The 144,179-nt window shown below is 40.1% G+C and overlaps 1 protein-coding gene across 1 annotated transcript; it reads left to right on the forward strand.

Moving 5' to 3' along the window:
- The first annotated feature begins 2,143 nt into the window (after positions 1-2,143).
- On the forward strand, positions 2,144-100,436 carry TGFBR3 (transforming growth factor beta receptor 3). The gene is made up of 16 exons (XM_062497509.1): positions 2,144-2,204; positions 33,999-34,183; positions 53,249-53,386; positions 66,416-66,599; positions 72,099-72,267; positions 74,539-74,686; positions 79,261-79,450; positions 80,640-80,956; positions 81,652-81,801; positions 83,540-83,671; positions 83,927-84,094; positions 86,701-87,000; positions 87,488-87,608; positions 91,486-91,521; positions 93,484-93,591; positions 99,740-100,436. Exons 1-16 carry the CDS (start codon positions 2,144-2,146, stop codon positions 99,856-99,858), a joined length of 2,526 nt encoding a protein of 841 aa, XP_062353493.1. The 3' UTR covers positions 99,859-100,436.
- The last annotated feature ends 43,743 nt before the right edge of the window (positions 100,437-144,179 follow it).

The raw sequence follows: 144,179 nt of genomic DNA on the forward strand, positions 1-144,179 counted from the left end.
CAGCATGGGATTCCAAATGTCATTTCTTTCTCTCCAGGTCTTTTCCTGTGCTCCCTGTTTCTACGCAAATTGATGCTTTATAAAACTGTCATTGAGGAATGAGAGGTTTGTGCAGGTGGAAGGGTGATCTAAGTCATATCTTGTGTTATCTTATTTGGTATATTAGCATATGTGCTGTAATTGCTCTTTTTCTGGTTTCTCTTGTGTTCGTTGTTGGTGGTAAAATGGCTCTACATCAGTATCTTGTGTTTCAGGATGCTTCTTCATTGCCTGTTTGCACATATGACATCTTGCAGAACATTATGATGGTCTTGTATAGATAACCCTGACTAGAAATCTCATAGTTTGCTGTATTTGATCATTTTTCTTTATGGCAGCATTTTAAAAATGAACTAGTAACCAAATACTATCACCAGGTAGAGTTAGGTTTCTTTTCATCTAAAGAAAGAGTAGCAAATTATTCCAGTTTATATTTGACTTCACAAATAATGCTCAGTATTTGTCATGTCTTGCCATTTTGCCAAAAGTGCATTTTACATTTTACTCAGTGGGACACTGAGCTTGAAGAGGAGCTGCATGAGCCCCCATGCTGTGACAGATAGTCCGCTCCTTGCTCACCCATATGCTGCTGTCCTGCAGAAGTGTGTGTCTGGTTGTTCCCAGCAGCCTGCAGAGTGCTCCTGGGCTTTGCTCCCACTTCCTGGTGGGATCTGCAGCACTGCCAAGACCAGTTGGAGGTTCCAGGAGCTGGAGTTAGGCTCTGATAGCCCTTTCAGGTGTGTAGGTGCAGCTCCCTGCACACGGGTCAGTGCTGTCCCTGCCAAATAATCCATGCAGAAATGCTGCTGAGGAGTTCCTCGAGGTTCCTCATAGCCCCAGGGGTGCTGTTCTTGAAGTGCTGCTCTAGGTGCAGGTTTTTGTAGAGCAAACTTCTGCTGGTGCAGAGCATGGCACACACTGTGTAACAGAATCTGGCCTTTTGTCCTTGTATTCCATTTTAATGTCAGTAAGAATCTTTTAAATAGTGCTCCTGTTGCCACAGTTCAGATTTTTTGATTCTGTCTCAGCATTTTGCTATCACTTACCCAATGATGGGGGTTTGTAATTTCTTGCATTGCTTCATGGTGAGCGTCAGTGGTTGCCAAGGGTCCATGTGTCATCTGCTCCTGAAGGCACAATACAAGAGTTCTGGTTCTTTACCTCCTTGGTCTGTAATCTTATTCTAGACATCTAGATGAATGAGAATAGAGTAAAAAAAAAGAAAGGTGGAAGAGAGGATATTGTGCCTCTGCTTAAGCGTTTCCCCTCCAAAATCTGCAGCATGCATTCTGGGGTCATAGTTTTCAATGTTTGTAAGGCTTGCAGGCGTCAGCTGTATTGTCATTTATTAGCATAGCACACTAGAGTTGTTTAACTGACCAGGTATATCATGTCTTGAAATCTCTTAAAATAAAGATTCTGAGCAGTTTTATGTTTTTGTTTATATTTAGTGTCAAGTGGCATTGAAAAGTTTTCAGAGTTCGTCACACTGAGAAATGATGAGTTAAATTTATAGATTTACCCATCAACCAGCTAGAGCACATGTGAAACATTTCTCCATGCTGTAATAAAAGTAGCAAAAGATAAAGAAGCAAACAAATGTTTATATGCCCCAGAGAAAGTCTGATTACTTAAAATAAACATGTCTGAGGGTGTGAGTACCATTGGCAGTCTTCAGTGGGACTTCAGTATTAGCTGACAGAAAGGACTCTGGGGCCTCACTTCCAAGCAGATCCTAACTTGCACAATGTATAATATAAGAGAGCAACATCTGCAAAGAAGTACTGAAATACAGAGGGAAGAGTACTAGGTTATTGGGAAGAGTACTAGGTTATTGGTACCTAGGGTATCTGGCAATGTAAAATGCATTCCCCTACTAGTCCTTTAAGATTCTGTTTCTCTTCTTACAAGAAAGATAATTTTAAGTATCTAATAACAATTCTGTAAGTTCTATTTGTATTAATATTTATTTTTACTTCTTTCTGTAGGCAGTTAAAAGTCCAGAAGATCTGATTTCAAAGCAACACCATAAATTTCAAAGAAAGTAAATCTACATGAAGAGCCACAAAGCAAGTTGATTTGAGAAGGCACAGCATTTACAAAAATGTTGTCAAGTTGTGTGACTTCAGTGTTTGCTTTGATGGTTTTGTGCTTTGCAGCTGCAGGTAGGTGGTGTTATGCAAATGATTCATTCAGTGTAACTGGTTGTGCATATTTAGAATTGTTGATCAGAAATCAGCTCAGGTTTGTTTATGTCGAGGTTTTCTATAAAATTATTGTGATCGTAATTGCATCATATATGATGTGAGAAACAATCCTATAAGAATATTTTTTGCACCTATGTTCACTCTTGAAATAATTTAAGAACTACAGTAGTAATGTAAATTATTTAGGTTACTTACCTATTTATTTTTAAAAATTGCATGGTACACATGTGTTATAAAGGGGGGACTGGTATGGAAGCCTTTGGGAGTGGAAGCAGGGTAGCTCTGTCAGCATGATGAGCTATTGGCTCTGCCAAGACACTGGATTTATTTCCCCAAGTTCAGGGTTGGGCTGGTGGAGCTGAGGCTGCTAGAGTCTCTCTACAGAGCTGGTATGAAAGGGTGTACCAGCTCAGCTGCATGCTGCCTCCAAGACCTATAATCTGGAATTAAGCCCCAATTATTTGACTTTATAAAATGTCTGACAAAATCCTAGAGAAGTTCATAATAGGACACTGAGTTTGTCCATCCTTCCTGCCTTACTGGGATAAGCCTCACCCAGGTCATTCCTGGCAGTTGTCTGACCTGATTTATGGTCAGCCGTTACTGATGATAGCAAAAACCTTTTAATAACAGTTGTCAGTTTTAATGGAGTCCTTGTAGTTTGGGAACATGCATCACCATTTAAGGGGATTGTTCCTGTCCCACATTTTGGCCTAGCTGGGGATTTTTAAAGCAGTATGTTGCAATAACTTGTGACAGAGAAAGGAAAGATCTGTGGAGTTCAAGTGCCTAGTTTATTCTGTAGTTTCTTCAAGCCCTGAAGTGATTCTACTCAGTATGTTTGTTTGTCAAAGTTCTTTCTGTGGTTGCAAGGGGAAGCCTCTTATGTGTCCAGCTTGTATACAGCGTGGGTCTCTGGAGAAATGGCCGAGTGGATATACAGTCAGTCAAAATGAGACAGTGGGAAAAGTTGACAGTGGACAGATGGCTTGCTTAAATCTGAGATGTCCTCACTGTGGAAAAGATGACCAGCTTTGGAAGAGACAGGGCTGAGCAATTAGATGTGTTACAATTTGGCTTAATTTCTTCTTCAGCATGGAAAATTATGTTATTTCAAGCCCTCAAGCCTTGTGGGACTTTCTCTGGGTTTGACCTCCTTGAAGGCATCTATCCAACATTAGTAATTTTGATTGTTTAATAGTACGTGATGCTGACATTTTGCAATAGCTTCATTACAGACAGACTTGCAGCAGTGCAGGGTGTGTCTGAATATGTCTGCAGCTTGAGCTGAGGACATCAGTGCTGCACTTGGCTGAGAAGAAGCATTACTTGGAGCAAATCTGTATCGTTCTAGATGTGTAAAAATCTACTTTAAAAGGAAGTGGCAGTGCAGTGCAGAAAAGTTTTTTTTAATTGATCACAACCATAATTCTGTTTTGCTGCTGAGGATGATGCTTGCCTATAAAGTCAGCTAACCTCTTAATGCCAGCTTTAATTAAAACCACTGATTTAATAGTGCTATCAAACAGTACTACTACTAGACAGTTATTCAGTGCTCAGAAAACATGATATGTCTGTCTTGAAATTCATTGTGGTTTTTTTTGGTTTTTACTCCCCGATTCTGTGTTTTCCTCTGGCAAACATTCTTGAAACAAACTCTCAAAAAGCTTGGGATTCAGTCAGTTGCTTATTCATAAGTAGAGTCACAGAATAATTTTGGCTGGAAGGGACCTCTGGAAGTCTAGTCCAGCACCCTGCTTGGAGGAGGGCTAGTTTCAAATTCTTTCGTTCTTGGAGTCTGATTTTTCCCTCTGTCTGCATGGGAAGAAATTAGCTGAAGGGAGTAGGAAGGGTCATGGTTTGTTAGGGGAAGGTGAGGAAGCACTGTCTTTGTGGTTTCTGGCTGTACGTGCCTGTATATTTTGGTTTTCTACCATGCTTTTTAATTTTTTTCAATGAATTCTTAATGAGAACAGCTAGATAATGTCCTTTACAGAGTAAAATGAGTACAATAAGATAAGAGCAATAACCGATGGACTATGATGAAGAGGGAAGAGATGTCAGGCAGATATAATTAAAATTGAAGAAGGACAGCTCTCTGAAGGTTATTTAGATAGATCTTTTGCAAATTGGGACCTTGAGTCCTTTTAATGCGACTTTATATATATACAAGTATATAGTGTGTGTATGCATGTGTATATATATGTGTGTTTGTATATATATATGTATATGTGTGTATAGTTATACTGTAAATGCAGGGAGTTTGTGTATCTAGGTGAAGGGCAGGTGGGAGCACACAACCCATTCCAGTTGTGTGAAAAGCTGGCAGAGGCCCCTGAGCTCTGGTCAGTGTGATGGCCAGGGCACTGCAGGCTTGGCTCTTAATTGCCAGCATACAGGACCTGTGCTTTTTCAGTCCTGAACCACTAATGTAGTAGTATAAATAAAAATAGAAGTCTAAATAAAGTTAAGAAGTATAAATAAAATCCCTTGCTTGTGGTGGAGCCTGGGGGAGGCAGGGGGCAGCATGCCACCTCCCTAGGGTATTGATTTTTATACATTTGAGGCTTTTTCCAGCCTGCTCTTAGTTTCTGAAGAAGTGAAGCTGCTGCAGCAGAGAACGCTTTGCTTTTGTTTGCCAGTCCTACACTGAAACTGCTACTACTGGTTTGGGGGGTGGTTTTGCTGATGTTATAATAGCTTCAGCATTCTTGTGTTTTCATGTATAAGTGAGGTAGCTTCTAGACAGAATCTATGTTTTGTTTGGTTTCTTTTTTTTTTTTCTATTCTTGCTCTTGAAGGTACTAGAGTGTTAAATATATCAAAACTCCCCAAACCCTGGAGTTAACACAACATGATGTACAGAATTGGATGGTCAAAGATAAGTCACAGATCTGCGGTTTTTTTTCAAGCTAATAGCTTAAAGATTACACCTCATAAACTGCATTGAAAATAGTCTATATAAATATTGAAGGAATATTTGCCTATTTTTCTACGTCTTTATACTACCTGGATCTATGTAGCTAAATGCTTATGTGAATCTGATTTGCTTTTTTCTTGTACATGGATTTCTTACAAGCTTTTATTTATACAGCTTTAATTGGACAGAAAAAGACTGCAAAGAAAACCTTGATTACTCTGAGATTTTTCTACTTCATGGAAAGTCCAAGGCAGGATGGAGAGAAAAACTGCTGGCAAGCTATCTGCCCGACTGAAGGAATTAAGTTTTTGAAGTGGGATTAAATTAAGGTCTGGCAACCTGCAGTAGGAACTCCATGCAAACATTCAGAATTGCGCACAGTTATCCAGGCCTTGGATAACCTCTTAAATTAGTCTGGCTTTGAAATCTTGGAGCAAAAATATTCTGTCCTAACGTGGCTTAAATCAAAGACTGGAACATATTTATTTTACTTGCTGGCAAGTCAGTGCAGTTGGGTGCATGATGCATGTCTTAATAAAATGTCTTTGAGGACAACTGAAATGCATAGCTGCTCTAGACCTTGAGGGCCAAGCCTTCAACAAGACAGGTTTCTCCATGAAGGAATAGAAGCATTTTTTAACTTCTATTTTTCCTTCTTTCTTTCCTCCATTACTATTGAGCTAGAAAGAAGACAAAAGGGTGAAACAGCTTATGGACTGTCTACTAGACTGTCTACTAGACTGTCTACTGCCTACACTGCCCAAAGGTTATCATTCCATCCTCTGGGGTAGATTTCTGTTGGTGCCAATCATTCTTGCTGCTCAGAAAGCAGCACAGCTGTGGTATCTGATACCAACCAGAATTTGCCCATGGAGCCACGTTCACTTTCCTTTGAACCCCCCTGATATTTAGCATTGCCTGTGCTTGACTTGTAGACACCTCTCTCCTTATGACAGAGTTTCTTGGTTGTGGTCAGGCAAATGAAGACCCTGTAAGAATTAGATATTTTGATGAATTTACCTGTTTTCTGTAATACTGAGGTTACTGGTTTATCTGCTCATGTTAGGTTTGTCTTTATGGTTTCCTTTCAACAGCTCTTTACTCCCTGGTTCTCCACTCTATTGTAATCCTAGCTGGTTTTTCTTTCTTTTTACATGCTTGTTCTTGTAAGTAATCTTACACTGTTCAGAGCATATGTGCTTCATTTTCAGTAAGGCTGTTCACTTGCAAGCTTGTGTATCTTCTGGATCTGTGCCCCCCAGATATGATGGTGATGTGTGCCATGTTAATAAGCGGAAAAACAGGAAGAAACAGGCCTTGTCATGACAGCTACTTTTTCCTTTTTTTTATAAAAGATGAACTTCCCCTGACCTTGAACACTGTGTTTCCAAAAGCAGTATATGATTATTCAAAGTGTAGTAGAAAAACCTTCCACTGGAAGGTGAAGGACGTGATCTAAAAAAAAAAACAAACAAACATATAGATATAAAAATATATACACTGGGTGTTAAATTTCCTTCTATTTTTAAGTGTTTGCTGGGTATTTCCCAGATGTAATTAGACGTTAATTTTTATTTTTTCCCCAAAGTATTTGTTGCCAGAAGTGAGGAGTATTTTTTGTTTAAATTGTGTTTAGAGGATGAGAACCAAGGGACAGAGGTTGGATCTTGAATTCTTAGGACTGAAGTAAAGCACAGGCTGGTTGTAGTTTTTGAATGGGTGAGGATTTCACTCTCTACCTCCCTTTCCCTGCAATTCTTTCTCATAATCAGCCTCCTCATAATATGCTTTTTCTCATAATCTGCCTCCTGTAAACATATTCCTATCTGTTTATGGTCTGGGTGTTCAGACTTTTGAGGATGAGATGAACCAGCACTCGGAACATTTGAAGATTTGCAGTCTCAGAGAGAATTAGAGGAGCTGGTTCATGTGCTGTGCCATGTTGAAAAGGCTGCAAGCCCTCCTGCAGGAGCTGCATCGGGATGCCCGTGCTCTTCAGGGGAGGCTAACATGCTCTCAGTTCTGAGAAATGCTATTGAGAAACCAGTGACTGGCTATTAAAAGTGAAAATTGTTCTAATTTGTTTTTTATTCCTTCAGCACCCTGATGGTGATTTGAAGCATCTTAATACCACATGTTTATCGGATAGGAATTCATAATTTGATTCCCTAACTTCATGTCAATGAACTCTGTGACATAACTTTGAGTTGCCAAAATATACATTAAAAAAAGAGTTAATTTTCATTTCACACAAAACATAATACCTTTAAAGCAGTAAATTGTTGTAAGTGAGCACTTTAAGTACAAAGACCGATTAAAACTGGGAAGCTAGACTAAATCTCTGTGTCCTCTAACTTAAGTTTTCAGCATTCTTGTGCTGCATGATGATCCATTCCTTTGTAAATTACATTTTAAATCTGGTCATCTGTCTGTCTTTCAGCAACTGAGTCAAATCCTGTGCCATTTCTATGTGTTTTATGCCTAAATACTGTTTTTTTTTTTTTTATCTTGCAAACCCACAAAAAAATTCTGAGGAATTTAGAATGTCAGGATACAGAGAAGGGTTATGTATTTTCAAAGACTTAATTGTCACAGACTTGGAATGGCTTGAACTGAGCAGATTTCATTTTTCCTGTATCAGCAAGGCTTTCAAGCTAGAAGTAGTTGAATTTCAGTAGAATTCTGCACAATTCTGCTCCCATGTGGAGCAGTAGGATGTGGGATTGTGGGTCCTGATTCAGCAGAACAGCTGAGTGTCTATCAAAGTGTTTGCTGAACCTGAGCATTTATCACTAAACATGAATATCTGGTTCCTTGATTTAAACTGACTCTGGGTGATGCCAAAGGAATCTCAAGAAATATGAAGCCCATAATACAGTACTGGAATTGTGTAGATGCAGGCAAATGGCAGTGTTAGTGAGGGTCTCTGGAGGGAAGTACTCCACTGATGAAAAGTAGTTTTGAGGAAAATTTTATGGCACAGAATGGGGAATGGCATTAATCTTTGTCTTTGTAAGGAAATTTATTCAAGTTTTTTTTTTTTAAGGAGAGAACTTGTCTTTAACAAGTTCTAAGCTTCACATAATTATTTTATAAATACTTTGCTAAAAATAATTCTTTTGTTTTCTGAAGGGAATTGGGATTTGAGGTCTTGCTTGTAGATCTTTTAATAACCTTTCTGTATTGCAGGCCCTTATTAACTCCTTCTTAGCTTTTCTATCTGTCATTTGTCTTACAGATTACATGAGCCCTCTGTCCCTTTAATTAATATAAAAGGAAAAAGGGCATATTCGGTTAACTAAAGATTAGACTTCACTCCATACCCAGCATTCCCAAAAGGGATCCTGGGGTGTTGCAAGAAGAAATGAAGTATCTGCTATTAGAAAAACAATTGCTATTTTCACATGAAAATTGCATTGAATTTCTTCAAATCTTTCTTTTATAGGCTCCTTCCACTGAAATATGCTTGTATGATTCAATGTCTTTATTTTACTGCTGGCAATGTTATAGTGTGGAAAAAATATAGGGACTAAAGACATGCCTTTTCAAGGAAGAGAAACAATTTCATCCTCTGTAGCTAATGACAAAATGAACTGAAGTCCCTTAGGCTGTAAGTCATAGGAGAGATGAATTTGGAGTGAAAAAAGTATATTTAGCACGAAGACTATACCATGTTTCATTACCTGAAGGCATTCAGTTGGATTCCTCTTTGGTGTAAACTTGTTTTAAGTCAATGGAATTTCACCAAGGATAAGTTTTGACCCTCGGTGACAAAAGAAAAGGTTTTTAGTAATGCCATGAAGTGCAGTTGCTTTAAGCACAGTGTGGTTTTCTTCATAAGTGTACCTTATAAAAGATGGAGCTATTGTTCTTTTTTTTGGCAGCTTCCACACTGAGAGACTTACTAATAGGCATTTAATAAAAAAGGGATTTTACCTGTCAGGGATGGAAATAACTAAACTGAAAAATGTCATTACTCTCATTATTGAAGTAGTGCAGTGAAGAAGTAACAAGTAAAGGAATTTGGGGCTGAGTGATGGAAACATATGTAAGGTTTGTTGCTGTTTTATCTCTTTAGGAAAAAGTTTGCTTTCATCTGAAACAGGTCTGGTGTTTTGGTGGTGGGGTTTTCTGTTGTTTTCTTTTTGAATTTTAAATTAGTGTGTTTTCCTTAACATTTGGAGCAACGAGTGAGTGAAGAATTTATTTTTTATGGTTATTTTCACTCATTTTCCTCTTTTTCTTCATTTCCTAGATCACCAGGTTTGTCTTGTGTTCTGGAAAGGATGATGAATGCAGTCTGTTTCAGAATAAATAAAATTTTTCTTTGTTATTATTTTTAATTTGAATGGAGCAGTAATATATATGCCCTACTCAAGATGCTCCTCAAGTTATTTTGATTCTAGCTACTATGTCAAAATGAATTTTTTTCCTTCAGAAGAATGCATGCCTTTCATTAATGTGTAAAAATCAGGGAGGGGTGACTGGATACTTAATGTCATAATGCCTTCGTGATTCTTCAGGCTTCACGAATTGTATGAAAATGGATAGAGGTGAACAGGTTATTTGAAAATGTAGCTATTGCTGAAGTAGCTTAACATAGTTCAGTTTGCATATTTGGAGTTGCTTTAAGGAAATCTGTGGAAGATCAAGAACTTCAAAAGCAGCGCTCACATATTTTGTGTATTGGTGCATGTGTTGAGTCCAAATGGGCAGTTTGGTTACTCCGGGGAAACATCTGCTCTGTAGCATAAAAGGTCCTGTGCCTCAGGGCATGGCTGGACAGGTGCTGCTGTGTCTGAGAACCATGGGGGAGTGATGTGCACCCTTCATACAGCCCAGGCACAGCAGCCTGTGTGACATGATGTGTGTGTTCATCCTCTGGTGGCTGAATGTAAGTGCTGTGTCTGAAGGGCCTTTGGGAGAGGGTGGGGTGAGTTGTGGCCTGGCAGAGCAGTTCAGTTCCTTCCACCTGTGGCTCAGCCATGAGCAGGGACTCCTGAAGGAGAGCACAGGGTTGCTGGACCTGTTCTCTTTGTGGAGTCCCCATGCCCGATGGCCACAGCTGTGTTAAATGCATAGGGCTAATCTCTGAGCCTCTGCTTTTGACTGAAATATGAAAGGCTTGTATCTGGATTTGTGACTTCCTCTGTCATCTCTCCACGAGTTACTTAATCTCTCAGTCTTGGTCACTCGCTATGTAACATGGATGTGTTCAACCCTGGCATCTTCCATGCAGAACTGTTTGAAGAATTAAGGTTTCTAATTGGTGTTATCTTCAAAACCTCCCCCTGCCCTTTTTGGAGGTATGAAAATGGCAAAGGTTTTATTAAAGGCACTGTCAGACTTTTTGCCTATTGTGCTTGTTTTTAGACTCGTGGATGCTGAACTGCGGAGGCTTGTTGTGATCTCTGGTAAGGAACAAGGTGGTTGATGTTTTGGCGAGTCATAGATAAGTTATGATGTTCTGAGAAGTGTCTTAACTCATGGAGTTACTACTTTTACTCTACCTGCCATCCTTATTTAAAAACAAACAAACAAAACCCCTATTTGCAGGAAGTAGACTCAGTCATACAAAGCAAGGGAGTGGAGAATCTGCGACTGTACTAGAAATGATTTTCAGATGAAATGTCAATCTTTTCTTGCATCATTGGGAGATAGTTTGCAACAGCATGTAGAACTGCATTAAATCCCTTGCATGGCTTGAGCAATGTGATATAAGTTAAGGTGTAGCTTCAGTTTCCTGCATTAGGGTAGACTTTGTAAAAGTTGCCAGATTTCTGTATCTTCTGCTTTGAAATGTTAGGTCAGTCTGGCAGAATTTTCTTTTATAGTGCTAATGAGTTCAAAGCAGTAATTAATTTTTCTGTGGGACATTTTCACCTTCAAGCTGAAAAAGTAATAGGTATTTGAGTAAATTGGTAAGAAAACTGTTCAGAAATTACTTTGGAAATTACTTGTCTCTGTTGCTTTTTGGAACTAGGCCAGTAGTAGTTATTTTTCTTGCTATAATAGTGCTCATGGCCATATTGTTCACTGCATTCATTTTCATTCTCCCAGAGCTAATGTTTGAACTCTGTGATGACATTTTCTATCACAGAAGTAAGAGAGCTCAAGTGTGCATCATAGAAAGGTCTGAGATTTTTGTGAAGACTAGAATTTTGTTGTGATTGTAATGCTTTACAAAGGCTTCTGTAGTGCCTACTGTTAAAAAGCTAGTTAGCTGACCTTAGTAATGGTTTCATTACCAAGCAAAGAAAACTGAAATGTCAGAGTAAGAAATGCTTCATGCCAGTAACAGAAAAATAAAAGCAATCCTGAAATAGATCTGGTTGCATTACTTGTGTTCTCTTGAAATATTTTTTCTTTTTTGAAATTAGCAAAGCCGGGGTGTTTTTCAGCCATTTCATGCTCAAGATAAAATAATGTTTAAGACTATGTGATGGTTGATTTGAATAAAACAATTAAAAAAAATAAAGTTGCTTAATTCTAGGTCTCTGATACATTTAATGGATCTCAAAAGTATGTTTGCAGCAAGAAGCCTGTAAGTCAGCTCTTATAAATACTAGACTGAACTTCAACTTTATTGATATGATTCGGGAGAAAATAATTCTAATTAAACAGTTCTGAGTATTGAACTGCTTAATGGTGGTGTTCAAGTCTTGTATGTGGAGAAAACCAAACCAGCTTATTCTTCTGTTTGTTTCAGCATTACACAAGCACTACGTAAAGGATTAACCAAAATTATTGTCTAAAACATTTCAAGTAGAAGTTGCTAACAATGAACTCGTTTGGGTTTTTTTTTTTTCTTGCCTTGAAGAGTCCTAGAACGTATTTTCCCTCTTTCTCCAGAGAAATAATAATGCACTTCAGATGCTTTTATAGGTCAAGCATTCATGTAACTGTCTATGATTTGACAACATTGCTCAAAGAAAAAGTGGAGTGAAATCAAGATTTACCCGGGAGGATTTTTGAGCAATGAATCAGTGCTTTTTTGGCCTAGTGGACTGAAGTAATTTAATGGAAGCAATCAACATTTTTGGTACCAACTGACTGAACTAATTAAGTTGATTCAGTTCTGATACCTGTGTTGTCATCTTGCTCCGGTTGCTTTCCTTAAATTTTTGGATGGAACTAGCCTGTATATTGGTGTCCGTGTGCTCCCTGGTGGCATCTCTTGCTAGAATGCTTTTTTGAGGATTCATCTTGCTGCTTGGTGGGCTACAAGTGCTGCAGAGAGAATGGATTCATGTTGAGACCATAACTTTGTGCAAGTTGCTGTGTCTTCTTCTCTTTAATCCTATTCTAAAGAAGTCAGTAGGTGTCTGATCCTGTAACAGTTGTATAGCATTATGTCTAGGATGATTTAATGGCAGAAATTTGAAGATGTTGGAGCACAGATCCTCTTTCTTAATGGATTTAGTCCAAGGGTTTATGTCCTGAAGTGATAACAGAACTTGTGTTCTGAAGTCTTTTGCCCTTCCTTCTCCATTGGTGACACGTGGGTTTGTTTGCTTTTTCTTCAAAGCTGCTTCTTGTTACACCCTCTGTGCCATTTTGTTAACTAGGCCATGGGTGGTGGAGCTGAAGAGAGATTGACTGAGAACCTGCTGTGCAAGGGCTGTTGTGCCAGTGAAGGAAAATCATGCAATTGCTCATGTTCAGTGGGAGCCTGCAATAAGTGTGATGCTTTCTTCTCCCCTCTTTGGGGTATGTTCTTCCTCTTGTTTTCAATATCTCACTGTAATCGTTTGTATCCAAGATGTGTATCAGTATGTTTTTTTAGTTAGGATGATCTCATCACTAATGAGTATTTGATGCCTTTGTAATGCTCCTAATATACACATAGAACAGCTGGAAGAGACTTTTTAAACAAGCATCTTCCTAATATCCTGGATGATCTCAAAGAACATTTGCAGTTACATTGGAAGCTTTAAAGATAAACTTTTTTTCATACAATGGCTGAATAGTGTGTAATGGGTGACATATGGGGTCTCTCTGCATTTACAGTGAATGAAAACTGCAGTAAACTATCCAAGGGTATTAGCTAAACTGTTAATGGTTAATAGTAAGCACAACGAAAAAAATTGGTAGATGAGAGTACACTTCTGTGCTGTATTTCTGAATATATTCAATTTGTTACTGTAGCCTTGTTAGCCAGAAAAAAGGTGGCTTGTCCTCGACAAGAACTTGGTTCTTTTCCAGCCAAATTGGTGGCACCGGTTATAGGGCTGTGAATAGTGAGACTGTGGAACTGCTCTGCCTGGACTCTCTCTGATAATGAGTCAGGTCAGGTCTGTCCTTGGGGCAGGGAGTGGGGGTGTTTTATTCAGCTGTTTGTCTCCCATTAGAAAATGTTCATACAGCACTTCAGTTGGTCAGTAGGGGGTGGTGGCTTTTCTAAAGCAGGATACACTCAGGTTTATGCTTCACCAAGTAACTTGCCTTGCAGTGTAATGTTAAGCCTGCCTCTGCAGGCCAGTAAATTATCACAGGTCTCATGAGATATTAGTGAAAGCATGGTGTTAACTTCCATTCCATTCAGTGAATTCAAACCACTGGTCCACTGATGGGAAGAATATTTGGGCTCCTGTGTGCTTACAAGAGAGCTTTTGAAGTCCTAGAAGTGGCTGGGTTTCTCTGAACCATCACGATTGCTAGAGCAAATAAGGGACCCTTGAAAGTGTGTGGCAGGGTAGTGGAGCCTCCCTCTTTTGCAGCAGCTCATGTTTGTACTAGGTCAAAAATTAATTTCCTTCTACAAAAGTAGAGTATCAAACTATTGTTTAAGTGTTTTGAGTAACTTGATCTGTAGTTCACCTGGTGCCACAGTCGGACATAACCACAGAGTATAACAGCCTTTCAGAATTGGAATATATGGTAGCAAAACAATTTCATTTACTGGCATAGCTATACATCCTTACCCAAACGTACATGAAAAAGCTGATAGAAGCACTTTTTTTTGTTCGTGTGACTTATGTAACTCTACCCATAACAAGGGTTTGCCAACAGTTTCCCACAGTTTCCCAACAGATATGCAATACATTACAAAAAGGAAATGTGCTGCTGTACAATGCAAGTGTTAAAACTTCTATGCTTTGCCTATGAAGATTGTTGAATAAATGAGAGGCAACAGTCCTCTGGACTCTGAGCTTGGAACCCTTCACAGTCTGTGTTATGCTACAATATAAGCAAGTGAAAGCCTGAAACATTTGACCTTGTTAAACTCTTTCCAGCCTTATAGTTTAACTGGGCCCTGAATTAGTTTCTTTCTCTGTTTAATTGTTTGATTGTATTAAGATGCCACTTGTTAAAAAAAAAAGGTTTTTTTCAGTCTCTAGCTCTTCTTTTTCCCCCAAATCAAAACCTGATATTAACTCCTAATTACAAATATGCTGAAATTGGTTGTTTACATAGTATTTTTCTTCTACAAAAATAATAGTGGTAATTAAAAAAAAGGCATATAAGATGTATAGCAGTGGCCACTTCCAGGATGTTAAAAATTCCAGCAAACCAAATGAATTGCCACCAAGTGCTGACTCAATGATAATTTCTCTGTGTACTTTGAATGTTTAACAGGAAGAGAGATTACTCATTCCCCCACCTTTCTAGGGGACTGTTTGAAAGCTTGCAAATCATGTATGAGGCCCCTCAGACTGCTGACTGCACTGCAAAGTTATTTTGCATCTAGTAAGTTCCAGGATATTGTGACTGTTTTCTGAATAATGCTATCCTTTACTGATTGTACTTGAAAACAAATAGTGCTGTTCTAAGTGTTGCCAAGTCACTTTGAAAGTCTCACGGGAAGGTTTCTCACTGCTTACCCCATATGTAGGGCTGGGGTGTTGGTTGCTCTTTTGTTGGAAGCAAAAAGCCATCCTGCTCACTGAGGTCTCTGCTTTCAGTTAAGTCAGGGGACAAGAAAGCTTCTGCGATCTAGCACTTTTACATTTAGTTAGTATTTTGTGGTTAGTTTTTACAAATGTGCCTGCATTTTTTATTCCTGAAGTCTTGTTTGTTTTCTTGTTGAAGAAGGAGCAACAGGAGTTTTCTTGCACTGGAAAAGACAAGGAACTGTATTCCACTGCTGGCTGTCAAGGGGGCTCATGCTTCCTTTGTGCAAGCCCTTAAATGGGAGTTGAACCTTTGCCATAAAGAGAGATGGATTTCTGCACCTGTGGGGTCTCTGAAAGGGAAGTACTTCAGATGTGCGTGTTAACATTTTATATTTTGTGAAATCTGAATCTGCTTTGAGGTTCCCTGAGACTTTATTCCATGCAGTAATGATACTAAGATGCATGCCTTATAAAGGCTACATTAGCATTGGGCAAAATAACTTATTTCCTGAGTTAAAACTCTTTTCCCCAACTTCCCTTAAAAAATAGTTAAAAGATTATTTGAGGAGAAAAGCCATTGTGATTTCATATGGAGGCCATCTCAGTTCTCCTTTTATATCTGCTGCTCGCCTGGGAGCATACTCTGTATTCATGTCCAGAGCTTGAATTGTTTTCAGCTTATTAGCTCTGAAAATGCATTTAGCAGTTAACTGCCAATGTGCGTGTTCCTTCTGGTTACAGCTAACAAGCAGCTGGGCAGTACATTAAGAAAATGTGGAATCAGTTAACTCTTATAGAGCCACATCTCTGGGTTTCTGCAGTTGCCCTTCTAGAACTACATGGGGAGAAAGCCTGTAGGATAACACAGCGGGCACGTGCTTAATAAAGGAAGAAGTGAGCAAAAGGAAGTCAAGGAGGAGAAAATCTTCTGGTGTTTCTGCAGGGAAGAAGGGCTGTAGTGAGAAAAGTGACAGTTGTTGCCCAGATAGCAAGGAGAAGAGTGACTGGTGGCTTTTAGTAGGAAACTCCTTCAACAGAACTTCATCTCAGGGGGAATGGAAAGAGATTCATTAGTGAGTGATTAATTTCAGAGCTCTGATGTTGCAGATGGCCTTTTGAGAGACCTTTCCTAAGTGGGCAATTTTAATTTTTAATTTAGGATTACTTTTATTTGGTGTGGGGTTTGTTTTATTTCTGGTGGGTAGAAAAGAACCTCAAGAATACTAGGTTAGTAAATATTTAATTTATCCCTTTATGTTGCTTTAACAGTTTTGAAAATCTTTTTCGTGGACTTATTCTGTCAAAATTTACATTTGAAATAACTGAACTAATGCCTGTCTGTTGATGGGCCTTTTTCCTTTCAGTGAGGATGAGGCGCAAGTATAGGATATATACTGCCAAATCTTTTTACATGTGGCTGCCATCTGCATGAGCTAAATTACTGCCTATGAATCAGGCATACAATATGCAAGCTCTGCTGTGTGTAAAGATCTGCTCCCAACTTGTTTAGAGTCATCCTTTCTCACTCTCCATTTAGTCCTTTGCCTGGCAAATCTCCCATGGACCTCATCTGGATTCTTGCCTGATTAAGGACTAAGAGCTTGACCCTGTGAGATAATAAAACCCCAACATCCCTGCAAGAATCTACAGATTTCCATGGGAGTTGATGGCAGCATGTGCTGCTAAAGTCTTCAGCATGTATGCTGGGTTTACGGTAATGATTTCAGGGCTTGGCTGTGTTACAGTATACATACTGGCCCTAACTTGATTAAGGTGTGAGTATATTACTGATTTCAGTCCTCTGTGGAAAGGGAAACACACAGTCCCTCTGGATTTTGTGGCTTATTTAGAATGAAATTTCATTTTCTGAATGTGTATATTGAGATGTTTCTCACCAGAAAATTTCATTTTATTGGTGCTCGTACTTTTTTAGGAGCTGTTTTCCTAAGAGCACGGATCCAAGAGCAGATTGCTTTGGGAAGTGGAGGCCATGAAATGGTACAAACTAGGAAGGGTCGTAACTTTGACCCTTACTGCACACGGCCTTCCAAAATGATTCACTGTTTCCTTAAAAGATTCCAGTATCTCTGCATTTCTGTTAGAAACAAAGAAACACGAAAGTAATTATCACATCCAGGAAGAAAGCACATTACTGAATTAGACCATGTAATGAGATAATGAGCACAGTTGGACAGTGACCTTCAGCTCTTTGTATGGGTAATGCTCTTTAGACTGTCTTTATTTTAATAGAGCAGACCACTCAAACCCAAGGTTTAAAAAGAAATAAAATAATTCTTACAGAGCCTCCCAGTTCAGAAGGGGGACAGATATATTGAAATGCTCACTTAACCCCCAAATTTTATTTTAATTAAAAACTGAGTAAGTATAAAATGCATTTTAACTTGCAAATAATTTCTGACATACATAAAAAGTGTTCTTCAATGTTGTATTACTGCTTATAGGTTTCTTTTGGAGTGCTATTGCACCTAGGCACAAGAAGGGGCCTTAAATTCAATTTCAGGTTCAAAGAATAACCCCTAAAAGACAGAAGTTCCTTGATTTGAAGGCTATAGCATAGCTACGGGAGGTCTACCAAGAAAGTTGCTTTTTATTGAAAAGCTCACCACAAACACAGGTAATATTTAATTAAAGCAAGGTTTTTTAAAAAAAACTCACCTAAAAATCTAGGTAATTTTCTGGTGGTAATGCTCTTTGACCAGCACTCCTGTTTTTATAATTTTTTTTTTTTTGTTATATACCTCATTTTTCCCTGCACCTACACTTGGCTCTATACAAGGTTCACAGCTTTGGGGGTCACTGTGACTGCATGTTTGGTAGTATCTGGTTAAACAGATAACACTTGTGTGTTTACAAGCGTGATGTGTTTTATCTTCCTTCAGCATGGACTTCTGCTGTGATGACCCAGTGGCACACAGTGTTTATATAGACAAGTCAAGCTTGGATGCTTTGTGAGTCAAGCAGAACAGATTGCAAAGGCCCAAGTGATGCAGACCCAATGAGGTTAGGTTATAATGAAGAAAAGATATGAAACAAAGACTAGTAAAAGTGTTCTTGTACACCTTGATGCATATTCAAGGTAGTGGTGTGAACTAGTAATTTTGTGGTCACTTTTCCTGTAGAGACTGAAGGAAGGAAGATGGGGTTTCACTGAGAAAAGAAATGGGAAACTGTGAAAAGAATAAGTAGCAGGCAAAGGCTGTGAAGAAAGGAAGGAAATAATGTAATTTCTGGTTATCATGGTTCTTAATTCATGGTTATCACAGATACATGGGAGAGGGCAGGAAGGAGGAGGTATAAGGACTTCCTCCTTACCTGTAAATGCCTTTGGCTGGCTTGAGCTGGAGGAGTCTCCCAGCCTGTGTGGAAAGGACTGGTAGGATGCAGTGCCTGAAGAAGAGCACCCTCAGCCACTTCACGGACAGCACTGAGCTGTGTGGTGTGGCCAACACACTGGAGGGAAGGGATGCCATCCAGAGAGACACTGACAGGCTGGAGATGTCAGCAAGTCCAGTTGATAAGGGAACTAGAACACCTTCCCTCTGAAGAAAAGCTGAGAAAGATGGGGCTTGAGAAGAGAAGGTTGCATGGAGGCCAGGGAGTATCTGAAGGGGGCCTACAAGAGAGCCAGAGAGGGACTCTTCATTCAGGAAGTGTAGTGACAGAACAAGGAGTAATAGGTTCAAACTGAAAAGGGAGAAGTTTAGGTTGGATATATGGAACAGATTCTTTACTGTGACAGTGAGGAGACACTGGAACAGGTTGCCCAGGGAAGTTGTGGAAGCCCTATCCCTGGCATTTTTCAAGGCCTGCTTGGATGGGGCTTTGAGCAGCCTGGAGTACTGGGAGATGTCTCTGCCCATGGCAGAGGCATTGGCACTAGATGATCTTTAAGGTCTCTTCCAACCTAAACCATTCTATCATTCTGTGGTTCCAAGAGGAGGGAGCATGCTTCCATTTTCCTGGCAATAGAGACAAAATAATCTTTCTGGTCCCAATTTTCATTATATAATTCTGAGATGTTAATTCCATTTAAGTCTGTGACTCTGTTGTTTCCCATGTATGGTTGTTGCTGTGTTTCAGGGCTGGACTATTTGGTTCAGGGGAATGGAAGATCAGGCAGGGCATGGAGCATATGCTGTACTATGACACTCTGGCGAGGTCTTGTTTGATTACATCCTCCCACCATCAGTTTCACCTCCATTAAGTGTGTTTTGCCATATCTTTTTTTTAAGGAAGATGTGAATAAACTTTAAGTGGTGTTTTTCAGGTAAAAAATTCAAAGAGAACCTGCTGTGTTAGTTAAAAAGGGTTAATTTGAAGTCTTATTTAAAAGCCACCAAATTACTTGCCTGAGGACAGGCTCACTTTTTCAGCTGCTAATTTTTTTTTTCCCTATAAATTAGTGGTAATAATGTTAACAGGTTATAAAAGGGGAAAATATAGCAATGGAGCCATGTTAGTAAAAACCGTTTATCTGAAGTGCCAAGTTGCAATTTAAATGATAGTTATGTATTTAGGAAACTGGAGTCAAACATTTCGAAAGTATTAGATCCTCAACATCTTGAAAATACTCTGAAAAATATCTGTCTAGGTTTATGCACCTGGAATTTCTGTTTTAAGTAATCTTACTTTGAGAACTTCCCTGTGATGATGGCAACACTGAGCTGTGCTGTAATGGCCTGTGGTCCAGTGGAAGGCAGGTTAGTTGTTTTTCACATGTCAGTATTAGAGTAACAGCTGAGTTTAATATATAACATCACACTTTGAAAACAGGTTCTGTTTAGAGTGTGGTGTAAGTGCTGAACTTAATAAAATTCATGTATTGTTTTTGTTGTTTCTGGTTAGTCTTTTTGTGTAAATGTTCAAAATAGAGATTTCTGAGGCCACTTGATCTCTGTGCTTGTATTCCACTCATCCTGTTTAGTCAGCCTTATTGAGAGGGCAAAGATCAATTTCTTCCAGTTTAGGGAGGAAAAAACAAAAGATGGTTTCTGCTTTTCATAGATACAGGCCAAAAGTGGTTGACTTGATAAGATCTCTTTATTTATTTACCTGAATATTGACAGTTTTATAGAATTAGCAGCAAAAGATGAGGAAAAACCATGCACTTGATGTGGACAGATATTGTGCCCAGCAAACAAACCTCTGGACAATACTGATGAGAGGCTGTTTCTTTTCACTTATTTATTAAGCCTTTTTATGGTTAAAAACCATAGATCTATGGTATAGATTTATTTATAAACCATTATGGACGGTTTCAGAGCTGGTCTGAGTCAGAGGTGCTTTTGCTCCTGTAGAAAACTTTCTCTTCCTTTGAGGCAACAAACTGCATATCAAGTCATCATGTCTAATAAAACTCAGTCATGGCAAGGGATTTGGATTCTTTTGTTGATCACTCAAATTCTGTGCTGATGATTCAGACTTCCTGGTCCCTAATTCTGTAGAAGATGGATATGATTGAGCATCTCTCTGTACTGGAGAGGCTGGTGTCTTCAATACAAGTACCTGGCAGCAGATGATCATTTTGACATGACCCCAAACAGTTCAGTTGGGTAGAATGGATACTGACATTGAAACACATGCAGAAACAACATCCTTTAATCCTATTTTGATCTACTTTTGAACACTTGGGCTTTCATGTGTATTTAACATTCAGTCTCTGGAAGAGTAGATTGCCTCTTGACTTAGCCTGTTATTTTGCACCATGTCTTCCTTTTCTGCCTGGAAGCTTCTTCTGGATAGAATAACAGGAATTTGTTTGGTTGTTTAGGACTTTCTGGGATCTATGAGCTTGGTTAAAGTTACTGTTACTCATCTTGGGTAGTTTTAAAGGTGTTTGAAAGTTCAGGACAAATGTCCATATGCTGTGTAGATGCAGGTGTTGTATTGCTGCATTAGAATGAAAATACTGCTGCTTTTGAAGGAAAGGACTGGACATTTCAGATCATCATTTTCAGATTGTTAAAGGTTTTGGGATTTTTGTTTGGGTTTTAATATTGACCTAGGTATTGGTAAATTTCTCCTTGGATAAACTGTGATGTTTTGGCAGATCACCCTGTTTCATTAGCCATGTAGGTGAGGCTTAGGTGGTGTAGTAAGTTATATCTGGTCTTTGAATGGAACAGTGATCTGGCAAGGTGAATGCATAGAGAAGTTTTCTGCAGCAGTTTTCAAATCTGTAGCATTTTGTATGCATACATCTTGTCCCCTAAGGAGATTCTATAGCAGTAACCTGGGATGATGAGAATCTGTAAACCAGACAGGATTTACTCAGAATCTGTTTAATCAGAACAGTAAACAAAACTTTTTGATCCTCTTTTTTAGCTTAATTTTTTTTTTCAAAATAGTATTTTGACCCTCACCCTTCTACCCCACCCTGAAAGCTAGAGGCAAGTCAAACTTAGACTGAGAGCTGAGCCTGTAAAAACACTGTATTGCTCCTTCAGTCTCCTTGAGAAATGATTGTCTGAATAAAAAGCATTATGTTAATTCAACAGCAGTAAATAACTTCATAGTATCCAGAGGACTCTGTCATGAAATCCTAAATATGTAAATGAATTGAAGTCACATTATATGCACTTAATAAATTATTAAACCAGTTCAGACTTCTCCCACATCAGGTCTAATATGCTACATCTAAGGTGATTCTTTGCAGTGCAGCTGTAAATGCAGTTTCCAGGAGTTTAACACAGGAAGTGCAGATGAGAAGGCAAGGGAAGTGCAGAAGTGCTATGTGTTTACCACTTAAAAAGGGGGTAGCTCCAGTTTTGCATTCCATATGAGGTGTTAAGAGTGGGCTTACAGGAGCACTGATTAGGAAAGCAATTTTAAGAGACCATGTGTCATGACTGCAATGTCCTGCCATTGTAAATGGTGAGCTTAGTAGTTCTGAGGAAATTAAATTAAATTCCTTCAGGAAAAGCTTTTATGTTAAGTCTCTTGCATGTTCTTCAAAAGTGGAACAAATACCTTTATATGAATAGTGTGATTCATCTCACTTCCACTGAATGTTTCGTCAACTTCTAGATGAGATAGCTATGGAGAACATGTATGTATATACACAGATGTTGACACACACATATGTACATACACAGAACATAGTGAGTTATTGCATAAAGTCTTTTTGGACATCAGAGCAGTTGTTAAGCTGTGTCTATTTGTGCTTTCTACCATGGAATTATTTAGTCAAAGTGAAAATGCATGAGGAGATGTTGAAAGTGGTAGTTTGTGTCACTATTGTGCTTATCATGGACTTAAAGGAAACTGCATCCGCACACTCAGCATGTTTTCTAAAATCAGCAGGATTATTTCTTTCTAGGAAGGTCTTTTCACATTCAGTCAGTGAGGTTTCACAAGCACAGTCATGTCTGAAGGCTCCCTGCTGCCCATAGTAGGGACAGGGGTGCAGGTTATTCCAGTGCCCTTGGTGATGGCCAGCCTAAGACTCCCCAAACCTTCCTTCCTGCTCTCAAAAGCACCAGAGGCAACAGAAACCTGCTTAGTCTCTTTATTGCTGGGTTACTTTCCTGTCGTGTTAGTGAGTTGAATCAGTTCCTGGACAAGGCAGGTGTGATCAGCATCAAGAGAGACATAAGGTATCTGGAAAGTGTTGGTGGGAATGAGAAAGGTGGAGAGAATGATGCACCCTGGGTTTGGCTGTGGTTAGATGTTGAATGATTCATCCTGTCTCATACACCTGCAGTGTTTAGGTTTTATTGTTTTTTCACTACATGTAGAAATAGCTGCGTATGTCTAGCTCTGTCAAACCTGCCATCCCAACAGCCTTGCTCACTCGGGTCCATCTACATCCAGATGTTGTGGCCCCTGTCTACATGAAGCTGAGAGCCGTGCCCTGGGTGCCAGGCACAGCATTTGTCACCTGCCAAACAGGCACCAGGGCCTGGGGGTCTGTCCTGTAGCTGGGCTGGTCCTTCTGAGCAAGCTTCAAATAATATCCGGGCATGAAGTCATGGTGCCCACAACTGCCTTGGATTGGGGCATTCCTCAGCACTGGGGCCAACATGGTGTTTCCTAGTCTACTTTAGAACCTTGAAAAAATTTGAGCACAGTCTTTCCTAGTCAAAACCAAACTAGATAATAAATATTCAGAAGTCTGAAGAGAGAGCCTATAGCAGGGCATATTCCAGGATTGATTTCCTCGCTGATTTTACAGCAGAGGACAAGAAGCAGTTGCTTAACTGACTGGGGCTGTAGAACAGTACAGTAGTTTTTCCCTTTTTTTGTTTCTTTCTTTAAGTGTCTCTTTTTTTATTTTTCAAGACAAGGCGGAAGCTTTTAAGTGTTTTGTGGAGGGAAGTTTTGTCTTGCTTGAGCGCATGATAAGGATCAGTTTTCAAGGTTTGTTCAGTGAGACATTTAGTGATAATGAACTCATCCTCAAAGGGTCAGTTACAGGAATTCAGCCTTCAATTGGACTTGTAATCTTGTTATTTTTAATTAGGAGAAAGCTGGTATGCTTTCAGTTATGGAGCCATCTTTCCCCAAGATTTTTTCTTCCCTTTGGCTTTTGCTGCTTCTGAGATCCCCACTGCATTTGATGGGACTGATGCAGCTAAAAACCTGAGTAACAAAGCCACGTTTCTTTATTTTACAAAGGGTCTTGTCCACTGATGAGGATTCTCAATCCCTTTGCAGCTGAGGAGCTGGGAAAAGCAACCCCAGCATGTGCTGGTCTGGCTGGCAGCATGCAGATCACGTGTTTTGATGCTGCTGTTCTCATTCCAGCACTGCGTCCAGCAGCGGTGTTTATCAGATTTTCTGACACACAGCACTGAGCAGATGTTCCCTTTTTTAGTATGGAGTGATGTTTCTGATGTGCAAACTGAGATTAGGAAGGGGAAGGCTTATAAAGTTTCATGCTTGAGTGAAGCACCTATATGTCAGTTTTTGGCAGGCAGAACTAAGGGAAGGAAAAACCAAACCCCAAACCAAAAAGCCCCCTCCAGCTGCTTTTCACTGAGTGCCTGGTGTTGCAAGCAGAATCCACACGCTTCAGTACTGGCCAAGGATTAGAGGCAGTGACTATTAGCCTGTTCTTCTGATGGGCTAGTCACAAATGGCAAGAGTCCCATGCAGCCCTGGGCCCAGTGACAAAGTTAATGCAGAAAATAATTGCAGGAAGTTGCTCTTGAGCTGACAGCTGTACCATCTGGTACTCTGCATTTCTGTAGCTGTCAAGAAGATATTTTTGAAAGGAAATCATCTCTCTCTAACTCTCCAGATTGGTATGCATCCATATGCATCAGCATTCAAAATTCATTGTTCCTTCTCTGAAGAACAAAATATGACTTTCTGATAATTGAATTGACAGATAAAAGCAAGGCATCTTATTGAAAGAAGAGCCCTGTGTATGAAGATGTAGTGAATGCCAAGTGTGGGTGAAGCTTAGGGGACTAGGTAGGAATGGTGGTTAACATGGAATAGTGGGGGTTGGACAAGAAAGACAAACCAACTATTGAGAAGAGCTCATAGAGGTGGTTAAAAAAAAAAAAAAAAAGTACAAACAGAACTGTAAGTTCAGTGTACCTGTGTGAAGACAAGGAAGGTGCTTAGGCCAGATAAAAGAAATTAAATAAAAGAAAAACTTTGGCTATGCTTTTGCTTTAGAGCTTGCATAACCTATGAAAAATAATACTAATGTTATGAATTAAAGGAAAATCTGTTAATGGTTTGTAGAACTGCGTGATACTGTAATTGTTTAGGAATGTTTGTGAAGTGTCTGATAGATGTGGTAAGAGCAATTGGAACATTTTTTCTAAGTTGCAAGAGTAGCTATCAACTCTGAGGTTGGGATGCCCCTCTGAACGAGTAAGCACGAGACACCTCTAAATCTATCCTGATCTCATTGAGGTTGCCCTCATTAGTCACCAGATAAGATATAAACTCTTTTCACTGCATGTTAGTTCCCCTTGCACAACCAATATAACACTGTGTATTTTTGGGCAAAAGACAGCTGCATATGTAGATCCAAATGAAGGTCAGTAGGGATCAAGCTTGTGACAGCTACTTGCAATTCAAAAAAACTACCCTGGCATTTTTAATTATCGTGATTAAGAAAGGATGATAAAACCAAGAAAAGCAAACAACACAATCCACCTATGCCAGAAATTTTACCACTGCCCCCCAGTCCAGTGTGTGCCTTCTGTAGTTGTATTATCACTATCTATTTTGGTACCTTCATCTATACTATTGATACTGCCTGAGATGGGATTCCAGAACTTCCTGTGTTGGTTTGAAAATCATTAGAACTTGTACCAGCACTTTCAGGAATACCCATGAGTATGTAAAGAACTGAAGTATGTATTTGCAATTTAAATAGGTAACATTTTGATGAGAGAGACTCAGGAGACTTGTTTCCTTAGATAAGCACAGATGGCTGAAGTTTACATGTGTGTTTTAGTGCATGCTCTTTGATGAATTCTTGTATGGCTGATCATGAAAGTAAGTATGGTTCTCTCTCTTTGCCTCCTGAAACTGATTTTATGAAATCTGGGGTTTCTTTCTCTGTCATCTTTAATTTACCCGATTTTAGGAATACAGTAAAAGCAGTAGTATGGGTAGGGTGGTTTGAAGAGTTCCAATACCCATTTATTAAAAATACAATGGTTTTGAAACATGTTTTAGAGTTTTTTGCTCAAAGCAGGCATTAAATTTTTATACAGGTTTTTTTTCCCCTTTTGGCCTCAATACAGAGCTCTCCTGTAAACCAAGCAGAATGCTTCCTGTTGTTTTCTGATAAAAAGTGCACTTCCATTCATTGTTTCCATGCAATTTCCTATCTTTCTATGGTAAAGAGGGGTAAATCTGAGAGAATTTATAGGTTACCTCTAGGGAAAAAAGACTTTTATAACATGAAGTTTGAATGTTTTGGGGAATAATGAACAAAGAAAGTTAGAAATTGTTTGTGTTTGTTAATTTCTTCCTCTTTACACAATCACTTTGCTGAAGACAACTTCATCCATTAACAGTGATGAAAATTGAATGCTAAATTTGCCTCTTCTGTTTCAGGCTGTTAAGACACAATGTTTTTTGCATTTTAGGTACTGCTTGCTATCTGGAATAAATTTGTATCTTTTACAGTCTAGTTAAAAGTTTGTGATTCAAGTCAGGGATTTCTGAAATTCAGCCATGCCTAGGAGGCAGGGAAGCCCTCAGTCTAATATTGACCGCTGTTTGAAAAAGAATGGATGCTTCATGGGACTGAAGATTTGTGCAAGAGAATAATCTGCATTTGATTTTTATATTAATGACTTGAAAGTTGGGGTTTTTTTCTACTACTTGAGGATAACAAAGGGAAAAAGTCAACAACCCTTTTTGAAACATTGGTGGACCACTTTGTTTTCAGTTCTTTGACATGGAAACCAGTAATTGTGCTTTCTGGATGTGTTTAAATTAAAGTCAATGCATACATGCTGTTCTGTTTATGAGTATTAAAATGATGCTCTTATGGTGGTGGAAATGTTTTCAAATACTGGCTTGGGAGAAGGAATGGGAAGAGAGAGTAAGAGCACATGTGGATGAGTTTGCACATTCAGGCGTGGAAAAGTACAAGGGAAGAGTTCCTGTAAGCAATGTTTTGCTGCAAGCCTCAAGAGAAGGTAGGGCTCTGACAGTACTTCTAGTCAGAAACAAGTACAGCAGAAGTTACATAAAATGTAGCTCTGTGGTAGAGTACATCTGCTTTTGAAAGACTTCTTTGTTTTCCAGGTGCAGATGTTTGTTTTCTAAGATTATGTCACTTGGGTAGAAATGTCTTGAGATTATGCTCAGCGGATATTAAACCAAACAGGTTTTTCATTCATTGCCTTTTCTGTTTAATTAACTTAATATGTGTATAAACAAGACACCTGGAGTTTCTTTTGTCAAACAAGATACTTAACTGATTGACATTGACTATATTTGCCTTGCTTGCTTAGGTATTGAAATAGTTTTGCTGTATGACAAATGAGTATGACTTTATAGTTTGCAATTTTTCATGAAATGGATAGTTTTGGTTTAATAATTTCTAAGTAGCAGTACATTACTACAGCACTTGAGTTTTACTTGATAGTTAACCTTTCCAATTCAACTTGCATCAGTTTTATGCCTTAATAAGGACAAAAGATAATAGAAGCTTATTTTTCAAAAAGTGAAACAAGGCATTTCTGCTTTAAAAATGTAATTTGATTTTTTTCCTACATGGAAAAAAACTGTAAGGTCCATGCAGGTAACACTTGAAATTAGATCATCTTTGCTAAACAGGGTTAAACCTTTGTGCTTTTACAGTGGCTGGGACCCATGGGAGTGGATGTTGTGCAATGCATTCACCAGAGAGGCATAAAAAATTATTTTGCTTAGAAAGACAAGCCAGCATCAGGAGTTTGTACCAAGCATAACAGCAGCCTAAAAAGGTATTGGGGCATGTTGTCTGAATGATTCCCAGTGGGCAGGCAGATGATGTTAGATAGACTTCACTATGTATAACAGAAACACCTAGGAAAATCTGCAGAAAATAGAGGATAAAAGACATGGCAGATTAGGTGTAATCTAATGTGTGGAAACATCTAGTAGTTTGGTCCACACATGGAATAAGTCTGGGCAGAGTTGGTAATAGTGGAATGGGAATCAGTTGGGGGATAATGGTTGGGAATAGACAGCACATGGAGCAAGGGTCTAATTGCATGTAGCATTAGCACGAGATGCCAGTGTAAAGGTGAAGAATGTAAGGTTAATGCATTGTTCCAGAGAATTTTTGTTTTACTCCCTTGAAAGGGGAAGGGTGCAGGGATGGTGTCGCGGAGTTGCTGGAGGTTAGTGAGCTCGGTGCACTGAAATGGGAAACCTCTGCTGAGTTTTCATAAAAGCACATGTTTTTAGTTAGTACAGCCTGTATGTTTTCACTCCTACAACCAAATCTTGCCACCTGTACTGGATATTTCTTCAGGATATTTTTTTTTTTTCTTCTCAGTAGAAGTTTTGTAGCTCATTTAATTCAAACAGATATCTGTGGAGTCTGGTATCTTGGGTGTTTTGGTTGGTTGGATTGGTTTGTTTTTTCAAAATAGCCAAAATTAGTCCATGTTCATGAATCTTCTCCCTGCAGTTTTAAACCTCTCACCCTTTCCCCAATGGTGATTCAATCAAAAGTAAATCCACCATGAAAAACATGCCCTAGATGTTACAGTAAAAGAACTCCCTGCAAATTAAGGATCTGAAGGGAAATGTGTGGATTTGTACAAATATAAAATGCGTTAGACAGCCATCCTTGTTGGTCTTCCTCCTGGCGAATATGAAGGTCTGATATTCTCTACCCAGCATCTTTCTTATGATGGTCACCCTTACTGAGAGTAGAAAATGATGTAATCCAAGAGCAGTCTTGGATAGCCCAGCTCCTTGTGGTTGCTGATCATCATGGAGGTGCTTCTATTCATCAGCAGAAACACTGAGGTTTCTGCTGTGCTACTGTCTTTCCACACAGAGCCATGTAATATTTCCTGTCATCTGATCTTGTCTTGCTCATCTCTCAAGGCTGCTTGCTGGAATGAGCTGATCCTCAGCATTGATGCCTTGTTCAAGGGCTTGCTTAGGAATTTGAAACTGGTTTTTTTTAATGGTCATCTGTACTAAAAGCTTCTCTTCATATTAATAGTGGAGGTTGTCCATTATCCTCTGCATTCAAATTACTAGGAATTTGCCTTTCCAGGTGGTTTTCTGTGAAGGACTGTGCAGGAAGGAATTTAGTATTTACTGCTAGAGAGCCACCCTTACTGAATAAGTAGTAGTGACTTAACACTTTCTCTGGGAGTGATGGGTGTCACTTTGTAAATTCTTATTTGCCTCAACTGTTATGTATAGTTTTTGGTATAAATGCTTCCCTCAGTGAGAAGCCCCTTATGAGAAGAAGGTTGCGTAGGTGGTAACAATTGCTCCATGTAGAACAGTGGCCCTTTGTCCATGCACTTCTGTCTTTAGAAATGATTGATTAAGATCATGGGAAGAAGATATTGCTGAGTCTTGATCAAGTGCTCTGTGAAGCTTTTTAGTTCAAGAGAAAATTATTTCCCCTCCCTGTTGTCATTCAAAAGTAGGTTTGTTTCAGCCATCATTGTCACTAAGAAATTTAAGAGAATGCCCATAAACTAACCTTCTCTAAAAGAACATTTATGAAAGTCTGTCATTTGGGCACATGGAAATCTCTGCTTTAGTTGTATCTAAACACGTTTTAATGTGACTTTCAGCATACAGTGATGAATTCTAGCAGGATCTGCAGTAATTTATATTATTTTGTACCTGACAGCATAGATGTCCCTTGTGTTCCTCAAGTCTGGATTCTGATTTTCTTTTGTTTTTGTCCATAATGACTAGATTAGTGTCATTCCCTCATTCAAAAATCAATTGCAATAAATCTGTCCTTCTTCTGAGGGGTGTTCTATCCCATTTGTGTGGCTTGTACCCTCTGCTATGGCATATGAGAACCATGCTAATGTGCTGTGGAAGCCCCAGCACAGATTTCACGCAATTTGCGGGAGCTGCTCACGCTTTTCAGCTGACAGCACTGCAGAAATCACCATGGAAATGCAACAGAAAGTACATTACCCTTCACTATTTGAATAAAATCAGTCAAGGTTATGAGTTGGTCTTGGGTTGCTGTGTTTATCCCCCTTAGTCTTACTCTCATTTCTGCTACCTTCTTACAGCAAAACACATGTTACTCATTAGTAGCATGGATGATACTGGGAACAAGAATGTTGAAATTGTATTGAATGTGTTCCAGATGGACACAGATACACAGGATCAAATAAGGTTGGGTCCACATTGATTTCCTTTAAAATATTAATTGGAAGTGAAAAATAATTCATCAATTCTCTAGAATTCTGAATTCACTAAATATTTGCAATAAACATTATATTATAAAATATATACCTAGTAATTGGTTCTTACAAAACTTCCTAACCTGCTTTCCATCCTCTAAAGGCATTAAGCAAGTAAAATTTGATTGGGGTAGGAGCCAGGATTTGCTAACAAGATTAAGTGGTTACATGCACCAAAGTTAAACAGAAGCCCAAGTATGGCTTTGTGTGCACACTTTAATTCTCAGCAGAGAAGGCACTAAAGGCTTGTGACCACGCTAGGATGGATGAACTGGAAGATATCTTTGACCCTTTAAGTGCTTTGATGGGGATGGAGACGCAGGAGAATATCTGTACATATTTAGAGCTGATAAGACAATCTTGTGTTAATTGGATGTTGATAATAGTGAATTTTGGCAGGTGTCGCTGACGTAGATGAGGTTGGCAGGAACAGTGTGAGACTGGAGTGGGAAACTGGCAAAGCCTCATCCTTGGGTTTGTGGGGGACAAATGAACAGTAAAGCAGCAGGTAGAATGAGGCTGTGGTTTCATGCTGGCTTTCAAATATAAGTAGGTAGTGTGGAGGTGATAAACAATCACATTGTCCTAGGGAGGACTTCGTTTTTTTCCGGAGTGGCCAATATGTATTTTGTAGGATTTAAACTACATAGAGGAAGTAGGTGGCTTTCTAGTCAGAGTAAAGTGGCAGTTAGGAAGGAAGATAAAGGATCTATGAGGGAGCCAAAAGTTGCTAATTTGGATAGAGGAGAGCTCTTGAATCTCCCACTGGAGTGACAGTGCCTTGTAGTAGCATCCACAATTGAGTGGGGCAGATCTGCAGGTGCAGTAGGAAGGGTTGGAAAGAAATGCATTTAATGAATGTTGACCAAATAACTCCAGCTTTGCTGTAGTGCACACAGTGTAAGAATAGACTAAAGTACAGCATAAATGCAGAGGAGGTGGCAGAAGGAGCTGCCTGAAGGCTGAGTGTTCAGTGGAGTTTGTGATCTAGAAGTAAGTTTTCATTTCACTTGGTGCTACCTGCAGACATGCCAGTGTACGTGAGCATTGCACTACACCCAGCTTAGTGCTTGGGCAGATATGCCAATATCAGCACACGAGGACTGCAGTTTGCTATTGCCAGTGGAAGAGAACCTGTGATTATGAGTCTTGAGTTGCTGGGAAGGGCAGTATGGCCCAGGGCTACTCAGGCACCTGTGTGAAACTTGGCAAAAATGTGACCGCTGGAGTAACCTCTCATTTCTTTACCCCCACAACGTGCCTTGTACGTGGGCAGTCTGATAGCATGTGTGGTCTGATTGCAGTGGTGCATCCTCCAGATACTCTGGTGGTTGGTTCAGATTTCTGGGGCTATATCCCTTTCTCTTACGAGGTGGGTCTGAAAGCAGTTCTACCAAATGCTGTAATTCCCCCAAAACAACATTGGTTTCTTGGACTGAACAGCTAAAAGCAGCTCATTGCACCCATTCCCTCCAAAGAGAGCTGCCAGGGGGTGCAGGCAGATGCTGTGCAGCTGCACTGCTGGAAGAGTTGACCCGCATCAGTAAACCCTGCCCAGGAGTGGCACAGCATGTGGGCTCGCTGCCAGCAGGGTGACAGGATTTCTGCCAGAGAACTGGCCCCTGTCCAGCCAGGGTGGAGTGCAGGCAGAGCAGGCATGCCTTGTTCTGCCTGTCCCTGTGCAGATAAGCTCAGCTGCACACAGTTATCCAGGATGTGAACTTCTGCTCCCTCTGGGACTGTTTCCATCTTGCACGTTGAGCAGAACAGAGGGATTTCTTAATGTGTGTTTGAGGTGCCAGCAGAGGAGGCAGTTACAGCTGGAACGAAACAGTCACAGTCATCTTCCTCTTGTAGGATGTAAGGGGAAAATCCAGATGTCTTCTACTCTAATGTTTTAAATTTGTTCAGAGTAAACACCAGATGAAGGCTGGAGGGGAGGTTTGGTAGATGTCCTGCATGGGAATAGATGATCACAAGGAAATCACAAGGGAGGTATTTGCTCCTGAACCTTTGATAAGTAAAGAGCACGTTTTTTTCAGCAACTCCATTTCTGCTTTTGTTCAGTCTTGCACCTTGTTCTTTGTGGGTGAGTGTGTTATGATTGAAACCTCTTAACCACCATTCTGGCCGACAAGAAACAATTCACTGAACAAGTGCTTCTTTCCTTCCTAGTCCAAGAAATGCTTGTGGAATTTAGAGAAGTGTTTTGTGCAGATTGTATAATGTGGTATGCTGTAGGACTTACACATCAGCGACTGGGCTAATTGATCAGTAGTTTCTCTGATCTGCTCTTGTACATCAGGGAAAATGCAGCCTCTTTACTGGTTTTGTTATTGTTACAAATTCTAAATATTTCTTCAACCATTACAGAGGGTGACTTTTAAATGATTTTTTTTTTTTTTAAACTGAGTATCATTGCTTGGACCAGTCACATTTTGTATATGTATTCTTTAAAAGGATTAAATAAAACCCACAAAACCTCAAGTCCTCCAAGCTGGTGGTCAAACTCCAAGCTGCCAAGCTCCTCATTTAGGGAGAAGAAAGTTTATCCTTTGTACCCCAAGCACATGCTTGCGTAATTTATGCCTTGAGCGTTGCCTTTACAAATATTCCTGCTCTGTGGGAGCTCATAGGATATGCAGTATGCACTGGTGGGTTTCAGGAACAGCCCCTTTGTGGCCCAAGGCACTGCAGAAATCTCCCTGTGCTCAAGGACTTTGCTTTTTCCAGATAGTCTGGTTTATGACAGACTCTGACTTGTAAGTAAATGGCCAACTGCAAACTGTATTTTGAAAGAACTGTGGTTTTAACCAGCAAAGTGTAGGTCAGTGCTAATATAATTAAACATAAGTGTACACCAGTGTCAGATGATCTCTAGTGCTGGCTTTAGACTTGACAACACCAGATAGAGCTCTTCCATTTAGTCAGTTGAGGGGAAATCCTCAGATAAAAGTTCTTTATTTTGAACTCCTTTCAAAGGAAACATTTTACTTCGATTGCAGATGTACAGGATCCAGAAAAAAAAAAAATCTATGCTTATGCCTGGCAGGCTCTGAACTGACTGGTTCATATAAGTTTCTTACCTGAGTGAATTTGGTGCAAATTAGGGGTTAAATCAATTACATTCTCCTGTGACCTTCTGAATCAAAAACATACATGTATCTGTTACTGTCAGGGGTGGGCTTGAACTGTTTTGGAAAAGCAGGGCTGCTTTTCATAAATATTTGTCTTGATTTAGTTTCCTGGGATGTACGCTGCTTATGTATGTGCACTGTTCTGTATGCTTCAGGTTTTGTGTTATCTTGCTCTATCACATCACACAGTCTCACATACTGTATAAGAGTATGGCACTACATCATGCTGTGGTGATTATTTCAAAGGGCGTACACTCTGTTTTGGACGAGATAACTGTTATCAGTGCAGATAATTGCTGTCAGACACAAAATAGACTCAGTAAACAAACATTTCATTTTATCATGTGACAGATGCCTGCTGTTTTGTACAATGTATTTGAATGATGTTCCCTATAAATCAGCGCTGCTTCTAAAGCAACAAATCCAACTCGCCCAAATCCTTCCTGACATAATTACCTTTCTGGTAGATATTAACTTTTCATTATTATATACACATGATTGAATTTACACTGTTTGCAGAAAAGTGTTTGACTTCAACATCTAGGACAAACCAATTCCCCTGACCGCCATCACTGGTGTTGGGGGGGGGTGTTTGTTTTTTTTGGGGTGGTTGGTTGGTTGGTTTTGGTTGAGGTTGCTTTGTTTTGTTTTGTTTTTTAATGTTTTGGGGTTTTTTTAAACTTTCTTTCTCTCTCTTTGTTTTCCTCCCTGGTCAAGAAAAAATACCTTCAGTTTTGGAACTTATACTTGAAAATTTGGACTTTGAGAGAAATGAACCAGTGAGTTAGCATATTCAGGACAACTTAGAAGGGCAATGGGAATAAAAGTCTTAATTTTGTGGAGAATGAACCTGAATGCTTGTGCTTCTGTGGATTTTCTGAACAAAAGGATGATCATTATTTAACAAGTCTAAAAGATGCATTGCTTTTTTCTCTCCCAATGATGTGTGTCTGTGTCTTTCTCTACAGGTCCTGTGCCTCAGAGGGAATGTGTCTTATCACCTGTGAACAATTCACACCCAGTCCATGCCTTATTGGAAAGCTTTACGGTCTTATCTGGCTGTGCAAGCCGGGGCACGACGAGCTTGCCCCAAGAGGTGCACATCCTCAATCTCAGAAACCCCAAGGAGGGTCTTGGCCATCATGAAAGAGAGGTAAAGGGGAAATTACTTTTTCTCCAGATCCCTGGTGATAAGTATGTCTGCAAATGGGATTATTATACGTTAGTTTGCTGCATAAAGTTATTTCTGAATTGCCACCAAAGTACCGCAAAGAACCACGTTCAGTTTGCATGGAGACTGTCCACCTACGCTCTGCATATCATATGAGCAAACTGCTTCCATACCTAGCCGCCCTCTTCATTGTCTTTCACAACCACGAAGTGTACTTAAAAAAGGTAGGGGGTGGGCAAAGGAAATAAGAAACAGATTTAGATCTCAAACAGGCCTTTGCAGAATTGGCTGTCTTCAAAAGCAGATAGTTTACCTAAATGTGTTGTAAATTAACATGAATACCTTTGGATCCCTGCCATGACCACTATAAACAAATATTGAAATTCAGATTCTTTTGCCAGTGTAATACAGCCTTAAGGGTTCACTGAGGGGGGACTGCTGTACAGAAAGCAAGTGTTGCTGACTGTGATAGTCCACTTACTAATTTATGTGTGCTGCAATTGGAGGGACTGGCAAAAACTATAGCTGTTCTGAGAGCAACAGTAAAATAAAATTTTCGATGTGCCATCTTGTTGTTTACTCTCAAAACACATCAAAAGAGAGTGCCAAAGTGCAGAGAAAACATTGCATGCCACGACAGCTGAGCCTTTTAGTTCTTGTTCTTATAGCATTACACACACAAATCCTTAGTAGTGTGTTCTGTGAGAGAAACATGAGTGTATGCAATTAGAGAATTTGTAATGAGAGAACAAAGATGATGATCTAACAGGAAGAAGCTTCAGCAAAGAGGGTCTAAATCTGTGCTGAAAGAACTTTCAAGTAGTGTTTTTCATAGTTATTGAACTAAAGGCAGATTCTCTTGGCCAGAATCAGTCTTTCCACTGACTTCAGTATCTGCCTTGATAGGTTTGTAGTGATTTCAGCTCAATGTGTATTTATGCATCCATGACACTTCAGCTGTTGTGTTCATTTTCAGTATATATATACAGTCTTAAATGTCTAGTTTAGGGTGAGAAAAAATATTTACAGTTTTTTCAGTAGATATGTTATTGGCTTCCATTAATCAAAACTGCCAGATCTTCTACTGTCATGAGTTGAATAGAAAAAATATACTTTTTTGGTGGGACTGTGAATGAGGGAGAGATATTTTTATATTTGGAGAGGGTGGTGGTGGTGTGGGGGTTTCTTTTGAGATTTTGTTTCGGTGTTTTATAAGCCTTTCTTAGTATACCAGGCACTGGGTTGTCAGCCTGATAAGTGCCCTGTGAATGACTGAAAAAAGTGTAGGTACGATTGGTTCTCTGGACATGAAGATCAAATTGTAGGGCTTTTTTGGTTTCCTCTGGGTTTTGTGGGTTGTTTGCTTGTGGGGGTTGGGATTGCTTGGGGTTGGTTAGTTGGTTTGGGTTTTTTGAACGTAGCTTCTGATGACAACTAGATATCTGCGTGTGATTCTGCTATAGATTTTTCAGTGCTTCTCTCATCTCCCAGGAAACTTTAAATCCATTGCTAAGTCATAGGCAAACTTGGTATGAGTAGACCTCGCAAGGTAATCACAATTTTTACTGAAAGGAGGAGGAGTGACTGCACTGTGGGGACATAGTACTGGGGGAACTTGTAACTTCTTGGTTACTAAAGCGTGCCCAGGGCTGGGGTGAAATGGGCTGCAGCTGGAGCTTGTACCTCCTGAGAGAGCAGCATTGCTCAGGTGCCCAGTGCACAGTTTGCCCTAAGCTGGCTTGTCTGTGTGCTTGGGGGTATACGGAAGTGTAGGGCGCTGAATAGATTTCAGCATTTGGAGCCCTTAACCTCCTTCTGCCATTTCCTGAGCCATTTCCAGTCACAGCCCTTGGAGATGGCTGCTCTAAAAATGCACAGGAAGCTGGAGCAAGGTTTGCTGGCAACAGTGTTGAGCAAAAGACAGTAAACAACTTGGAAAGATCAGATTTTACTTATAGGATCAGACTCGGAGAACAAAGCAGAGCAAATGTTATCTTTTCCATTATTGTAGAAACCAACTCCAAGTGGCCCTTTGTCTAAAAGTAGAATGTACCCATCACCTTAAGTTACTGTGAGCTTGATTTACCAGCTGAGGTATTTCCTGTTGCCTGCAAATGTTGATAGCAAAGGTAGAGATCTGTTTGTCATGTAGTATTTCCAGCAGATTCCAGAATAAAACCAGTGGTTTTGTTTGACAACACATTACTTAGATTTAGCAACATCGAAAGCATGTTTAAAATAAATCATGTATTTGTTCAGAGGTTGGCTGAAGTTCTGATAATATGGAATGCAAGATCTGAAAATCTTTAAGTGAAGTCTTGCTTTGGGGGAGGAGGTTGGGTTGTTTTGTTTTTAACCTGCACTGTACTAGAATGCTGCTAAATGACACATTCCTTACTTGCTGGGAGGAGTGTAAACTTCCCCTAGCAAATTCCTTAGAGGGTTCATGCATTAAACATACTTGTGCAGTTATCATGGTTCTCATAAATATGCAACATATGTGTATGCATTAATTTAACTCACTTTGACACTCGTGTAGAATATACTAACAACAACCATTTGCAAATTTAAACATAGGAGGGGTGGCTGGTTGGGGGGGAGGGCATGGCAGGGTTATGAGTTCCTCCTGTGACACAGGTAGGCTTTTCAGTAAGGGATAGTAAAATTTGGGTGCTTTTCCTTCCCTATAAACCAGAAAAAATAAGACAAAAGACAGACTAGAAATGTATAGGATTAGGTATTCTGAACAGTCTTTGTGAAACTGAATCAGCAGTTTACCACTTCTGCGTTAAGGCAGAAATCTGGTAGATATAAGATCATATCATGAAATGCTGTTATCACATAAGGAATTTGTTTGTATTTTACTTCATTAATCCCATTGGGGTGAAATCTTGTGTGTTGAGACTGGGAATCTTTCTTCAAGTCTTCTTTCCTCAAGTACGAATCCCTGAAGTTCCAATCTTTTTCAAGTATTTCTTAGAAATGTCTTTTATCACAATTCATATTTGGCCATGCTTTATCATAGGAAATAGAATACGGGTGCATGTAATAGCCTCAAGTGTTTATGTTGAACTTGGCAAGAAAAATGCAAGCCTTTTTTGTTTGTTTTATTTGATCAAATATTCCTGGGGAAGTGAGTGCGTGTGTGCATTTCTGTACTGATCTGGGTCTCAGCTGAATGCCAGGAACTACTGAACTCTTACAATAACTTTCTCTTTGGCTTTGGGTATCTCCGTTGCTTCAGTTTCTCAGTTTTTAGAAAGGAGATAGTTGCTTCCTCATGGAGCTGTTTGTTCTGAGGAAGAGTTATTGTTTGAAGAGTCACTTGGAAACTCTAGGAATTTGCGCCAGAAAAATGTGTGTAGAAGAGCATAAAATTATTTTAAGTTGGAAGTCAGTCTTCAGGTATATTATCAAGTCCTAAATTAACAGAGTATTCATTTCTTTTTCCTGTTTGTTGAATTTCCCTGAGCTGCTTCAAGCACATAGTCACTATTGAAATAGTTAAAGGGAGAGAGGAGGGGCATATAAAATTAATCTCATGTGAATACTTAGGATTGAATACATATGAATACATGGAATCTGAGTTCCTGGCAATGGATTCACTATTGTTTTCATTGACATCCTCATCCTCAAAAACTTTAAGATGTTATGCCTGATACAGATGTTTAACATGTGTTATATGAAATGAAGGCAGGAAAACTAAGGACTTGTCTTTATTGTTGTAATTTTGAGTAATGCCACTGAGGCTGTAGTAATTCCACAGGCCTTTTCCCCCACTGTCTAATCAGTGCTATTTGGCAAAAAGTTAATAATAACAACTTTAAAATTTGCATTTGAGAGTAAACATGATATTAAAATGGCTGTTAGTTCCTGGAATAGGCTAATTATAACAGGCTGATCCTGAATTCTGGATAATTTTTCTGTGTCAGTGTTTTTGGTTTTTAGGACTTTGAAGATCTGGGTGATGAAGATGGTAAAAACCTAGTTCATTTTGCCTGTTATGCTACATATTTACTGTATTTCCCAGTGTGTTTGTTTTAATTGTTTTCAGAAGGTTAATACTACAACAGCATTACCCAAGGCTATGTCAAGGGAAAAATGTTTTGTTTCATGCTCAGGCATCCAGAGATCCAGGAACAGCCTTGAGATTCAGCTTAGATAAAGGGGCCATTTTTGGGGTGGATTTAAAACATGCTGACCTGCAGCACCAGAGTCATGGTCAGAGGGGTCCTGGAGGTCATGTGCTGGCAGCAGGCAGGAAGGGAATTCAAGGTTTGTTACTTGACAGCTGGAGTTAGTGAGGATTTTGTTACCTCTTCATTTGTTTGAATAGGTATACAGTGCTGCACGTGGGTGTATTTAGTACTTCTGGTAGGTCAAAGGTCTTTGCTTTGAAGAAAAATAGTTCTGCTTTAGAAGAGAAGAAACTTTGAGAGATAAAACAAAGCACTGTGCCTCTGCCAAGGTACAGACCAAATCTGAACTTTGCAAGGGTATTTTCCTTTTCTTGCCTCTTCACTTTCTGACTACCTTAGCTTGGCAGCAGTACTGAATCTCTAGCTATAGCAGCAGACCTGCATGTTTTAATGCAAGTATATTCAGGGATTTTGAGCCTTCAGCCTCTTCAGCTGGCCAGCTCTCCAGTTATGCTGAGCCCACCAAGGTCAACTTGATCACTTCACCTATTTCTTCTTTTTCCTTGGTGATGTGTGGTTCATGAAGTTGTGCAGAGGAAACATAATCAGTCATGCTGGGTATACAGAATAACAATGGAAAATGAGTTTGGCCACCTAGAGGTGTCTCTGTCAAATTTGAGATTGACTACTGCTTCTTATTGTAGTCATTTTGCATGGTGTTTTGTGAGGGAAGGGTGCCTTCCCGCAGAAGAAGATTGAGAATGGGAAGTGCAGATGAATTACTGCTTCCACCAGTGCTCTGTGCCAGTGAGGTCTCAGAGTCAAGCTGTGAGTGACGTTGTGGCAAATGAACTCCAGGAGCACTCTGTTGCTTGGAAAGCAGGAGTTCCTTGTCATATACATCTTTGATCCTGGGTAATTTCCAAAGCTTGCCCACAGCTTGTGGTAGCTCCACTGGCTCACTGGGGTGGTGTTGCAGGCTGCTGTTACTCCCTTTATGTGCAGCTGTGCCCAAGAGCCCAGCTGGAGTACTGGACTGATTTAAAAAAAAAAAAAGTACATGGTAGACCTTGTAAAGCCTTAAAAATAGTGGCAGCATGCACCACTGAAATCATAATCGTTCAGTGTCTGTCTCAGATAACTCCATATCTGCTGAAAGCTGCAACTCCCATGCAGCTGATACATTAAAATGGCATTGATGTCTTAATTACCTTATGCATGATGAACATGGCATTGCTATATCTTTAAGAAGTGGAGTTTGCTTGTTGTTTGAAAACCTTTACAAGCTCTTTCCCCTTTTCTCTTTGTTAGCGCTTTGTGGCATCAGAGCTTGTATAAAATCCCATCTTTTATAATGTGGCTTTTTCATCTTGTTTGTCTGGACTGCAGTCTTTGTGTGTTATTTTCAGCCAGCTCAGGCTTTGCTGGTCATTGGACTTGGCAGTCCTTTCAAGTTCTGCCCACCAGAACTGCCAGAGGAAGTCCTGTGTTGGCCAGAGGAGCCTGTTTGTACAGAGCCTTATGTCCTTCAGGAGCGTGGCTTGACACGTGTCTGCCCTTAAAGAGGCAGCAGTGACATCTCATGACTTGGAAAGTGCTGTGCAAACCCTTGGTATTTTCCGTTTTTAGTAATGGTCTGTTTGCTGTGTGCAGAAAGTGAGCCCTGCTCTCAGCTGAGAGAGCTGTGTGCAGTGGTGTCTGAAGCCATGCCAAGGCCTACCACAGAACACGAACGGGTTCAGAAGGAAAAATGTCAGTATGAATTTTCAGACTGATCACAGTTTTTGGTTTTGCTGACTGCCGCTTAAAATGTCATGTTGGAAGCTGTAAACTGGTCTCTTGTTTTTCTCTCATGCAAGATGCTGCAGGTACTGATGTGCTCTTGCAGGGTTGGAGAGAGCAAGAGGGCTGCTGCTTTCTGGATGGACTCTGTCTCTCCATGGCTTGTGTGTGTAAGCACAATGTGCACATGTTTCTTTCAGGCAGATGTGTGTTGATTTTTGATCATAGACTGTGATTTGTGTTCATGGTCTCCAGTTTCCTCTAAGGTTCTGATGTATCTTCTTTACAAATTACTGCTTTGTCTGTAATTACTTTCTCAAAAAAAAGATAGTTAAAGAAGTAATGATATTTTCAGGAGTCCATTTGTATCACAAACCCCATAGTCAGGTTCCAGTCTAGCTTTGGGTTCATGCATATGTGTGTGAGGTGTTGGAGGAACATTTATGTTGTTGTCTAGAGTGTCTGAACCAAAAGCTGGAATTAATGAAGTCGTTCTTCTTCAGCCTCCCAGTGCAGGGGAAAATTTCCAACATAAATTGTGTGGAGCTTGCCATGCCTGATAGCCATGCTCCTCTTATCAGCTGAAAAAGTAAAACCATGCTTTGGCAGAATAGAAGAATAAAAAATGTTTGAATTGTTTGGGTGTTTTTATGTCGATCTTGCCTTTGCTAACACTGTGATAACACTCAAGTTTGCATTTCTCTAGAAGAGTCTCTTATTTTCTCTGTGAAACATAAGCAGAGTACTTATACAGTAGGAAAATTTGTTATTTAAAGGAGAAGATGCAAAAAATAGCACCACCGTGAGGTACAAATATCTGAAACTTAAATTGCTTTAAAAAAATTGAAGGAAATATAGGTAATTCATAGCTGATACTGTCTCTTTGACAATTGCTGTGGCAATTTGTAATAAGGAAATGCTTTTATTATGATTGGACATCGCCATATGTAATAAACATGCTGGTAGCAGTAGTTAGTGTGTCTAGATGAGAGGCAGTATTTGGTGATGACTCAAATGCCATCTTTGAGGGAAAAGTATTAAGAACTGTTAGCACTCTTCCATCATCCCTTGAGGAAGCAGTGTCCATGTCTTCTGCATGGACATGGTGTGCTAGCGTGTGTCAATATCTACGTGGGGTTCTCAGGCCTCTTGGGACAGGTGACTTTGTATGACATTGGTTTTGTAGGGAAATACAGTGGCCCTTGCTTTGTAGGTGTGTTGTCATTGTATGCCATTAGAACGTGCCTTCTTTCCTCCACTAATTGGATTTTGAGTGATACCTGCAGTGAATTAAAGTGAGCACTGAAAATGCACCTGGAAGCTACATGGGAAAGTACTGCATGCAAGGAGCAGCAGTTAGTTCTTTCTTACTTACCTGGAAAGCACGCCAGTGTTTTCTTCACTACATCTCTTTTCAAGCAGGAATCAGTGAGACAGTGCAGATATGATGTGCATAAAATGGCATCATTGTGCAAGAAAATACTTCATAGTGTTGCAGATGTCTTCTGGATGTTTCTGTCAGATTTTTATGGTATTTATTCTGCAATTATGTAGAGATATGAGTAGTCTTACTTATATGGCTGGGCCTGATTAAATAGGAAATCTGGTTCCTTAGGGGTTTTGGTGGGATTTTTTTCCCTGTGTATTTAGTATCATCATTATTTGAAATATTCCTCAAATACTGCTTTGTTTGTACAGAGATTAAAAGTTCTGAATTTTTTTAAGTTTGAAAGTAAGAAAAAAATTGGGAAGACTGAAGACCCACCCCAGGGGAGTAGAGAGACAGTATATTGGTAACAATTACTTTTAATCTTCTGAAAGCAGTTTCGTTTGTATTTAATTTCTAATGCTGTTTGTGACCATATGTAGTACAAACACACATTTGCACCAGCTCTGGAGCTGGTGAGTTACTGACAATAAAGTAAACAAAACTGTTTCCTAAATCTGGAGCTGCTGCTAGGTTTTCTGTTTTTTATGAGTCATGCACCCATGCTGTTCCTTACCCTGGCTTGGAAAGCAAGAATTTCGTTTTGCATGTCCAGTAAATAAGTGAGCACTGCGTTTTACACTTTTTCTTTGACAGTGCCCCTTTAAAAGACACCTGCAGAATGATGTTTCTTTTTTCCAGTCATCTGGCTCTATGTGTGGTCTAGCTGCAAACCCTGAGAACCAAGCTTTTTTCTACGTGGACGTTTTCAAATGGCATAACCCTTTTCCCTGCAGTCTCTCATCTTTTTCATGATTCTTTGTAGTATTTACTTGCTTTCTGAAGTCCTATTATCTCAGCCTCTTCTTCTTGCCCATCTGCAGCTTGTGAAACAGTGGAAAGTATGATGTTTAAACCATTAAGGATTTACCGTGAGATTTGGAAATGCCCTATTCATATTCCAGGTTTGCCATGGTGTTGTTTAGACACTGTGTGCTATGTTACATCTGCATGGTGTTTTGCAGTTGAGGTGAACTACCAACCTGCTGTGTCAGCTCTACCCTCAGACCTGGTGGAGATGAGATAGTGCTAATACTGTCTCTGAATACACATAGCATTCAGTGCTAGTATCATACTGAACCTGGACTAACCAGACTGTTGAGAGGCAAGATGTATTGATACATTAGTGCAGCTCTCATTTCTGCTGGGTGGCTAGCACCTATCTAACTTGCTGGAAATGCAGGCAGTAGAAACTTGTGTTCACCTGAAATAGTCTGTGTAGATTAGTTTAGAAGGCCCCAAATGCATTTAAGGAAAATGGTCGTAGCAGAAATTTGTCATATGTCTTTCATGTCTCAGTTTAAGCAGCTTTTCCTTTGGGACAGGAGCTGCTTTCTAGTATGTACTCATATATCTTCTAATGTAGTTAACCACCTCCACACCCATTTCTTCTTTTCAGGGCATTGGGTATCCTGTTACACAACTACTTGGTAATAGTTCTGGGGAGGGAGAAGGGAAGGCAAATTAAAATTTGCAGCTCAGGCGATGCACTAAAGAAAAACTGATCTGCAACATATATGCACAGTGCAGAATAGAAAATTATCTGGTAATTTGTTTCATTTCTGCATGAGTCTTCAGCCTTAATTGTTAAATGAAAACTTAGTGTGATGATAAATTTTTTTTTAATAGGCCACTAGCAACAGTAGAGAAGATGCTGTACTTGTGGTGCACTGGGACAGATCTTCCCTTAAAAAGATCTAAAGCCAACAAGGAATTTTCCCACAAAATGTATAAAAGGAAGACTGTCCCCTCAGGATTCATTATATGCCATGTGAATGGTATTGACATCTACTGATTTATGCAAAGCTGAGTGAAGCGTTGTGTTTTTAGGACTCTAGTGCTGGGAAGCCTGGCTGATCTGCAGAAGGGCAGATGGCACAAATGGTTTCACTTAATCTTTGGGAGCCTGCACATCTCATTCAGGTCACAGACAGAATGGACAAGGAGGTCCCAGCTTTGCACTGATGAGCATCAATTTTCCATTGACCAAACTGTGGGGCTGGTCACTGTAGGAAGCCCTTGCTCTACAGGTGTCCAGAGGGGGGATTACCGTGTGAAAATTACATTTGGTTGGCAAAGCTCAGCAGAATTGCTTGTGGAGAGAATGCTTTCTTTGCTGCAAACAGAAGTTTTTAAAAAATCTTTTTCAGGAGAGTTCTGGTTCTCAAAGCTGTGTCATGCAGAACATATTCAGTGAAAATGGAATTGAAATATATATGCACAGGGAAAACTGGATTTTGTATAATTCAGGTGAACGAAGTTAACATAGGTAGTGTGTGTATGATGTCTGCATATAATTTATCAGTAAACTCTTTGGGTTATACTTTCAAGATGATTGTCACAGAATTGTTTCAGTATGACATATGGTAATACAAATTACTGCCCTTTGTGTTCTGTCCTTCTACAAACCCTCAAGTTTTTTTCACTCTTATTGTTCTTGCACTGTGAAAGTAATACCCCTTTCTATTGCAAATAAGACTTCAATAACTGTCTTGCATATTTGCCAATTTATTTGTATCAGGAATAGCTTTTATTACATAGGTATTTGCATGAATTATTAGTATTTGGCTCCAATTTGGGATAACAACTTAGGAACACCAGAAATTAATTTGCTATGTTTTTGTCTGAAAATAAATGATGTGACTAAGCTGTGGGCAGAAATAGTCCAACATTTTCATGAAGCTAGAAGCACTATTTTGTAATGTCTCCTTGTGTCATAATTTTCTGACACCGGGTGAGCTGTGGTACTTTCTGAACAGGCACTACATTTCCAGTAAAACCTTACCAGCGTGGTTGTCTACTCTTATGCTTTTGTGGAGAAAGTACCACCGGTGCAGGAACCCACCAGCTAGGAACCAGACACAGGCAGCTCTGCTGCCAGGAACAGAGCAGTATGTTTAATGTCATACAGCATACCATTGTACTTATCTGGCACATGATGTCTTTGATAATGTTACAGTACTAAATTTTACTTGTTATTTGCTATTTTTAGTAGCAAATTCAGGAGCAGTTGAATTGCAAATCCACATGAGGAGATCTAAATGTGCTGCAGTTTGATTCTATTAGACAGTCCTTCAGCTTGGTCATTTAATACTGGGGCAAGAAATGTACCAGAGCTTACATGGGAGGCAGAACTACAGATAATTTCTGAGTATGCTGCAAGCCCTTAGGCCTTTTGTTCTAAAGGACTCTCTCTCATCCAACTGCTGGATACAACTATGAAGTCAGTGTAGGGGCAGGTTAGTTTTCTAGCTGGTTCTGAAACCTTAAATCTTCACTGAAAACAATGTGTTGCTCTGCGTGGAGCAGGTGCCAAACTGAAGGGTGATGCTTCATCCCTGCTGAAGGTGAAGGGAGCCTTGCTTAGTTCTTGTCTTGAACACATGTTTTGGGGCTGCCATTTAGTGGCTGAGTTCAGTTGGTCTGTTCAGCCTAGGGAGGAGGAGACTGAGGGGAGACCTCCCCACATTCTACAGCTTCCTCATGAGAGGAGGAGGAGGGGCAGCCACTGATATCTTCTCTGTGGTGACCAGTGGCAGAACCCAAGGTGATAGCCTGAAATTGTGTCGGGGAGGCTGAGGCTGGGTATTAGGAAAAGGTTCTTCACCCAGGGAGTGGCAGGGCACAGCTCCCCCCAGGGCAGTGGTCGCAGCCCTAAGTCTGACAGAGGTAAAGAAGTGTTTGGACAATGCTCCCAGGCACATGGTGGGACTCTTGGGGATGGTGCTGTGCAGGGCCAGGAGTTGGACTCAGTCATTGAGGGTCCTTCCAACTCAGCTTGTTTTGTGATTCTCTGATTTTTCCTCTGAATCATTAATAATGGGAACATCATGCATAATTCAAAATAGTTTGTTAGTGGATGTTGGCATGTTCATGTGTTGCAGGACTTGATTTTTAAGCTCCTTGTGTCTAGCACAACACACCCTGACCTTTAGCCCCCTATTGCAGGACAAGCAGGGGTGAGGGGAAAAGGAGTTTTCAAACACCTTTTGGTCAAAGGTTTTTGAGAGTACTTCTTAATGAAGGGAGTGCAGTGGGCCACAGGTCATAGCTGGCCAGTCCTTATCAGCTTTTCTGTTTGCTTGCCTTCTTTTTTTATGGAGCGTGGTTTTCCAGTCTGGGTGGTAGATTATAATGGTCAAGAGATTGTGCAATAGTAGTCTCTCTTTTATGAAGTAATGTATGGGACCACATCAGTTTCTGGTTTAATGCCAGTAGCTTCAGTGGAATTATGCCAGGGGTGAATCTTTCCCATGATTTTTAAAACTGAGCTATAACTGCTGTTTAGTCAATCTGATTCTCTAGTACTGTGTGGGTGAGAAGGTACAGGCAATGCCTATTTGCAATCCTGTATTCAGGGTAAAATAAGCAAAGGGTTGATTTTAAAATTAGGGTGTTACACGAGCCTTGGGAATAAACTTCAGTCCCTTATGTACCTGGGACTCAGATCCATTCCCTAAGGATTGAGTTGTGCCTCTTCCTGGAAGTAATAAAAGATCCTTTCCTTCCCTTGTGCCTCATGCATCGCAGCTCCCTCCCTGCTATCTCCCAAAGGGGCAGGTCCCTGCCCCAGCAGCATCTGTGAGTGCTGGTCTGGCAGAGGAGGTGGCATGGTGTGTCCCTGGAAAGGGCTGCAAAGGCAGCACAGTGTTGGGTTCTGTAAGAGAAAAAGTAACTGTGGGTATGAGTGCTTGCTTTTAGTGCCATTGCAGTTTCCCTGGAGTTAGTGGTTTCTGTGATACTGTTTTGAAGATCTTCTGTCTGATTGCTGCGGTGAGTTTTCAAAAATTGGTGCTTGCTCTGTCTAAACAGAGTCTGCATTGGAGAGCCTTCCCAGATGGGGAGTAGTAGGATCTTGTGTGCTTTTAGGAACATGCTTATACAATCATTTGATTTAAGAGTTCAAATATCTAACCCTGCAAGCAAAGTTACATTCAAGCAGTAACACCATGTGAACATATTTTGAGTTTCTTGGAAAAACCAGCAAACTCTCTCTCAGAAACTGTTGGCTTTGGAAAGCTGGGTATTGTGATCTACTATAGCTGGCTTGGTGTCAAATCTGTAATACAATATTCAGTGAGCATAGCAAAAGTATGAGGGGGAGGAAAAACCAGTATTCCATTTTGAATCACAATCCATGTCTAAAGAGTGCACTTTTTCTTTACTTTTGTTTTGAAAAGAAAAGTATCCTTCCCTAAGTGCTCACACTTCTGAAAAGTGGTGCAGTACCAGATCCCATCAATTGAGGTGGATTAATGGATTAATCCTTGACGGACTTCTGATATAGCAAATGTACCAACATTATATTTTTCAAGTGAATCTCAGTAGAAATTCCATATCTCCTATATTGATAGATACAAGTGAACTGGTAAAAATAAGTTTCTTCATGTTGATTTATTTGACTTGCAATACCAGAATAAACTTTGTTCTATAAATATTGTATATCAAAAATATTGAGAACACTTAGGACAGAGGTAGGTATAAGTTTTCAGATTTTAGCTCTAAATTTAGCCTGCTTTGAGTGAGTTAATTTAATCTTTGCAGCGTAATGGGTATTGAATTAAGATGTCATAAATCTGTCTTTACTGCATAATTTTTAAGTCAGAAAATGTACTAACGTGATCTAAGAGTTAAAATTCCTTTTTTCCTCTTTTTTTTTTAGAGAACAGCTGTCCAAGCCTAGGCAGTGTAATTCAATACAACACCGCATATTTTGTCCTGGCTTATTAGCACAGATTTGTAATGGCTGTTTTGGAAAATGTGCTATGAATTTATCTAAAGGTCTTCATGCCGGTATAGTTAGTTCAACCTTAAAAATCCTTGGCACTCAACTTTCATCTTTTTAGAACAAAACTCAGAGCCTGTGATTTGATGCCTTGAAGTCAGCAAAACAAAATGCTACTTTAACAGCAGCATTTACTTTGATCAGTTTTCAGCGTTTGTGTCCTTGCCTTTCACATAGTACAAATTGCTTTACCAGAGTAGCGGGGCAGGAGCCCGTAGACTGTTTTTGTAGTTGGTTTCTGTGGTGATACTCAGCCTTCCATGAAACTGATCTCTGGGGATAGAAGCCTCTGCAGCAGCCTTAACCTTGCTGCTGCTGGAGACCTTAAAGGAACTGTGTGGTGAATGTGGAGGCAGCAGTGACCAGCCTGGGTCCCTACAGAGGCAGCTGGCCCAGCAGTGCCAGCACAGCTTTGGTGGGCACTGCGCCTGGGAATGGAAAAAGGCGTTCGGGCAAACAGGACAGAACTGGTGGGCTTCACATCCCAGTTCTACTTAGATGCTTTTCAAGAGGAATGTGTAGGTTTTGTTTTAAGATTTTCAGAATAGCTCTAGTCTGTAATTTTCGGCTATGACCAAACTGTTGTATTCCTTACAAGTTAGTCATGTATTATTTGGAGGCGTGTGTGCCAAAGGGGGCCAGACAAGAGTCTGAAGAGGAGCTTCTTCTGACAAACAGCTGCTGAAGCTGAGCCTTACTGAGAGGACCATTGCTGACACTCATGCCCAGAAGGTCTGGCCTGGCTATTGACTGCACAGTGAGAATGCTGGCTGTGCAACAGCTTTGTGATCAAATGAGCCCTTCACTGGGAGTGAGGAATGTGTTGGACCACATTGACTTATTTTCCTGTACTGTTGTGCTGCTGTCTGCTTGGATAATATGCTGTCTCTTAAGATGTTTTTAAAATAATATGGGCAAAGCAATAGGAGCTGCTTTTTAAATGGACTAGGTGACTGAAAAATGCTTAAGTCCATTTAATGATTCTGGTTTCATTTTCTTTTGATAGTGTTTGACCAATCTGGTCACAAAGCTGCCTGAATGCAGAAGACTTTTACTGAAATAGTATGTTGTTGAGAAGTACAAAATGTATGTATTTTATAAGCTTCTTTGAAAATCTAGGAATGGATGTCCCTTTTTAGATCCCTGATTTTTTATTTTTCTTTTAAATATGGTAGTTTCAGAAAGAAGTTAGGAGTTTTACCACAGAGTTCAGTGAATTCAGGGTTTCACACTGTGTCTTCAAAACACTCTTTATAGCACTGAACAGACATAGGATTGGTTTCTGATGGAGTTTCTGGGCAATGCTTCACATAAATATTTAGTAATAATGCATTTTGCCAGCAAAAATACAAAAACGGCAAATTTATAGTTGTCTCTTGTGCTATTAATTAGAAACTTTTTTTTGGAGGTTTAAAGCAGTCCGGTATCTTTCTATCAATTTGTGTTGTATTTTGAAGGTGCTATGAACTGTAGACATGTGAGAAAAGATGTGCCTTGAACAGCCCTTGAGCTAAGATGAGTCCGGGGGAAGGGAATTGCTTGGGATTCAGCTAACATGTGTATAACTAGAGCCACAGTGGGGGCACTGCAGCAGAAATGACATTTTGTTGGGAATGCTGTAGAGAGAGTAGGAATGAAGATCTTCCTCTGCAGTGCTGTGGATGGAGGCAGCCGTGGCAGAAATGAGCAAAGGGACACGTCAGTGGGAGCACAGCAGAAAACTTTGCAAGGCAGAGCTAAGCAGAGGGCTGGTGTTGTGCTGGAGGTGCTGGTGCAGCTCAGGGGTTGAACTTGTGCTTGTGTCCATGTCATAACTTTTAGCACCTTAGAGTCCTGTTAAGCCTTTCAATCTCTGAAGCAGGAGTGGACAGAGGCATTGGAGTGCTTCTGATGGATAATCAAAGTCCAGGCTTTCAGTTGGACTCTGCAGCTCAAACCACTCTCCCTCATATAAACACCTCTCTGGTGAGCTGTTCTGACCATGCCTACCATACTTGGGCTGAAATTTCCATGTGATACCCACTGACTGTAGTTATGCAACATAAAAAAACCCAAATGCTTGGCAGCAGGGTCTTGGCATAAAGATCTGGAGTGCTGGTAACTCCCCAGCAGTTTGCTTGAAAAACTTTCCAAGAACCAGAAGAAAATTTCTTGTAATAGATACCACTGCTGTGTATTATCAAGTCCTGACAGTGATGTTGGAGCATCTGTAAATATGAGGAGGGGAATAGTTACACTAAGAGGAGTGTGTTAATTTTGTACAACTTCTCAGTCACATTCAGACTTGGCTACCCAGCAGGTAGGTTCCTCAGCAGTGCTAGCTCTGAAGCAGAAACTGATTATGAAAAAGATGATGACTAAGGTGGTCCTGAGTAGTTTTTGTGGAGTTCTGGGGTTTGTCCTTTTTCAGTCTGTTAAAAATAAGTTGGTGTTTTGCTCAAGACTCAGTTTTTTCATGAGTACTCTGTTATGCAAACAAGTGTAGTGATGGAATATATCTGCTAAGTAATATAGTGATGGAGTCTGCTGCAGAAGCATGGTCACATTAACTATAGCCTTTCAAAAATTTAGGACTAGGCATATGAATTTTGCATTATGTGTTTTGTTGCTTAGTCATGAGCATCACTGAGGAGTGCAGTAATGCAGAATTACCTTTATTTGGAAAATTTTCACAGAAGCATTTTAGTTATGAAAAAAGTTGATTTGGTGTTGAAGTCCTATAGCTCTTCACAAAGACCTGCAATTTTCAGGCAGAAATGTAGGAAAATTCCATTATGTGGTATAATTTATCCTACAGTTTCAGCCAAAGGCATGGACAGATACATCACCACTTCTGCATACAGCTTAAACTTTGATTATTTCCATGGATGTATGGAAATAGTAATGTATGTATGTATTACATACATCTTTAATTCTCAAAGCTAAGGGAATAGCAACTACCGAGTCCAATAGTAGATCCATTTGCAGAGAGTTTCTGATTTTCTCACTAAGGTGGTATGATTGCTCTGTGTGCTCTCATGTGACTAAAACAACAGGAAGAAATCTTCATGAAGTCTTAAGCATCTGTCTTGTCTGATAGATGTTGGCTTTGAACAAATTTGTCTGAGGTCAGTTGAAACAGAGGTACTTCTCCATTTCCTTATTACCCAAATGACTTGGTCTAGCTGTTTCTGAGATTAAGTTTTCTGAGTATGTTGTATGTATTGTATTATTCCTGCTTTTAATAAATAAAGGGGGTTTTAAATAGATTTTTTTTTTTTAAGTTTCTAGTAAGAGCCGTATCTTTTACATTGACTTGGCATTCTGACAAAAACACAGCCAGGGTGCAAGCCTGAAGTGAGTGCTCCTGTTGGCCAGTGCAAGAGGATTCTTACTAGCTTTTTATTCTTAGTTTTTTAAGCACACAGACTATATTGTAGTAATTTCATCAATATCTGGGATCAAAGGAAATCAGTTTTTAGTGGGCGTGGAAGTATGTTGGATGAACTTTATGGCATTTGAAGCTGAAAAAAAGTCAGCATAATATTTGAACTTGACGAGACCAGAACCTCAAAAGATATAACTGGACTACTTTACTAAACTGAGATTACAGTATTTTAATTGTTTTGTAAGAAAACATAAGCCCAGAACAAGGTAATTGCATTTAATAGTTTAAACAGCTTATTGTTCATTAGCAGTGCTTACAGTTGAAAAGCCACAAAAATTAATTAAAGCTTTTTAATTGTTGTGAATTTAGTAGTGGTTCTAAACAGCTTTTCCTTTTTACTTTGGCTCTATAGCTCATAGAGTGAAGCAGTTTCTGTAGCTAAGAACATGACTGACATTTCAGGTCTCTGTCCTCCCATTAATTTGAGAGCACTGCCACCCTGCAATTTGCTAAAATGAGGTATTTTATTCTTTACAGGCAGATAATGGAGAGAAATGTGATTCTTGGTAGTTTGTGGTACTCAGTGTTTTTTTTAATGAAATGTGTAAATACCACTGTGTCTTCTGCTGGAGAGGCCAGGTGCTGCCAGAGGTGGCTGCAGAGAGCAGAAGATGGCACTGCCTGGCTTTCCTGCAGGCAGGGCTGTCACTGCCCAGCTGCTGGCCAGAAGAACTTGTTCTTTAAAGCAGCTTGGGTTTAGTACAAATACGGATTTACTCAGTTTCCCAGCAAGTTTTTATCAAGCTTAACAAAGAGGAGGACAGGGATGTCCTCGGTGCTCCTGGAGGTGTGAGTGTGGGGCTCGGTGTCTCTCACTGTGGGGACTGGAGACATGTTTGGTCACTGGTATTTCAGTATCTGGTGTATTCTTCGTGTAAGCCACTGCTACCAGTTAGTGTGAGAGCACAGCCAGATGTTGGCTAGCTTTTTTGCAAGTTAAGCAGTGAAAAAAGGTCTTTCTGCTGTCTTCTGGGTGTCTCAGACCTGAGGCCAGGGCCTGGCTTTGACTTTATAGTGACGGGGAACTTTTCAAGGTGAAATAAATAAAAGAAAAAAGAAAAAACTTTCAAAAAAACCCCCCCCAAAAACCCAGCAATCAAAAAAAAAGCCCCAAACAAAGCACAAAACCAGAACCAACCAAACAAAAAACCATCCTACATTCTATTTTGGGAAGTATTTTCAACAGTAATAAGTACCTAGTTTTCAATTTGGTCACTAGCTTTCATCTAGTTATTTTACTGAATGAATCTCCATTTACTTTACTGCTAAACTAATGGTGGTTTGCCACTACTTAAGGATCATACAATGAACTATACATAGTGGCTCTTCTGTCTCAAATATCCTTTTAAATTCTCTAGCAGGATAGATAATTAATTCTGAATTATCTTTGTGCTCATTTCTCTTTGCCACCACTCAAGCTGGTGGTTGTGTTCATATTTGCTTCCTCTATACTTTATTTTAGGAAGAGCTGTGATTGTCAGGGAACCTGTCACCAGTATGGTGCATCTGCTTCCCTACTCAGTCTATGGTCATCTCTGCTTTCCACACTAAAGGTTTCTTCCTGTAATGTGGGATGAAGTATCAAACTAAGTCCTGACTTCTTAAACAGCTTATTAGGTGCCACAAAACCACCGCACTATCAGTTTCAGGTCTGCATATGCTAAAAGATGACAAGCTGCAGGCTGTTTGTTGTGTGCTTGGTTATGGTTTTGTTCAGCAGTGAACCTTTCTAGAAGGGCAGTACTGGGATATGAGGAGATGGGCTGGAGGGGCTTCCAGCAACTGCAAGCTGGTTGTTTCAAAGCCTCCTGTAACAGGCTGCCTCACTTCCATGATGTCCACTTTGCTCAGATCACTTACCCCTGTGTATCTTCTTAGTCTCTGAACAGAGGCGTTTCCTTTCCCTAGTGTGTGTTAAAATTTCTTTTGGAATTCCTTCCATAAATTAATGTGGTGCTCGCTTGTGTTTCTGGATTTGTTCCTCTTGGTTTTTGTTTGTTTAGTTTTATTTGTTTTACAGGCTAGATTTATGCCCTTAACAGAATGAGCAGAAGAGGTTTTATACTCTAAGCCAGCTTTGTAGACTACCATCTAGAAACCAGAAATCAGAGTTTGCTTTGCAATTCTTTTTATCTCCTTGTTCTCCAGCTCTCAGCTTAGTGGTTTGACCTTTTGCGTAAGCTATTTTTCATCAGCATTTGCCAAGGTTTTCTTTTTAGCAATGCTTCACAAGCATAGAGCACAAATGTTAACTATTTCATATTTTATTTTCTCTGTGCTCTGATGACTGACTTTTGTGGAAGTAGATTATCTATAATCTTGAGTCCAGAGGTGTGAATGCCAAAAGTCATAATATATATAAAATTTGCCTTTGATTCATTGTTTCAAATTCCAAGAAGTATTCATATAGTTCTGTGTTTTTTTGCAGGTCACATTACATTTGAATCCAATTTCATCAGTGCATATTCACCAGAAGCCTCTGGTGTTTCTTCTCAACTCTCCTTTGCCTTTGGTCTGGAAGCTAAAAACAGAAAGACTGGCACCTGGAATCCGAAGAGTTTTCTTTGTAAGTGTACACACTCCTCTGGCCTGCTCTCTATCATAGCTGCTTGTCACATATGGCATGGAGTTAATGGCATTCATTTGGAAATTTTTCAAACTTGGATTAGAGAAAAAACTTAAGAGGGGGTCAAGTTTCCTTGTAGGGCTCTGGGGAGCAGTTAGGTGGTAGGGCAAAGCAGTTTGGAAAAAGTAGCCAATTACTTATTATGTGAATTTAAGGAAAGGAAAGCAAAACTGCTTTTCAGAATCTGCACATCATATAATTATTAATACTAACAGTCTTTAGAATTCAAAAAGCTGTGAGGTTATACCAGATTGCCAGTCCTAGTTGGAAGCCTAACAGTACCATAAAGCAAAAAGCCTCACAGCAATTGGAAATATTAAGAGTGGATGTTAATTGTGTGGTCTGTGACCAAAACAAAAATTTGTTGTATTGAGCTCAATATGTCCAGTTATGGTTTGTCTCTGATGAAGCTTTGGTTTATTGAAATGACCAAGCTAAGCCCAGAATGAAGTCATTTTTGTTTCTCAGAAAGACTGGAGCACTGCTTATAATGCAAGATCCAAATATTACCTAGTATTTGTAAATCATGTCCCTACAGTTTGCCAGGACCTTCAAGTTTTCTATTTGTAGTGAAACAGACGAGTTGTTTGGATTAAATTTTTAATGTGTGACATCATGTCTAATCATGAGTTGTCTTTATGAAAGTTGCAGCTTTCACTATATTCAACTCTAATTGCAGAACTAAACTTGATTGTTTTTAGAGGTATCCTTATAGGGCTTAATTTTGCTTCTCCAGTACAGCTGGCAGTGGCAGGCAAGATTGTTTCTGCAGCACCCAGTGGGAACTTAGTTGTGTTGCTGTGCATCAGCAGGACAGGAAGATGCACAGTGGTGCAGCATTAGAGCACTGAGAAGGGACACTGCTCTCTGTTGACCTGGTGTGGTGGTGATATGGTTAAGTGCACCAAGAGTTCTGTCACTTGCTGGACACTGCAAGCTTTCTGGAATTGTTTTTCTTTTTCCTGTCATCAAGGTATAGGAGTAGGAGCAGCCTTGATACTTGAAACTTTGAAGGACTCAGTCCTGTTTCTAGTACAGTGTTTTACTGATTGGTACAAGGAATATGGGCTTATTTTTATTCTAAGGTATTCACGGTCTTAGGTTTTTCATTGGTGTTTTGGAGACTCATGACTGTTAACTTCTTGTTGACCATTCCTGTTACGTGACCTTAATGCAGCCAGTACAGTTCTGCTCTGTTCAGAAAATGGCAGAGAAACAACATGTGGAACAGCAGTGTGACAAGTCCTCATTCCTCTCATGGACAAAAGAAGCAGGATCTTTCATCAGATCGTAAAGCCTTGGACCTACTTTCAGTTTAGTTTTGGTCTTCTCTTACAATGCATCATCACTCCCATTTCCTATCAAATAGATTTTGTTCAGCTAGTTTGTGTTCTTCCTCTGCACCCAGGATTTTCCCTGTCTCCTTATCTTGCTCTGGAAGTGGAGAGATGGTCTGCTGAGACCCATCCATTTCTCCTCAGCTGATTGCTCTGGAGTTCAGATGGTGATCTGCTGAGCTTGCATGGTTTGTCTCAGTGGAGTTTCAGCAGCCTGCATTAAGATAGGCACATTCCTATTGTTCCTCTAAGGTTCTGACTGCCAAAACTGTACCATTAAATAAGTGTTTGCTGCAGAAAACTATTTCAGGTGCTTCTGGTTACAAACTCAGGCTTGAAGAGGTAAGCAGCACAGTCATGATTCTTGCCAAACAAAACATTGCCTTACCTCAAGAACTGCCCCTGTAAACTTGACCACTGATGCTGCAGGGAGGAGGGAACTGTTTCTCTGTTAGGTGGGGCAGGAGTACCTGGTAGGCACTAAAGATTTGCTGCTGTGTTGGGAGAACTCAAATCAAATACCTCCTCTCAAAACCCTCTCTCTTAATCTCTGCTGGTCATGGTAAGGGCTGAATGTTGTGATGCTTTGTGCCTCCTGCCAGCCTGTGATGCTGGGATAATGCTGCTGCCCAAGGGAGCACACCTTTTTGTTGCAAGGGAATGAACTAGCTCTAACCCATCCTTAATCCATCTGAATAGCTCTCCATAAAAATTTTGTATCTCCTTAAGTGTCATATAGATTTATGTATTTTTCCTTCTACCATGTTAAGGTTTCTATTTTTCTTTCCTACAAACAGCTCAAAGAATGAGATTGCAGAATGCCAGGGTACTGATCCACCATTACGTCTCCCAGTTTAGTCTCTGTCATCCCTCTCACTCTTTTTCGGAAAGAACTTTTTTTAAAAGTTCACTTTTTTCCCCTAAGGTGATATTTTTTGCTGTAAACATAAGCTAACTTCAGTCTCTTACCATGAATTTGTCAGCCTTCCCACTTTCTGTGGCCCAGTTTCTCAGTAGCTAGGGCATCTCGGGATGATAAGACATGAGACTGTGGGCTGAACTAATTTAAATGTGGTCATCATCTGTTGCTTTTCCACAATTCCACTCTGCTCACAAGGACAAATACACTGTTTTCCCAAAGGCTTTTTGAAAAAACAGCACAGAATCATGTGGCACAGAAAACATGAAAAACGTGGAGGAAGTCCTAGCAGCACCTGTAGGTAAGTGCAGCATGCCAAGTAGAGATCAAGGGGCTCTAGTTTTGCCTAGAGCTGTTTGCCTGTGTTGAGCTGTGCCAGTTTGCAACCCTTGTGACAGTCTCTGCCCTAGGAAAGGTTGTCCCTTTCCATGATCCGGGGTTCTTGCTTTAGGTGAGCTGTGGAGCAGAGGAACATACTGCTTTTGCCCTAGCTGCTGAGAGGTTCCCTGCCTCTGTGCCAGAGCCTTCAGTGAGTTCCTGACAACTGACCCTAGGGCCGTAAATAGCAGCTCCAAGGGCTGCAAAGTGCAGAGCATGCTTCCTTAGCCCTTGTTTAAAAATACTTAGCCCTGTAGCTCTGACTTGTTCAGTCTCCTTAAATGTATAGCCAAAACAGAAAATGGAGTATTTTGAGTCATAAAAGATTTTGATTTTGAAAAAAAAAATTTCTAGTGTCCATGAATTCTATGCTCAAAACAGAAATCCATGGCATGCATACCAGAAGAGTGTCATAACTATTGTGTCTGTCTCTATGGAAGCCTTAGGCAAGATATTAATTGGCTTTTCAGCTTTTCCTTCAGACTTTCCAAACAATGCATTAATTCACAATTTTATTAATATATTGTATATGAAGTATGAATTGCAGTGACTTTCATCAATTGTCTCCTAGTTAGAATGGTAAGCAGTGTAAAGAGGTTGAAATGACAACTTCTGGGACATGCTGATAAATACCACATTGCTAGAGCCAGGTCAGAATTTGTAGTGAAAGGATCATGTAACCATTAGTAAAGTCCTAGCTCTTTATTTCTTTCTAATATTAGCTTTTTTCTCCTCGTAAAATATCGAATAAAGTTCTCAAACTGTTACAGGGGCATTTGCTTTGAGTAAGTAAATAACTAAATAAAAATTAAAATTTAATTGCATTATAAGTTTCAAGGTTATTTCTAAGAAAGCTATCTCCAGGATATGAGTAGATGATGAATAGGAGCACAAGTGCTGTTAGTAGCATTGTACAGATGGAGAAACCAAGGCACACTGAGCTTGAATGGTGATTGTGCTGGAAAAGAGGGTAGAGTTATGGCTGTGTGATCTCAGTGTCCTCATTAGCAAAATGGTCTGTTTCCTTCATTCTGTGAATTTATTGTTGGAGTTTCCATTAAGGATTAGCTGCCCCAGGGAAGGGTGGAAAGATTCAAAGTTTGTATCAGCGCGTATCCAAAAGGCTGGGAAAATGCAATATTGCTGAGTAGGGCTGGAGTTTAACTTCTTATAGTTCAAGCATGGATTTTTGCCTTTGGCCTGGCCCTCTGTCAGTTAAGAAGCTTAAAATAAATGTGGGGGGAAATCCAGGCTTTAGGTGCATGATTATAGTATAGGGGGAAGCACAAATTACCTTCTTGGTAAACATTTTTCTAGCAAGGACATGTAGATTTGGTGTATGCATGTGGTTTTGCACTTATTTTTATCATGTAATGCACACAATTTCACTCAGTGACTTGTCATGTGCTTTATCTTCACAGAAACATCTCATGGTTTCATTTTCACAAAATGTCTACTGGTGGCTAAATCTCACAATGGAATAAATTATCATTAAAATTAAGTAGCATGCCCCAAACAAACCAAAGTTTGTGTTGGGTTAGCATCAAAATTTTTTTAATGTCCTGTTTTGAAGAGTTTTTTTTCCTAAGTGGCACTGAATGGAAGTGATTCTCACAGAGTGACAGGACTTGGAGGAAGCCATCGTGACAGGGCATGGCTCCTAAGGAGAGTTGTGCTTCACTATTCTGTTGCCTGTGTTGTCATTTTGCTTCTTGGGGTGCTTTCCCCATCTATAAATCAGAAAGAACACTAGTGAGTAGTCTTAAGAGAAAATTTGGGCATCTTGATATAAACCTGACAAAAATTTTCTCTGTGTGGATAAGGAAAAGGATAGATTGTGTCTGCCTAGTGTGGTCTTAACAATACATTTAGCATGGACAGGGTTGTTTTCAGACTCTGCCCGAGTTTCTATATATTGATGGGTGAAGTAGGTGATGCAGTGAAATTATTGTAATTTTAGTAAAATAAGGTTTATTTTCATTGTGTTAAAAATAAATGTGCCTTAGTATCATGGCATTTCAATCCAAAAATACCTGAAATGGGTTAGTGCATGGACTGCCTGACCTAAGTAATTGTAAATCATCACTTCAGTTACTGGTGCATGGAGTCATATTAGTCTGCATGTATATTTGTACATGTCACAAAAGTACAACAATTTGGAAATTGGACACTTTCTGTTCAAGTGTTCATGGGATCATCAACCTGCAGTGTATCACATGGGTGGGTAGCTCTGTTCAGTTCAGCAAGGGGAATGCTTGGCATCTGTGCTATGTTTTAATTTTTTTCCTCTGCAGGGAATAAATGCCAAAATTGCATTATAAAGGGGAGTGGGAGAGGAAGTTGAAGGACATCTTCAGTGGTGATTAGACTGGTTAGATTATGAGAGATCAGTTTTATGTAAGCTAGACAACTACTGTAGAAACTGCTTTTGCCTGTGACCTTGGTGCAAGTCAGTATTGCAGAAAAACATTACCAGACCTCTTCCACCATCCCACTTTTAAGTTTTCATACAGCAAAATAGTTTCCTTCCTTCCCATCAAGTCGTCATTTCTCCCCTTCCCTTAAACTAGTTTATTGCCAACATGTTTTGGCAGAAAACCAGAAGTTTTATGGAACTGCACAGCAAGAGGGTTTTATAGGTGCTACTCAGCAAGTAATTTTTTTTCTTTATATTTGGTAGCTTTTTCAATTGCTTTTATAGCCTAGGAATGTCTTTACTCAGCAAGTGGAAGTAGTGAGAATTAAATCAATGAAAAAAAGATCCCAATCCTTTGTGATTTCCTGTTAGAAATCACTATTAGAATAGATCCAAAACCCCCTTAAATATCTATGTATGTGATTTTATATAATATATGATTTAAGAAGTGATGCTTCAGCTTTTTCTCTCAGTTAGTTATTCAGGCAATTGAATGAGTAAGAGTTATGGATAAGAAAAGACTTCCACAAGCAACCTTAGATGCAAGAGCTAAGAGTGAATGTGAGTTAAGGTAGTGAAATGGAGGAAGCAAGAGCAATAATGATAAATACAAAAACAGATCACTTGCTCTTGATTTGAGATTTAAAAAGATAAAATAGAAGCTTTAAAGAAGACGAAGTGATGGAATGTAGAGTTTAATTATTAATCATTTCTGTGTTTCTAAGAAGAAAAAAGCCATGTTCTTACTACTTTAGACAATTGCTGGTTTATTCCTCTCACTTCATGAAAATATGGTTCACATATTTTGGGTCACTGCCACCAAACCACAGGCTGTTCTATGGTTTGCACCACATTTGGATGACTGACAAAACTCATTGAAAAACAAGTGCTATTTGTTTTCCTGTGCCTAGTATTTAACGGGAAATCAGGAGGCTAAGTTCCCAATCACTGGTTAAACAGACCCAGATGTGAACAGAGTGCTCAGCTAGGAGAAGAGTGAGGAAGGATAGGAAATGCATGACTAGTGATAAATTTGGTATAAATAGTGACCTTTCACTATGGAAAGTAAAAGCAGTAGATTTTCAGTGTTGTGTAGCCGTGTGAAGAGAAATTTAAAAGGACAATTACATTACTGTAGAATCCTGAGTTTGCTTTTTTTTGTATGTCTTCCTCATTCTTCTTACTCAGGAGCTGGAAATAATCCTGTAGTTGCCCGTTTCCACTTGGAAAAGATCATATTCTCCCTTCCTCTCTCTGCACCATTTCCTTGCCTTTTGAAAAAAGGTGAAAATTAACATTTTGTGTCAAATTAAAAGCAGTGTTTAGTAAACAGTAACTCTTACTGTGCTTTTCACAATGGTAAATTTCTCTGTATACTTTTGTCTCCTGGCATGATTCAACCCTCTCAAAATACTGATTTTCTAAAGTCTGTCTAAATGGGTTACTCCCAGAAATATTAGGGGGACCTCAGGCTGCATATGGTGGTGATTCTTAATGTCCTTGGCAAAAGAGTTGAAAGATTTTGTCAGCAGTAGGAATGGCAGAAAATGACAAGGTAGTAAATACATGCTTGAAAATGATGCATGTAAAAGGAGTTTAAGAGTATAATAACCTCAGTAAGGCATCTTTAAATATCTAAGGGGTTGAGGGTTTTTTTTCCCATTCAAAGCTTGCTTCAGGAAGACATTGCAGAAGTGAAGTGCTATTTCTGTCTTTTGAAGCAAGATATAGTACATGAAATGAATATGCAGAGTATGGTAAAAAAATTCTGTATGTGTGATGTCCCAAAATACGGTAATTTTATGATGTTTAGTTATGCTCTGCTTTCACTGTAATCACTTTGGCTTGGGCAGAAATATTTCAAGAATACCAACTTGCCAGTAAATTCACAGGAAACTAGGCAGGTCCTTGTGTCTTAGCTTCTTGTTTCATTGGACTTCAAAGGGCTGTATTTTTTTGGCAGCCGGGTTTGCTAAGAGTGTCACAGAGTTCATACTAGATGCCATGTGATTTAAGACATCTTTCAGAACTCAAGCTTTATTGTGTGCTGTTTGTTTCAGCTTTGTGAGTGGGTTGTCTTTGTGGGTCATTGCTCCAACCAGAACTTGTGTTAGGAGTATGGATAGGCCAGATCTGGATGATGCTGCCTCTTGTATCTCCTGCTGATTTTTCTCATAGTTGCCTCTGTCTGATCTTAAGCATTCCTCCTTCTCCTGGTCACTCTATGAGCCCAGACCCGTCACTTTCAGAACCAAGACAGCTGGTAGTCAGGAAGATGTGGACTTCAAGGTAATCCAGCCTGCAAGAGTTAGGAAACAAAGACTATTCATGCATTTAGTGGTTGAGATGTATTCCCAAATCAATCTTGAGGAGGCTGAAGGACCTGGAACAGGCACCTGTGATAGTCTTTTCTGTATAGCCATGGCTCCTTCCTTTCTTTGCTTGCTTCAGTAAACAGGGGGCTTAGCCAGTGGAAGTTTACAGAAGCAGGCAGTGGATTTTGGCAGACTACTGGTGTTAGTGACGTGGAGATAATAAATCACAACAGGTTGTGTTACTGAGTCACTGATTCCAGTGGAAACTATAGCTGCAGTTGAATAGATAGGCTTTAATTCTCCCTTCACTTCTTCCACTAATTTGCCTCTGGCTTGAAACAGAATCCCTGTAAAAGCTTCTGCTACCTCATTTTGCTCATATCAAGCAAGTGTTATGTTGACATCTATTAAGATGCTGTTAAATTAATGTGAGATGAGTGGATAGTTACCTGTGTGCAATTAATAAACTCCTGCTGAACCTTCAACTTTGGGGACAGATTTCCCCTTTCTTATTTGTTTCTGTATCATTCTATTAACTGTTCCTTAGGGATTTTGAAAGTTCCACTTGATTTGACACAGATTCAGCTTTAGTAGAAAATACGAAATATTTTTGGGATCTTTTGTTTAGATCTATAAAGATGTGCAGGAATATGCTCTCTAATCTCATAAGGCTCTGCTTTCATTCTGAGAAACCATTGAACAGCCTTAATTATATAAGGATCTTTGGTAGCTGCCAAACTGAGTATCTCCTAGGAAGTTGAATTAAAACCTAAAATGTAATTAAGATAATGCTTCTTATGGGTATGTTTTCGAAAATGTGAGAAATGGAAGTGGAATTTTGTAATGACTGCATGTAGTCTTGAGAACACTAAAATGAAAAATCTTGTCATTGCCTGAAAACATCACACCTCTGTAGCTGTAAGAACTATGAAAATTTGATAGGTGATTCACAAATGTAGCATGTAATTTCAAAAGCAGCATATTTATTTTTCACTTGTTGAAGAGAGTTGTTCTCTTGATGATTAAAGTATGTTGTATGCGGGTTTATGAACAACAAAAGACAGATTTTTGAGTTTTGGAATACCTGGTATTTCTCCATCCATGGCTTTATTTTTCCTCTGTAAAGGAATGAAATCACATCAAAGTACAATACCAAAAAATGACAGCTGACCCTGATCCCCTTGTAGGCTTCTCTGATAGTTGGCTCAAGTATTAATTTTATTCTGAGCAGATATATTCCTCTCCTTCATGTTCCACCACAGTTCTGATACTGTACAGCTCAGATAAAAATATGAAGGATGCTGCTTCTTTTCCTCCTACTATATTTGCCTCAGTCGTGGCTTTAGGGGTGGATTAGGTGGTCACTTGTGCTGGCAGGCCCTCAGTGGGTAGTGGTGTAGCTGTTGTTATGAGGGGAGGGATTGGTTCATGCTGTGTGGCTGTGGATACTTAACTTCATATTCTGAGTCATGTCCTAGAGGTGCCTACCTCTCTCTCAAGGCTCAATTATCAGCTTGCTTCCTATTTGGGAGTTCTGAATTATAGCTGTGTTCAATACTTAAAATGTTATGAAGCAAAGTAAATATCCCCCTGGATCAGATCAAAGGAAAAAAGGCAATAAACGTTTAAAAGGAGAGAAGGAAATAGGTAAAATAAGAAACAGAATATGCTATTTTGTGTGTGCAGTATTCATGCTTACCACTGTATATGTTTGAGATGACTCAGGTTTGGTTCTGGGAGTTGCTCCCTCTGGGGGTAGTGATATGACATTTGGCACTTCTGCGGGTAACTGATGTCCTGAACTACCATGGCAGCCTTGCAAGGGCAGTTTTGTTCAGACTGGGAACTTTTCTTAAGGGATGTATGAAGGCTATTTCTGATTTTTTCCCCCAGCATGAGGGGTGTATGTTTCCTTACCTTGGTATGGTGCAGAGAAGATTTCAGGCCCTATTTTCCCCAATGACCAGCAAGGTAGTAGTGTGTGCAACCAAAATAGGTTCTCAAATATGTTTTGTTCTTTGATGGAATACTCAGGTTTTGGTAACAAATTTTCAATATACTATGCTTGATCCTCATTTCCTCTGAGGAAAGGTCTTTTGAACTATGGTGCTTGCTGTGGTTAGTGGCCATGGCCAGTAACTTTTGCAGATGGATTTGTCATGTCCAGCTTCTTCATTTAGCCTCAGAAAAGTGACAGGACATGTAGGTTTACTTAGCAGCAGAGGATGTTTCCAGTGCAGTTCCTTTTCATGTCCTCACAACAACTGGCAGAAATAGAGCTGGGGCACTTTTTTCACTCTGCAACCTCAGAAAATAACCACTAAAGGAGATGAAGGGAGAGGATTAAAGTGTCTGTAGCAGCAGTCTCTTAATCACTCAGTCAGTGCATTATTAGTCCTCAGATAAAAATTGGTTAATTCCCAAATATTTAAAACATTATCTGACTTTAATACTTTGCATTATCCTAAGCATGTTAGATTTCCTTTTGATTTGTTCTGAAGAGTAAGTAGTTAATGTTCAAGGCAGGTGTTGAAACAGTGATGGTTGCCTTCTTTGGAAGGGTCTGTTGAATTCTTTCCAGAACAAATAACGTGCTTGGCTCACTTAACCTTGCCTTAGGTCTGTGTAGTAAAAATCCCAACATTGGCAAGCACAACAGAACTGCAGTCCTTTCGAAAACCCGGGTAGTGGACCCAGCATTTCAAATAGACTTGAGTATGTGATTGAAAAAAATAAATATGATAAGCTTCATGTTTATTTAAATATGTTTACTGTATGATCACTTAGTGAGGATGCATGTGCCAGACTTTTTAGTTGCTTTCTGTCTGTCGATTCCTCTCTTGTAGCACTTGGTAATTTTGATAGGATCTGTCCCTCAGGAGCACATTTGTCATGCTGCAGGATGATGAAAAGGATTTTCAAGTTTTAATTAGTCATAAATAAAAAACCAAGTGTATTCTGAGGAAGACAGCTGTTGTGTTAGCATACACTTAACTATCTCAAATGAAAAATACAGTAAAAATGTATTATTGCAAGGTAATCCATTTCTTTCATTGTTATTTAGAAGGAATAGTATTTTCTCTCATGTTGTCCTCAAATGTTTAAAAGGATACACTGATGCTGCTTTACTGATGCTGACCATTAAAAAAAAACCATGGAAACAATGTGTAAATGAAAACCAACCACTGTACTCCTGGAATGAGGATGGAATGCCAACATCTATTCAATATTTCTGCAAATTAATGACTGATTAAGTCCTTAAGTCCTGTGGGTTTCATGCGTGGGGGATTTTTCTAGTGAGGCCAAAGCCTTTTGAGAATGTCCCACGTGTCTCTGATACTAAAGTACGCAGTCCTGCATGACCTGACATGTGCTGTGTCAGTGTCATCCTCTGAGACTGTACACTTGGCATTTACACAGAATTTGATGTGTTGGGAGCATCATCGAGATGCTCCATGAAATCAGTCTGTGCTATAGATGCTTCTAGGTGGTGAAAATGCAAAGTGAATGCTATTTGCTAAGTAAGTTTTAGAGACAAGTGCTTGCTCTCCTTTCCTAGAACTGGATTAACTCTAACACCAGACTTTGCTTCCTTATTTGAGAACTATGAGAGTATTGAGAGTATGTGGTGTGGTCTGTGTTACATTGAATAATAAAGACTTTGTTTTCATACAAAGGAAGCATTTTATGGTAGTCATTTGAAAACAAATAAGAAAGATTATTCAGAATTGAAACAGACATTAGTTTAAACTTTGAAAACTATTCTAGCAGAAGGAATTTTAAGGTGTTTTTTTGTGACAGGTCTGGTCAAATTGAACTCTGAATTACCTGTGCCTTCTTTTAGAGAAGAATATGTGATATATGCATAATAAATGCTAGCATTATAGCTGGAGGCGCAGGGAAAAATTTGCAATTTCTTTTAATGCGCTGAAAGATGTCATTTATGTATCTACTTTGACAAATATTTGGAAGTGCCAAACAATTTGATATGTATCACTCTGAAATAGTGCTGGCAACGGTAGCTTCAGGGAAGTTAATAGTTTGTTGCAGTTAGTTAATTTTGATAATTGGAACCTGGCTTCATGTAATTTCTGTAAAATAATCAGGTTGAGAGATAATTATTGGTAAATAATGCTCTGCACAGAAATTGTTATGATGTATTTTTATGATTGGCTTTTCCCTCTTTGAGTTATCAGTAGTTTTGGCTTCTCAGGTAAAAAAAAAAAATAGGTATTGTTTCACCAAAGAAGTAGAAAGTTATGAAAAGGTAAGGGGGAGGAGAACAACAGGGTGACTCAGACTTATTCCTGGGATGCTCAGAGGACAGCAGAAGAAGATGGAATGGTGGTGCTTTGATGAAACCTTGTCTACTGCAGTGGTCTGTGAGCAGGGGCTGTGTTTTGTATCTGAGCAAACTACAGGGAGTATGTCCAAAAAGGTCTTCACCTATGTTTTCACAGCTGAAAGCTTGTTCATCTTGTTGTGCTTTCACTCAAGGACATAGTGTTCTTGGCTTGGTATTTAGATCTTAGTGGAAGTGTTCACTGAAGGACCAGCCTGGTCCTGAAGTGTATGGATGGGTTGGGCAAATGAGGGAATGCTGATCTTCCACCACTTCCTGCAGAGACCTCTCAAGAGCTGACAGATGTCCTGGAAGTGTTGGCTCCATCCATCTGCAGGGACAGGCGAGTCAAGGCTGCTGTTGGGATGATCTTACATTGTAGTAAATCTGGAATGACTTGTTTAGCTCTTAAGAATAACACAGGTTGAACCAGGTTACAATCTGAAAGAGAGTCTGACCTTCTTCCAGCTTCCACTTTTGAATGATGCTACTGCCAATGCAGTGAAGTTGTATTTGGGCATCTTTGGCTTTCCTGCAGGACTTGTTACACTTCTATGTTTTTCCATTTTCACTATTTTAAATAACATTTTAGTCTTTCCATTCAAGACCTCAGTTAATGTAACCTAGTTGTAAGAATTTTTCAAAATATATCTGTAACTCATCTGGTATATCTGTCAAACTAAAGAATTTCCTCACTTCCTGTCAATAAAGCAGCAGTAAATACTGTCCTGTCAATAAAGCAGCAGTAAATACTGTCCTTTTCTCTTAGCTTTTCTCTTTCCTTACATTCTGTTTCTGGGCTGGCCTTGATATGTCACTGAGCTTGTGATCACGTTTTTCTGATTTGGGATTTACTTTGGTAGTTCCAGCTTTATTTAGCTTCACATTCTTATCTGCCTTCATTTCTTCAGACCATCCTCTTTTAATTCTCTCTCCCCCTTTGCCCCTAAAGTTTATCTCCCCTTGCAGCACTGTGATTCCACTTCTACAGCAGTACAATTTTGGAGAGTGGCTCGGAGCCCTCTGTTATTCAGCTGCCCTGTGCACCCCACCTGGGCTGATGGGTACTTCATTTTTTTAAAATCTCTGAAAAAGGAATCATTATGCGAATGTTAAAACATGTGCCATTTGGGTATTTTTGGAAATAAGCCATAATCACCTTCAGTCACTGCATTTGGGTGTGACAGATTTCATTGCTTGAACATGCTACGTGTCTCTGTGGATAAACATACCACATTACAATATGCTTTTATTCCCACCAGGTGTCTTTAGGTTCCATTGTTCAGTTTGAGAAGGGAAACTTCTCCTTGTCAGCAGAAACAGAAGAAAAGTTTTTTCCTGAGAAAAATGAACATCTGCTACAGTGGGCCCAGAAGGAATATGGAGCAGTAACATCTTTCACTGAACTTAAAGTATCAAGAAACATCTATATTAAAGTAGGAGAAGGTAAACCAAAACAAAACCAACTGAATTCATAGACACTTTCAGATACTGAGAATAAGCGTTGCTTGTATTTCACTTATTTTAATTTTTAAACCTACCTCTAGTTTTCCAAGAGATACGATATGGAAGTGGAAGGCAGAGAAATAAGAGCAAGCCTAAAGACCACACCTTGGATTTAGGCAACTTTTAATGGATTCTGGTGTCATAACTTTATGCTCATAAATGTGGATGCAATTGCTCAGAATCTTACAAGAGTCAAACTTTGCCTTTTTAAACAGCTACTCATGGTGATTGTTTGGGTGCATTGATCTGAAGAACTGGAGACCTTGAAGTAGGGGGAAATGTCTATAGAACCCTGAATTACATTTATTTTTTTCAGTATTTGCTTGTATAAGGACCCAGGCTTCTTTGGGCAAATTACTGCTTTCCTCACCAGACTAAGTTACCTCAGTCTGTCCTTATGTATTATCATCCCAAGGAGAAATATTTCCTGTCCATGTGAGCCACATGCCAGATTCTTCAGGTGGCCTAGTGCAGGTGGGAGAGGACTCCAGCTCCTTGGGGACTTCACAGGCTCGTGTTGGGGTGAGGTTCAGGCTGCAGCTGGGCAGCGTTGGCACAACATAGCTGTGTGATCTTGTGCAGGAATATCTCTGAAGAAACTCTCAAACAGCTGAACTAGTTGGTTACAGAAAAGAAAGAAAAAAAAAAAAAACCAGCCAAAAACCTTCTGTGGAGAAAACATTCTTTCTTAACCACGTGTATCTGATAATTTGATTTCCTGACATATGAGGCTTGCCCCCCAAAATCAGAACATGCCTGAGTTAGTTTTATCCAAATCCTGACAAATTTGTGGAAGATGCCCGTGTGGTGGGTTTTTTTTTGTTTGTTTTGTTTTTTTTTTTTTTATTTTTTTCTTTTTTTTCTTTTTTTTCTTTTTTTTCTTTTTTTTCTTTTTTTTTTTTTTTTCTTTTTTTTTCTTTTTTTTCTTTTTTTTTCTGGTTAGGTTTTTTTTTCTACTTGGCACCAGTCTTGGATTCTAATGCCAGAAAATAATTCAGAAAAATATTTATTATCTTATTAATGTGCTCTTGAAACATATACAGGGGAGTAGTGGTCTCTGCATTGTGGCGACAAATACTTAATTCGGTAGATTGCAAAAAACAGATAAAATTTTGTTTGTTGATTTGCACGTCTCCAGTCAAACCAGAAGAGTTTTGCATCATCTTTAGAATGCGCTAAAACACGATTTAATTAGGAGTAAGTACACAAAATGGAACTTGGCAAGCAACCAAAACAGACAGTTTCTGAGAAGGCTCCTACAAACTAGCTGTAACCATATTGATTCTGATTTAAATTCTTGGCAGAAGAATGAATGTGAGTGTATGTGAGGGGGGTTATGCATGTGTTCAGGGGTGGGGACAGGGTCAGTTCTTGAACTGCAGCAGTCCTGTGAGGAGTTTTGTGAAAACCATGTTGGATGTGGTCCTGGTCTGCTTCTCTGCAGAGTGAACAATATAATCACTGGATTTCACAAACCACAGCATACGGTTATGCACAATTTAGACTTTTCATGCAAAACTTACACCCCTAATGCAATTTAGTAAGGTACCCTCAGCTGACAGTCTGTGAATCACTGCTGGATTTGCTCATAGTCTATAGGTAGTCATACAAAGCAGTTCATTGCTATGAGACTGATACAGAATTTGATGGCTGTATCCCTATAACTGTCTACATTTCAGCTTCACTCAAGTTAGACAAATCTGAAACTGGAAGATGTAATATTTTAGAAGTCTAGGCTGTAGCTGAATACAGCAAACAGAAAATGCAAGCCAAAGGACAGAGATGTGAAGAAGGCTGATCTTTCATAGAATAAAGCTGCTTCTGATGCCATGGGTCTCTGAAGTCACTTTTTAAACTGCAAATGAAAGGCAGCTGAAAGCACTAGCAAACTGGATCAGGGCCAAGTGCATCTGAATTCTGTTGATTCTAAAGAGTGTCTGATCAAATGCTGCAGGGATGGAGATCATAGCAAGAATTTTAAGGGGCCAGAATGTGTGTGTGGAAGTAGGGGGGACATGAAGTGGGGTTCTTGTTCTTGGTTTGTGTAATGAAGGAGATGGCAGAGTAACTGCTGTGATAATCACTATCAGATTGTAGAAAGCAGGACTACTCGTGGTGAAAGTGATCTTGGTATGTGTTCTTCAGCAGAAGTCAGTTTAATTCCTCATGGTTCAGTAAGACATGACTGAACAAGTCAGGAAGTCCTATCAGTTAGCTAAATGTTACCTAATGCATCCAGTATCACCAGTAAGTCCAGGGCAAATATGCTAGCCTGGAGGGACTCTAATTTCAATGCACTTCTTAGATGTATAAGAAAAAAAATAGCTTTAACAGTAGCTAAACTAGAAAATGCATAGTCTGTTTACAGAAGGTAACACTGTGCTTCTGTCCTAGCAGAAGCTGAAGCACCTGTCCTGACTGTGACATGTGCATTTATAGCCAGTACATACCAGTGCACATACCCTGGGTGCCATTGCTTGGTTTAATGCTTGCATATGATCACAATTGTGTCTGCCTTAGCTGTGCGTCTTGCTGTGGGATGAGCACTGCCTAGAGTTTGCATCCTCCCTCCTGAAACCCCTGTAGGCCCTTCCCTGATACCATTTCTATCCTGCCATTAAATGCCAGCCAAGGTTCTGACCTCTGCTGTGCTAAGGGCTAGCAAACTGTGAAATAAACATGAATAAGCCCTACCATCAGAGTGCCCAAGTAAATTCCAAACACCTTGCTTATGCCCAGCTCAGACTTTGAAAGGCAAGCTCTGCTTGGATGGGATTTTTATTGCTGCTGCCTAGGGTGCCTGTCTTGGAGAGTGACACTTGATTAACAGTGCTCATTTACACAAAAACCTCCTCAGGATGATGTTAAGCTTGGATATTCAGCTGTTAGCCAATAACCTGTGGATGACACCTCATTTGTGCAGAATAGAGCAGACAGTGTCTGTCTTCATCAGTAAAATACAAGTGCTGCACACAGAAACCACAGATCCTGGTGTGCAGTCCAGTCTCCATCCAGGCAGCCTGGCACTGGCTGCAGGAGGAGGTGGCTGCTGGCCACTGCTCACAGCTCTGCTGCTTTCTGGCCAGCGGGCCCTCTCTGCACCCCAGCCTGCTGGCCACAAACACTCTGCTGAGGGTGTTGCCTGCAAACCTCACCTCTGATTCCATATTGGGAGTCTGGGGAGATGAGAGAGCCATATTAGAATCCATAAACTGACTGTTTGTTGGCTGGTTTAGTGGTGTTTTTAATTGATTGCAGACACCTGCAGTCACTTTTCAAAGTAACTCAACAGCCCTGAAGCTAACAAAGAAGAGATGTGCAGTGAGTGAAGAAAGATGAAATGGTTCCCCTTTGCTTTTCTGCTCCAGCCTAATTTTGGTAACTGGTGGGGATGAGAGTAAATACATTCTGGTGTGCATGTCAAGTAGCCTGTGATAGAGTTAAAATTTGCTGCAGAGGAAAAGAGGACTATCAAGTGGAGGCCCAGGCTGGGGAGTATCCGTGCTTCTGGCAGCAAGAGCAGCACTTCTGGAGAGCTCCAGAGACACCTAATGGAAGTGCCAGGCCAAGAAGGGGGTTCTTTGCAATGGCAAATGATAGCACGTGTGGTAACTACCCACAAACTACTCCAGAACTGTTGTTTTTATAGCCTGAATCATGTTGTACAGCAGTTAAGGAGCAAATATCTAGTGTCTGTGTGTGTATATGTGTGTGTGTGTATATATATATATACACACACACACACACACATATATATATATATTTTTTTTTTTTTTTTTTAAATTCAAGCTCAGCATAGACCATTTGGGATAATTTTCCATTCTGTGCTGTTGTGGGAGGAGCTGGCAGAACTGCAGCTGCATTCAAGGCTAATCTGGCAGGGCACATACCAGATGTTAGAGAAGTGCTTTGCTTGGGCAGTATGAATAGTTACAGCCTTATACAGCTTTAGTAGTTTCTGGAGGGGACACAACAGGGTTAATATTCAAAGGCTGCTTTGTATAAGATCAGGAGAAGAAACTCCCCTGATTGTTTCTGCAGAGACCAGGGTCACAGGAGTCTCTGGTCTTCCTGCAGAGTTGGGTAGCACACACAACTGCACTTCAGAGGTGACATTTCAGCTCTCATTTAGACAGTGCATGGCCTCAGCGCAGCTCATAAGAGTTTGCTCAAAGTTTTGTGCTCACAATGCAAGCTAGTTGATTTATTTTCTTTTTGGCTTTTGGTTTTTGTTTTTTGTATTTTGCTACTGACCTTAGTAGGTAGGAAAAGTCTTCCTTATAAAGCAATGGTCAAAGACCCAGCCATTTGGAATTGTATTTTTACAGGACTTCAAGTAGTTGAACATGGTACTTAGTCCTTCTATGTATTATGACAATTTGTATGTCAAGCTATCTCAGAAACGCTAAGTGCTCCTGATTTTCAGTGGAAATGCTGTTTCTTGGGGTACAGTAATGTAGGCTGTGCATGAGAATTTCATATGAAGTGACTATTTTTTATGGTTTGCATTTTAGAGAGACTAGTGGCTCTTCCCCCAGAGGGTGTTTGGGCACTGGAACAGCTCCCCACGGCGATGGTCACAGCACCAGCCTGACAGAGTTCAAGGAGCCTTTGGACAATGCTCTCAGGCACAGGGTGTGTGACTCATGGGGAGTCCTGTGCAGGGCCAGGTGTTGGACTTGATGACCCTTGTGGGTCTCTTCCAGCTCAGCATATTCTGTGATTCTGTAATGCTCATGTTCAACCTTTTGGTTAAAATCAAAAGAGAGATTGAATAGCTAGGCTAGAATTCCAACATTCCAGCATGCATATTGTGATCAGACTTTCTTAATATCAACAACTGATTCCATAGTTTTCATGATGTTTTTAATTTTCCATGTGTAAGAGAAATGCAGTATTTGTTGCTTTCTAGACAATCCTGACTCTGACACAATACATAGGAAATATATTGGGTAAGGAAATGGAAAGTACTTTCTGTAGTATTTTGAAAATTGTGAGTTTATAGTAACAAGAATAAAACCTTTTCCACAGGAAGAAGGAGTTGATTTCAAAAGTTATCTCTGAGTCAGTTGACATAGAAAATATCTCCTGTAAAGATGCAAGGAACAAATTAAATGTATTTTATTCATTTTGGAAAGTTTTCTGATATTTTCCTTCAGAATTGTTTTTAAATTTCTCTTTGCAGGGATTTTTTTTTCATTAAATGTATAAATCCGTAAAGGGTAACTTAGAGTTTTAGAAGTATATATTTTATATTAGAAAGTTATGTATTGGTGCAACAGTAATCTCCCTTTCAATATGATGATTTGTCATATGTGCTTAAAATAGATGGTAGGTAAATATAGTGCACACTGAAGTTGATGTGGTACATGTATACATCTAAGCTGACATCTGTGTTTGAAGGTCCATAAGCTTTCTTTTTTTTCTTCCCCCCTCCAGATCAAGTTTTTCCTCCCTCATGCAACATAAAAAAGAATTTTCTCTCTTTAAATTACCTTGCGGGATACCTACAACCAAAACCAGCAGAGGGGTGCCTTATGTCTCACTTAGTCCAGGAAAGAGAAGTTCATATCATTGAACTAAGCACTCCAAATTCCAATCCTAACAGGTAAAGTATCATCTAAATAGGCAAAATCTGTTTGAAATAATAACTAAAAACTTATCGGATAAAAATCAACTGAAAGTAGCCATTTCATCCTTAAAGAAAAGCTTGGGCTTTAGTACTCTGCCTTAAATAGAAATTGGTTCTTCAGTATGTAAAGATTTTGAGTTATGCTTCATAATCACAGGATTTTTCTGGACAAGACTGCAAAGCACAGTTTTTATGGACTATATACTGCTTCACTTCTTGCTCAGTCAGTCACATTTTTCCAAGGATAATGTGCATAAGGGAATATCTGTAAGGGCAGTATCTGACAGAGAGGTTTTAAGGTTAGACCACTCAGTGAGGAGGTGAGACAGAGGTTGGAAGCAATCTTGATCTGTCACAGATTGGGATGACTGGCAGCAGTCTAGGACAGGGGATCCCAATCAGTGTCCAGAGGCTGCGAGTGATCTGTGATCTATGGTAAGTATTCCACAGTTGCTCTGAAGATTCACAACAGTATTTTCTGTCAATTTTTGGTCAGTTTAAGGGGTAGTTTGATAATTACGAGAATTGTTAAGGGTTGACACTGGTGCGCTGACCGAAAGACTTTTTAACTACTGGTTAGGAAAAGTAACTCTCTGTACACGCTATGAGGATTTTCGGAATTGTCAAAGGTACTGTGGGAGATAAGGCATTTAACATACTCGTCCTTTGTTGGTCTTTCCTAGATCTTAGTGGGAGGTCATGAATGGGGTTTGCTTCAGATAGTCATATCTGGAAAACCTCTTCCCAAGTGCCAAGTATGATTGGCAGAACAGAAATCTGCTATGAAACTTAGATGGTTACAATTTCATTGGAGATAAGGTAGAATTAAAATCCTGTCTGCTTACTACATTCCCTGGATATATGGCATTATCTGAGTCTGTTCCTCGTGCAGCTGTATGTGAGTGCATCCAATCCCTAATGAGAAAATCACACAGGGAGATGGAGGTGGGAGGAGGTGTTTTTATGAAAAGGATAATTCTCATTTCAAGATCTTGAACCCAGAGCCTGATAATTTTCTTGTGTAGTAACCTGGGGAGAGTAAGAAAGTGTTGAGGTGTAGTGGAAGGTGGATTAGGTAATCCCAAATGATGATGCAGCCCCATCCTGAACAGAGCTGATGCTAAGCATCATTCCAAGTCCCTTGTAGTGCTACACAATGACAGCCCTGGTTCCAAGCTTTTGGCTTTGGATTATAGTAACATAGGAATTTGTTTATGAGATTATAACACTGCAAAAGGCTTAAATATTTTGCTATTAAAAGTAAAACAAAAAAAATTTAAAAATTAACAAAAGGTACTAAGCTACTTTGTTCTTAGTTTTGCATGTTATCCACAGCTATCCTTGCAAAGTTTAAATCCCCAAAGAAGCATACAGAAGCCGAGCTGGGCATGTGTAAAAATGCCAGAGATGGATCAAAGGTCCCAAGATACACTAAGACTCAGCATAGAATATTAGTTGGAATTTATTACTTGGGGATGAGGAGGTTCTTGTAATGTATGGCCCCATAAGATGGTCTGGAAGTACAGGTTTTTCTGTTGAATTGGTATTTTGTATGATGAGATGTTATTGATGGGTAAGAACGCATTTGCTCTACTTATTTTACTGTGATCTTGAAAATGTGGATAGTTTTCATCTATTTTTGCAGCAAGCAGTAGGCTGGACATGCGGGGTTTTTTCTTTTTAAAGTAAGTGTATATCCAGAAGTAGTGGAAACTGAATACACTGCTTAATTCCTCAAAGCACGCAAGATGTTAAGCAAAGTCATTCCACAATTTAACTGTTTAGGCAGAGACACCCCCCAATATAGTACTTGTGGTTTGGGTTGGGTTTTTTATGCATCTGTGTTAACCTGCTTGTCTTTACTTTTTTAAGGTATTAAGTTTTAATACAGGTATAGCCAGAGGAAACCAGAACAGTTATATTTAGGCACTGTCAGTGAAATAAGAAAATTATGTTTACTTTAGAAAGCAACCTGCTAGTCATATAATTTACCTGCACTAAATAACAGGTGAATGGAGTAGCACATTTCTTGTAAATAAGAGACAGAATTTTTTTTGTTCTTATTGTTATGCAAAATCACTTAAGTATATGTGGAATAACAATCTGTTTTGCACATGCTGTGTTGCCTGGGATAATATCCAGCATTTTAATCAGCTGGCCAGACAGTGGAAACATGATGGATTGGAAGAAGGTTGATAGCTGAAAATTTCTGGCATTGTGTTCTAACTTTCTATTTTCCACATCCAGTGCTCTCCAGGTGGATATAATTGTTGACATTAAACCGTCTCAACCGGGCGCCAGACTTGTCAGAGATGTCGTACTTATCCTCAAGTGTAGAAAGTCTGTCAATTGGGTTATCAAGTCTCATGATGTCCAGGGAAAGCTGGAAGTGATTGTAAGTTAAGGCACCTTTTGTTTTTTGGTTGTTTTTTTTTTTTTGAGAGCTATCCTAATGCAACAGTACAGAATCCATTTAAATGTGATGTATTGCTAGACCATGTTGATTTCTGAATGTTTTCTCTTAGCTGTTTCTTTTTAATAATTGTGGCATTTTAAGGAGTAAATGCATAAACTTTTTATTCTCATTAACTTTTAATATATGGTCTGTAAAACTGACCTCCACATTGCAGAGGCCAGGTGGTTTGAGCAAGAATTTAGCTTGTGTCTTTTTGACATCTGTTGAAGCACCCTAAACACAGAGCTAGATGTTCATATCTCTTTTCTGTTACTTTGGTGAATGGATCAACAGGTTCGTGTCAGAAGCTGGAACAATGCCTTTAAGTGCAGAATAGATAATACTAGGTATGCAGCACACACCCACATCCCTTTAGAAGTGGAAATTCTTCTACTTCTGCTTGTGATGGTAGTGGTATCTATCCCTCTTCCCTGCCAGCTCTTCTGTCTCCAATAAGTGTTTGGTCAAATTGACCTCATATCTCCTCAGACAGCAAAAAAAAAAAAAATTCTTTTTTAAGTTAAAACCAGGCTCTCTAAAGTTAAACTTTTAAAATTACTGGAGATGCTGATTCATATTGATTTTTTGTACAGGCTTTGTGGCTTAACACCGTTTCTACTAAGAAAATGTGTGTTCCATTGCTCTGAAATAAATAAAATTGAACTGATCTTGCAGCCTATAAATTTGTGGCCTATTTCTGTCTTAAGTGATCAGTTAAGAGCACATTGTACAGCTGAGCTGAATGTTTGCACAGGACCACCCAGTAGCCTCACGATTATCAGTTTTTCAGCAATTCAGTGATATTTTCAAACTCCAGTTCTTGGTATGTATAGGAATTTTACTTTGCTTAGTTGCTTTCTGCTTGTAATCTGTGCAGAGGAAATTCTGGCAGAATGCAAAGGCTAATTGATCTGAATCTCCTAAGAAAATAGATTGGTAAGTAGGATTTCATAGTAGCTTTTGAGAGTGAAGAGAAATAAAAGAAACCTAATTTGGGTGTTGCTCAGAGAACTGAATGGAAAAATTATCTGGGGTGGATGATGAAGTTCACTCTTGATCACAGGCAGGAAAGGATGTTTTGGTCATTCTGTAGGTCTGAAATAGTCAGTCCTTAAAGAGAAAGGTCAAGTTTGGTCGCTGAGGATTGCCACTCTTGTAAGCAGAAGGATGAAGAATAAGGCTTGACTTCAAATTTTCGTTCTGGGTTATTACATAAAATTTACCACTGTATATTTGGGCATATATGGGTCTACTTTCACAGGATAGAGAATTGTGCTTTAGTTCACACCATGCTAGGAGCATATTTCATGTCCATGAAGCTATCACTTTATGGATGATCACTTTTCACAAGATGATTTCTGCAGGTTTTGAAAATCTCTAAAATGCTGCACCTGAATATAGAAAAGCAAGTCCGTTTTAAAAGCTTTATTTCTAAAGTTCTTCTTTATTAATTATTGAGAAGATAAGTACAAAGTGTAACTAAGAATAGTTTCTGTAATGAGTGGCAGAAGGTAACATTTTATTTAGATTAAAAAAAGAGAAAGTAATACATTAAATATATACAGAAATGTCAGTGTTTAAAGGACTTTGTATTTATGTTAGGATTTGTGAGTAGCTATTTATTTTACTACTTCATTTATATAGATGCTTCACTTTCTAAATGTATGTTCATTTTCTTTTATTTAGAGGTGGTAAGAGAGGAAACTATAACTCCCCCATGTCATTAAAAAGCTTGCATATCCAGCATTTAGGATCTCTTCATATCTTTATTAAGCTGAATGCCTTTCCAAGCCCAAATTTAGACAATGCATAAAAACATTACTAAGCAATTAGGTAATGTTTCACAATGTTCTTTTTATTAGTTGAAGCAGTTCCATGCACTTCAATTTTCCTAACTTCTTGCCCTCACTATGAATTAGAATTGTCTTGAGGGGATTGGCAAGCTGAGAGGGAAAGGTTAGTGCTAAGCAGCCTCAAACCCAGGACTGTAAGTTACTGAAGTCTAAGTTCACAGACAAAAAATGAAAGATGTTTTAGGTCATATAGCTCATCTCCCAGCTTGCTGTGTTTTTTTAAACTCTGCAAGAGGATGGACACAAACCCAAGTGAAATGGGAGTTTGTGAGGTAAATTAATTGCACATGATGTACGTGCAGTGCTTTGCTCCCAGGCTGTGTTTAACTCCTGTGTTGAGTCCTTCCGTGCAGTGCTTGTGTGCTTGTGCACTGCTGTTCACATTGCTTCCTTTGCAAAGCTGGGGACTGTGCCGTGAAGTTCCAGAAAGAAAATGAGTTTGTTGAGGGGCAAGGAGTGAGAGAGGTGTAATGCACAAAACAAACCTTTGAGGGTTTCAGAAGCTTGGAGGGACAATTGTTTACCTGAGGACCACCTTCTGAAATGGTGTTTATTCTGAGTAGGTTGGTGGGGGCTCAGATTGCCTGGTTTCAGTCACGGTGTGTGAAAGTGTTGGCAGGGCAGGCAAGTGAAGGAAGGTCTGTCCCTGCAAGTCTTTGTTCTTGCTTTAGCTTCAGTGAGGCAATGCAAGACTGAACATTTACAGGCCTTGTGTGGAGTGCAGGGGTGCAAACAAGCCCTGGAAATGCTCAGGTACCACCTAGGACAGTAAAGTTCTGAGATAATATTTGTTCAGCTGTCCCCTCATGACAGAAAAGTAAAGAGATGCAGCAAAGTTGGGGTAGCTTAAACACTCCTACTATTCAAAGCTGCATGGTAATATGAAAAGATGAGATCAGTCGTGTCCAGATTTGCATGTGTTGAACATCAAAGATTAGCTGATCCCAAAGAGTAATAAGGCACAAAAATTAGGATACCTATTGCTCCATTTTTGTTTCGTATCTTCGGTGGCCTTTGCTGTGCATTGATAACTGTTCTGGTAACAGTATCCTTAGACCAGGCACTCTGTACTTAAAGTTATCTTTAACTTCAGTTGTGAAGCCCCAAGTGTTTAAAGTTTGTAGAACTGGGTCTTCAGGAAGAAATGAGGGAGGGATCTAAAGGTACACTATGCCCATTCCATCAGGTCTCTCTGCGTGCTTTATTCACTTCTTTGGTGAAAAACTCATTCTGGTGTCAGGTAGAGAAGTGCAGCTGAGCTCTCTGACCTGTGTAGCATGTCCATATGAGCACTGTCTTAGAGACATCTCTCTAGTCAATCTTCTGGTGTTCTAGAGTGAAAGAGATTTAAGATATGTTCACACTGAGGAAAAAAACACAGTGGGATGAAAAAAACAAAGTGGGATGAAAGCAAGATTCAGCCTATATGATGGAGAAGGTAGTTGAGCATGGGAATGAAAGTGTTTGTGGAACATTCTATGGTATCAGCTGCATTAGAAAGTGTACTTCAATCACATTGCAGAAATCACTGAAAAGTAGGTCATTGTGCCTTTCCTGCAGCATCTCTGTTCAGCTTGTTCTGTAGCCATTGATGTGATTGTTATAGTGATAATAGTAATATTGTGACTGTAAGAATAAATATATATGCATTTAGCTTTGGTGTGACTGAATACATGTTAAAGATGCCAAGCTGCTGAATGCAAGTTTGCATGATACCGGTGAATGTTTTCAAAATGCTCCTCTAACAGTGAGAGATACTTACATTCCTTTGACTTGCCCGTTTGGGCAAGAAAACTTGAAATTTTATAAAGCATTTACAGTAAAATGAAAAGTAAGTGGCTGTGTGACTCATTTATATAATAATAATTCAGCATGTTCATTCATAGGGTCAGCATGTGCATTTATGGGTTTGCTGTATCAATGTATTTGTGTAAAATTTGTATTGTTAATTAATTTTAAAATCTTTTCATGTGAAGAAAGGATATGTTGTTTCTTGAAGTAGTCTGGCCATACATGAATGTGCATGCTCTCACTTACTCCTCTATTAAGTGTTTTGTTCAATCCTGTTTAGAAACTCAACACTTTGGAGGAGGCACACAGCATTTCTAGGGTGAAGCTCATTGAGACACAGCCTGTCCTTGGTGCCAGCTGACTTACAGCATTAGCTGCTATCAGCTCTACTTCATGAGCATGCTTTTTGCCTTTTTCAGTAATGCTGGTTGGAACAAAGGTTTTCCTTTATCCACCTTAAATCATGCTCTAATCAAAAAAATTAGGGGACATTTGACAATTCATTTGTCATCTTGAGTTCACTTCAGGAGTAATTTCAGTGCAGTTTTGAAGAAAGTGTGACATTATACAAAAGGCTATAAATATGTCTTTTGTCTCGTTTAGGGATTAACAGTTTCTGATTGCCTTGATTTATTGTCCTCCAGGCAGAGGCTGAGAGGAAGCAGGGGTTCTTTTCTATCTGTGCAGCAGTTATGTCCCTGAGGTGGCAGGGTTTGGTTTATTTCCCAGGTGTCAGTTTGCTGCTATCTAGTGTGTGTATATATATATATATATATATATGTATAAAACCAAGGTTCAATCAGTTTCACTATTCCATCATAAATACCCCTTAAGTGGTAAATCACAAACTAAGTTTCTCTTTATTTACAGACATCAAATAGTATTGGTTTTGGAAAAGAAACAGAACGATCCATGACTATGAGTAAATCTGTAGTACCTGACCTTCCCTCATCACATGAGAGTTTGATCAAGTGGGCTTATGAGCATAATTACAGTCCAGTTATTTCCTACACAAAAGCACCTGTTGCTAACAGATTTCATCTGCAACTTGAAGATACAGGTAAGTTTGTGGATGGACTTTCAGCACATAGAAAAAAACGTAGCTTATATTTCTAAAAATGCCATTACTTGAAAGGTCTTGTTCTCAGTTTTGAAGCTTTGGTTTTGGCTGTTGCACTTCTTTTGCTGCTTGTCACCAAGAATGCTGGTAATATCTATGAATGATGGTTACAAATGATAATCTATGGCTTTTTGATTAGACAAGTCCAGGCAAGTTCTGTTATTTCCTGAAATTTGGTGGAATTGAATGTTTATCTAATGCACAAGACTTCATAGCTGGTGGTACCCAGTGTTCACTGAAATGGGTGTCAGCAACTGGATATCTTCTTAGTTAATAAATCTGGCTTTGATTTTTTTTTTTTAGTGTTTTTTTTCCCAAAGTATGAGCATAGTATTTCCTTGAGATGATTAAATAAACACTGAAACTGTTGACAGACATGAGTGGCTTACAAAAAAAGTCTGAGCAAACAGAATAAATGCAACTATTGAAAAGAATTGGGTATTTGGCCAAAGTAATTGCTGATGTAAAGCTATCTGGGTCCATTGAAGCTAGCAGAGTTGCATCTGTTTTTTTCCACTAATTCTGAGTTTCAACCACTAAAACTATTGTTTTACAGTTTTGGTAAAGCTTATGCTCACATTAATTTTATCAATTGCACTGTCATGCTGAGGAGGTTCTGTCCTCAGCAGTCAAGTGTATAAGCCAAGAGATAGTTTTCTCATTTATTCACCATGAAGTTAACTCTTATTTAGCTTAATTCTGGTTTTATAAGTAGTCTCATAACAGTAGAGACCGAATCTCTGATGGGTCAGGTAGTGGAAGAATTTCACCTAATGATTTGCACTTAGGCTCTTTTCAGCAGTACCAAAATAGTATATTTGATGAATGTGATACTTCTTTTACCTCTGTGGATCTTTTACATATAGTAGGTCGACTCATCAAAAGTTTATTTTCAGTTCATGGTGAGAGAGATTTCTAACCAAGTTACCAAGATTAGATGCCTCAGTAACTACTAAACAGTTGTAGGAGTTGTGGCTACTTACCTGAAAAGTACAAAGATGCTGCATTTAATGTCCTTCAGGAGCTCCCTTTATGGATAATACTTTTTTTTGTATGAAAATTATTAGTTCTGGGTACTTTTCAGGAAAAAATATCTAATTAAAAAAATGTGCATTTGTTTTTCTTTTAGAAGAGATGAATGATGAAGAAGACCATTCCCTTCCTCCAGAGCTGACAGAATTGCTGGGTGCTAACCCACTGCCAGCTCCAAAGAATACCGATGGCCTGAGTTTTCCATTTCACATTAACAGAGGAAGACATGACACAGTGGGAGAAAAAATCTTCCCATCCAGCCATTCCGTAGATACATTAATAAATCATGACTTTGGGCATTCCCTCTCAAAACATAAAGAGCCTGAAGAAGTTCAGGGCAGTGCTGATATGGCCCTGTCAATAAAGTGTGATGACAAAGTTATGACAGTAGCTGTAGAAAAAGATTCTCTACAGGTTGGTGTGATATCTTATTCTCAAAACTGGGGAGGCTTTTTTGGGCAGACCATTATATTTGCATTTTGACTGAAAAAATAAACATTCAGAGTCCTACAGCCATCACCACACAACCCTCCCCCCCGCCCCCCCCCCAAAAACAGTTTGGTGAGGAAACTGTGCTATAGATGTTCTTTGCCATACACAGAATCATGTTTTCCCAGCAGTCTGGTGATTTTTAGAGGGATTTCTGATTGAAGGTGTGTACAGTTGGTTCTGTCAAAAAATTACTGTACTCAGCCATCAGTCTGAGTTTTTAATTTCCACAGTAGGAAGAAACTGCTTTTGGTAGCAGTGTGAAACCTAAGTAGATGTAAGAATCTGTCTTTGCCATCTACCAGCTGATAGGTTGCTTGTGTCCATTTGTATTGTGGAAGACAGGCTGGAACAGACAGCATTTCAGCTCATTTCAGACCAAACAGAGTCAGCATTATTAATCAGCAGATAAATAATGAACCTGTTGTTTCCTTTTTTCCATGTTACATTTATTCCTTGTCTGCTATGTATAACAGCATTTTGAGAGTGACCTTCCCTGGACGTCAGTACAATGAACTTCACTTCCTCCTAGCAGCAGTCACGAGCAGTGACTGAGCTGCACTTGAGCAGGAGCTGAGCACAGTTGTGCTGCAGCTCCTCACAAAGAGCCTTTGTTTCAGGCTGGTGGCTACACCCGCACAGAGCTCTCACTGCTGGACCACTCCTGCAAAGCCAGGATGAATGGCACCCACTTCATCTTGGAATCTTCACTCAACAAATGTGGCACTCGGACAGCGTATATCTTGAACAAGATTGTTTATTTTAACTCTGTGAGTATTTCACAAAGAGGATCCACCTTCTGTGCTGCACATTGTAGTAGTACGAGGAAGCCATTGTAGTTGGCTTTAGTCTTAGCATAAAGGAGGCATGCAGATCCTTTCCTGCCTAGCTCAAACCTAGCTGTAGCCACTGTCTGTATTTGAGGAGGTGTGATGGCTGCACATTCAGTGTGTTCCTGTGGTCAGATAGTATCCCAAATGAAAACAGAGGAGTTGGAGTTAAATACATTTTACAACATGGCTGCCCTTTGGGACCATCTGTACCAGACTGGGAGAGGTTGCACTGGTTTTCCCTGTGCAGCTTTGATCATCTATACATAAGCAGTAATATATTGCTGTAAAGAGAAATGGGAATGAAGTTTAGTAATTGCACAAAGCAATACCTTTTAATTAATATCCTGAATTAAATTAATTTTTTTCTTCAAAAATTGTGGGGGAAAAAAAGGCTTTTAAAATGTGAGTAAATGACATTATTTTTGCATGTTTTTCTCTTAGAATTTGAATTGCTTTTTTTAGCAGTTGCTGTATGTAATGGAGGGACTCTTGAGCACTAGTATATGAGTGATGACACAAAGGAGCCCAGTTAGGTTGTAAGCAACTGCTTCCAGATTGGCTCAGTTTATAAGCCAGAGTACAATGCAGATATTCTGGGTTCAGAAGTAATTACATGTTTCTCTTGCTGAGCTTTCCAGTACATGGAAGCAACTTTGGCAAATGATGGAGAGCCTGTGGTCCAACCTAAACACAGCTCAGGCAATCTGATCTGACTTTGCCTGGTTAAAACTGTTCTATGCTGGGGAGTCAGTAGCACCTAACTTTAGAAACAGTCCCAAACCAAGATAGAATCTTCAGCAAACGACAGAGCAGCACCTGTCTGGAGCTAAATACTCTCATGTTCCTGTATTCTGTTATGGCCCAAAGTAAAGTGGTTATTTACCTGCTCTCCTTTCTCCATCATGTCTTTTAGTCTTGGCTTTACACTTGAACTCCGAATCATGTAAGGGATTGTTCAGAATTTGGGAGCGTTTCTCCTAAAACACAGACACCCTGCAGTGGAGTGTCAAAAGGGGTGTGTGTGTCATTTTTTAACAGTTGCTCTAAGTCTAAGAAAACAAAGTTGAAGTCCTGAGAGGGACGGAACTAGCTGAGAAGCTGCAAGCATAAAAAGACAGAATGCTGAACACCAGAAAACAAAACCATAACTTTTCAGGTGAAGAAATGAAGACATGTGAAAGAGATGCAGAAGAGGAGGGGGAAATTCAGTGGAAAAAAAATGGGGGAGAAATGAAGAAGGAATATTGTGGTTTTGGGTGTACATGTCTGAAAAAAATTGCTAATGATAGAAGAGAAAATCCTTTAGTGACCCTAACGTTTTTAGTGATTTTTTGAGTGCACTAAGGAGATAGCAAACCATCACTTTAGAAAGCAATTTCTCTTTTCAGTGTTGGCTATAAAAATACTAGAAATAGAACGGAAATACTGGGCTGCTTGTTCAGACACCAACACCCAAACTGGTGTCTTTCTTCACTGGCTCTGAATTCTGGAAAAGAACTTGGGCATTCTTTAAATATAATCTACATCTCCTACACGCTCAGCACAAGGCTGTTCAAGACATGCTTTCACCATTATCTTAGCTGGTGCTCTTCTTGTGGCCTTTGCATTGTTCTGAAGAGAGCAGAAAATAAAGTTATCACCTAATCTCATTTGTTTGCAATCCCTTTCTGTGCAGATTGTCATTCAGCTGTCAGCACCAGCTGAAGGCAGCGCCCTTGAAGATGATGACATGGAATCAGGTGATAATGGATTTCCAGGGGATGCTGATGAGGGAGAGGTGGCTTTCTCTAGCTGGCCTGAAATAGCGGTATGTTACCCTGGGGTTTGCACCTGACAGTGAAGAAATACCTCTTGTCACAGGCATTTCACATAAATTACATTAATTATCTAGAAATTAATTTGTCTTTTTTAACACAATTCTTCTCACTGCAGTTTCTTATGACCCTGTTGAAGACTTGCACTAAGTAAATGTAACATGGGTGGGCCTATATTGTGCATAACAAATTTGTCCTACCACTCCTGACTGGTGATGTTACTGGATTTTTTTTTTTTCTCATTCTAGTTTAATTGCACACTGCACCAGCCAGAGGATGACAGAGGCATTTTCTGGCCTCCTGAACCACATATCACCAATGTGACCTTCAACATGGAGCTGTACAAAACAGATTTGTTCCTTGCTCCCTCCCAAGAACTCTTCTCTGTTGCTGAGAATGGGCCAGTATATGTAGAGGTAACATAGTCAAAAAGGCTTCAAACTAACAAGGGTTCTGCCAGGCTGGGCAACTGAGCCAAATCTGTTCTTGTCAGTTGAAAGGTTTTGTTGGGCAGTTGGTTCATGCCATTGTGGTGGCTGCAGAAACTGTGGGATAAGAAATAGGATAATATTTTGGGTAAAAACCCAAAGGATTCTTGCAAAATGGATGAATTTAACTTACAAGGTAAATTGGTGATTTTTGCTAAATCTGCTTTTCTGTACCAAACTTAAAGGCGGTTTCTGAGCTCACGCTCTGAACTTGCATTTTCTGATGGGTTCATTTTATTGCCTGTCTGAACCTCATCTGAAAGATGGAAACATGCGAAAAAATTACTACAGATGTGTGTCTTTCATATACTAGTGTTCTGAGGTTACACAGTTAATGCAGATTCTGGTCTCTCTTCAATCTGCTTAAAAACATCAGTTATAATACTTCCGAATGCTACCACATAAGAGATCTAGCAGATTTAGATAAGTAATACTAGAACAAAATCAACAGCCAGGTTCCCTTGACTTCAGGTGCATTTTGCACATGATAATACTGCCATGTGTTGCTGAGTTGCTTATGAAATCTCTGGAATTTCACACCAATACAGTCAGTATTTTTAAAGATAGCTCTGTGAACAGAGTTTTGGGTTTTCAAATAGCAATAGACTTTAATAAATGCAGCTTTGGCAATGAGGAAGCATCCCCAGTTTCTAGGCAAGTAAATCACAAGCTCACAAGGTGTGAGCTATGGGGTTGTAAGACCAGGAAAAAGCAGTGCTGTGCTGTGTTTCTCTTGCCCAAGTCAGTTCCTCTTTGGGAGCCCATGTTGCACATGATAAGCACAGTGACCCATTTGGTGCAGTTTTCTTTGTGATTTCAGTGTGCTTTGTTGTTTCTTTGTTCTCTACACAGTGAAAAGTACTTAAGACAGTTAAGGCAAAAAACTAGTCTGTCACACTCAGAAATAATAAGGAGTATTTTTATAGCAAACACTTAAAGCTATCCACTTCCCTCATTGTTCTGGGATTAATCCCCCTGACTCTGAGCCCACTGGACTTTTTTATTCAGACAGATGTTCTGATTTCTTCATCACCTGTCCTGGCAAAAGCCTTTTTCTTCTGTTTTTCTTTCTTGCACAGTGGAAAACATATCAGTTTTGAACTTCTGTGACTCTGTTTTTTTTTAAGATGACACTGATATTTTTTCCCTTTTTTTGTTTCTATTTTGCATTTGTTACTAAGAAAAATATTTTTGGGTTTTAATAAATAAATATTTGGTAAAAATTCATTATCTCTTTTCCTTGTTTGGTAAGGTTTTTTTTTTTGTACATATCATTTGGATTGTATTGATTTTTTTTTTTTCTTCTCTGCAGTCAATTTCTTACCATATTTTGGTCTTCTACCTTCTTCCTGTGGTTCTTTCCTTTCCTTGAGATGTCATTCATCCTTTTATTTAATTAACTGTAGTATGCCTGTCCTACTTTCCATAATCTCTTTTTTAATTAGTTTACACCATCAGCTTGTATCCTGTCAATGTCTGTGGCTGACTTTTGTTCATCCATCTTTATTTCTGTTCTTTTTAGAAGATGGTCTTTCTTGCTTATATGCTTCAGCACATCCCTTCATCTCTAATTTGATTGCTGTTCACATAAAGGAGAGAAAAAAGGAGAAATTCTTTTATTCACTGCAAAACTCCTAGCATCCAGAAATTACTGCATAGACCACACATTTTGGCAGGCTCTTCCTTAAATATACATGCAGCACATATGGATTAAGTATGCATATAAGGCACATTTCTTCTAAGAAGATTTCTTGTGGAACTATTTCATTGGGCAGTGTTAATGGTTAGACAAATGCTTCTGTTGTTTATTAAAAGCAACATGCCTCATTTGTTACAAATTCCTTTTTTTTCCCTAATTATTCTGTAGCATTTATTGTCTACATTCCAATCCAGCTGAGCAACATCAGGGCATTGGAAGCTTTCAGTCTTAATTATTTTTCATAAAAGAATATGAATTTCAAACTTACAATAAGCTAAAAAGATCCTTTGACAAGAAATTACAGTCTTTTAGGAGGCTCCCTCACCCCCTCCAGTCCAGGAATGCCACCCACACATCACACCATGACCTCCTTTCTGCCTTTACATTCCTGTCTTGGCTGGGGGTGGATTCTCTGTGTCTGTTGCTTTCAGGTTTTTTTCTGTTTTCATTATAATTTTGAACAGATACAAAACCATGGAATCAGTGATTGATTTCCATACAGCTCTGTTGTAGCCTGTGTGTCTAAGGGAGGCAGTGCCATCTCAGGTGGCAGACACAGACATTAACTGTGTGTCTTATCGGGGAGGTTTCATCTGCTTTCAGAAAAATAAGGGATTGCTGTATTTATGCATGTTTATGCTATTAAGCAGCTGCTGGTTTTGAAACCACAGATTTTCTCTCTCTGTTTGATGGTTTTCCCTTAACATTGAGCGTTCAGAATAATTCAGATTGGAAATGGCACTGGAAAACTGCTTATAAAATTGTTGAAAATATTAATGAAATGTGAACTCAAAATGTAATTTCTGAGATCTTGCTGTCTCTTTCTTTAATGCAGGTGTCTGTGACTAAAGCTGACAGATCCTTGGGCTTTGCTATTCAAACATGCTTTGTTTCCCCGTTTTCAAATCCAGATAGAATGTCTGACTATACCATTATAGAAAACATTTGTCCTAAAGATGAATCTGTTAAATTCTACAGTATTGAGAAAGAGAATTTTCCAATACCACATGCACAGAAGGACAGAAAAAGATTTAGCTTTGTGTTCAAACCAATGTTCAACATCTCACTGCTCTTTCTTCACTGCGAGTTGACTTTGTGTACAAATAAAGACAAAGATACTCAAGGACTGCCAAAGGTCAGTAATTAGTTAAATTTGTCAGAACTTTCTGATTTAGATGAAAACAATGTATTTTTTCATCTGAACACTGAAGGTAATAAATAGTTTTCTGTGGAATTGTCTAATGAACAGGATATCTCTAGGCTCAGGATTTTAATAAATAAGAGCTATTATACTGTGCATTTTGACTACATAATTTGCAATTGCTGTTTAAATTTCATTGGATGGCTGCAAATAGAAATTGCTTTTTATTGCACAAAGGGTTCAAGTTTATCTTTCCTATGCATATTCAAAGCATAAACAGTGTTAGCCTTAATTTCCAAAGACATGCACCATATTGGATAATATTGTAATTTGATTGCTACAAAAGAGAAGATTGTTTGGAGGTTCACATTTTTTGGTAAATTGTGTAGGGTAAAATTGGATATGAAGCAACTGTGCCACTGGCACAGCTGTCCTGGCAGGCTGGTGACTCTGACCTCACACTCTGTTCTTTGTGCTCCAGTGCATTCCTCCTGATGAAGCTTGCACCTCTCTCAATGTGGACATGATCTTGGCCATGATGCACAACAAGAAAACCTTCACCAAGCCCCTTGTTGTAATAATCCACGAAGGAAAACAAGAAGGTATAAAAATGAGCTTGACCTGTTTAATAATGCTACATATATATAATGCTGTGTAACATAGAGCCACTTGAAATGAGGGAGTGCTACAGTATGTGACAGTGTATAATCTTGTGGTGCTGCTGTGTCTGTAACATGTTACTTGTTAGGGCATTTCCCTGGCAGCAGTCATCAGGCCATTTTTTAACCACATTATTGTTCTTTAGAGGTATAGGTTTACTGAGCACTGAGAGAAGAATACTCAAAGTAGTACAAAATAACATGGGTTTTGGAAGTATGAATGTAGCAGTAGCACTTGGAGCAGTTTCTTGTTGCCCAGAGATCAAAGGCAGTATTCTGCTTCCTGCTATGTTCTTTATTTATTGTGCTTGTAAATATAAATTTATGAATAATAACAGCAGAATTGCAAAGTACTGAGGATGTTAAAGCCTGAAGTTTGTAAGGCAAAGAAGTGGCCCCTGGAGACTCACTAGGTTCTTAAACTATGAAAAGGACAGTATGCACAAAGGGGCTCCACTTTGGTGGGACTTGTTTGATTATGTAATCTTTCTTGGAAAAAACAGTGTGGTTAGTAACTGGTTGGAGGAGTTGGAGAGGCTGACGTGCCTTATGAGATAATGCCAAACATGATGAGACCTTATTCTAGTTTAAGAATATGCCCTGTGAGTGATGGGATGTAAGAACTCTTCACACAGTTTCATTTAACTGGAAAGTTTTTCTTAGTAAATCGCTCTGACAGCAGCATCAGTCACATTTTGGTGCAGTCCTAGAAGAAAATATGTGCGTTTATCTTTTCTTTTTGTGTTTGCATTGAAGATTCATGAGGAGCTTCAGTGGCTTCCCATACACATCAAAATTTTCCAATGGCATCCAAAGGCTGTTTTACCTCTGGAATGCTTTTCAAGGAGCACCAAAAGCATGGGGATCAGGAGTCCTTTAACCTCCATTTCACAGTGCATGCTGTTAGTCTTTGAACAATTTAAAGTTCAAATACAGCATTGGTAGGAGGACACAAGCAACAACTGTTTCTTTCTAACTCTGCAAATCAGTTCATATTTAGTTTGGAAGGTTTTTAGCAAAATTGTTAAAACAGATCAAATCCACTGTGAATTAAAGTCAAGTATTTGACTTGTTACTGTTACAATTAAAACTGTGCTTTAGGCCTGATTCTGGACTTTCATTTTGCTCAGTTCTCATATTATTTCAGTAGGTTTTCTATTGAGAATGAGTAAATCCTGCAACTGAAATTTGGCTTTCAATAAACAGACTTGTACTTCGGTTCTTTTCCTTACGATGTGTGGAGCATTGTGCACAGCTCCCATCTTGGGCTCCCTCAGAATGTTGTCTTTGTTAGAGGCACAAGGTCTCAGTGTGCAAAGACAAGCTAAATTTATAAAGATTAGTTACAAGACAACAGTGTGATGGAGTCATTTTGTTGCATTGTGGGTGATTTAGTATAATTGTGGGACTCTTGGTGGAAATCTCCCCAGCATATCCCAGCTTTCGCACGTAATACAAAGTGGCACATTAACAACGTGGCTTTGTTGACGTGCAGTTGTTCTGCAGTGAATCAAAGCCCCTTTCTTAAAGCCAAATGCCATTGTTGGCCAGTACATGAACCTAAGATTTGGAGAAGAAATTGTGTTATTGAGCAGGAGAATTTATCTCACAGAGGTAATGTTCTTCTACGTGAGGTACTGCCCCTGGTTCTTCTCATCAAGCCACATGTCAAAGTCATGTGCCTGACATGTCGAAAGTCAGAACAAACTGGTCATTGCAAAGGTGTTTTTTTTCCTTCAGGCAAGCTTATAACTGCCATTGCCTGTATTAGAAATCAGGGCACTATATCTAAGTGAGAATTTGCAGTAGATCCCAATGGAAGTGTTTAAAACCTAACTCCATGCCACACACATTCCCTTTGCATGCTTGCATTTCCCCATGCTCCCCCTTATTCCCATGAAAGGCACAGGGATGGCCATTTACATGCTTGGAAGTACATGTTCTGTTGAAATAATCTACCATTGTTATTCAGATTTTTGCTAAGTGTGGAAACTTTATTAATTCTACAGCAAAAAGAGACAGGTCATAGAAAGAAGGTCCAAAGGCCTCCATCCTACAAAGGTATAGAAAATAATGATAATTCTAAAGGCTTGCAGCACTTTTAAAAAAATTAGATGTTTTTTGTAGACCTCAGTGATTCTCACTGCTTCTGAATTGCTCTGAGCAAATTGCAGTAAAATACATGTAAGAACTGAATGACTGAAGAGAACTGATAATGAGCTACACAGCTTATCAGCTGATTTCATATTCTCTGTAGAGAGGCCAGTGACAGAAATAGCATGGAAAATTAATTTTCCCCTCAGCTCAGAAGGCATTTTCTTGGCACTCGGGATATGCCAGTGGAGTGTTTGGACAATCTGATAGTGCCCTTACCCACATTTGTACTTCTCAGTGCTCCTTGGTTTCAGTCCAGCCCTCCTGGCAGATCTTACATTCAGTTACACTGTTGCTGTTACGTGCACTTCATAACTTTCCAGATTATTTGTGCATGCACCACCCCACACACCCCCCTATGTCCTCACCTGTTTCCTACTGCTGTTTCACCTGTTTCCTATCATCTGCCAAAAGTGATCTGCAAGAGATACTCACGGGTTAGAACAAGATCAAAAACACAGTTTAAGAATAAAATGCTTTTTTGGATTTTGTAGGCACTTGTGTCTCAGATCTAATGGATATTGCGGGAAGTTTGGTGCTGCCATCTGGGTTTTAGAAGTTAGAAGCATAGTCTTATTTAAGAACACTTTAAAGAAATTAATATATCTATTTCCAGTATTTTTGGGCTGTTATGTTTGCATAGAAATTAATTAAACAATTTTTTTCTAGTTGCTAAAGATACAAAAACAAGTATTGAAACACAGTCTTATCAAATCCTTTTACATCTGTTGCACTGATCATACTCAGATATGCCAGAATATAAATGAAACCCCTGAGTTGCTGGGCAATCCAGAATCAAAACTGCAGCTAACCAAACAGGTCCCTGAGTCCAAAGCCAGAATCTCTAGCTCTTCTGCTTGAGGTGGCATTTGGAGAAAGATAAGAGAGGCCAATTACAAAAAAGGAAGGGAAATTCTTCATTTTGAAAAAAATTGGTTTACTTGTCTCTTTCTGTTTCAGGGTGATATCTTCATCACTAGGATGATAATATTTGCTATTCTTGCCTAGAATAATAATTCTGATCTTTGAACAATGCCTATGATATTTTATTCTTATATATGATAATTTTTTTAACAGCCCCCCCCCCCTCCCAAAAAAAAAGCCCCACACAACTTCCAAGACAGAATATCATGTAGGACTCAGGAAAATTGGTGAATAAACACATATCCATGCAATTTGGACAAAGCAGCGTGTATTGTGCTATGAAACTCTCTATTCTTTAGCGAGTGATTGCTTTTGTGTGTGTGTGTGATTTAGTGTGCTGATATCTCATATTTATGATTAGTGAGTGGACAGATGAATGTAATCACCTTCACACAATCTTTGTTCCTTCACAGTCTGAACTTTAAGAGATCCACGTGGGGCAACCAGCGTTACTGTGGGTCACTCCTTATGACATCTACTTGGGAAAGGTTGCAGTGTATCTGCCAGCAAAATATACAGTGCATGAACTATACTCTAGATACCTTGAGGAATAATTAATATATGAATAGAATTTTTCTGAGATGAATGAGATTACTAAATTTGGTCTGCTTTTCCTGAAATTCATGGTTTGTAAAAATTATAGTTAATATCTTTCTGTCAGATCAGAACCTGCATAGTTTGTAGGCTGCATGTGGAACTCTATCTGATTAATGCTTTGTGCATTTTCTTTGTTTTAATTTAGATCCTTCCCTCCCAAAGCCAAACGTGAGACAGCCACGTAAGTAACTCTTTAAACAATCTCTTTTAATCTTCAAAAATTTGTCTACAAAATATTAGATAAATTATGAAAATTCTCTTCAAGCTTTCTGAAAGCGTGTTTAATTCAGAGACAGAACAGAATTCTGACTGTATTGTTGATTGAGAGGCTCCCATCAGTGTTCAGAGGAGGACTGTCACCTTTTGTGTATGTGAAAATCAGGTTGGGGAAACACCACTGAGAGACTCAGACTTAGCAAGTTCATGTGCTGGTGTATTATCTCCCCCTTTCTGCTGAGGCCACTGCTTCCCAACACCAGTGTTAGAGAGCAGTGCCGTCCCTCAGAGCTTCTGTGCCCTACCTGTGTCCTATTTCAGCCTCACTCCTGTCCTGCACCACAGCCCCAGGTGCTCCAGCACTTACAGGCCATGCTTAGATGAGATGACTGACTTAATACAGATTAATTTCTTTGTTTTTAATGTTATCTTGATGTAGTGAATTAATCAGGATCAATTAATGACCTAGAAAAGGAGAGAAGCAGCACTAGAAGAAAATAAATAGAAACCTGCAGGTGATGTGCACCCAAAAGCAAGAGTGAATGGAGAAAAGGGAGATTTTAATAAGAAGTACAAAGAGGTTTTTCTTGTGCTCCTGTCCTGGGCCTTCAAGACTAGATTTGTTCAAAATAGCAAAAGCAGTGAGCAATTATGCTTCTGCCACTTCTCCATGCAACTTTCTTCTCTCCACTGTGTTTCCTCCTAAGAAGAGAGGACACTGACTGGTGCCTGGTGGAAAAATCAGTTGAGTTTACTCTTTTGTGTTTGCATTCGAATGACTAGAAGTAGCCAAAGGAAGCAGAAACAGTCTCATAGAAAAAATGAAAGAACAATCTCCTAGGACACTATTTGTCAGGTTGTATATGCAAACTAGATCACAAGCACCCAGAAATGGATCCTAAAGGCCCTTGCCAACAGGAATTGCTGGAGAAGACTTTTGTCAAAAGAGGATGAGGGATGTCCTTAGGGACATCTGCTGGATGCAGGATGTGTAAAGTGAGGGTGTTGGAACTGAAAATTCCACTGAAGGATACTGCTAAGATCCAGTCAGCTCATTTCCTAGCCAGCATAGTCAGTAAAATGTTATTCATTGGCCTAAATGATTTTCTGCAATGGGTAATGTTAAAAATACTAAAACTAGAAATCAGTTTTTAAAGAAGAAATTCCCCCATAATATTGCTGAATTATTATTAATTTAAGTATTTCTAATTACCAAAAAAGAAAAACACAGGGGCCAAAATTTTTTTCTGTTTGGATGATTAGCACTGGGGTGCCCCCCATCCAGGAAACAAATGCTGTTAACCTTGAAATGGTCCTACAAAAGGGCCTCTCCCCTAGAAAGTGATTTATGTGTATGTGTGCTTCTATTTTTGTGATCTGGAATTAATTTCAGCTATAGAAAACATTGCCAAATGTGAAAAACAATTGTTTCTATTTATGTTTTCGCTTTTTCTGGCATCTCTTCCCTCTTAGCAGCAGTTCCGTTCTCCACCTAGATTTCAGACTGAATTTGAGGAGATGTAGAGGAAAGTTTACTTGAACGTTAGACCATTTAAATGCAAATCACTTTTGCCAAACATCTCAGCCTTCTAAAAACACACTTTAAAGAGAAATTAATACTTAATTGAAAGCAAGTTATTAACAGCCAACTGAAAATGCTTAATTTTTGCAGCACTTTCCAGCTTTGGGTGTGCTGAGCTGGAGTTCTGTTTTGTGATGTGGAACAGTTGGTTGGACCGAAGCCACTCTGGAAGCATCACTTTCATTTCCTTGATGCAAATCTGCCAGTCTGTTTCTCAAAGCAGTGCTTAGTTAACGATGAAATTTTAAGAAGCTCTTCCACAGAAGAGTAAGGGTGAATTTTTGTGCAATGGTATGTGCCTTTGAAGATAAGAAGTGCCTGTGTTGTGTGTGTTTCCCTGAGCAGCCGTGCTGTACGGGCTGGACACGCTGACCGTGGTGGGCATCGCCTTCGCGGCGTTCGTGATCGGGGCCCTGCTGACCGGAGCGCTCTGGTTCATCTACTCACGCACAGGTACGGCACAGCGCGGGCTCCTCTGAGCCCCTGCACGGGGCAGGGACGGCAAGGCAGCCACCACTGCTTATCCTGGGCTTTTTTATTTTCTTGCTCTCTCTTCTTACTCAGGAGTTTTCCAGCAGCTCCTCCCATGAGCCTCTATTGCGCATCAGATACCCGCCCGTCCCTAAAGGGAGGTGTTACATCTTATGGTTTACATTTTGCTTAAATAATTTTAAACACAAGTCTTGAAAACTCACCTGGGACATGAGTAAAACAGAGTGTTCCTGACTTATGTATTATCATTAATAACATCTCTGTATTTCAAATTTAGTTACTACTTCAGTTAGTGGATCCCTTTTGGTTCCCATTATACTTTTTAAATTTTTTTTTGCAGTTACTGATTAGGCTGATGCGTACAAGAAGTGGGACAAATGGTTAAGAGAATGCTTTATCTAAACAGACGTATTCTGAGTATAACTAAACTTGAAAAATTTTCTTGGGCCTTGATTACATTGAATTTGTGCTACAATTATTTATTCCTTCATTCTTCAGCTACAATTTTCAATTCTTAGAAGTCACATGTAATCTTAATTGTGTCCAACCAAATACTTAGGCACGTGTCTGAATTGGTGTGGCCTCTGTACACAGATAATTTTCCAGTGTCTCCTTAGAATTTTTTCCCATGCCAGACTAAATTAGCAAAAATGGAATACTGTACTGAAAGAAGAGAGCATTTGGGGAGCTTTCTGTTGCATGCTCCAGACAAGGACTGGACACTGGTGGAGCCTTGATTTCCATCATGTGACCTTGGCTACTTGTGGATTATGGAGTATCTCGGGATCCTTAGAGTGTTCTGGGCTCCCAGCTACTTCCACTTTTGGCCTCACGAGACCCTACCAAGATCTGGGAGGTGGGAAAAATGTGAGGTCAATTACTCCAAGCCTGTGCAGCTCTGGAGCACTGAAATTCACCTCTAGCCCACTGCAGGGATTTTTTTTTTTCTGGCATCTAGAGCTTCATGGACTCTATTTAGGAGTAAGAATCTGGCCCTGTTGGGTCAGAGCTTCTGTAAATATTTTGACCTAGAAGCTTATGTTAACTTGGAAATAAAAACTATGGTGTTTTTTCCAGTTGGCAGTGCAGCAATTTTGTATAAGCAATTTAATACTTCAGTGCATCAGCTGTGTATGAAACTTGTTTGGAATTGAAGAAAACATGGAAAATTTAAAGGTTGTGATAATATGTATAAATTGTATAATTCTGTCTCATATAAGTACTGAAACATTGTGGAAGAAAGGTAGAAAGGTGCTATTTCAGTGAGTAAAGGGGAAGTTAAATAATTCTCATATTGGTAACCTTTATTAACAAAAATACCTTTGGTCCTGCTTTTGTGGAAGTTCAATCTGTATTCACATACAGAACCAGCTATAGACACTCATTGTTTGTCACTACTCAAGGAGTACTGGGAAGGCAATATATTAAATCGTTCAGCAACAGTGGAACTGGGACCAATCCCCATTAAAAGAATGATATTAGCAAAGTACATAAGTCATGGTGACCACGTACAAGTAGTGGAGAGGGCAGGTGCTCTGCCTTTGTGTTTGAGAGATGAAAATAAGTGAAGAAAGAGGCTAGACAAAAAGTAATAACTGAATATAAGAAAGAAAGGGGACATTAACTCATCTGATTAGAGAATCACGGAAATTATAAAAATTATCTAGGAAGTAGTTTTCTGGTTCAGATTTTCAAAGGATTGTGAAAGTGCACCAATATTCCCGTGCACATGATTTTTTTGTGCGTGGTGTCTTATATCTACAAAGCACAATTTGCAGCAGAGTGCAGTGAAGGCTCTGGCAGGCACAGCCTGTTAGAAGACAACTGTTGTGGCAGACAAGATAATCCAGCTGCAGTGGAAACATTTTAGAGCTTGCTGCAGGCATTTATTAACTTGAGGAGGGGAAGAAAAAAATAATCTAAATTTCAGCTGCAGAGTGGCTGTCATTTGCCATTAGAGAATTTATGCATTGCTGAATTGTTTTCTGAAATCAAATCTTTTGTTGTAAGTAGTACTGGATTTCTAACGTGATTTAGACAAAAGGTTGGAAAATATGAGTTCATTCTAAAACTCTGTTTTGCTGATACTCAGAGCACAGATAAAAACTACTGCTGGTAGAGAATGGCAGCTTGGGATGTGTGAAGGAAGTTATTTTTGTTGCTATGTGCAGTGCTGCAAAAGGCCACCTTTTTTGTCAGTAGTAAGATTTGATGATACACTTTTATCAGTGCATCTCTGCTGCTAACAAATAAAGTGTTACATGAATGAGCTCTTTTGTTCGTCTTGATAGGCCATTAGCATTAAAACCTCAAGCAAGTGATAGGAGAAAGGAACTACAAAATAGGTAGAATTTCATCTCCAGATATTGAGCAAGGATTGCTATGTTGTTGTGTAGGGCTTTTGCTAATTTCAGTCATGAAAAATTTCTGCCAAAGCATCACAGCTGTGCTTTAGAAAATTCTAGATTTTCTGAAACAATTCAGCATGGAGTAGAGATATCCTATGATACATGGGCAGGAAGAGAAGAGAGAGGGAAAGCTACTATCAGAACAATAGAGGAGAAATTTTAGCTGACTTGTCTGCAAAAAGACTCAGGACTTTTGATCCTTTCTCTTGTCAGTTAAAGGGCATGAAAGGTGTTGGTGCTGCCTGGAGAGGACCCAAGAACTAAGGGAAATACCAGACATTTGCCACAATTAACCTAATTTATCTAGAGGTCTTGTAAAGAAGTAAAAGTTTTGCAGTGTGCATGAATGCAGAAACTCTTCATAATTTAACCATATAAATATGTATCAATGTAATGCGTGTCTTAGTAGGGATCATTGAGTATGTTTAGGAGACAGGCACAAGCCTGATTAGTTAATGAGTCTGTTAAACCTTGTAAAGTGTGTTAAAGAAAACATCCGTCCCTGCGCTCTCTTAGGAAGCGCGCTTCCCTTCTTCAGGCAGTGTTGCAAGTTAAGAGGATGAAGTGTTCCAAAATCAGAGAAGTTAAAAGCGTCCCTCCTCCCCCACTTCTCCCTTTTTTATGGGTTCTGATTTAAAGTAAACTGACATAGCAACCAATTATATTTGGCAAATGGAGACAGAAAAGCAAACATTCAGACTTCCTGGACAGGGAGTACAACTGGCAGCTTTCCTAAGTGTGAATAATAAAGTGCATGTTGTCGCGTTCAGATGGGTAAAAGCTTGTTTACTGTCAATAGATGAGATGTGTCCATTCTGAGCAGTTTTGGTTCAGTAACATGAGATACATGAAGCTGTTTACATGAAAAGGACAGATGGAGAATGCCTCTTCAGTGATCGTTTACATTTCTTTACATCCTTTTCTTGAATGCTCTTTTAAAAAAAAATCCTTTGCTGTGGTTTAGCTAGGTGTTGAGGAAATAAAATACAGGAAAAATCAGCCAGTCCAGATGTAGTTGCTAGGCTGTGTTCATAGCTTCACTGTGATTTGGATTTTCTTTTTTCTCGAGAACATTGCAAATTTGTTATTGTTCGAGAAGTGATTGTGGTGCATCAGAGCTGCTGATGTGCTCTAGAAATGAGGTGCTGCAGAGACCATTACAGTGGAAGGAAGGGGTCTTCCAATCCAAACAGAAGGGAGGGTGCCTCCTAGGACACTTTCCAGAGGAGCCAGGAGGGGAGTGGGAGCCATTGGGCTTGCTGGGGACCGCAGCACTGCGCTTTCACTTTTCCATAAAATGAAAACATCGTGTGTTTGGCTTATAAATGAATTTATGCTGAAATGCATACAGATTGCACTGGTGTGCTGAGGCTGACCAGAACTGTGTGTAACCATGTGGTTTGTAAAATGGGTGACAGCAGAGCTGCAGGGAGAAGCAGGGGCCCTGCTGGGGGAGTCCAGCGGCCGCGCTTCCTCTGCTGCCCGAGCGGCTTCTGCAGCAGGGCTGGGGTCTGCAGCCCCCCTCGCTGCTTTCTGCTGTTTGTGTTCACTTGTTTAGTTTAATGAAAGGGAGTTTGCTTATCGCTGCCTTTATAAATGTACCCTGTAGTACAAAAGGAAGGAAGACACGTACACAAACAACGGGAGGAGAAGGGAGCAAGTCAGGAGGGAAAGAAACATCCAAACAAGGCTTATGAAAGCCCGTACAGCACAATGACACATACTTTGATTTGATAATGTTTATTCTGGGGGGTTACGAAGCCATTTCCAAAGCAAGTTAAAGCTGAAACTTGATTTATTTGCAGATGAATGGGGGTAGTTTCTGACCTGCTGCCTATGAGCAGAAATTCTTACGCTGGGAAAAATAGACTCAATATCTGCTCACAAGAGTAAAATGCTGGACTGAATGCTGAATTTAAAAACAAATCCTCACCCTCTTTTTAAAAGTTTATTTGGCCTCCTGGGCAGTGTGGTTTAGTGGTTTAGTTTGTTGTTTTTTTTCTGTCCTGTCCTGTCCCTTCTTTCCTCCCCATTCCTACACCAGTGGGGTGTAAGGCAAGAGCTGTGTGTTGTGGGGCCTTAAGTGCACTTCAGCTGTGGCTGTGGCTTGAGCTAGCTGCAGATGTGCTGGTCTCCATTACACAGAGTACTTGCAACCTCTGCTGTGAGAAATCCTCAGACCTCCCTTGTTTGTTTGTAGCAGACCTCTGAGCACTGAGCAGCCTGCAGAAGGATATTTTGTGGCCTGAGACACAAAGCGTTAAAGGCACATTTCCTCTGCAGCCGCAGTCTGAGGAGCTCGGGCTCTGGCAGCTGGGCAGCAGCACACAGGGCATGGGGATGTGCCAGAGCAGCTCCTGTGGGAGGAAGCTGGCTCGTCCTTGCACTGTAAGCCTCTGGATACAGGCTGTGCCTCCAGCCTGTCACTGAAGAGTCACTGGGGAATGGGTTCTCTACCAAATCCTGAACATGGAAGAGAAATTGGAGTGTGCAGACCTGACCCGTGGCATCAGGTTTTGGTTAACATACGATAATGTGGAGCAGGAGAGCCGTGTCACCATAAGCTCATGAGGCAGGAGATGTACTAGCTTCTGATTTTTCCTAACTGTTCTGCCCATGATCCCACAAATCATTTCCGTCTTGCTCCTTCTCTGGGAAAGCATCCATGCTGGTGCTGGCTGCCACAGCAGGTCTGCAGCTCAGGCAGCAGCAGTGTGACTTACTGCACTGAGATCACAGGTTCACATCCTGCAGATGAGCTCAAGGGAGGGGGCAGCTACAGTGCACATTATATAAACTTAAGTCTTGCCATCTGTTTTGGAGAGACTATTTGGTGATATTGCTAAGGTTACAGACTTGAGCACTGTAACTTTAAAAAAGCCACAGTTACGGTTTCCTCTGTGGCCTTACTATGATCTTTTAGGCATTAAATGACATAATTATTATTTTATGCTTAGTTGACAGCTGAATTCTTCCCTTCAATCCCAGCCACAGGTGCAGAATGGTGTGAGGAGACCCCAAGTGCCTGATTCAGCAATCTAAATAGTGAAGGGGTTTTAATTTATTGTCAGTAAACAGTTAACAAGAAATGGTGAGACATGTTCTCACTACAGGTTGTAAGTGCTGCACATACTGTGGTAGCGATAGGAACACTTCCGGCATGCTGTATGAGGAGTAAATCAAATGAAGCTTTCAGAATACCCTGATGTTTTTCTACATGTAGAAAACTGGCTGTGTCTCAGGATGTGTGGTATGTAGCTGATTGAAGAACACTATCTTGAGCTATACTTCTAGTACATACGCTGCTCTATAAACTAAAACTAAAGCCTGCATTTCCTGGCCTTTTTCCTGGAAACAGCAAAGCTATAAAGTGTCTGAGTTGTGTAATAGGACCCAATTTGAGTGACAGCTGACAACAGAAGATAGACAGTGTTGATCTTGGCAGTTTCCATTAGGTGCTTGTAAAATGCTCAAGGAAACAGCGCTGTTATTTTCCCCATGTGCAGAGAAATGCTTAGGTGCCAAAGTCTAGTAACATTTTCAGTGACACTCCAATTAAGGTCTGTTACCCAATATATTAATTGTATGGGAAACAGACCACCAGAAGAGGAAGACTGGGAAGAAATGGATTGTTGTTTTCTGTGGCGACATTTTCAATTTCTCTTCTCCTGACCCCACATTTTCCCTTGCCTGTCCCTCAGGGGAAACAGCGGGAAGACAGCAGGTCCCTACGTCGCCGCCAGGCTCGGAGAACAGCAGCGCAGCGCACAGCATCGGCAGCACACAGAGCACCCCCTGCTCCAGCAGCAGCGCCACCTAACCCGGCACACAGCCGGGGAGCAGCGCAGGACTCTGCGGGCAGCAGATGGTTAACGTCAAAAGGATCGGTTCGGTTGCTTCTGAAAAAAAAAATGAGGTTTTTTCTGCGGGGACAAAAAAAAAAAGAAAAAAAAGGACTGATTTTATTTTGGGGAAGCCACTGTGTGTGTGAGTGTGTATATGAGCACACAATGCATGAGTGAACACAGTCTGTTGGATCTTGTTGGCATGTTATGCTACATGTGACAAAGCTACTAATTTTACAGTACTGCAGCCTGTTCTAGGGGTCTGTGGGCCCTCAATGTGAAATCTATGCCAGTTTGGAAAAATGCTGCTTTGTGTATATGATATTTTCCTTTCCCTGAACCTTCTCGTTGACACAAGGTGTTCATTAAGGGAATTCGGTCATAGAATCACAGAATTGTTTGGGTTGGAAGGGACCCTAAAGATCATGTAGTTCCAACCCTCTGCCATGGGCAGGGACATCTTCCACTAGACCAGGTTGCTCAAGCCCCATCCAATGTGCCTTTGAATACTTCTGGAGATGGGATATCTACAGTTTCTCTGGGCAACCCATTCAGTGCCTCACCACCCTCGCAGTAAAGAGTTTTTTTCCTAACGTCTAATCTAAACCTGCCCTATTTCAGTTTAAAGCCATTACTCCTTGTCCTATCACTACCTAAGATAAGCAGAACAAAGATGATCTTAAGTCAAAGGATTTCTGTTTGTCTGAGCAAGAAAGCATCAATGTCAGATCTCCTTGGTAAATAACATTTTATCTCCTTGGTAAATAACATTTTATTATTCAGCTACATTTAGCCTCTTTTGAATAATCTTTGTTTTGTTCAGCTTACAGCTACAGCATCTCATTTGCTTTCCTGTTGTGTTTGCAGCTTCAGGTTTGTTCCAGGTATTTTTGTTATAATACTCATTGCTTTGGTAATTGGAAAAGAGCACACTCTAACATTCCCTCTCTTGTTTTATGGGCCAAAGCTCTTTTAGAACAGATTTTTTGGTCTGCTATACCAAATACAGGCACACACAAACATTAAGACAAAGAATGGTCTTGTGCACTAACATAGATGGGTGTGTACCTTTAATGGCAATGTCTTTATGCAAATAGATATATATATATATCAAGATATTCACAGCCTAACCATTTTACCAATTGGAAATAGCACAGCATTCCTTCTATACATAAACATATAGTCCATAAATATATATATATATAATTAAAAACTGTCTTTTCAGTTTGTAATAGGTAGATAGGGGAGATAAAGAAGTTGATTTGGTTCTAATCTTCTAGCTAGCATAAATTCTCTTTGAAATAAGAGATGAGTTTGAGGGCACAAGGAATATACAGTAGTGCCTATTTGCTATTCTCTGAAAATAGTTGTGCGGTTGTTTGTGTCAAACTGTTGTATGAACATTATGATTGGATAGTCCCAAAGCAGTATCAGAATATGGAAATGGCAGAAGGGTACTAATTGTCGCTGACCTTCAAATTGATGCAAAATGAAAAGCAAAAAAAGACACTTTTAACATGTAATTGTTTGACTGTTACTCGCCACTTTGTAATGTGTTCTACTGATCCTTCTTTGAGGAAGAAAGAGCATTATTTTCCTTTAAAAATGAGATTAATAACTTTCATTAGTTGTAGTGAAGGTTACCTGTGTTCTGCAAGAGAGGAAGGGACTTCATTACACTCGAGTGATCGTCTGCTCTGAAGTCTGAGCTGCAGATTTCTTGCTGATTCTGCACTTATGCCTTGCTGATGCCAGGATGGTCCAGGTGCAATACATGCAATAGGTTTAAGTGCCCAGGATCAGGCAGAGTGTTACTCACTTTAAATCACATCTGTTGCCAATCCTGCAAACACCTATGCAAGCGGGTAACTGCACACCTTGTCCTCACTCCTGGAAGCACACGCTGGACTCTGTACACCAGGGCTGGGCTCAGTGTCCGTGAAGGCTGGGGGGGCTTAGAGCTACACATGCAAGAATATTTGATGCTGTCAGGCCAGTGAGCAGTGCTGGTGATGTGGACAGGGCGTCAGGTAAATGCAGTTACCCCCTGGCAGAAGGGTGTGCAGGACTGGCTCTGCTCCGAGGCGTTGGGAGGATGAATGTGCTACCTGTGTGGTTGAAAAGAAAGCGCTTTGCCTAACCTTCAGCAGAATGTATTGTTAAAGCATATTCTATGTGTAAAGTCTTTAAAGATGTCTTCAAAGAAGACTAGAGTCTTTAACTTCAATCATAGCTATATTTTACTACATTAAATTTCTGTATAAAGATATATTTAAATGTTTTAGATAAATGTAAGTTACTCTATATGAAATGTTTAAATTCAATTACTGTGAAATTTACATATTTTGTAAATTCCTTTCCCCATTTTAACCCTTTCCTTCCTCAGATATTTTATTAAGTAGTCCTTCTCTTAGGAAGTATTAGATTTGGTTGTTGCGATGGACAGATTGAAAAATTCTGTGTAAAATAGATAATTGTATATTTTTGAGAGAAACATGCTGCATTTTCAATTTTTTATCAAAAATTTAATTTTAGAATAATTTACAGATTTATATTTACCATTGGGTAAACCAAAAATACAGAAAGGTCAAAGATTTGATTTATTGACTTTTTTTGTAAAATACAGTTTAAATTGACTGAACTGGGTATACTCAGCTATTTAATTCAGCAATTTTAATACATCTGAATTATTTGTCTGTTGGAGTTTACCAAAATGGCACATGATTGCTTAGCAGATGGAAGAGCCATTTCTGCTTCAATAAAGAGAGAGAACCAAACCCAAGCATTCCCAGTGAATAACTTTGTTACAGAAATGTGTAGTACTTTGCAGCAGCTGTTAAGCTGCCCTCAGCTCAGAGCCTGCTATCCCTCTAGGCTGTGGTTTTATAGCAGCCATTTGTCTCCACTGGCAGTCTCAGTGTGTGGTGTGGCAGCTCCTGACTGTGACCACTGAGGCGTTGGTTCCCACCTCTGTCCCTCATGGTGTCACCACACTGGACTCACAGGGCAGAGCCAGGGAGACTCTCCTGTCCTAGCAGAGGGTGTTAAAGCAGGGATTTGCATGGATGGAGTCAGTGGTTAATTTCAGCGTGATGGAATCAACTGTGAAGGAACTTCTTATGTAAGAATGGGAGGATTGGGCTTAAAATGGACACCTTCTGCCTGTAAAAGCTATTAGGAGCACACTCAAACTCCAAAGTAGACTTCTTGTTCTGTCATGTGTTGTCTAATCACTAACTCTAACCTTTTACAGTATTTGGTTTTGGACATTACTATATTTGTGTTTCAAGAGATGAGATCTTTCTGTGTTAGGCTATTTTTGTAGCATTGTCCACATGGAAATGGATTTCGCAAAATGTCTGTAGATGCTGATGATTGTAACCTTCCCCCTGCTCTGTCCTAACCATTTGTCTCCTGTATGTTCTTTCTGTTATGTATATCTACCTCATGCTTCACAAGAAGACTGTACTGTTGGTTGTGCTGGCAGCCCTTCACATGAGGTGACTGCTGTGCCCTGTTGTTGTTTGTCATTCATCGGGATGTTCATGGCATTATCAGATCTTCGCTGCCATGTTCTGCCAGTTGCAAACACAATATTCTCACCCTTGAATAAAGAAGTATATTTCTTTTAGATGCAAATGCCAGATTCTTTTTTAATCAAAGAATGGGAGAAATTTACTTGCTAGTACCTGTGGCCAGTCTGAACATCCCATTTCTATTTCATATTGCGTTCAGTATTTCAGAGCCTTGTGGAAATGCATAGTTGTACAGTTTTGATAACCACAGTGTCATGTCATCTTAGTCTCTTGTGCATAATAAAGTATATATCAATTTATTAATAATTGATGTCATGATTCATTTAAATTGTACAGAGTCAACAACTGTAGATAGAATTTTGTCTCACTGCTCTGTCCTCATGTCCCATAAATTTCAGTGGGAATTGTATGCAAGATTTGATTTTGTGTATCCACTTCTGTTTTCTCCTTTCCGAGTTCTTTAATCCATTAGCATTGTTGGACTACTTGGTGTCATGGCTTCTTGCAGAAACCAGTAGATATGTTTAGTTAAATGCTGCTATTTTTTGCTCGAAGTTGAAGTCTAGAGCTCTGATCCTGTGGGCATTTACTTGTTGTGTGTCAAGAGAGCCTCAGTTGAATTCTGCACAAAGCCTGGCTTCAGCACAGTGAAGCCCCTGGCTCTGCAGCAGCAGAGTGCTGGTGGGTTGTACCTGTGACTTCAGCTACACTGGAGACATGTGAGCAAGACTCTGTTTTCACCACTGAAAGGTCTTCCTGTGCAGGAGCAGATAGTTTAGCTGTGTATCATCAGGACTAAAATTTGGGTGTTTACTATCCTGCTTTCTGATTTGTTTCCTGTATTTCTTGTGCAGAACGTTCTTTATGGATACTTGAGGGGAGCAGCCTCAGTGGTTTTTCCCTGGGTTATTTGAACACAGTAGTTATTGACTCATAAAAGAGAGTTCCTAGTAGGGGAGTCTAAAATATTAAACGATCACTTTAACAACCAAGATTCCGTCAGTATAGAAAAAGCTATTAATTAGAAGCAGTTCTAAGCTTACATGTTGCCTATGACACAATTCACAGAGGTGCAATAGATTTATTGCTTCATAACAACCATATTTCAATTTCTGCATCAAGACAATTTTGTTTTCCTGTGGAAATGAGCTCCATAGGGTGAACTCAGCTGAAAGTTGCTGTAGCTGCTGTTCCCTTTTGCCTGTAAAATTTATATTTTGATTGAAACATGGTGTGAAAGCCTGATCAGTGTCTCATATGTGGAATTAATTTTGAAATGCAACTATTAGCCAGTGAATTCTGATATAGTTGCTTGAGTATTTTTAGACATAAAGAGTTAAAGAGTATTGCCACATTGCAGAGTAGGTAGCAAGGTTGTGCATATTTGTTCTCTAAAGCTTTGTGAGTGAAGCAAATGTTTTGGACAGTCAAAAAATACCAGGTGCCAGTTTCAGGAAAAACACAGTCCAGGGCTCTTCAAATTTAAATAGAATTAAATTTATCGTAGCATTCCTTCCAAGACAATATAAAAGGAAAAGGAGACAATATTTTGATAAATTTTCATAGCTGTCACTTTGTAATTGTAAAGCAGATATTTATGAGGCTGCAAGCCTGATTGTAGCATGTGCTTTTGTACAGTGTTCCCAAATCTCAGGCCCTGAACCTAGCCTTGCCAACCTGTGTGCATTTACACTTGGCAAACGAAAGATAAAATTACATCCCTTCACATACCCAAAGAAGTTTACAGCTCAAATTGCAAATTTCTCTGTGGCTTGCTGGAAGCCCTGCGGGTGCCAGTGCAGCCTGCCCAGGTAGGTGATGTGCCCGCCGGTGGCTCTGCAGCCAGTCTGGGCTGCTCACCCTCCGTGCTGAGCTGCAGGGTTACCATGCTTAGGAAAGTCTAAAAAGGGACTGGTTTGTGGATAGATGAGGAGGATAAGCAGCACAAAAGTGTTACTCCTGCACTCTTGTTTAAATAACAGATTTTTTCCATCTAATTTTGGCACATATATTTTGAGGAATTGGTTAAAAAATATCTGGGTGGAGGCTCTTTTCCTCTGTTGCTGCTGCTTGTAAACTGCTTCCTCTACTAAAGAACATACTGTAGAGACAAAAAATCAGTATTTTAAAAAACAAAATCTTGAGTATTAAGCAGACAAAGCTGATGGTATTTAACAATGTGTTAAGTGGCTCACCAAGTGCTCTGTTTTGTCAGTAAATTTTTTTATGGTATGCCTGCAAAATCTCGATGCAATCCATGCAAGCAGCTATGGTTTTTCCAGTTCTCTTAAGCATTTAAAGTACAGATTTGCTATGTAAATAGGTTGAAAGGATCAAAAAATTCTTAGTCTCTTCTTTATACAAGTAAGCATATCCCATGGGGTCATAAGAGTTTGGGATGTAGTCTTTGCACTATGCAATATTTTTATTAGTCCATGATCCTAAAGGTGATCAGTAACATTGGCTGTTAGGATTGAAAAATAAAGAGGAAGATTTAAAGGGAGCATACACACAGAACATTCGCAGCAGGAATATCTAGGTTTTCACAAAATTTTTTGAGTGCCAAAACATGTCCCAGAAAATTTAAATCACTGAAATAAAATAACATGCAGGAAGCAGTAAAGAAGTGTCTGGAAATGAGAGGCTGAAGACTCATGCCATACTTCAGCCTGAAAGGAGCCGGGTCTGGCAGCCTCCCAGGGTTGCCATGCCCCCAGCATGCCAAGGGCTGGGATAGCAGTGCCTGTCACTGGGAGCTCCGGCTTACAGGGCTGGGCATCAGCCAGCCGGGCAGGGGTACTGCAGCAGGACTCTGCTGCTGGCTCTGGCGTGGCTGTCCCTGAGCTACTCCCATTGGTAACGGGCTCTTTCAGACAAACCGCGTGTGTGTAAGCTCAGCAGATCTGTCTGGATTTCGCATTGGGAAGAAGGGCCACGAAATATGAAAGGCTTCGGCTGGAAGTCACAATCTGCACTTGGGAGGGTCAGAGAGCGAGTGTTCATCTTGCAAGCGGAAGAGGTACAGCACCAGTCCTGTCTCTGGGAGCTCCTCTGCTGCTAAAAACCGAGTCCAGGAGTTGAAAATAAAAATCCCCACCCTGAACAAGAACCACCTCCTGCTCATGCAGGAGCAGTGGGATGGAGCCGCTGCCCCGCTGAGTGAGAGCTGTGGCCCCTCAGGCTGGCAGCGTGGGCTCGGCACCGTCCCACGAGGTTCTGCAGTGGATCTCGGTGAGGGGACGCAGCAGCGGGCACCGGGATACAGGGAGAGCTGCACGGCGGCCACGGGAAGGGATCCTCAGCGACAGAGCAGAGCAGCCGTGGGTGCGGATTTAAAGGAGGAGCTCCCAGGAGAGCTGTGAGGGAACGGCAGAGCTGGTGGGACCCTTTGTGCACAAAGTTAAAAATCACTGTAGGTGGAAGATGCATGTGGGCTTTGGGGATTGTTAAACTGCCGTCTCACTGTGGGGAGCGATGAGGGGTCTCTGAGGAATCTGAGGGGTCTCTGAAGGATCTGAGGGGTCTCTGAGGAATCTGAGGGGTCTCTGAAGGATCTGAGGGATCTGTGGGATCTCTGAGGAATCTGAGGGGTCTCTGAAGGATCTGAGGGATCTGTGGGATCTCTGAGGAATCTGAGGGGTCTCTGCTGCAGGAGCACTGGAACAGGCTGGGGCTCTGTCACCAACTGGCCCGCCCTCACTCCTAGTCTGAGTGGAAAGAAATCCAAAGGTGGGTTTGGATCCCAGTCCTCTGACAAAATGTCTCAGATCTTCCCCCTCTTAGAGCCACAGCACGAGCTTGACAGCCAGCTCTGATGGACAAGGCAGCATGGAACAAGCAGACACACAAGTGCGAGGTGATGAAGGTGAGGAAGATGGTCGGGTGAGAGGGGCAGGAGCAGGTACAGGGTGACGAACACCTAGATGGGGAACGTGAGGTTGTTCCTTTGATTTACATATACTAAGCTGGTTGTGACCTCAGTCTGAGGATGTGGGGAGGTAATGTTGATAATTAAGACTGGAAAAAAGAAGAAGTCCATGATGAGGTTATTGTCGAGTTGGCTGACAGCGGAAGCTGGATGAATGCTGTGACTGTGAGCGTGTAGCATGTGCTGCCTTTCTCCAGAGAGGGCTGAGGGATGATTGCTCTGGAAAGCATGTACCCTGCTGACATGCTTTGTACCATTACAAAGACAGAGTAAGTACACCCATGTTTTTACTGGCAGTGCTTAGTTAATTTTTCTGTGACTTCCCTCAAATGTGTGTCCCTGAAGTGAGTCATATTTTGCTATATGCTAGACAACAAGGGTCTGTCATAAACCAAGAGCCAGCTGCTGTCCCTGTGGGCCATGGAAAGCACAGGATGATATGCTCTGAGGACAGAATAACTTCTTGGGTTGTGCCCATCGCCTGAATCATGGGATCACCCACCAAGTAGGCCACAGTTACATTGGGAACTTCACAAATCTAGCTCTGGCAAGGCATTGTGAATGGTTAATTTTGTTCCCTGGTTTAATGTTGGGAGTAGGGTAATGCCAAGCTAATTCCAGATGATTTTCTTGTTGCTTGTTCTTGTGAACTTTCATTTATGATATTGCTCTTTCATTGCAAGGTAAGAATTTATAATACATTGAAACTTAGACCTCATACTTTTAGAGTTCATGCCTTTTAATCAATATCTGGTTAAACAGCCATGAGCCAAGACCAAATTTGCTATTCTCACATCTAGATGTTGTAAGAAATCTTAATTGTAGTTGTCATTTATTTGATAAATGACAATTAGTATGGTTACATAAACCAGAGCTACATTTTATAGATTTCTCATGCTTTTAGTGAGAAAAGCAAAAGTCTTATATCAAAACCTGAGGTATTCACATGGTTATATTTTCAATATAAATGCACATGTGTATGCAAACACACATCATTCCATCTAGTACTGGAGTACCCAGAAGGGAAATTCCAACATGTATTGAAGGCGAATGCACGTGGCCATGAGTAGTGCAAAAAGCATGTAGAGTATGTGAACAAGCAATTTACATCTGGAGGATTTGACTCAGTTGTGCAATCTTTCAAAATCTTACAGGCCTGGATTTTGTTGGCTTACTTGAGGCTGTTAGGGGAGCCATCAGCCTGTGCCTCCTGTATGGTGGCTGGAGGAGGCAGTCCTTGACTCAGCACAACTTTCCTGTCTGCTCCTAACTGAGCACCTGCAGTGGGTGGAGCGAATCTGCAAGGGCATCATCTCTAGAGGGCATTGCTCACACTGGAACCAGTTCTTAAAAAGTCATGTACTTCAATCTGAATGATTCTCAGACCTTTTATGTGCTGGTGGTGCCAGTGTAGAAGTATGATGATAGAGGTTTATTTTGGCACAATCAATAAAGGGAACAGTTGCATGGAAGAAGAGTGGAGGAGATCAGGGTCACTGCCATACAAACATGCAGCTTCTCTGTCTAGGAGGGATAACTCAAGTGTTGCCCCCTGCTTACAAACCTTTAAGATTTTTCACAGCATGGAGATAAACCAACGTGTGTAAAGCTGGAGGCATTTGCCAGGAGCCAGGTTCAGTGCCACACTTGAAGAAAAAATAGTTTGCATTATTCAGAGTCCATATTTCATTTTTAAAGCAAAATAAGGGCCAGATTCTCACCTGGTATAAACCTGCTCCTTCAGCTTCTGTCAAATTCTGTCTCTTTATATCAACAAAGCATCTCTCAAGCATGTAAGCTGTTCTTTAATACCTAATAACAGAAATATAATCTGGCAAGCAGACGGTTTCAACAGCTGCCAGTGTACTTCAGATCCAAAGAAGATTCCTTGAACTTCAGCTCATCCCTCCTTCTTTACACTTTTATTAAAACCAGGACCTATTCCCTAGTCTCTCATGTCATACATACTTATTGCAGTGCTAGTTCAGCACACTACCCATTTTCTCCAAATATCTGAATTCTGCTCCACAGCTGTAAAGTCCTTTTCCTCAACTCTAATCAGCATTAAAATCTCTTATTCCCTACTGAAGTTCTGACAATTGCAGTGCTGGTCCTCCTGTTTGCATTTAAGTCAAGAAGGCTCACATTTCAGATCAGACAGTGCAAAATGCCATGCTCACTTTTTTATAAAATATGTCTTTTGAGCAGGGTATGCAAGGTAGCAAGGCATTAGAGCTAGTCTAGCTTCAATGACTTGGGCAGGTTTTACTATAAAAACCCCAAGCAAAGGTTGAAGCAGGTGTTCTGGACACCTGATCACAGCACACAGAGGGTACTTCAGGTCTCCTCACTCACGGTGTGGCTGCAGGCTTGCCCAGACAAGTGCCCCCTGATATATTTGACATCTGGGGCAATGTCACTCCCCTAAAGGGAGAGAAATGTGTGCAGCACTGGGCTGTGTTTCTCAGGTGCTGGCACTTTGGCACTTGTGAAGGTAAATCCAGGCTGTGATGGGCTCTCTCCTGACAAGGGTGGCAGTCAGCGAGGGGCCGCTGCTGCTCTCGTGTCCCTTTCTCAGCAACACTTGCTTAGGTCTCCAAGGAAAACACCAGCATTAGTCACACATGCTTCAGCTGTAAGGATCCACCCCTTATACACCCTATTCACATTGCCTGATCCCAGATGTTTTTAGCTGGCAACTACTTGACAATGTGTCCATGCTGTGGCCAGGACTGGGCTAGCTGGCATTGCATGTGATGAAGCCTACTCTTCAGGAAGGCTTGAAAACTGTTTTGTTAATCCAAGTTTTCAAGAAGGCTTATTTCTCTTTTTCCTTTGAGTTTATTGCCATTCCTGCATTGAGCACTGTCCTTTCACACTTCCAAGTATGTTTTTTGGACAAAGCAAGCACATCTCTATCTTGCCACTTTTGCCTTTGTCTTCTAGAAGTGAGTTTATAGGTTAGGTGATGTCACTGGAGACAAAGAAGTAGCATGTGGCATTTGAATTCCCCAGTATTAAAGAAATATTTCCAGATAACAGTCTGCAAAAAATCACACAGACTGCAACTTGCATTTAAGGCTCATCAAATGCCTTGGAATAGCAACTAAAAGAGTAAAATCACACAGTGCTCTTAGACATAGGTAGGGGATAAGTATGTTCATTGTGTTGAACCCTTTGGAAAAGATTTAGAGTTTGTGGAAAGAAATTACCATCCAGTTCTGCAAATACAGGCACATGAAGCTGTTGCACAGTGCTAAAGTATTTTTAAGGAATTAGAGTTGTTTTATCAGTCATCAGATTTAAGGAAACCACTCTTCATATGTCATGGGCTGTGCTTTCAACATACTCTGTGATTCATTGCCAAGGACTAAGAAACTTCAGGGATGTTCTCTGAACTTCTCACCTTCCCTAGAACTGACTGCCACTGAAATGCACGTTACATGACCCCTGACTAAAAGCTTCTAATGTGTGATTCAAACTGAGACTTGACCAAGTATTTGATGGGAAAACTTGCATTTTCCCTGAAACTTTGCTTTATTTTGCTGAAGATTTTTAGTGCTAAAATTAAAGCTATTTTAATCTGATTTACTGAATTACATCACAAAGCTCTATGCCTCTGACTATAATTCAAAAAGGCAGCCAGCTGAGGAAATTTCAAATCTTTGTATTATTCTTCTAAAATACTTGCTGACTTCATGTGGTTGTCATTGGGATAGCGCAAAACACTCTCATAGAAGGATTACCCATTTCTTTTTCCTTGAGGAAGATTGGTTGATCAAAGCTATCATATCAATCTTGCAAGACTGTCAGGTGTTGCTCTCCATAACACAGCAATAAAAGCTATTCACTGGTGATACCAGTTAAGAAAAACATTTCTTCCTGGCAGTGGTTTTCCTTTGATGTTCCTATCAGGCCAGTGCAAACAGGCAAATGCCAGAGAGCTGAAATCTTATTGCTGCTGGTGTGTCACTGATACCTAATACTGCAGGTCTGTTTGCCAATACAGGCATAGGGAGTTTTCTGTATAAACTGTTGAACCCTAACGCGAATTTCCCCCTAAAACTCTTTCCTGCAGATCCAATGAAAAATGGGCTCTTTACTGTTGATCTCTATATGTATCTTCCTCTTCTCTCAGTTTGAGTTCATTTTGCAATAGAAGCAGCTTGTGCTTATTTCCTTTTTTTTTCAACCCTGATAATGACAAATAGGTCTTAGCATGCTATTTCTTGTTTTTCTGCATACTCCAGGTATTGCAATACAGTGGAATTACCTTTGTAATAAAAGACTCACACATTGTAAATTAGGCATAGAAAAATATCTGTTTAGGCCACCTTGTCTAAAATATCTAGAGGTTTGATGCACATTTTACAGCAGAGAATTAGTGCGGGTTTCTGTGACACGACTCCTGATTATCACCTGAGGTACCCCACACAGAACACTCAGAGCAGATCTTGGTAGATCTAAATCCAGGGGATTTGGGATGTATTCATATATTGCTTGAGATTTATACAATCTGCTTTAAGCCCTTTGGGGGCAGCTCTTATCTGCTCTGTTTCATTTAGACATTGATTCTGAAGAATGACGTTCCCTGGCCAAAATGCCAATCAAGAAAGGTAATTTGTGCTTCCCATGGAGTGGTGTGAACCACTCTGAGGGCACAGTGGAGAACCCAGCTCTGCTAGCAACCATATCAGGGCATTTGAATTTTCTCTGCCTCACTTTTTTTTTTTTTTCCTCCAGGTGGTAAAATAAAAAAGAAAAAAGGAGTCCTTCGCTGTATTTTTAAAGCATTACATCAAGAAAATTTCCCTAAACTTTTGAAATTCATATTGCTTGTTCCTCTTGGTAAGTTTTTTTACCCCATACTATCTGCCAAGGCAACCTTTTTCAAACACTGTTCACTTGTAAATACATAAGCTACATTAAAGGATAGTACATAGGACCTAAGAGGCTGCCCTTTCTCTTTCCTGCTCGCAGCTCTCATCTCTGTGTTTACAACACAGTGCCTTTGTCACAGACACAGAATTTGTGGAGTGAATCTGCACAAGTGTTAAATGTCAGGCTGTAAACCAAACACTCCCAGGAATGGGAAGCATCATGAAGGGGTTCATGTGGTGAAGAAACATAATTTTCCTGGGTAAACTTGAAACAACCCTGGTTTCTTGACTCCCAGTTTCAAAACTAATTACATGTTCTGAGATCACTTTGGCTCCAAGTGATGTACGCCATGCCCTGTAATATTTAGTAAAGCTTTTCACTCTTACATAGAAGAATGCTCTGTAGAATTATGGATATAGAAAATATCCCAGCTTAATAAAGTTGATTTGTAGGTCAAGGGAATAAGTCTAATAATCATCACTGATGATTAAAGGATGTTGAAATGCACTGGATCCTTCACTTCAGCTGAGGCTAGTTTATTTTAAAGTTCTTCCTGCTGAAAGGAATAAAGTTGTGTCACAGCTGGGTGAGTCACACCATCCAGTGAGAACTTTGGTAAAAAGTATTTTCCTCTTTAGAGACCTGTGTGACCTCTGGGGTGGCTGAGGCTCGGAACTGTTCTTCCCAGCATCCACTCTGAGGCTGACTCCATACTGGAAGCTGGGATACCTAAGTGTGATCCTAACCTCTGTCTACTCTCTAATTTGGATAAAGAGTTTTTCTTATTTGTACCACTGTTGTCTTTCCTAGTCTTCTTCTACAGGAAGTCTGAAGTTTGGCTGCAAAATCTGCCTATTGTTTTGTGGGGCTCTGCACTGCAGTGCTCTTGTCTTGCTAGGAATGAGGGGTGTCCTGACTCTTTGGGATCTGTTGGATCCCTGCCCACCAACTCCTGCTGCTGGACCACCTGAAGCAACTGTGTTGCTCCTTCTTTGGGACATCTTCCTCCACATCCAGCCAGACATGTCCAACCCACAAGAGGGGCTCCTTCTGCAGATTTTCTTCTGCATTTTTAATTCTTCCTACTGTGCATTCCATTCAGACTGGTGTCCAGCACATTCAAATAAACAAAAATACTTAATAGTGAAAAAGCCACAGGCCATAGTTTTACTAGGGGGAGGTGTGTACTTTATCCACGATGACTGCTCCGAAATTAGGATGAGAAATTGGAAGAAATGGCAAGGGGAAGCTCAAACTGTTTTGGAGATTTCTTGGAAAAACACATGGGGTTTTGTGACATTTATTTTGTGTGATATGATCAGTGTGTGCTGGGCACATTGTGGAGGTGACTCATTCATTCCTTGGGTGCAGGGGGGTGAAAGAGAAACAAGAGATGTTGGTTGTATCTTTGTAGAAAGCTTTGAGTTTTCTTTACTAAACTCTTTGTGGGATTCTTGTTTTAACTTGTCATAGAAAACCCTCATCCTATTCTCAGTCTAATTATGATGTTACACACAGAGGAAGACATTATCCCATCTGAGCAGCCAGCATGGAATAAGGACTACAGGGGACGTAAATAAATAACAATGGAAAGAGAGGTGGAAGACAAAAGGAACAATAATTGAAATCAGAACTTCTATTATATTGCAATTTATGGTCGTTTGGGGTTGTAGAAATGCTTTCCTACAATGCAGTCCTTTAGATATTATCTTTAGAGAAATCCTTTTAGTCAGATAAATCAACAAGAGTATGGTTCAGGTTTTTTTACCCCTAATGCACTAACATCCTTGGATCTACTTGGGTATTTGTTTACACAGAGTATTAAGTTCAAAAATCTTAATTTAATTTTTAACCATGACACTGATCAACTTCTCACTCACTAAAATCCCCCAGGCACAGCAAACTGTACATGGAGATAGGACTCTCCAGAGGGGAGACCATTTGAATGCTGACTTTGGTGGAATAAGATTGCATGAAACCATTCTAACGGTTCTTCTTCCTCCTCAGAGCAGTTCACTGATTGACTTAAGGTTTTGGTGCCAAAAGTAATGTTTTGTTTTCAAAATATTTAAATGGGACTTCTCCTATATGCCTTCTGTTGTTATTTCCCCAGCCCAGTGGAGGTTTATTTAATGAATATCAGTGTGTCAGCTGCCCCCACTTGCCCTGGGTTTCAGGTGTGTGGGTCGTGTGTCCCACCCAGCTGGGGCTGTTCCTGAGGATTCTTTCCTGGTACAGGATGCAGAGGGAAGGAATTGACTACCTTCAGTGTTGGAGCCCACTCTGAGCTTGGCAGACAAAGGTAAGGCAGCCTAAAAAATTCAATATGCTTGATTTTTACTTTCGAAATAAGGCCTTTAAACCTAACATTTCAGAGTTACAGTGAGTATGAACCCTATGGTGAATTTGAGAGTAAAGCTCTAGCAAATAGTGAGATTGTGGGGGAGAAGAGTTCTTGAGCTGTCTTTATTTGACTTCTATCAGAAATCATTTTATTAAGCCTAATTTGAAAGGCTGCAAGGACAGATCTTGCAGATGCTGAAATGGAAGGATTGCTTTAGCCAACATATGGAAAATATTTACAGACCTTAGACAATGGTGATATATGAGTAAACAGAATGTCAGATAAGCCCTGCATTCCTTTATTTTCACTTAAGACTCAGGAAAAAATATATGCTTCTTTGCTAGCAGGGAGAGAGGAGGGCACGTTGGAGGGCAAACTGATCTGGAGAAAAATGTGCATGTTAAGCAAAGTGAAATATCAGCTTTAAAACCCTTAAATAATTCACATGCCACAATATCTCCTCTGAAGTCTGTGCAAAGGCTGATTTTTGTGGACTAAGAGCTTAGGTTGTGCTCAATTTTCCATCCACCCTCGTTTAACTTGCAATTATAAGTCAAAGTATCACAATTAGTTGGATCCTGCTCACGGTGGAGGTGGGAGTCGGGGATGTGTCTGTGCCAGCTGGGGAGGGGGACAAGCCAGCCCTCAGGGCAAGTTAAGGCTATTCTTCCTTTCCTTGGCCACCAGAGTGGTACCCCTGGATTTCTCCTGGAAGCAGTCTGGGAGACTGAAGGCGGAGGGTCTCGCTGCGGGGCAGCTCCGGAGGGAGCAGGGCTGAGCTGAGCTGGGAGCCCAAGGCGAGGCTTGGACACTGAGCTCGTCTTCCCAGAGCTGAGTCTAGCTGCTTGGGCTTAGGCGTGGTTACATTTTCCTGGTTTTACACTATTTCAGCGCTTGTATTGCATAAATCTGTATTTTTCTGCTCCCAAAACTCCTCGGCATTCCCTGGGAGCATGGCGCAGGAACAGCGCTGTGCCCCGGGGTCATTGCTCCGGAGGGAAAGGCAGGAGCAGGCTGACAGCTCCAGTGGGATGCTCCAGCTGGTGCTGACCCTGCTCTGCCAGCCAGGAGCCAAAGCAATTCCAGCAAATGGCCTTGGCTTGCCAGAGTTTTGCTGTAGGTTTATTAGTACGGTTTTACTATGCAAATGGTTTCTCATCCTCCTCAGTGGTGAATGGATTGGTGATCCTCTCCTCTGTTGCTATTATATAGGAAATTCAATACATTGCTTGCTAGGTGAGGGAAAAATGCATCTTTGACCAGGTATGTTACTAAAGTGGAGATCTTAAGAAATGTTAGGTTGTGCAAAATACTGGTAGTTTGAAACAATGACATTTTTAAGTGTTGCTGACCTAAGAACTTTCTTTGACTTTTGCTGTTGTTTCTTTTGGATATGCGTAGTTGTTTATCTAAGCAACTCTGGTCATTGAATGAGGTTTTAAGAGAAAAGGTAAGCAGAGAAAAGTTATTAACACAGGCAAATACAAATAACTTCTGCTATAGCAACTAAATTTCTTTCATTTTGAAACTCTGAGACTATTTTAAAATGTATTGATTCAGTAAACTTTTTCATGTTTCTAAAATGAGCAGGATTGAGAATACGTGCCCATACTGAAATGCTTAGGAACTACCTAAGATTTGTTAGTGTTGGCACAGGCCTGCAAAGGCAGTCTAATACCATCATGTTTGGAAAATGAGGACAGTGGCAAAGGGTGATTCAAGTGTAGCATAAGCTTGGTTAATTTACAGCACCATCTTACTTTTAGTAAAAACAGGAGAATTGGTACACAGTGCTAGCAGAAAGCCTGAGGCAAAATGAGATTTAGCTGTGGATATAAATTAGGAAGACCAGCCAATGTTTGCCATTGATACATTCATTTTTTGTTGCTTAACCTTTTCAACATTACTAAATGTGTGTGTTGGGTTGCGTTTTTAAGATTTAGCTTGGTTTGTTTATTGGGGTTTTTTTTGAGGCCAGTCTGTAACTGTGTCTGAGGTACTTTTATGTGACTGTGGTGTCCTGGTCTGCTCTAAGTTGCACTGACAAACACCCACCAGGTCACTTGCTGCTTGGTGCTCACTCACGTCAATGCTGGGTCCAATAAGAACCAGCTGTGAATGCATCTGAGCTGTCTCTGATACAGTTCCAAGTCTGGAAAAACTAATTCCTCCCTTTCTTTGCAGACAGTGTTGTGCAACGGCCTGAGCTCACTAAATTCTTCTGTTGTTCAACAGCAAGTAACCTAGGTACCACATGTGCTTTGATGGCAACTGACTTGTCGAGACAATAGATGTTTGAGAGGTTTTTGCACCCTAAGATCTGTTTATACCAACTCACCTTTTTATGCTGTTGGAATTACAAGAAATCAGTGCCACCATTACATCTTGGCCATTATTTCCATACTATTTTGCCAGTGAAGCAGACCTGAAAGACGCTGGTTTTTGTCAGAACTCCAAGAATCAGGTTAATTCTGTTGCTACTATACACACAAAACCACTAGGGATTTTCTGTTAGCTGTTTATAAAGTGCTTTGAGGAAACATTTTATAGAAAAGATGTGAAATGGTACCATGAACTAAGGTGGCTAATTATGAAACCATATGGAAAATCAAATGATAAAGCAAGAAAAACAACCCAGGCATTTTGGTATGTGGTATTGTAATATTTCCTGGAAGGGGTGAGCTTGGCTAGCAAGATTTCCATCATTATCCCTTTCCTCTACCCACTACATCCCTTGGCTCTGTGCAGGTGTTGTTTGTTGCAAAATACATCTAATCCCCAAGGAATCTTGATGAGTACTCCACATACAATAAGCTATTTATGCCCACTGATCTCTCTTTCCACTTTTGGAGTGAGAACTTTGCTGTGGTTTTTCTTCAAGAGGTTTTTACCATCTGCCTTAATAATTTTAGTGTTTACAGGTCTGCAGTTGTTGACAGCATTAACTGCATTGTTTGTTCCCTTTCCTTCTACAAGTAGTCTGATGTTACACAGAAACACCATTTCAGCCACTTTCCTATTTTAGTATTCCAGCAAGCAATGTAGTTTTCCTGGGCTGTTTATTCTCTACAGCTGTACTCCAAGGGTCCAAAATGAGAGCTGAAAGACAGAATCAGTTAATGCTATCAGCATTAATATTTGTGCTTGTCTTCATGAAACACTAATGCTAAGAAAATGGCCGCAAATACAACAGCACTGTACTTACAACTTGCAATATTAGCAGCCTGCAAGCTTGTCTATCTTTGTAAGCAAATGGATATTCTAATTTCTCATCTCCTTTCCAGTAAATACAGCCTATATTCAGGGCCAGGATAATCAGCTCCCTGAGTTGGTAGAGCTGCCTAAGAATTTCAAGGACTACATGCTCACAGCTCAGGACCGGCTTGCGTTTGGCAAGACTAATTATCAAAGTGAAAAAGCAGTAAGAATCAGTTCTTGAGAGAGCTCCAGTGGTCTTAGGGAATGTAGCCCAGTTGCACTTAGGATAAAAAGTAGAAAAAGCCAAGGACTACAACTGGTGTGGAGGCAAGAGGTAGTTACAAAATGGAGGAGGGGCCTGCACAAGGACTTGACAGTTTAGGAAACGACTGTTGAATGTGGAAAAAGGTTCTGTCCATGCCTGGTGTTATACTTGGGTTCAGGGTTAACAGAGAGATGTAGCCTCAGACCCAAATCAGAACCTGAGTTGTTGTTCCTGGCCTGAGCCTATGACTCCCCAGTTACGGATTCACCAGAGGAATGAGCTGACAGGGACCCAGTGTTTGCACAGCCTACCCTTCCCTCTCTTGGGTGCCTTGTTCCACCTGGTGCTTTTAACCCTAGAAGTTCTTCTTTACCCTAACACTGACCCCAGAAGTTGGCTGATCAGTATATAATAATGCCCAGTTAAGGCCCTAGACAAATACTTCAATATTTAATTTTGTGTGTTTGATCTATTATTTTGGTTATCCTTTTGCATTCTGTCTCTGCTTGGAACTGTGTCTCTCTCCTAACCCTAGGAATGGGCTGAAGCTCAACTTGTGGCCACCAGGCATGACCCAGAGGCCATGGGTGAAATCCTTGCACAGCCAACCTCCTGTTCTGGCAGCCCTTTCTCATCCCACAGCAGTCAGAGTTATTCTTTCAAGGTAATGGGCAGACTGGGTGGTGATCATCCAGCCCTCATTACATCATGTTCCTAAGAACAAGTACATTAAAAGGGAAGAGGAGAAATACCTTTTCTCCAGGCCTGTTCTTCTTGGCAGACAGACAGCTTCTGTACAGGTCTGTACTGAGGCTTGCTGTAGCTACCTCCTGACAGAGCCTCCCCCAAAACCTCCCTGACATGTGTCACAGTTTGTGTTCTTCTCAATAAATGGCCTCTGGTGGGACAGTTTGGAATGTTCTTTCTCCAACCTCACAGTTTCAGAAGGTTGAAAAAGTGTGATATTTCAGAACCGCTGTCCTGTGTTGAACAACTTCATTTTAAACGTAGCCTTGAATAAATGATTGCTAACTCAGGCCGCTCAGCTGGGGACCAAAGCACTGTCAAGCCCGTGGAAACATGCTAACAAATGTAATGCTGACTAAATGTCTAGTACATTTTGTCACATTTTTGAGAAATGTCACAAGGTAAAATATTCATTCTTTGGCAAGGAGAGGCCTCAACTTGGAGGTGCCAAAGGAATTCACAAAGCTTTGGAAATCTCTACGTTTCCCTTTCTCTAGGGAAAGAGAAAACTTGAACATTATTTCCTTGACTGTTTACATCTGAAAATGAAAGCTGGAAACCCAACAAGGACACATGAATTTCAACACAGTTTGTTGCCACAATTTGCACTCTGTGAAATATTGATTCTGAAGCTGTTGAACTTTTTCTCAGGGGTCTGTTTTGTAATTTATAGGGTTTGCATTTTATAATCAAATTAGAATTTTCAAGATTTTTATGCATGTTTGTTTATACAAATCAAGGCCATGTACTGAGTTTTTTTAGTTCTCTGCTGTGCTAACATAGATATGAGCAAGGTGTAGTCAACAGTCCAGGAGAAGCAGGTAACCCTACCTGGCCTTGGATGAAACAGCTAAGATCAATTAAGGTGTAGAAGGTCATTAGAGCAACTTCTCCTTGTAGTATTTCTGAGATAACAACTGATATAAATCCTGATGTAAGAGTGCACTCTGTTCAGCAATTGTCCCCCACACTGGACTTATTGTACTATCAGTATTATTTGATAGTTGAGGACTCTTCCCCTGTGGCTGGTGGTGTGTTTGGTGTAAGCACATGTGTCTTGCAGCACAGCACTGCCTAAAGCAGCACAGCCCAAATCTTCACACCCTCCCCACCCGTGATCAGATTTACTCTGCCCTGGAAAATAAAGTGGATCACAGGTCTGAGGATCTTTAAGTGTATTCTACCCATTTCCTTTGTTGTGGGCACTTGAACTTCTAAGAGGTAGCCATAATCTGTGCATTTCCCAGTCTCCATGTCCTCCTCTGTCTGTGTTTGGGTGGAAAACGGAAAGAATTTTATTTTAACAGCTAAGGAAATGTGGCTTAGGGACATTCAAAATGCACACTGCTGCAGCTCCTGGGAAGACTTGTTATTTTCTGTGTTGGTGATTTCGCCAAAACTTGTGGCAAGAGCTGGTGGAAATTAATTACCCCAGGTAACTGGGGATGGCAGGTTCTTTTATTTGAATATGCTGTGAGCAGTGCTCATGTCATTAATAACATAGCATCAATTGCTTCTCATTTGTTTTTCCCTAAATGTTTCCCTCAGGCATTTCTGCTCTTAATCAGGCTTATTTCCCCATGCATTCATATGCATTTTTCTCCTGACCTTTCTGTTGTCTTTCTTCATATTTTTTTTTTTAATTTTAGTTTCTTCTCTGTATTTTTTAAATTTATTTTCTTCCCACAACACGCCTTTGCTTTTTATCCCCATGCCCTGTTGGCTTATGGCATCCAGTTCATGCTACATTTCAGGCCTTCTGATCACATCTGTTAAAAATCTCATGATTGAGCTGAATATCATGCACTCAGGGTTGCTGAAGCTTTGTGGTGCAGGGTTTGCAGCAGAATCTCAGAGCAAGCTACTCTAGGTACTTCCCCAGCTGCTCTAGGTACTTCCCCTGTTTCTCTGTTGGGTTCTGAAACCCATGTCAAAGTGTGTGCTAGGAAAGAGAAGTTACTTTAATTCATTTTGGCAGTCTTATATTCAGCATGGATTTCTGGACTCTGATCTGCACAGCAGTTACTATAAGATTAACCAAAGCTGCAAGGACAGCTACAAACAACTTACTGTTTTTTAAGCAGTTCTGAGGGTTTTATTGACCAGCTCCCCAAGACAAAACTGAAGAGTGTTGATAAAATTACAATAGTTGCCACCACAAACTTCAAACAAACTCTTTATCAGCCCGTCATTTCATACTCCCATTGTAGAACAAAAAGTAAAGCTGGGTGCCATTTCTGTTCTGAAGGGTTTCTGACCACCAAAAAGCTCCAGGCTAGCACACAACATGTAAATTCTGTTTATGACAATCACTATTTTGTGCCTTTGCTGATTTATATCCTACTTGGGTGAATAATACCTTGTACAAAAATTGATTGGCAGATTGTTGGTTTTCCTTAACCTCTGGTGTTTCTGGGGGTGTTGAACCATTAGCAATGCTGGGAAGAAGCACATGTTAGCCAGGAACTGGTATTTCATCATGTCACTACGGTGGTATGAGCTTGCTGATAGCCTGTGATGATGGATCAGGACAGTTGGCCTTGGAGAAAGTCTTGCCTGTTTAAGGACTAGCATGAGGAGAGGCAAGATAGCTGTCATGCCTCCAGGCTGTTTCTGTCTAAGAGAAACAGACCACTGGACTGTTTTGCCAGTTAGGATGGAAAGTGTGTTTGGTTTATGTCTCATAAATAATAAAAGTAATAAAAAGACACAAATACCTCACCGCAAATGAAGCAGTCAGGAACAAATTTAAGAGAAAAACAAATAGCTGACCAAAGCACACTCGGACTTAAGTCTGACTTCAGTCTGCAGTAAACAGCTTTATTAGCCTCTACACTTGATGCGCTCTCTTGATTTAAGCACCTAGGGTTTTTTTTTTCCTGCTTCTGGCAAAAACAAGAACTGATGAGGATAATCCTGTTCATGAATGTCCCTCACTGGGAGAAGAAAGGTGCCAGGACTCCTCTTGTTCACTCCTGTCTCTGCCCAGAAGGGCAGTCAGTGCTTGCTGTGTTAAGAGACGCTGGTAGGAGCGTGTGTTTCCTTGGCAGAAACACAACCTGTTGTACACACACACACACACAAAACAGTACACAATGTCCTCTTTCCTCAAGCACTGAAAATGAGCATAATGCTGTTTCCTTGCTCAGAATCCAAGCCTGCCTTCCAGAGAGCTATGCCCGAGTCCCAGCCCCCAGCTCCACGTACCGCTGGCCAGGCTGGGGGCTGGGCTCCCACAGCTGCAGCCCCCAGAGCTCTGGCCTCTTGTGAGAGCTCCGTCTCCAAAGGAACTGCTGAAGCCAAGTTCACATTCAAATAGTCTAAGTCTTGCCATCTATCAGCCTATATCCTGGCCAGTGGCTTCTGGTGTCTGTTTCTTTGAAATGCAGAGCTATTAAATTTATTTAGCTACTTCATTGAGATCAAGTGTAGTTTTAACGTGTCTTGTAGGTATGTGAGATTTGTTGTCATCTCACACAGTCTTTTGTGAAAGGTTTTTTTTGGCAGTGGTTGACTTTGTGTTTATGAGGACCAATTAATGCCTTTTTTTTGAAAGATACTTGATCTTTAAATATGTGTTTTTCTGTCTTTGTGTGGTTCAGCTTTATTCAATGATGAGGAAAACACCATGGGCACCTTCTGCTGATGTAAGCTGCCATTAGCAGAAACATATAAAATAGATTATCAGACAACAGGAGTTCTTAAGTGCTTAGGAAAGATTGGATTAGTTATTGTACATATTTTAGTTATTACTACACTTCTGACCTTTATTAGATGATTACTTCACACAAGAAAACTCGCAGACCAGCCATGCTGCACCAGTATAGAGGGTTGGGACAGCTGTCTCTTTGCTCTAGGAAAAAACCTATTAAAGCTAAAATGCATTGTTTATAAGCATTTGGTTGCAAAAGACTCTACCTGGGTAACTCCTTGGAAGGAATTGATTTTTGGTCTGCAAAAAGAAGCAAGCAATTTTAAAATTCCTTGGTCTGGTGTGTGATGCACCAGCTGGATGACACTGCAGGTGCCCCCCTGGCTGTGGGTGCCAATGGAGAAAAAGCTGAGACTGAACAGACTACCAGGGTTTGTCTGAAGACACTTTTCCCAGATACCAGGAACTATAATCTTTCCTGGCTTCCTTGAAAATCTGAGTGCTAAAATAAGTGTTGTAGATGGAAAAACTGAAGGAGAACACACAAACAACAGATTAAATGGAGTGGAAGCCCAAATTTCACATTAGGTTTCCTTCAGAAACAGAATTAGACTAAGAAAGATGAAGATAAAGGTGATGATACATTAGGAAAAACAAGAGAAAATTCTGTGGGATATGTATTGTCCCCAAAGAAAACACACAACCCTTACAAGTCTCAAAATATTTTTTTACTGAATACAGTAAATCAGGTTTTCAGGATAGAACAAACAGTTTTTGATGTCTGAGGGAAGCAACAGTTCTGTGATTTGGAAGACAGGGCCAGCTCAGGATGGTGCAGCCTGCTTGCCAGGACAGAGTCTCCTGGAACATGGGTCTTACACCCCTGATCAGTCAGCTGTTGCAATCTTCTTGGGAATCTCCCTGTGGAATTTTTAGAATATATACTTCTCACAATTTGTACTGTGGTTGAAAGGTAATTATAATAACTTGTGATTAGAGATGTTTCTATATAATTAACTTGAGTTTTAAGTTAAATTTTTAAGTGGCTTGGGACACAGCTTGTAAAGAAAGTGCTGCCTCTCTAGAGGTCAACAGAGGTGTTGGAGCTGGAGTTCCCCAGGTAAGTGGGAAGGAATATCTGCTGCTGTCTTCTCATGCTCTCTTTGGGAATGTTCTACTGCAAGAGCATGTTAGACATGTTAGCCCTGAGCAGCCTGTACAGGCTATCTTTTCCCTTCTCTGCAAGATCTCTTGGAGGGTGTGGGTCAAAGTGGATATGTCCATGTTGTAATTCTTAATTGTGTGGGATCTGTGCCAGAACACTGCAGGGGAGCTTCCAGTTGTATGCCAGAATTTTGAAAAACTTTGAAAAGTGAAAAACATGAAAAACATAACCCTACAGTATCTCAGAGGAGTCTGTTTAAGAAAATATTTTAACTGAAATGAGGCCTGGAAATGGACACGCTATTAAGTCACCTTCTATCCTGACATTCCTTCTCTTTCACTCTTACCACAGCACATTTCCCTCATATGTGAAGGCACTCTGTCAGCACTTCATTGCAAGTAGCTTGGTTGCACTGGGAATGGCTTTTAATGAGACAGCTTAGTCCTGCCTGGTCTCAGCAGTGCAACTGACAGCAAGGAGTTGTGTGCAAGAGATGCAAAGATATGGAGCTTGCAGGAAAGTGTGAGCATTGTGGAAATAATCCTGTGGATCTGATGTGTATGTTCTGGATATTGACTCATGCTAGAAGTTTGATTTTAAGTGAACAGGAAAAGAGACTTGCCAATGGCTTGAATCTGATGTTTGCTGAATGCTCTCAGCTCCCTATGGAGCTTGAGAAGTTGCTTCCTGTTTCTTGTTACTGTTCCCTTCTTTATTCAGTATTCTCCTGCGAGGTTTTATTTGATCTTTATTTATGGGCATGTTTTTTTTGTCTGGGATGTTAATTGAAACATTTTTATAAACAAGACATGCATGTTTGCCAAGCATGTAGGCTGTGTACCTACAAAGACTACAGGGAATTTTAAACAGAGGAGTCAGGAGTGCCACAGCTGTCCGGGACTGAAGTGCCATTGGGTAGGGACAGACTCTTGTGCATACAAGGCAGCTGTCTTGGGGAATCTGATGTTTGCTTAAATTGATTTTTTTTTTGGGAAAAAAATGTTTCTTGGGAAAAAGAGTTTTTGTCAGTGTGAGACTATCAGAGCGCACTGAGGCAAAATTGAGAAAAAAATAAATTATGCTTTTTTCCCTTTGTTTTAAGGGGAAGCAAATTTATTTTCAAAAGCAGAATCAAGTTCTGAAGGCAGGGCTATGTTCCGTGGGACTCCTGTATTTCTTGCACCCCTTGGCTGCACCAAGATGTCCAAAATGTTAAAGTGTTCTTAGTCTGACATTATTAATGCTAGTAAGAACAGAGTGCAACTCCTCTCATTGAAAGCCTCTTTTAACAGCCTTGTGCAAAGCTCTCTAAAGTCAGTGGAAATGTTCCAGCTAACCTCAGTGGGCACTGAGCCAGGTAATACATTATCTGTCATAGTTACCTGCGGATGTGCAGAAATAAAATGCAGTAGAACATGCTTAAACTGTGCAGCACAGTTCAGAAGCTTTCATAATCTGTAACATCATTCTTGTAAGTACTGGAACACAATGTAATTCTTTTACAAAATGTAAAAAGACCCCCAAAACTCACCAGCACACATCAACAAAAAACATGCTCACAACCGAACAAAACTCCCCAGCAAGAAAGCGTAGAATTCCACCAAACCAAAAAAACCCCAAAAACCTCAAAAACAAACCCCCAAAGATCCTGAAGGCTAATCCTGAAGATCTGCTTCTGAGAAACTTGTTTATTGTGTGAAAACTGGAGTCCAAAATCAATCCAGAGAAGTTCTGACATTAAAAGAAAACAGAATTTCCTGCTGTAATATAGCAGAGGAGGAGGAGGAGGCTGTGAGCCACCTAAATACACCTCCTGTGCATTTAGAAAGAACAGGTATATGAACAAGTGGATTACATGTGCTTTATAAAATTGCTCTCTTTAGTGTTCTCAGGTTCAAGCCACCTCTCTGGGCAATTAAGATATACAACTCCTGTGGCCAAGAGAGGTAAAAAGCAACTGGCCTGGTGTTTCACTTCTCCTTCAACCTTCACATTTTAAAACATGATGCCTTGTCCTTCAAAAGTTTTTTGTTTTTTTTTTTTCAGTACTTTAACATTTTTTCAGACCTGTGGTGCAGAGATCCATTTCTTAAGATGCCTGTGACTAGCAGCTGATTAAATCCTTGTCAGAATGATGGTATCAGTCATCATTACAGATGTCAATTTTTTTGCTCTTTTGAGGTTATTCTGACGATTCTGGCAGCTAAGGAGTCAGAGGGAGCAGGGGAGGAGCAGCACCCCTCTTCTTTCAGCAGGATCTGAGGTCCTATCTTGCTTGTTAGCTGTGATATCCCCTTCCTTGGAATCCTTGTTTTCCTTCCACATGCTGCTGGTCTTCTAAAATCTTTTTCCTGAGTGCTGGAGATGCCCACTGACAACTTTAGTCTTTTTAAAACCTCTTTGCATGCTTTTTCTGTGCTGGAGTGGAAAACTTCACTACATTAATGACAAGCTCATTTTCAGAAACAAGCACGCTTTCTTTACAAGCCTGTGCTGGGAGAGGGTGAGAGTTTGTATTTTCTTCAGCTGTTATAGTTGGTTTTTAAGTCTTTTTACTTAAATATCTTGATTTATTTTGTTTGTCAGAAATTTGCACAATCAGAGCTCTAGTAATAGGTACAAATATTTACAGATGGCAACAACAGTTGTAATAACATCTGAACAGCCTTCTTCACAGCAGTTAGCCAGGATATCCAGAAAGAACTGAAACTGCAAGAGGGTTTGCTAGACACAAACAACAACAGCTTATTCAGTGGAGATGGCTAATCTCCATTATGATTTTGAATTTGCTTTCTCCATCTTATAAGTCCACATTATCAAAACTAACTTTCTTCATTTTTAAAAGAGCCTTTTGCAGAGCAATTTCTTATACACTCTGGATTAGACCAACTCAGGGTTTGAGAAGAGTTAATTTTTGATATCTGGTCTCATATTTTGTGAACTTTCAATGAGATGGAAATGGATGTTTGTATGGAGTTGGTGAGGCAGCTTCTCTCCACAGCTAAACATGTATGGGCTCCTACACATGGTATCTTCTCCACAAGAAAGAAACAGGATTACTCTAAAGAATTTACCTCTTCTATTAAGGTACATAAGAAAATTGGCAAAAATTCCTAGTCTAAAGCAGGTCTTCTTCCTCATATCTTGTAAGTCATCAGTTGCAGACACCAGCACAGTCTCTGGATCAGTTCCTGTGGAGCTTGGGTCATGGCAAGAGTGATGGTTTCATCACATGAGAGACTCTGCTACTGAGATTGGGGAAAACCTGCCCTCGTGTTAGTTCTTGCCTTTGTGTCAGAACTGGTGTTCATGTACATGACTGTCAAACCAACCACACTGGAGGCACGTGCACAGGTGAAAACTAAACATTTGGAACAGAAGGAAAAGGAGGAAAATGAATTTTCACCCAGGTCATCTCCCTGATTTATCTCATGGTTGCATTGTTATTCCTACTGATGAAGAAAGAGGAAAATGTAAAATTGGCTCTTGTGACAGCAGCCTGCACTCAGATCAGTGTGAGGCAAAGTGTAAAACCACTGCCCAAGCTCCAGTCTGTAGAGCTCTCACATTTGGCTGGAGACTCAGAAGCACAGTTCCTCACAGCCATTGGTTTGCCATTTTAAGCATCTGGTTTACTCAAAAGCAGTGAATGAAAAGTTGTAACTATGAAGAGTATGTGGTATGACATTAATGGAAAATATTGATATTCAAAACAGTTTTAGATCTCATATGGGCCTAACATGTCCTGAGGCATATAACTGTATTGTGATCTGATTAGAATATGTCCCCAAAAACCATGTGATGCCACAAATGCTACTTGACTGAGTTCAGCTTTCAAGGCATTGTCCCTTTACCTCCCTGGAGATGAAATTGTGAGAAGATACTAACAAGAGCCTGATACCTTCAATGTGAAAGAGGCCTGGAAAAAAAAAATCTCTTTCTAGAAGTTTTAATGAGCTTCTTAAACAGGCTTCCCAAAACCAGGTAGTTCAGTTCATCAGGAGGAGGAAGGTATGCTTGGAACGTGGAGATGGCTGGATTATGAGGTCTGTTATTTATTTGAAGTATATTGCAGAATGACTGGCCTAACTTCCATCTATCTAAAATTCCTCAAGGAAAGTCAAGGTCATCATGTGGAAGGCTAGCGTGGTGCATTGTAGCCATGCCTAAAACCAGAGAGCAGCACAGGCAGTGCCGTGCAGGAGGAGCTGGGGCTGCTCTGTAAATGCTGCACAGAGCTGCTGCTCTCTGGGGAGCACAGCGTGCCCAGGGAACGGTGACCCCCAGAAGGCAGAGTGCAGGCACCTGCAGGGTGAGATGGTGCCTCATTGCCTTGCTCTCTGCAGCACCAGTGCCAAGCTCTCCTTCCATTCTCATGTGTACAAGTTGCTTTAGGGCGCCACATTAGGTAGCATGCCGTGGGGATGAGGTGTGCTTCAATGTCTGAGCAGAGGACAGAAATCACAGCTGCTAAAAAGCTTTCAGGAATAAAAAAATTGCTTCTAAAGCAAGGCTTATTTGGGGATGAAAAATGCATCTAGTGATCAAACAAGAGGTGACCGTGCTGTTCTCCATGCAGCACTTGATAATGAGTTAATGAGAGAGGTTTCAGCACTAAGATGTCTCCACAAAGGTGGTTTCAAAGATCCCTGGCCACTTATCTCGGCAAATCCATCTTAATCAAGTTATGAGAAGTATTACTTAACCTAAAAATGTCAAAAAATTATTTGTGTAGTTAAACCAAAATGATGGAAGAATAAGTTAACGGCAAATAACCATGTTAAATGAGGGTCAGGTTGCTCTCTTAATCAAATAATTTTGCCAAATATTTACTAAAATAGGACAGACTCTTATAAAAGTATAAATAGTTTGCTAGTTATTTAAATAAAAGATCCTTACAAGCCTTATTTGGTATGATTCTTTGATAGTGTTTATGAGGGGGGTTTTAATAGCAGGATTTCCATTGTGATTTTTCACTAGTGAAAAGTTTGGGTTTTTTTCCTGGCAAAGTAGATTTTCCCTACAAAAATCTGATAGAAAATATACTACTTCATAAATTGTGAGATTGCAAACACTCCATACATTACTTTTAGCACTACAATTAGAAAGGATGTTGCCATTTGTGGGTTTTGACTAGATATTTTGAATAGGCAGGTTCTGAATCCCTGATAAGAAAATACTTAGATATGCATGGAGGAGTGTGAAGGTTCTGGTTCAGTCTTTTGCCCAAACATGTTTGTTGTGCATGCTTGTATTTGTAGAACAGGATATATTCAGAACAGGTGAGATAGATGTTATTTTAAAATGTAATATTAGAGAACAGATATAATGTAATGCAACATGAATATTGAGATTGTCAGTCCCCCTTATCTTATGGAGTTGGAAATACCTGTATTCATGTCTTGTTCCATTCTGTTATGTAAAATTCACAATATTCCTTAAAAAGAACCCTGCAGAAAAGAATTAGAAGATACAAATTACTCTCTAATAGTATGGAAGTCCTGCATTAGGAAATTTAAGAACTTTAAGAAGTGAAAAGTAAAGTATAATTATACTTTACTTTTGGACACTTCTTAATATGTGGGAAAGAGCAGAATTCTTTGATTCAGTTTTGGTGCCACAGGTGTTAATTCCACACATCCAGTGTAATTACAAATGGGATGAGGATGGGAATGTGTTAAAAAACCTAGTGTGAATGGATAAATCAGAAAGCACCCCTGATTAGGCAGTGATTGCTCACCAGACTAACCTGAATTATCTTCTTAGTTATCCTATATCTAGTATATATCAAAGTTTTGCAACCACAGTTCAACTTAGCCAAATGAGAGACCCTTGGGATAGCAAATGTCACATGAAAAAGGGTTGGGTTGTATTAGAGACAGATTAAAACAAAGATTTAGCAGTATTTTCAGTCAGTCTGTGTACAAAAAGAATTTGCCCTGAAGTAGTGAAGGCTGAACTCTCTGGCTGCAGATTTGAAAATAGTATTATGTCAATATATTAAGTTTTGCTGCTATTTTTAGTATTCTGATTGTGTAACTTGTAGCTGTGATGGTTGGTGTTTATATGGGTCATATCTTTGGCTGTGGCAGAAGTGACACTAAATTTTACCAACACTGTCAACTTCTGCTTTCTAGTTTTCCTCTTTGTGTCCAACCTTTTTCAAGGCATCTATCCGAGTTGGGTGCGTGTTGTACTGAGGCATGGTCACAAGTACAGAAGCATTCATTACTTTCTGGATATGAAAATGGCCTGCTCTGAAGTGATTTCAACTCCACAGCAATAGCTGGGACTATTGGAAACCCAAGAAAGGATTGAGCCTGGTGTTCTCCAGGCAAGGTGAGAAAACCAACCAGAGTCCCAGCTGCCAGGCACCAGAAGCTAGAACCATGGAAAAAATAATGGGGCTGCTTGCTCACTTTATTTTACAAAGGCTCCATCCTGACCTCCTGTCTGTCTGAACATCATAGGGAGTAATAAGATACAAAATTATTTTCAGTTGAAGATCAATTCCATGCATACAACCATAAAAATGTGGAGTATGCTTCACTCCCTGCAGTCACCCAAGAGGAAAATGAAGCTAGGTAAGAGCTAGACTGCCATCTAACTCTAAGCATAATACCCTATAATACTGTTTCACAAGTCTGGAAGTATTCCAGCTATGTGATCAGATTATTTGAGTCCAAATGATACCTAAGAAAGTGAGTCAATAAAGAGATTAATCATAGATGAAGCAAATAAAAACATGTTAAATAACTGAAAAAGGACCAGTAGAAAATGGAAACAAAACAAGGAGTGCAAAACCATAGCAACAGTCAGTGTTGCTGTCTACAATAGCCTTGTGTTAACTAGAAATAGAACGAAGTAATGCAAGGGATCAGAAAATAAAAGATAAAGGCAGTTTCAGTATTTTCTGTTGTAAATCATACCATTTATGGAGTAATGCAGCGGAAAGCAGTACAGTTTAAACAAACAGTGTAAAAAATGGGAATAGATAATTCTGTGAATGAAATACAGTCTACATTTTAAACTATTAAATGAGAGAAAATTCAAAGTGTTAGCAGTTTTTTGCTTAAAAAAGAAAATACTGCTGATGCAAGCAGATTGTGCAGGACCTTTCCTGTGCAAACATCTGCAAATTAATCAGTTATGGTTTAATGGCAATCTTTAACTGGTGACACTGTTTATATGAAAAGCAATTTCAGTGCTAAAGCCTCATGAAATATAATGGCAAGTGAGATGTCTTTTTTCAGCAAAAGAGAGACAAGCAATAGCACCAAAGCTGTAATGCTTGAAAAATTAGGGAAAAAACAACAAACCTGAAAATAGACAACAGAAAATAAAGTGAACAGTAAGATTTTGCAGTTCTGTCAATATGTTTCTAGTGGTTGGGAGTTTGCCAGTAGAATGTACAAGGTGGCTCTGCTTCAGGAGATTTTAATACCTGGACATGCCTTATACCTGTAAGAGTTGAGGGTGAGTGTGTGGAAATCCAGCTGGGTGTTGATGCTGTGCCTCAGGCTTCTTGCTTCCAGGATTCCTTATATGCCCATGGGTGGATTTCTTCTATTTTATTTGTACATACATTTATATGTACTAGAGATTGTCCCCTTGTGGGTAAGAAATTTGGGTCTGTCTTATGGGCCATCTATTAACAGATCTTAGAGGTTTCTACTCTTCAGCAGTTTTGGTGCAAAAAGTTACAAGTGGGGTTTTGGATAAACAAGAGGGAGATGTACAAACAGTGCAATCACTAAAACCTCCCTACTGCAGGAGATGAGACCAAAACCCAAGGCATACTAGGTAATATGCAAGGAGAAATGTATCAGTTGTTGGACTGAAGGGTGTGTTGGGTGAAAGAACATGCTGGATGGGGGAATAAACAGCTGGGATTCATTTGATTGTAACACTCAAAGCACCAGACAGTAGTGTCAGAATTTCTGCAGTGCCAAGAAATCCTCAAGAGACGACATTCATCTGCTGACTTGAATGGAATAGTGGGAAGAACAGCATCAGCCAGATTACTTTAACCTAGCTTTGTTCTAGTGAATACTATTTGATGAGGCAAATTCTAGAATATTCAACAGAGCTCCCATTTTATTTTTTTTTTTAAAGAGATAGCTATCACTGATACTGGGAAAGTACAGAGATGGGAAAGGCTGAAACCACCAGGAATAGTTAAGCAACTCTAGTCATGCTAGTGCCCTACAGTGGAGGAGATGGTTCTTGGATGTTTACTTTTATGTGGAATTCTTTGCTTAATAATACAGGCAAAACTATTTTGCTGTCTTTTCAAAAGTGAGGATGGATGGGAAAGTGAACTGGTTTTAAACCACCTGGTCAGTGTTGTTATTTTATTCAAAAAATCAAACTCCTAATCAGGTATTTCTGATCTGAACTTCAGACTTCAGCACCAACACAGCTGCAGGATTGCAACCAGTAAAATAAAAATATCCAGAAAAATATGGTTTCAAAAGCACCGAGTAGAGCAGAAGAGATCATTTGTATTTTTTAAAATTGCAGCTACGGAAACTGTAGAACTGTGGTCCTATATGTTTGCTCTACATGCATAGGAGGGATTTTGATGTACCTTTTCAATGGCTGTGTGTTATCCATGAATTTGGATTAAATGAGCTTGAAGGTATAGTTTGATACATTTGCTCTTCTAGCAAGGCCTATCAGAAAAACATCATGTCTCTCCTACAGCTTCTTCTCCTAGCCCCTTCATCCCCCTGTGCTCTCCTTACAGCTCATTATCCTCTAGTTTGTGCTCTGGGGTGCTCCACGGTTTCTGTTGTTCATTTTGCAGCAAGGTCAGAAAAGCAGCTGTGCCAGTGTGACAGAGTGGGGGGGATGAGAGAGCAGAAGATGTTCTTCTGAAGGAGGGATCCTCTTAATCCAAGAATGTTTCTGGATGTAAGGTGTTTTTGCTGTATCCTTCAGGCATTGCATCTCAGGAGTTTGAATTCTGTAGATTACTGTCACAATCTGGAAAGTAAACATAGTGAAACCTGCAATTGATTATACCATGCATTTCATTTTTTCAAGTGATCCTTCATGTGATTTGAGAAGACTCACTAAAAACTGTGCTGTATTCTGACCATAAGTGTCTATGGCATTTCTCTGTAGTACATAGGAATTACCCTTCAATCCCTACCTTATTTAAGCTTTAACTTAAAACTGTACTGTTGTTGGGTTCTACAGACAGCTCAGTCAAATCTATTCTGGAAAAGTCTCAGAGCAGAGAAATTAAGAGAATAGTCACACCAGCTTGCCAGGATACTTTGCTTTATATGTCATACAGGGAAATTGCAAAGGGAAATTTTGGAATTACGTGCACAGCTATAGAAATACATGAATAACAGCAACAGCAGAAGGCACAAGTGAGTCAGTGTTACCCCACAAAACCAGGATCTGGTGGCTGAAAGAATCTGTTGTTGCTTGGTACTTCTGATAGAAAGTATACTCTCAGGCAATAGTGTTCTGTGATGGCTGGGTCACTGTGTGCTCTGACATGTCTCTACCCTGAATGTCATGTTCAAAGAAGGGTTTATATTCAGGAAATCTTTGTTTATGAGTCATCTCTATCATCTAAGAGGAGGTGGCCTGCACAGGGAGGCTGTACTCTGAAGCAGTGGCCTGGGCTTGGTGATGAGAGATGCAGGGTTTGGACAGTGCTTTTTGCATCTGTGAAATCTTCTGATTGTGCACAGCACTTTTGGAGAGATGAAGGTTCTGGGATGAATGTGCATGTGTCACATTTGTGCCTCAGATGGGTTAAAGTAGCTTCATCACCATAAGAGGAATGGGGAAACACAGGTCCTCCCATGGTCGCTGCTGACATGTTGAGGTGGGCAAAATATCCTCCCTGATACCTGCTGGTATCTTGTTTAACATACTATTATTGGCTTTATTATTATTTTGCTTAGATTTATAAGCACCAAGTACTGAACAAATATCAGATTTCTGTAGGCTTTCCCTGCACAGAAACGCCCACATTTCTCTCTGTAGTATAACATCACTTTCCTTCAGGGCAGCTGTTGTCAGGAACAGTCAGTATGGCCAAGTATTTCCCACTGCCTCCACCCTCTCAGGAGGTTGTTGAATAAATCTGATTTAGCCTGTGCTCAGATGGAAGCAGGATACTGAGGGTGTTTGAGATTTTTCCCCTCCTATTCATTGGTAGCTGAAAGAAATAAATAGACTTGTTAAACTTAGAAAATCTAATTGATTCCAACATCAGAAGTGCAAAAAGGATCTAGAGAAATATAAGTCTCCATATTTAATTTTTCTCTATGAGACAGTAGATATAAATACTTTAGAATTAAAATGGTTTGAATGCTGATGATTATAAAGGTCAATTATACTCAGGTAAATTAAACTGTTCCCTATGAGGAGCTTTTGATGAATCAGGATTTTTTTCCTCTGGAAATGAAAACTTTCTACTGAGACACTGGCTAACACTCTCTCTTCCAGGTTTTGGGCTAGGGACTTGAGCTACCCCTAATCTTATCAAATATCTATTTGAAAGAATGTGTCTTGAAAGAAAATTAAGGAAACTTAAGTAATCTATTATGAACATACATTGATTACAGGATAAATTTTCAATGCTAACGAAAATCAACCCTGAGGTTTTGCAACTGTTCACTGGGAATCTTAGTATGATACAAACAGATTTTGGTTAAAAGCCAGACATATAACAGCTGTGTTGTTGGAAAATTAGGAATCTTATTCTAAATATTTTAAGCCAAAAGAAATGTTTTTAAAAATCTGCTATGCTTCAAAATTGTCTCATGTGAGCAATTTCATTATCTTTAAGGGAACAAGGACTATTTAACTGTTTCTGGATCTTGTCCTTGACTGGTGACATATTTATATTCCTAATTCAGGAAGAGAAAAAAATTAGGAAACCCTGGTATTCTAGAGATTATAGTTGAAGTTACTAGTGTCACTTATAAAAGTGACTCTTCTTAAAATACAAAACCCCCCTATATCTGTCAAAAAACAAGAGAGGATATGATTTCTAACTTTGGCAAAACCAACAAATCTAGGTAATTCTTAGGGGTTTTTTTAATTAGTAAAACACGTGGGGAGTGGTGGGTGGAGGAGCTTGTATTTCCCTTTCTAACACCTCAGCATGGGAGGAGCTCCATCAGTCAGAGTCCAAGGTGGTGACTCCTGTGCCAGGTCACGGGGAAGCAGCAGAGAAGCAGATGTGAGCTACAGGGGTCAGTGTGCTGTGTGTTCTTACAGCAGATGGATCACTCCTGTGAGAAACAAGGGAATATTAGAATGTTAATGGCTCATCACGGACTCCATGCTGATGAACTCTGTTCATCATGGACTCATCAGTGCTGAAAAGAGATGACATTCACCAGTAACCTGCTGGGTGGCACAGAGTGCTGAAACCCTCAGACTGGGAAGAAATTATCATACCTTGATAGTGCTTCAATAATGAAGAGCTGCTCTGTGTTTTAGCTTGAGGAAAGTAATCTCTGCTTAGAGAGGCAGAAATGAGGAAGACCACTAATGCATGCCTACTACAGAACAGTTTGTGACAACTGACACTGGTGGTAACTGGAGCACTTGCTTGGGTATGAAATAGGATGAAATTTAAGAAGAAGCGGGATTTGGAAGGTCTGGTCTTCCAGGAGTAGCAGGTTGTGTGGGTTCTGCCATCAATACCATAGGAGTCCCTTTGCAGAGAATTTTGTATGGGTTGGACACTTCTATCCTGCCTTCTGTACTAGCTAAACTTAAAAGAATTTGCAACTTTGTTTGTAAAATTTATTCAAAAACATCCAACTATCCATATTCCCCTTACAGAGCTCCCAAGGGTGGAGATAACACTGCCTGAAGCCAGCAGTGTGAAACTTCTTATCACTTCTTATACTCAAGCTCTCATACAAAAAGTGTCTTGGAGGGTAGGATTGGATGTGAGTTTCTACATTTCTACTGAACATGGCTGTTCAGGATTTGGTGCAGCAATTCAGCCCATTTCTTTCAGGGCCAAGGGGATTTGCAAATATTTTCTGAATTTAGCATGTGGGATCCTCTGTGGAGTCTCCTGTTGCTTAATGTGCTCCATTTTTCACAGTGCTCTTGAGTGTTCAGACAGGGCAGGTATCTTGCCAGGGTCATTGGGCCTGTCCTAACGCAGGACTCTAGGGCTGGGAAGCCTGTCCTGAAGCAACATCTCCAGATATTTGGAAACATTTGTGGTCTTTGGTGCCAGAGCTTGAGAACAAGGCAGCCCTTTGTAGATCTCAAAAGTAAACCCAGCTCCCCTTTCATTGCTCTTACCAGACACCTGATTAGAAATCAAGCAGCTTGGAAATATTTGGAGCATAGAGAAGCTGGGATAGGAGTTAGAAGAGAAGGACCAGGACAGGCTGACTTAGAGTCATGATCAGTTGGAATCCTGCTCTTGTATGTTCTGCTGCAGCCCTGAGACACACAGACCACTTACAGGTGCAGTATGGTATCCTGACCTACTTTAGAGCACTTGATTTCAGCTGAGCCCCACTCTGCCAGCTTGGCAGGAGGCTTGCTTCCATGCCTGCCTTATTTTCCTTTCGCAGACTAACTCTTTAGTGGAATAATTACTGTACAAACTCCAAAGCCCAGCAAGCTGTTCTGCATTCCGGTTTCACAGGAAGTAAATTCTGGGCTTGCCAAGTCTTCTCACACATCTGCGGCTGCTCGGCGTCCCAGATGCCTCAGGCTGTAGCAGGGGATTACGTAACAGGTACACGCTGGGTCTGTGGCTTTTTGCATAGAAAACCAGAAATGAATGAATGTGATGTGGCAGGAAGCAGCTTGTATGAAAGTCCCAAATGGAGATTGAGAGATGACAGTAATATGTTTTCAATACTAGGTTAAAGCAATGAAATACGCACTTGAGCAGCAACTCTAAAGTCCCTGAGACTGGTTTTAAAAGGTATAAATGAAGTAAACCCCAAAAATTGCATGGTCAATTTATTTGACAGCATGAGCTTAAATTACCCTAACAGCTGGTTTAAAAACTGTTCTCTTAAGGGACAGAAGTATTAAGGCAGCTGTCTTTCTTTTTGGGAGCACAATGATAAAGCCAATAGGATTGCAATAGTAGCAGCCTCCTGCAAGGAGATGAGCTGTTAAGGTTTGAGCCACTATGTTGGGACCCTGAGTGCAGGCCCTGGCCCTGAGGCTGTGCTTCAGCTCAAGATTTGTCAGTGTGTTTGTCTCCAACCCTGGCCCTACCTCCTGGATGCATCTTAGGTCTTGCGTTGTGGCCTTGCTTCCAGCTCTACCTCCTTTTGCTACTGACTGGACCTTCTGCATAGACCCTGGACCTAATTTATATCCTCTCCAGGGACTGCTGATGTGCCAGCAGCCAGCTCCACCTGTCCTGGTCACACACAGTAGGAGTGTGGTTTGTATGTGAGGGAGCTGTCTGCACCTCAGCCTCTGGCTCACAGCACCTCACGGAGCTCTGCTCATGCTGCTCTTTCCTGGGCAGTGTCCCAGGGCAGGACACGCCACCCACGGCAGTGTGGGTGCTGGAAGTGTGAGACACACCAACTCCACCGCAGTGCTGGGCTGAACTCCTCTGCGCATCATCAAACTGCTACAGAAGCTGATGGAAATCAACTTCATCCTGTGCCATTTATGCTTCTCAAGGTGTAACAAAACTTTTCAAGGTGTCTGTCATGTACTCAGACTAAGCCGATTGACAGCATGTTTCCTGACTCTCTTTTCAGATCCTATCTTTTTCCTGTGTACTGAGGGCACTGATTGCTTCTTGGGATGAGCTGAGGCTTTTGTTTAACAAATTTCCTGTTGCTGTGGGGACCAGTGCAGGGGCAGCAGTTTCTTCAGTGTTCTTCTTACAGTGTGATACCAGGCTTTGGGGTTCTTGCTGCAAGTCTGAAGCTTGCTGATGTTTGTTGAGAATTATTTTGTGTGGTGATATTTGGAGACCTTCAGAGTTCAATAGTTATAATACGGATATGTTAGACTTGAACAAACAGAACTATTATGCAAAATACTCTCTCAGTTTCCCTCCAAGAAGAAGAGAGACCATACAAGGAGGAAACTTTTGGTTTTGCTCTATAGCAGGTATCAAAGTTGGGGGATCCTTGATCTCTGGTGGGTAGGGTTGGTACAATTTTGATTTACTCTGCCAGAGTACAAAATGACAGTTTCTGCCTATTCATCTAGCATGAACAAACTGGGGGGGGGGGGGGGGAAGAAAAAGCCTGGCAAGCAAGCAGAACAGGCTGGGATCCTACTTGCAGCCCTGCTGCAGTGGAGGGTGACATGAGTGATGAGGAGCAGGCTGTGCTGTACTAGAACCTGGTGGTGTGTGAATTTTGCCTTCCCTCCTTCCCTTGACCTGTCTGGACCAAAATATCTCTGCCCCTGGGGGCAAGACCTTCCCTGGCAGAGCCTACCTGAGTCTTGGAAAGTCCATCTTACCTGTCAAGGTTATCCTCATGGATCACAGACAGGCTGACCCAACCTGAATCAGGACCTGCAGCTTCAGATTATATTATTTTATAATAAGTGGCTGAGCTTCACCTGTTTGGAAATGGAAATGCTATGTAAAGGCAAATCTATGTTTTGAAAGTAGTATGTAGTAAAATCTTGCTAAATATCAGCAAATACTTTCAGGGGATTTTTGGTCCTTTCAAAATAGTTACTAAAATTAAGAGGGAGGAGTGGAAATATTGTGCCTGTCCTGTAGAATTAGAATCAAAACAGAGAAAAGATGGAGGGGAATTGGTAATAATTAATTTACGAGTATGCTACCACTTTCATTCAATGTACTCCAGCAAAAAGTAAATGAAAATCCAGATAATGTCTGAGCACATGAAGAAATAAACAGTTCCTGTGTATTTCAGAGAAGAATGAACTTCTCATTGCTGTGGTTCCCAATGGTTCCTCAGTTTACTAAGAGACAATCATTCTCAGTACATTCTTTAAACGTGAAATAAACTCGTTTTTGTTTTAAAGTTACGTACTTCTATCAGCATCAACACCCCAAGCAAGACACTTTTCTCATATTACAGTTTCATAATTACAAAACTGGACTAAAATACACATATTTATATAGATAGATATAATTTAGAAGGTCATAAGGTACTGTCAGTATCTTGTGGGTGTAGATTCTCTGGCTCCTCTGAAAGGATTGCTAACCTGATACTGCAGAATCCTGGTGCCTCAAGCAGTACCCCATCTGAGCAATCACTTTAGAAGTATAGTTCTCTAGGGATGAGAAGAAGAACTATCTTACCTCTACCATTGTTTATTATTATGAAAGCTAATGGAAAAATCAGATTTGGAAAAGATATTATGCAGATTCTTTGCTACCAGAAATCCAGCAGTTGTAGAAATAATTTTATTCCTTTCTGCTACAGGTATCCTGTTTCTTTCCTTGTGCTTCACTTTGTCCTCTCTTTGCAAAGAGGCAGTGGAATTTGTTTGAAAATCCAAGCAGGACCTTGGTAGTTTTTACTGGCCTGACTGGGCAGGTACAGCCAGCACTTACATAGGCTGTTGATCATTTTTAGATCTGACTTTAAAATCATGTGTAGAGTATTTAATATAAGGAATTATATAAACAATGTAAAATTTATCTTTTATACTTTTATAATTATTTTTGTTTATATTAAACATTAAACATTAAAATGTTTTCTGGTACACTTAGGTGCTCTGTACTTCATTAGTTCTTATTCCTATGGTTCAGATTGCTTGCACTTGTATGTGTACATTCATTCCCATGATGGATGACCTTTTTCTGTGCAGCTGAAATTTTTGGGGAACTAGTATGTTTCAGCAAACTCAATCAGGTAAAAAAGGAAGAATGTGCGCTTTATCACTGCAAATTTCACATGTGAAGGGAGTAAATACATTTAACCTTGAAGAGAAATGCTTAGGCTTTCTTCCATAGATTCCTCTTAAGTGGATCATTTAACTTGCTTCTTCATCGTATGCTTCAGAAACGAGAAAGGACTAGAAAACACTTTATTCAAAATTGTGACAAGATTTTAGCATCTTGTGACCCTCTCATCTCTTCCTCCCAAATGATACGTGCATCTGCCGCATTTTTTTTTGAAAAGACAACTCTAAGAAATAGGTATTTTCAGTGTAGCTTGATTAGTAAGTCAGTTGTTGTGTGTCGGCAGCACCAGGGAAAGATCTGTGTGCCATTTTGCCTTTGTATTCAATAATCTTTTGCAGGAATACACTCATGCATTCACAGGCTGCTCCTGTACCTCTGGCATGGACTTTGAACCAGCATACTTTGCAATCCGTTTCACAACCACCCTTGTCTCCTATATGTTGCCTGTCAGCTGTAATTAATGGACTGAGTTTTATAGCAATGCATGAGCATTCTCTCTGTATATGTCCTAATTCTGGCAAATGTTGTGTTACCCAGGCCTCACTATGGGCCATATTTCTGTACGAAATCCTAGGATGCACGGGTGTCTTCAGCAGGCTGTTGAGATGGCTGCTGGAAAACTATCTTTAAAGCTTTTTTGCAAGTCTGAAACTTGGCATGCAGCATTTGGAGTGGGTGCAGTTCTTTTTGTTAAATCCGTGTCTGCCTCCTGCTCTCTTTTTATAGTCCAGGTTCCCTAGGGTAGAGGGAAGTACCTAATTGCAAATCTATTTTGCCAAGTGCTTGGCAACTAGAGCTTCCCCCACAGTGGAGTCTATCTCTAAAGCAGATAACGTCCATTTGGAAGAACCTGACATTTTAGGCTAGAAAAGGGCAAAAAGTTTGGAAGAATAATTTAGAGATTAAACTCAAGTAGCACACTTATTTAGAGACATTGTGGATAAGACAATTTTAAACATGTCATTGGTTGAAAAGAATGTCTTGTAACAAAATCTGTGTTTTTCCCTTTCTCTTGTATTTTTTGTCTTTGGCCACTATTGCTTTATTGTGGCATTTTAGGATATTTGGGTGAATGATAATGTTATGAAAACATTTTGTACTTGTGTATCATACAAGTATATCTATATCTAATTTTCAAGAAATGTATGTGCTTTATTTGAATCAACCAGATAGTTAGAGTCTGAGAAGTACTTTTATGGCTTTGTGTATGTTACAGAAATCTGGCATCTGGGTCAGTGCTTGCAGAGTGTGCATACCAAGGAGCACATATCAGCAGAGCAGAGGTACAGCAGAATTAAGGGCCTGGGGTTGCTGTGAGTCAGTCCTGTAAACCAGCAATCCTGCAGAGTCAGCACAGGCCCCACCAGCAGAAACCTAAACATCTGGTTAACTTTAGGCTTGCGCTTAAGCTTCTTTGACATGAGTTGCTAAGGGGGAGTGGGTTTGCTATTCCAAGAGCTTTACTTCTCGAGGTTGTGCTTAGGAAGCACTTTGCCAGCAGGATGGAATTTGTTCCCTAGCTTCAGCCTGCCTTCACATGGTGGGGCAAGGAGAAGGCATACAAGTCCCCAGGTTTCTCCCTTCCTTTTCTCTCTCTCCATATGCAAGCTTTGCAGAGGGGGTGCCAGCCTAAAAGAGAGCTGTAGCTTGATCATGTAAATATCCCAGCTGGAGCATCAAGGGATGCAGAGGTGCTGGGTGCACACCTGCCTCAGCACACAAACAGCCCCCGCGTTTTGTAGCGTTAGATTTCCCCTTTGGCTGGGGTGGTGTGTTCAGTAATACCTCAGTGCGTGGGCTGACCGGTATTTGTGCAATTATCTGAGGACTCGCACTGTAAACACTTGCAGTGGGCTTGTTCCTTTACTCCCCCAAGCTATGGAAACAAATTGCTCTGCTTTTTGGATTGAATTCCATTCCCATTTCATTATATTGCTGTTCTTCCTCTATGTTTCTCTCTCATGTATTTTCCTCTGCTTTTTTTTTCCTCTGCCTCTCAAGACTTTCTGTATTCATACTAATTAGCTGCAATAGTTTGTATACATATATTCTATATTTTGATTTATAATCAAGTTCTGAATTAGAATTTCATTTGTCCTAGTTCTAATGTTAGCATGGTCAAAGAGAATCCCAAAGAACAACCATGGCTGAAAATGCTTGGGGGAAATTACATTCCTGCCATGACACTGATGTTCTATCTGAAAAGCTACTGGAAAAATAGCACTAGTCTGTCAGCCTTTCAGTTGTGCTCTGTTCTCCCAGACAGTGGAAAATGTTGCTTTGATCCACCCAAATAAAGGAACTCAGCTTGGAGGCCTCTTCTGACTCTTTGGTCACCAGTGAGTTCAGTAAAGTTCTTAAAGATCCCTGCTGTGCTTCGTCTGATACCCTTAATTACACATTATAAACTTGACAAACTCATTTTTGGGAAGAAGAATGTAGAAGTCAAATGAAGAGAGTGGGAGGAAAACACCTTTTACTTCTAGAAAGATTTAATTCTGAACTGAGGGAAATAAGGCTTGACAACACATGCTGTGTTTCAGTTAACAGATCAACAGGATTATCTCCCTCCATCCAAGTGGGAGGATGTTAATGGCTCGATATGGTTTGTTTGATGGGAATTGGAATTTATTGTGGTATCTGGTAGTAGCTATCTTTCAGCTCTTCATCTGTTTTGATAAGGAAAAAATCCTGTGCTGTTGTTTCCAACTTCATTCCTCCTGATAAATAAGCCGCATATCTTTATAAACCATCAATTACCCTCTGTTTGTCAGTTTTGTAAACTGGAAAAGATTAGTGGGAAGAGAAAGAGAGGGTTGCAGCTTGTGTTGTGTGCAGGGCCTGATGGCATCAGGGGGGACAGCTGGGGCTCCTGCTGAGCAGGGAGCAGGAAAGGTGGATGGGGGACATTTCAGCAAGGTACTTCCCTGCTGCTGCCTCCAGAGCTGCAGCTCCTGCCCAAACCCTGCGTGGCCCAAGCATGAAGCAACACCCAGGCACCTGTTCTCCAGGTCTGGGGCTGATTGTTTGAACCACAGTTGCTGTTGAAGGATTATGTCTTTTTTAACTGTGCCAGCTGCTGTGTTTTGGGACTATTGGTTTCCCCTGCCACAAACAGTGAAACTAACAGAGGCAGGTGTATTTCTTGTGCTACCCGAATTTTACTTTTGATCTCTTATTGAATATAGTCCTAGGTTTTACAGAACCCTGTCTCATAATTTCCAGTGAATTCACAAGGAGCTTTTTGCACTGGAAGATAGAAAATAGACCTGCTAGGATTAATCCAGACTACATGCACTTGGCTGAATCGCAGCAACGTATTTCTCCCCTGGATATTTTGAGACTTCTTTGAACATTTCAAATTAGCATTTCACTCAGGCTGATTCTAGTGATAGGTGCCGAGTGATGTTAATATTTGAAAATTCTGTAGTAAATCTAATTTTCAGGTTTGCTTGCCAAATCTTAGCAGGTACTGAGGCACTTGAGGCTGGCATATAGATCGTGCAGTTACAATTTAAATGTGTGGCTTGCCTCAGCATTTCATGCCCCAATATACAAATGTTACAGGGTTAAAACCAGTGTGTTGTAGGCAGGATGACATAGCTCTTTTGAATAATTAGCACCTTACAGAACTAAGCAACACCATCTCACAAACTGTGATTATGGTCTGTTACCACATGACAAACAATTGGGCTGGTAATTTTAATTTTTTACCTCAAGTTTTACTGGGAGGCCATGGGCAGAGTGATGCATGCCCAGATTATGCTCTGATCTCTAGGTATTCCTAAGGGGGTATGACAGCAGGAGCTCAGTAGTTCAGCAGCCATCAGCTGAAGTGGCTCAGTAATCTCCTACCATATTTATTAGGTTCCAAAATGGCTAGAAACAGTAAGCCTTGATTAATCAGCTTCATGTGCTCTGTGAAAGCTGTAGGTGATGAATCTTCATGGAAATGTTTAAAGGAGAAGTCCAACATAAAGTCTCCATTTTAAGCCCTGAAATAAGGCCAGGGAATGAAATTCTGGAGCACTGTTGGTGCAGTATATTTGTATCTTTGTTCAAAGTAATTTACCATAGATTTTACAGTCCTCTTTTTGCTATCGTGATAAGCACTTACCACATGTATGTCATAATGCAGCAAATTAATAAAAGCATTGATTTTTAGCAAACAAAAAGCTGAGCTAACAGGAGGTAATTAACACAAATCTCTCTCCCCTCCCAGCATGGGCTGCCTGTAAGTGAATATTTCAGAATACTGTGAGTTTTACAAAGACAGCTGGGATAAATACTTATAAATTCAAACTGCACACTGTTTTTTCATTAAGCAACTGCAGTGAACGTGACTCAAGTTACAGAGTTACAGAACTAGCTGCAAGCAGATCTGCAATGGAAAACATATGCCAGATAATGAAGGCTCCCAGCAGGAAATAACTGCTTGGCTGTAAGCTGTGTGCAGGACAATTCTGTGTCCTGGTGAATTGTCCATAGTAAACTACCACAGTTTAATCCACTAAAAGCACTAAGAGAACAAAAAGGTCCTCAATATGTTTGAGATCAAGAAGCATTTGGGCAGTGCTTTTGGGCACACTCTTGGGAGGGTCAGGAGTTGGAGTTGCTGATCCTGCTAGGTCCCTTGCAGCTCAGGATATTCTATGATTCTGTGTCACCTCTGCTGCAGTATGTAAGCCATTGTA

This window comes from Cinclus cinclus, chromosome 8, assembly GCF_963662255.1.
Source record: "Cinclus cinclus chromosome 8, bCinCin1.1, whole genome shotgun sequence".
NCBI lineage: Eukaryota > Metazoa > Chordata > Aves > Passeriformes > Cinclidae > Cinclus > Cinclus cinclus.

What these genes read in the sequence shown, in the direction of transcription:
- TGFBR3 (XM_062497509.1), top strand. Translation starts at nt 2,144, where the DNA reads ATGTTGTCAAGTTGTGTGACTTCAGTGTTTGCTTTGATGGTTTTGTGC. An exon ending in AGGGAAAGCTGGAAGTGATT is followed by an intron (nt 74,687 to 79,260) that starts GTAAGTTAAGGC and finishes CTTTATTTACAG; the next exon opens with ACATCAAATAGTATTGGTTT. An exon ending in TAGAAAAAGATTCTCTACAG is followed by an intron (nt 80,957 to 81,651) that starts GTTGGTGTGATA and finishes CCTTTGTTTCAG; the next exon opens with GCTGGTGGCTACACCCGCAC.